Source organism: Gasterosteus aculeatus, chromosome 14 (assembly GCF_964276395.1).
Source record: "Gasterosteus aculeatus chromosome 14, fGasAcu3.hap1.1, whole genome shotgun sequence".
Taxonomy (NCBI): Eukaryota; Metazoa; Chordata; class Actinopteri; order Perciformes; family Gasterosteidae; genus Gasterosteus; species Gasterosteus aculeatus.
In genome coordinates this window covers 15,060,652-15,168,768 of record NC_135702.1, presented here as the reverse complement: position 1 = coordinate 15,168,768, position 108,117 = coordinate 15,060,652, and the positions used below count along the sequence as shown (strand labels likewise).

Sequence of the window (108,117 nt, the reverse complement as noted above, 5' to 3'; positions counted from 1 at the left end):
ACAGCTGGAATAAACTTCCTGAAGATGTAAGACTTGCCCCAACTCTGACCACGTTTAAAACAAGACTGAAAACTTTTATGTTCAGCTTCGCCTTCTGCTAAATTTTACCTACATTGCACTTTTAACCTCTGCTTTTAATTAAACAATTTAAATAACATTTTAATTTATAATTTTATTTGCTGTTTTTAATTGTCTTCTAATTCCTGCATTTTATTTCACTTTATTGTATGAAATGTTATAATGTGAAGCACTTTGAGTCTGCCTTGTGTATGAAAAGTGCTATACAAATAAAATTGCCTTGCCTTGCCTTAATGTAGGGTGACCAGACGTCCCCTTTTCCCCGGACATGTCCTCTTTTTGAGACCTAAAAAATGCGTCCGGCAGGGATTCCAAAAACGTCCGGGATTTTGCTTTGTCGGATATTTGTGTTTCTCTGGGTCTTTCACAAACTAGTTATTACGCCCTTACAAGTTTTGGAAATAGGGTGAGAAGCTCAGCCATTCGCGAGGAGCTCAGAGTAGAGCCGCTGCTCCTTTGCGCCGAAAGGAGCCAGTTTAGGTGGTTTGGGCAACTGGTGAGGATGCCCCCTTGGCGCTTCCCTAGGGAGGTGTTCCAGGCACGGCCAGCTGGGAAGAGGCCCCGGGGAAGACCCAGGACTAGGTGGAGAGATTATATCTCTGCACTGGCCTGGGAACGTCTTGGGATCCCCCAGTCAGAGCTGGTAGATGTGGGACGGGAAAGGGAAGTTTGGGGTCCCCTGTTGGAGCTGTTGCCCTCGCTACCCGACCCCGGATAAGCAGTTGAAAATGGATGGATGGATGGAAGTTTTGGAAATGGTATCTCCCTTACGTTCCACCTTCATGCGCGAGCTCTGACTGTAGAGAGAACAGTCATTGGTCGACCGATCTCAATGTTGCCAGATACACGATTATTATCCTCCAAATACGACCATTTTGAGCCTTTGATTAGATTAGATTCAACTTTATTGTCATTGCACAGAGTACAAGTACTGAGGCAACAAAATGCAGTTTAGCATCCAACCAGAAGTGCAAAAAAGCAAAAAGTGCAGAGTATGTGCATATGTAAAGTGTAATAAGTTTTGGTACGATACTTCACCATTTCAGCAGCACTGAGCACCTTGCCGCCTCCACTAGTTGCATTGTTTACAGCACATGACATCTGCAGCCATGCCGAAACGTATTACTTTTAACGTTTACTAAACTAACTAACTAAAAAAAAAAACATTTTTTCGCCTCGGCCGTGATGCTTCGGAAGCTGAGTGAGTGCATGATAGGCAGAGCAGGCACTTACGTGTCAGTGGCAAATAAACGTGGCAGCGATTTGGAAGCTCACGTGCACTCTGCAAAACACAAAATTGCAGCAAGAGGAGAGAGCTCTTCGAGTAAAGTGACAGACTTTTTTGTGAGTAAAACAGACACTTCTGTTACGGCTGCAAGACATATTAAAGAAGCGCTGGACTAAATGCCACAAAAATATTTGTTTTACATTTGTACTTTGCAGTTTTGTTAAAGTTCAATAAATAGATGTTCATATAGTCATTTTTGTCATTTCATTTGTCACATTTGTAGAGTGACGCTGAGTGCGAAAAGTGGTCGGTGGAAGGTTCCTTTGTCCGGATGGCAGGTTCCGGTGGTCAGTGGCAGGTTCCCTTTTCGGAGTGGCAGGTTGCATTGGTCGGTGGTCAGTTCTTCCGGTGGTCTTGTGGAAGGATCCTTTTTCAGTGGAGACATGGACCCGCCCCCTCCTCCTCATGCAAATGACATGTTAATGAGTATCTTCACGGCCACGCGTTCGCCGTAAATCATTGTTTCTAACTTTATTGAGAATCAGGCACAACACAGCGACCTGCAAGTAGCGCAGCGTCTTAAATAATACATTTTTGTCTTAATGCGATGCTTTAGAAATGAACACAAAGGGATTCTGTATTTGTTCATGAAGTCTGAAAAAGGTCATTTGGGCAACGTTTTGATAACCGACCGCAGCGAGCGGATCAGTGTAATCCCCCTTTTGACCTCATGAAAATGCAGGTTCTAAATTAGACTTATAACATCACATTTTACCTCATTGATGGGGTCTTCAGTCGCAGTGTCCCTTTCCTGCATGGAGGGAGCATTGTTGGAACAACTTTGTGTCACTCAGAAATAAGAACAGAATCTGTTTTATTTCCCGTATATGTACAAATTTAATTTTGCCTACATGTCAGGTCTCAAAACACACAGTTCATTCAATAAACAGGAATATATAAAGTAATTAAAATAAAATTTAATTTGAAATAATGATTTAACAACTATGCAATATAAAATATATATTCAAAATTATACATTTATTTGACCTTATATTTAACAAGTTGTCTCCCTAGTCAGTAAGATCTGCAGTAATCTTTCCTGCCTGTTTCCTCGCCCTTCAGATGTCCAGGATGGAGGGCAGTCTTGTGGCAATCATTCTCTCTGCTCTTTGTCTGTGGTCAATTTTAATATATTGTCCGTACATGAATGACACTAGAGGTTAGTTTAATGCAGTTGTTCGAATATGGCAAATAGTACCGTGTTAAAGTAGCGTCAGCTAACTTAGCGTTAGTTTTCAACCATTGAGCCCCTTATATCCCGATAACCGGACCGATAGAGCGGTTGTTGAACAATAGTACATAAATCATTATTAATGTTTCAGAGGACATTTAGAAAAATATAATTTAATCAAGCCAACATTCATGTAACCTTTAATTAATGATGGACGTTGTGGCTAAAATGTCTGTAGTTGTTTCGAGCGGACGCGCGCTCTCTGTTCTGCCTCATCTGTACAATCTCTCTCTTAGGGGATCTCCTCCCGCTCCATGCGGCCTATCAGAGGGATGCCTTTTAAGGCTACCTGCCCTGCACCATCCCCGCCACTGGCCGTTGTATCAGTAGGTGTACGCTCCAAACATTCCCCATGCAACTGGCGCTTTTTGAAAACCCGTCTGCCCTTTTCCGCTCTCTGTGTGCAGGTGGCTGAGAGATGGCTGCGGCAAAAGTGTAACCCTCAAACAGATCACTTGATGGTTGGCGATGGAGGCCAGTTGCACACCTACTACAGTGCACGCAGGGCCCCTGGCTGGAGACGGGTCTGCCTGGCCGGCCGAACTTCACTGACCTCCGTACCTCTGTCAAGCGACATGTAAGATTAGCGGTCTTATCCGTGTTTCTCCAACATCAAATGCGTGGTCCCTGCTAAAAACACGTTCTCTTCTCTAGGCAAGCGGACAGCAACATTCATGTTAGCACAGCGGACCGTTTCTGGTCTGTGATCTGAAGCAGTTACGAGGCCAGCTGGAAGCAGTTGTTGATGACCTGGTCCCAAGGGTGCCAGAGGTCTACAAAGCTGCAGACACTAAAGACATTTTGAACTGCCACAAGAAAGATGTTTGAGGTTGCTCATTATTGAAGGCCATTTTACATTTACTTGTAAGATTTTTCTGTCTGAACATTTTGTGAATATTCTGTTTAACTCCACTGAATATTTTGTTTAATGACAGTATAGAAGTTCGATATCTGCATGTTATAATGTAAAAACGATTTATTTTAATGTGAGAAATAAATAAGATTTTTGCAACAACTCAAGGTGTTTCTCATAACTATAAATTGTCATTTGAAACAATGCATACTTTTAAGTAAACTTAACTAGGAAAGTAATTTTAACTACAATAAGCAAGTTGAAATAATTAGTTGGACCTAGTTAACACAAAGCATGATAATAAGTTCTACGTTGTTAAACTTGTGTTGCTGTGAGGCGTCGGGACATCGACTCAGGTGCAGAGCAATAAGGCAACGTAAAACTTCTTTCCAGGTTTGGAACCTTTTACTTGCAGAAAAAAAGTAATGTGAAACAAAAGGTAGCACAGGCAGACTTCACACACTCTGGTAGAAATACAAAAAAAAGAAAAGGGCCTGGCAAAGAAGTAAAACAACAAGATAACAACAAACTAACACTTGGAATACCAGAATACAAAACATGCAACTCGGGGAGGGACAAAAGATAACCTGACACAGACAAGAGGGGGAACTGAGGCTTAAATACAGGTGGAGGTAATTGCAAACTAAACTCAGCTGTGGGGAGAAACGAAGGGCGAGGAACTAAATACAGGAAGTGCACTGATTACAGAAATAAAAACAGGAAGTTAATCTTCACAGTCTCTGCGAGTCATCACAGTTGCTAAGCTGAAAGTACTACTTTGGACAAGTGAACACAATGCATGATAATAAGTTAAGTTTCTTTTAAACATACTTTGCTAAGTTGAATAACCATGTAATATACAGTCATGTGAACTTACAGAGATCAAGCTAGAGCTGAGTTAAACACATGAGTTGTACCAAATTGTAAATCAAATTTGATTCTACTCAAAAGTGTAAGGCAGCTTTTGAACTTATGTTTGTAAGTTGAAACCCCTTGAGGTTTTTTACAGTGATGCAGATTTTTTTTCATTCATCCATGTACAAGGAAATACGCATTCAAATCAGTTCACTGTTTGACGCAATATAGTTTATAATGTAGGTAATGATATAGCTAAAAATATAGTTCAAAGTGGTTTATTGTCACACACATTGCTCTTGGCTCTGATATTTATTTATTTTCCAGGTATTGTGTTGCTTGAGTTAACACAGACAGTTCAATGAAAGGCAGAGTAAACATGTTTGTATCTCCACCATTTGATGGCAGAATACAGTGTGTATTTAAACCATATATTTAATTATATTAAACTGTTTATTTTATTTATCTAGGTTATTACAGATGTATTTAATGCGGTTTATTGTATGTGATTTTTATGGTTCATTTGCAACCATTGTTGTATACATCTTGTTATATTTATTTCATAGAAGAGGGAATATGTGTTTATTAAGCAATAAGGAATGACATTTTATGAATAGAGACGTTTGTTTTCATTAATTCTGGTTTATTTGTCACACTTCCATCCAAAATCGAACGGTTAGGCCCAAGAGGTCAAAGGGCCCTGATGATAAGAAATAATGTTGGTCAAATGCTGCGGTATAAGGAAAATGACTTGTATGGCTTTATGGTATTCAGACATTTTGACTCTAGAATATTTTCCATTTTTCTCACTAGACAATAACAATAAAGAAATGAATTCATTCTCTTTTCTTCATTGCCTCCATGTTACCTTTCATGTGACCCTTAGAGTGATCTCTGGAGCTGTGGATGGATCCCACCGTCAGGCTGGAATTGGTTTGGGAACCATTGCAACAGACTAGCTGCTCTTTAGCATGTTGGACACACCAGCATGACACTGTTACATAAAATGTATTTCCCGCCAAATAACACTGGTCTACTGAAGCCTGTTTTGGGAGGAGGGTTTTAAAACTGTGACCGTGAACTGAGATAAACATGTCCCACAATATGTAGATGACATTTTAGTTCAGTAACACTGGAATGTAGAAGAAATGAATGTTTGGACAGGTGACAGAGAGACACCTCTTACTTGAAATACAATATTGGTATCTTCTTTAGTTGTATATTATATTAATTTCCTCTATCATCACCAAAGTCAAAGGTCACATTTATCCTGAGTACATTTTGATGTCCTTGATAAAGCAGCAACCAGGAATCACATGGTAACTCTGGAGGTGGACAGAATCTGTCCCAAGGACTACTAGTAACCGTGTCTTCTATTAAGGCCAGAAATCGGGCTTACAGGAGGCCAGAAATCTGGCCTTAATAGCAAGAATAAAGCTGCTATTGAAAGAACCATTAGAAATCCTGTTTGGAGTTTTCCACACGCCATGTGAGAGGCCCAGAAAACACGTGGAAGAAGATGCTCTGGTCAGATGAGACCAAAACTGAACTTTTTGCCTCAATGCCAAACACTGTGTGTGGTGGACACCCAACACTGAGCATAACATGCCAATAGGGAAATATGCTGGTCATGGCATCAATTCACATTCAATAATTGACCTATTTACAAGTAGAATAAAGAGATACATATAGTATAACAAGTCCTGACAATGTCTTCTTGTAACACCAATCAGGAATTTGAATCACTCTTGAAAAATTGTGGCAATTTATTGACGGCACTGTACAATAACATCTGTAAAGCACATTCCATCTCTGCAGCTTCCTGATCCTGAGCACTTTGTTGCTGCCAAAGTGTGAAACTTGTGTTAGTGAGTCCACCTCTTCACTCTGCTGCTACTGATGCATCCGGCTTCGCTGGCCCAGTACCACTCTTCCTTAAAATAAGAATTGAATGTTCAACAATTATTTTCTCTTGGGAAAAAAATGTCTCTATGCAATCGAGAAGCTGCCCTAAAATCTGGCTTTGAGGGGGAACTAACACGGACACAATCAGTGATAACTTAAGGTTTATTTTTTTCAAAATAGCAACAAATCTGTCTGCAATAAAACTGTAATTTTCTTTGGAACACAGACCAACATTAGATCTTCTCATCCTTTGACCTCTTCGCTTTACACTCAGGATTAAAGTGTGGCAAATAATTATTATATATAAAGAAACCAAATGTCCAGCATTAAATACATCTGTAATAACCTTCATAAATAACTTAAACACAGTTAAACATAATTAAATCTATGGTTTAAATACATGTATTCGTACGTTTACTCTGCGTCTCCTTGAACTGTCTCGGCCTTCACTGACACAATGCGTGGATGATAAATATCTGATCCAAGAGAAACGCGTGTGCGTGATGTCAACTATTGGTGCTAACACATCCCGTGGACCAGGATTATTTCTTTATATCCATTAATTAACTTTTAACCGCTGGGATCGCATACGGTTTTCTAGCATACAAACGTCCCATTGCGTTGACTCTTACTTTGAAAATCTACGTACTTCCGGTTTAGCGGCTACGCTTCGTATTTTCGTTTTATGGGCAAAACCCCAAAAGGGATTAACGGAGTAAAAAGTTGTGAGTTTGTCTCGTTTTTTGGTTCTAAACGAAAAACGAGAAAACGACTGTCCACTTACGTTTTACCGTTTTGGATTTAAAACGAAAAACGAGAAACGAGTGTTTTCGTTTTATGTAAAATAGACTATCAAAAGGCACACGGATCCTTTTACCGTAGCGCCCAGAATAGAGGTGCATTTTATTTTGAAATGCGGTCCACACGACCGCAGTCCCATACGCCTACTTTAATGTCGGTGAAAGATGCAGAACTGTTGCAGCCCGTCATTGGTGGAGTGGCTGCCGACGTCACGGTGTTTGGAGAAGACTCCCGCAATGTCCGCGTGTGGAGGAGACGCTGGGAGTGAGTCCTCTCCTCGGAACACAGCAGAAAACTGCCTTCAGTGACTTTCGCTCACGGGCTTACAGGAGGACAGCGCTGTTATTTCGTCATTCGGAACTACTGGAGCAAATGAGGAATCCATGAGCCAAGACAGATCTTGGTTCTCATAGAAATAAGGTAAAGTTCACACAATTAAAGCCAGTGGATCTGTATGGTCGGACCGGTATGCTTTCGAGGGAATGTACATCCATCGTTATAATTAATTCCTTATCAAAGACCGGTAAGACTGACGTACCTTTCTACCATCGACAGAAACTCTGCAACAAACAGACGATGTTGTGTTCATTGTGTACACATGATATGTATATCTCCATTCTGCTCGGTCTTCTGTGTAAGTTTTTCCTATACACCGATATGAGGGTCAGAGAACAGAGGATGTTGTATGTTTATAGATTGTAAACATATTATTTGGGGGCTACACAAAATGAAATTGAACTGAAGTGAAATGGACAAGTGTAAAGTATACATATAATATAAATCTAAAATAAAGTAAAGATATTTGATGCAGTGAAATAACTAATATGAACTATATATAAGTTACATAATTAAAACTGTATTTGGGTCAAAATGTAAGGAGCTAACGCTTACTTTAACACTGTTAAATCCCCTGAAAACATTACACAATATATATATATATACATATATAAATATATATATATATGTATGTATATATGAATATATATACACCTATATATATTTATATTTACAATACCCTCTATTAAAGGTGTTTCATCGTAATACTACAGGAAAAGTCTATAAAATAAATGTGTTTCTCTGTAAAATTCTTTTTTATGGTTATGGTTCATTTGAATTAAGTTATTTTACCTTAATTTGACGTTTTTTGTTTGGCAGCCGCCGCTGCCAGTCATTTGACCGTTATTTTATCTGATTTGAATGTAATTTAAGAGAACAGTAAAATTCTCTAGAATAATTACAGTATATCTTCCGTAAAAAAAATTGAAACCCTAACCCTAACCCTAATAATTTGTCATTATTAGCATAATACTTAAATTTACAGTTGGACTGTTAATTTACACATCTTTATTTTTACAGAGTTAATAAAAAAAACAGGAAAACTACTGTAAAAGTTATTTTCTGTAAAATCTTTTTTTACAGTGGACTCTTCATTCTTATTGCATTGCTTTGTCGACAGTTTGTCCCGTACGCCGCATCCAAAGTAGCCTGCCAAAGAGGCTGATGGATTTGTTGCTAAAAGTTGCTAATAGACGTTGTCAATTGTGTGATGACGACAATAACGTAAAACTGCGTCATTACATACAATACAAAATTACTTTACTCATGATTGACATTTGTACACTTAGATTTGTTTGCTCATTATCACATATTTGTATTTGTAGAAGTAATATAAACAATACATTTTACATGATCAGATATTTTTAACACAACATATTTTGAACTACACGTTACACATTATTGAAGAATTACATTTTTTTTATAAACTAGTAAACCTACACATTCTGAACAGTTATAGTCTATTTATAGTCTATTGGTAGTTAGTTAACATGTTACCAAACATCAACAATTATAGTTAAAAGCTAATAATAAGGTATGTATGCTATTTTATTGAACAAGCAACGCAATTTAAATAATGATGTGTGCACTAAGCATCGTCTTTCCACCTGTCTCCAGGCTGTTGTGCAGTTGACTGCTGCCTGTGCACGAGCTGAGCGCCTGCTGTTGGAGTCAGTCACAATGCCCCTTTGCAGCCAGTCACATGTTGTTTTTGTGTGATTTTGAGAGAAATTGCGTGCATTTCAGTATTTGGGTCACTTTACAAAAGTTGCTAAGAGTGCCAAATATATTTTTTTAAATAGTTAAAGTTGCTAGGTGCTGTTTGAAAATAAAGTTTCCAGGGTAGTCTGAAAAGTTGCTGAATCTAGCGACAAAGCTGCTAAGTTGGCAACACTGCTCGTTCCACTGGTTGTTGTAGTACTCCGGTGATAAGATACTACTCGTTTCTCCATTTTCTCAGTTAATGTACGCAGCTGTGCCCCTCTCGATGCTGAAAAAAAAAATGGCATTAACGCCACATGAAATTGTTGTCGCCGTTAATGGATTGCTACGTCAACGCATTTATAACACGCTTATAAGCCCTGAAAAGAACATAGCACTATCAGAGTGATACAGATATTTTTAATTCATGAGCAATTCACTATAATAAGCTGGGCGAGCCGTGTAGAAACAGCTGCTTGTGGCTCCCTCTCTCCTTGATGGTCCAGACATAAATGTCTGAGAAAATAATCTTCATTTAATGCACTTGAATGAAAAGCTCAAATGTTAGAGACTATAATTGGAGAAAGAGAGGCAACTCCTTTTTCAGCCCGAATGGTTGAATATATATCTTGTGGCACCCTGGGGCTGTTTTTGGCCTCTTCTCTGAAAATGGCATACCCATGATAAAAAGTGTAATAACTCTGTAACTACTTTGTCTATCCGGACAATTTCTACTCTGTTGGGATAAAGGGGAACCTCTGTGACTGATGAAAAAAAACTTGAGATTCGCCTGAAACAAAATTACTTACAACCCCATGAGTCCTATAAAACATGGAGATACCAGCCCAAAAGTACATCTACGAGATAGCCCAGTGTGTGGACAGTAGGAATGGAAAGTTTCATGTTGATAGAATATTTAACTACTCTAGAGGAGGCTTTTGTGCAGGCCTCACGGCTGATAAACGATAAGTCACAATCTGGATTTTTGTTCAAGCCCGGCTCTGATTGTTTACGCTTTTTCAACCACCTTTTCAACCACTTTTTAAACCACTTTTTCATTCGTCTTATCCTTTTGGATCCAACTAAGCCCTCGTGAAAATGAGCAAAGGCTTCCTTAGCCACTCAGAAGCCATAATGGGTAGAGCGTAAAATGACGCTCGAGAGTGCGGATTGGCTGAAAAAAAAGAACCCCAACCTCTAAAACCTGCGCGGAAAGCGCTAAAATTGCTTGAGGTGCACATACAATTGTATGGCGTTTTTTCCCCCCAAATGCAGATGGCTAGTGCAAAGTTTGTTTGGTGATAGTCAGAATTGCCACAATTATGATAACATGTTTTCTTAAAAATATTTATTTGTTATGACCAGAACTTGAAATTGTATCTGGCATTCAAATTAGTGTGCTTTTCTTTTCCTAATTTGGAATTTCTGGTCTACATGTCATTGGGGTTTATTTGTAATCTTAACCATGGGATTTTGCATTCCAACATAAAACAGTGTTTCAGATTATGCCAATGGTTCCCTTGTGGTTTCATTGCAGTTCTAAATAAAAAATGCACTTTGACACCTGAGAGGGGGTCTTTGGATAAAAATGAAACCAATAGAGACCTTAATGGGTCCAGAACTGGCACTTAATGGGTCCAGAACTGGCTCCTTCAAAGACTTTGATTCTAGTTATTAAATGTTTACACATTTAAACATGCGCCTAATGCATGTCCTAGCACTTTCATCAGAAAAATGTCAATCACGAAAATAAGAAGGATGTGGATTCACAACAATGGACACTTTCATCAGATGTAATATAGCAAGGTAAAACACTTGTGCAACAAAATCAAACCAACAATATTAATTAATAATATTGATAATAATGCTGTATTTTCCCTGTTATGACAGGTCTGAGCGTCATTCAATGTTCTAAGGACACTAGTGCTGAGCTTGAACATGTTTGTTGCTCCTAGTTTGAGAGTTATTGAAGTCGATTCCGTATATTATCCGTTTGGGTTTACGTTGTGGACTGACCTTTGCTGCTCCTTTACTCAGCACAGAAATTAGCCGTTGCACGCAACTCACACAGGGGGCGGCACGGTGGTGGTTAGCACTGTCGCCTCACAGCAAGAAGGTCCTGTGTTCAATTCCGCCCAGTGGCCTTTCTGTGTGGAGTCTGCATGTTCTCCCTGTGTCTGCGTGGGTTCTCTCCGGGTACTCCGGCTTCCTCCCACAGTCCAAAGACATGCACTGGGGATCAGGTTAATTGGGGACTTTAAATTGCCCGTAGATGTGTGAACCTGCGATTGGCTGGCGACCAATCCAGGATGTCGCCTGAAGTTGGCTGGGATAAGACTCCAGCCCCCCCCCCCCCCCCCACCCCGCGAACCTGTGTGCAGGATAAGCGGTTTGACGATGGATGGATGCAACTCACAGAACGTTGCAGAGTAAAAACGCTAATACACGCTTTACACACCTGGATTTGTGAATTTTCTGCCATTCTTCTGTGCATATCCTCTCGAGCTCTGTCAGGTTAGATGGGAACCGTTGGTGAATCTTCAGATCACAAAAAATAGATTAAAAACCTATAAGTAACCATGGACGGTCACCAGCATCACCAAGGTTGCCTGTTTTTTCCAAACATTTCCAAAAATCAGGGTCTTGATTTCTCACTGGCTCATGCATTCATTCTGAACAACACACGCCGCTACACCCTCGATTTACAACTTGGAACTGCCGCCCCCAACAGCAGACAGACAGCGCATGTTGGAAAAGCTGCTTGGCGTAGTAGCTTCGCTAGCAGTCATCCTTTGGTGGGGTTTCTGTAGTAGCTTCGCTAGCAGCGGTGCACTGACTGCCTGCTTCCTTTAGCATGGCCCGTTTATGCCGCTCTCCGATGTTTGAAATATCATTCAATGTTATGTTCTGCCTCCACCTTACTTACATTCTGCTCCTCCTGGGTCTTTGTTTGTCGTAACTCATGACATGCACTTTTCCATATGTAGCCAACAACGATTAAATCTACACTTCCCTGGCACAGTAGATGATTCCTGAGCTACTGTTTTTATGGCCACCGAACTTTTCAGTTAAGGTCCTGTAACAGATCCATGGGGATCTGGAATGATGCAAAATCTGGCAAGTTTGTTTGAATACTTTTTACGTGTGTCACACTCAGTGAGCTCCCGGCGTCCAGCTCGCTCGTCTGGCGGCTCCCTCCTCCCGCCGGATTGCTAGTGTTGACGAACTGACCGAAGAGCCGGTTAAATAACCCGATTCGTGTACCTGAACGGGGAGAATCGGGTGCCATACGTCAATGAACCGACTCACTCATTCGTGCCGGTGTTACGTGCCTACTGGTTTTTGAACCTACTGGTTTGTCTACGCGTGCGTGTTTGTTTTCCCCCTACAGCGGCAGATGTTGTCTGCCTCAGTCACCTGATTCGTCACACATTCGCAAACATATTGCTGAAAATGTTCAAAAGTCATCACATATCCATTGCAGCGATTACGATCGTATAAGTGAACTTAAGTGGCTGTGATGCACGATGACCGTCCAAACAGAATCACCCCTTTTGTCCAAATGTGTCGGTGGTGGAAAGCTGCAGCCTCGCGAAAAAGTATCGATACACATGTTTGGGAGTGTTCAACGATACGCCACCAAAACCAGTTGTCTTGGTTCCCTCTGAACCAAATGGTTTTCTAGCCACTGCCGATGTACAATTTGATGAGAAGTACAGGAAACAGCAGCGATATTCGTAAGGTCGATTGGCCGACGGCGTAGCGCGTCCGTCTTGTAACCTTTTGGCATTTTGCTCGCGGGGGATCGAATCCAGGTTGCGGCGATCTTTTAATAAATCTATTTTCTTCAATGTATTTCTTCATACGTGGCAGTGACGTAGTGCTCACTTATACGATCGTAATTGCTGCAATGGATATGTGATGACTTTTGAACATTTTCAGCAATATGCTTGCAAATGTGTGACGAATCAGGTGACTGAGGCAGACAACATCTGCCGCTGTAGGGGGAAAACAAACACGCACGCGTAGACAAACCAGTAGGTTCAAAAACCAGTAGGTACGTAACACCGGCGCTTCAGTGTGCTTGAGCGCGCGAGCGCTGTATGCTCCGTTGTCTGTAATCTGGTTTTTTTCTGTGTGTAGTAGGCTAATCTAGCTCATTAGCGTCTCCACTGGAGTGGTGGTAGAATCAATCAGGAATCGGGCTACCTTGATCGCGCACGACTGAACCTTAAGAGACTCCTGTACAGTTGGTGGCGGTATACTACAGAGATAGTCATCTACCAAGAAACAAAAGAAGAAGAAAAGAACCGTAACAACCGAGTTGTTGAAGTGTTGTGGAAGCACGGTTGCGGTGTGACCGAGAGAGCGACTCGGATTGTTCCCGGTGACTGTTGACTCAATTACTGAATGCTGTACTACTAACGTGGAGAGACAATCCCATGAGCCATTGTATGTATAAGTGCATCGAATAAAACGCTGTGATATAATTTTTCTATTTAATGTTTGTGTTTACAACTGAATTTAAGTACCGGGAGACAAACACTTGTGGTGGTGGATGTGCGGACACTACGGTCGGTCGACGGGGGGGTGGCGCGGACACTACGGCTCTGCCTAGCGGGCCGGGATCACGTTCTTGCCGGGGTTCGGACCTTCCTCACAGTTTTCTTTAATTAGGTCCAGCACCCCCCTCAGTGTCCCGCCAAACACCAGTTCAAAGGGAGAAAATCCCGTGGAGGCCTGGGGGACCTGCCGTACTGCAAACAACAGAAGATCAAGCCAGTTATCCAAATTACGTTCATCTTCGCTAATAAATTTACGGATAATGGACTTTAGAGTCTTATTCATATGTTCCACCAGCCCATCGGCCTGCGATTCAGTCCATTGACATCCCACAACTGAAATTTGCAGGCATATGGAATGTTAAAATACTGCAGGTAACAGTACAGGTGATACTCCAGGTCATATTGCAAGTAACAGCAGAGACAAGCAGAACAACCGAGCAACGCCGCAGGTGCCTAGCATCAGCTTCCCTCTCAAACAGACGTAATTTTAAATGTGAGCGTTTACAAGCATTACAAGAAAGAAGAAGTTTGCTAAATTGTTAATATGGACATAAACCTTTATATAGTTATTTTACATGATTTGAATGTAATTTAAGACAACAGTAAAATACTCTAGACTAATTAGTGTATTTCTACCGTAGAAAAATGTAAGAAAAAATGTAATTTGTTATCATTAGCATAATACGTAAATTTACAGTTGGACTGTTAATTTACAGATAACATCTTTATTTATAAAGTGTTGTACATAATTTTAATAAACACAAAAACTCTGTATAATCTGGATCTTTTTTTACAGTGTAGCTTTTGTACAAAACAAAAATATAAGTACATTTGAAAACGAAATAAATGTGACTTGGGGCCCATGCATGTTATTGGTTGATAAAGGAGGAAATATATATAATCAGAAATATAAACGATTGCGGCAAAGTATTAAGTAGTAAGAAGTACTGTTTTGCCAACAAAATTGCACAACTAACACATACACACACTTTTAGCAGTTGTGTTTTCCCAGAGTCTCTAGTGAGCCAACCAGAAGTGATGATAATTTTCTTCAGTTGAAAAATTCTTAGATATTTCAATATTTCATGCTACATCATGGACACATTCACTATTCCAATGTGTATTTTACAATCTCAGTATGTGAACCATTTTGGCATGTCATGGGATCCACTCAGTCAGTCAACTCTGAGTTATACACTATAATCAGCTTAAGCTCTACTTTATCAGGCTTCTTTAACATCCATTAGGTCAGCTGTAGGCCTTCCCTCATCAGCTTCAGCTGTTGTTTTGTCAGGCACAACCAAAAATCTCCAGTGGGAGAGAGCTACATTTGCCTACTTCTTCCTTTAAGAGTGCTTTAAACAGACAGACAAACAGATCAAATGTATGCTAAAACGCACATAAAAAAAAATTAGGCTCTGAATGTAAAAATCAATAACCAATTAATTAACCTGTTAATTGTTCAATTATTGCATCATTGGCATAAAAATATCATAAATGTAAATTGTATGAAGATTCAATTCAATTCCATCCATCCATTGTCAAACCGCTTATCCTGCACACAGGGTCGCGGGGGGGCTGGAGTCCATCCCAGCCAACTTCGGGCGATTGACAGGGTACATCCTGGATTGGTCGCCAGCCAATCGCAGGGCTACACAGAGACATACAACCATTCACACTCACACATCTACGGGCAATTTAAAGTCCTAATCCCCAGAGCATGTCTTTGGACTGTGGGAGGAAGCCGGAGAACCCGGAGAGAACGCACGCAGAACATGCAGACTCCACACAGAAAGGCCACTGGGCGGAATCAAACCCAGGACCTTCTTGCTGTGAGGCAACAGTGCTAACCACCACGCCACCGTGCCGCCCTCAATTCAATTCAATTCATTTTATTTTGTATGCACTGCAAATCGCAAATTACAAATTTGCCTCAGAGGGCTTTACAGTCTGTACACATACAACATCCTCTGTCCCGAAACCCACCATCGCACAGGACTCCCCAAAAAATCCAGATCCAGAATCTAAGATGACTTGAGGCCAATCGAACCTTTGGTTTGATACAATCTTTGCTTCAGATATCAGTAGGTGAGTAGATAGGTAGGTAGTATGTGATATGCTGGTTTAGAGATCATCCCACTGAGTTTAATCAGCCCTACGTTTTTGTAGTCATTCCCACATCACAGTATACCAGAGCATATGGCTATAAAAACGAGAGAAGCCTATGTTGCCGTCCATATTTTTCTCTAGACCCAAGTAGTTGATACAACTTGTTGTTGTTGTTGTTCTGATTTAAAAGTCACCTCCTTCCATCGTCCCACACATCCCTAAACCCTGCCTTACCTGACAGTATCATGTCACAGAACGCTAATTGTTCAAATGAATATGTCTACGACACAAGTGCATTACGAGTCCTAACAAGAAGGATAATTTTGTCAGCACTTAAATCTCAGGAGATCTTGTGATATTGCAAGAATCTAGCTACCGTGAAAGGTGCCCGGCAACACACCTTACTGACCAACGCCTTCATAGTGAACCCGTTGAGGGGACAATCATTGGTTGCTATGAGACAATGAGTATAGAGCCAGCAATATACAAATGGGTTTGTTTCATTTTAGATACATTTGTATGCTTCTTGCATTCAATAATATCTGTAAATAATAATAATATCACTAAAACCACCTGAATCTGCAATTAAATATTGTTCCATGACATTTGTGCAGCCTTTGTCAGGTACTTGAAGGACTTCAGACAGCAGGTCTTAAGTCCTCGCAGTCCTTTGTGTGTGGACAGAGAGGCGTCGATACTGTGCCGCCGGAACAGTGTATCAAAGTTTTGCGGCAAGGCCGCATTAGTGGTTGTGAGTCTGGAGCCCTTTCACACAGACAAACACAGCATTGCCCTTGTTTGTGCAGTTGTCTTCTGGCGGGGAGGGTTTCAACATTGGCTGCTGCAGCTGTGGCCTCTCTTTGCTCAGTGAAACCAGAGAAGACTGCTGCCCCATAAACTGCCCGCACAGACACAATGTCAGCAGCCACCGGAGACATCTTGTAGTCTCTTTCCAACGTTTTGGAAAGGGAAGCAGACTTGTCAGAAGACAGAGCGCTAACCTTGCTTGCCAAGTACAGCTCGCTCATCAAGCAGCTGGAGTAATAAATAAAGTCAAGGAAGAAGACCAGACTTATATTCAACATGGACAGGCCGACAAATCCAGAGATAAAGTGATACTTTTATACATTGAAGACCAAACCAGCTTCTTTGTTTTAATAAAAATGTACTCATATTAAACTTAAACTAAGTAGGTGTTTAATTATCTGAATGCAATACTTACATGCATATATTTGAGGCATCAATCATTCCTCTGCTCACATCTGTAGTCTTTAAGCCATTAGAGAGAGCAGGCATGCACATAGCAGGTTACTTTTACAAAAAAACTGCATCAGTGCAAATTACAAATACACCTCATATTGAAGTTCCCTGTAAACACACTGATGTATCTGAGGTAATCATCATAGCATATCATCATAGTTTTCGGTAATTTTACTTATTTCTTTCTAGTCTGTTTCTCAGATTAGGTCCACACAGATGGTGTGGCAGGACTACCGATGCTCAGAATGTTTTGTCAGGCCGTTCACTGGGCAGACAGAAATACGCTCTGCTGAATGGCTCTGATAAACACACGGGGGCTGGGCTGTAAGACCCACACAAACGGTTTTCTGTGTCCTCCTGCTCCTTGAATACACATTAGCTCCGAAATGTCGATCAGTCACAGTTAGTTCCACTTACAGCAACACCGTCAGTGATCACGGTGTCAGGGTAAGAGCAATTTTACACAGAACAAAAAGAGATGACATATATGACCCAGAATCGTTTTAATCAAACATTTATGGTGCTAGACTAAAGGCCCCACTTTTGAAAATTTCCATGGCTCCCATGGAAATTGTGTGTGACTGATTAATGGTGCAGATTGCAAGTATTTCTGAAATCTCATTCACACCAGACTGGACAAACAAAAGCAGAAGAATACACTCCAATGATAAATCATCATCAAAAATCAAAAAGCCCATCCATTTTCAGCCTCTGTCAAATTCAAGGAGCAGATAACCAAAATCCAACATGCATTGTAAGCACATAGTCCTACAAATATCCTCACAGAGGTATCATTATGCATGAGTTTATAGATAGTTTTTGGGGGGTGAGATTCCTACATATTATACCTCTGCATTTAGATTTTGACATGCAGAGACCACTAAAGTGTTGTTTTCTTGTCCTTCTTTTTCTGAAGGTGCAGTTCTGACTGATATGGCCATGTCACTGTTCCATCACAGAACAGTTATATTGGCTATGGCTTACTGTTTCCTGCCTTGCATCACTTCCTCCCTCAACCTGGAGGATCCCAATGTCTGCAGCCACTGGGAGAGGTCAGTCATAATGATGCAATGTTTTCTTTAAAGGTTTTTGACTTGGCTGTGTTACAGATTGCTACTTTGAATCCTATACCCTCTTCAGGGAGCAGCGGATGAGTTGATAGACATATCTGCCTATTCATAAAATGAGGGTTACAACATTGTTCTAATCAGGAGGCAACCTCAGGTTGTGGAAAGTGAAGCCAATGCAAAAGGGTCTGCAACAGCGGTATTCAACTAAAATGTAAAGATGTCCAGTTAGAAAAAAAAATTCTAGAAGCAAAGGTCCAGAAGATCATAATATAACTATTTAGTGGGATTAAATTGAGGGATAGTTGTATTAATATCTACATGTAATCAATACAGGACTGACGAATCAAATTAATTCATTAAAATTCAAAAACTCTTACCATACCAAAGAACTGGACATATATGTATGACTGTAAATATAAATAATGATGTTCTCTCAATAACTAAATACTAGTAGGACTGCCTTTCAAAATTATAGAAAATAAATAAAATCTGAAAATTGTACATGTTTAAAGGGGCCATATTATGAAAATTCCACTTTTTTATTGCTTCTATACGTGATTTGGGTATCTCCTATGTCTCCGAACAACTGGAAAAAAACAGCTCACGCGGCTTGTTGTGGTGTGGTGTTGTGTTGTGGTGTCAGAAACGATATGCTTGAGTGGGATCACCACCAACGTCTACGTAGATTTTGAAGCAGCCCATGTAGGGAGTCTGCCTACATGGCCCTGGACCGCCCCACACCACCACTCGACCCGCGGGGGAGGGGGAAGGTGAGAGGGGGGAGCTGGCTCATTAGCATTTAAAGGAACAGGCACTCAAAACAGGTCAATCTGTGGGGAGGTGTTTTTGACAGGGTAAAAAGAGTGCTGTTTGAAATGATTCTTGTGGTATTTTGACCAAAATATGTTACAAACATTTCATTGAGACCCCAAGGAACCATATCAACTTGTGGAAAAATGGGCATACGATGGGTCCTTTAAATAAAGTGCTTCAATTCAATAGGAACTAAAGCGGCTCGGACCGGAGTGGGATTTTTTTTTTTGAGTGAGAAATTGGATGTGTGGCGGGAGTGCCTGACCGAAATCAGTGACTTGAGAGGACAATGCGTCCGTTAGTAAGCGAGGATCGCTATAGTTTTGGTCGTCTCCCGCGGTAGACGGTGACAGCCTTGAAACGGGGGGAATTTATGAATGACACTTAGAACGTTCTGTCACAGCGATGGTTGCACTGGTGCACCTTACTTTTTTATTTACATGCACCAGCACAAAATGTAGGTGCACCCAAATTACATTTATATATATTATATAAATGATTAATGGAAAAAAAAACATTTATTGCGATATGCAATATTATTGCAATTTTCAGACCATTTTATGCCACTGATAACATAATGACAATATAATAGCATAGTAATAAAAGTACGCTATTTCAAAGAACAAAGAACGTTTTATTTGTCAGAATAGTTAGACATTAGAAACCTGGGGCTTCGACCGCCAACAGGACGACACGCTCCATGGCTGTAGGGAGAGATGGCCCAGTCCCGCTAACAATCGTGCGGCCCGGGAGGAACGCAGGATGGCGGTCCGGGGACGGCGAACGAGCAGTCCAGAGGAACCGACAGTAGTTCAGGTTGAAAGACTGAGTGGATGGTTGTTGTTTTAGGTGAGATTTTAGCTTAGTTAGCTTAGTTGGTTTCACTGCTTCTCTTCACCTGTCGGTGTCGCTGCCTAAGCCCCGCCCCCGCTTTCCACAAGGAAAAGAGACAGAGGCAGCGCGATCAACTTTGTTCCTCGTCTCAGCTCTAACGTAACTGGTTCGCTGGTGTTCAAGTCGCAATTTCAATCACACAGCACGGAGCAGCGTAGGCCTACAGGAATATCTGGACCACAGCCAATCAGAGGCAAAGAGTGTGTCTTTGCCGCATCTCTGTCCCTGATTGGTTTAGACCAGATCTTTTTTCAATCCCTTTGTCCTTTCAGAACACAAATTCAGAGTCTGACTTTTGGGCATCGTCATGAAAAACAGATTAATTTCTGTGTTCTTTAACGCTAACAGTGTCACGGGGGACTCTTGGTGAGGACTCGGACGCAGAGTTGAGGTTCATTAGATGTTTTTAATGTCCAACAAAAATCGCAGGGACGACCCTGGAAACATAAAACTTCTCCGTAAAGAGATGAACGGAAAATGCTCAAGCAGAACTGAGCGAGCTGAATAGGTAATGAAAGAAAAAGCCAAACACTTGCTTACCGAGGAATAAACAAAAACAATCAATCAATAAAAAGGCTCTAAACTAAAGTGAGGAGCTGTGGAACTGTAAACGACACGAGGCCAACTAAGGAGACCACAAGGTGGCTAGGCAAGAGCAAAAACGGTGACCTGGGCAAGGCAAAAGGACATGACACACTGGCACAGGACAAGGGGAGACGCAGACTATAAGTACACATGAGGGAAGTGTGGGAACAGGTGGACACAATCAGGAATCAGGGAAGACCATCAGACTGGTGACACATGAGGAAGGGCAAGGAACCTGAAACGAGAGGAGAATTAATTTCCAAACTAAAACAGGAAGTCACAAAACAACCATGGAGACACAACAGAAACCCAACTTGACATACAGGTGTGACAAACAGTTGCTTATCTGTGATTCGTCTTGATGAGCAGGTCAGGCATCCGTAGGTCATACATATCATACAAACACATTGCACACAAATATGCTCAACAAAACCTTAACGCAGTGGTTCTCAAACTTTTTCTGTCATGACCCACTTTGGAGGAAAAAAATGTTAATGCCTCACCGCCATCACATGTTGTATATTTATTGAAATAATATTTTGTGACTCCATCTATGCTCTTTAAATAATAGAATAAAATGATAATACAAAATGTTTCTTAACGTTTTACACTACATATCTTCTGCAGTCTACATATCAGACTGTTTTATTAGTATTAGTGGCTGCAATTACTGTTTCAAAACCGGGCTGCAGACTTGTTACTGTCACTCTCAATTAATTCTCAATGTTGAGCTTCCTCCCTGGCTGCACTCGACTAACAGGGGAATGAGACCACTTCTTACTATTACTCTTTGTAAACAAGCACTTTGTCTTTACTCCGGTTTTAAGCAGAGTAAATAAAACTTCACGTTTCTTGAGCATTTTACAACAAAAACTTCCCCACACCACATAGGATGCACACATAGTTCCCACCGAGTGCTAATCAAACAAAAATATGCATTTCTTAGAACAATACAAGTAGTAGTAGTAGTAGTAGTAGTAGTAGTAGTAGTAGTAATAATAGTGTTGGGAACGTTGTAGGGGCATATCTGGTTTAAAGCTAGCGTGAAACTAAATCATTGCCATCAATAGAATTATTAATAATCTCTAAAATAAATCACAAATGAAAGAAATTATTAGAAGGACTAATAACCAAACTATGAATCAGGTCTCATAATTAATATTCACTCATTAATCAGGGAGCAATTAGGGGTTAGGTGTCTTGCTCAGGGACACTTTCACATAGGACATGGAGCAGCCGGGGATCGAATCACCAACCTTGCAATTCCCGGCACACCTTCTCTACCCATGCACCACCGTCGACCCTGGTTGTAGTACTAGTAGCAGTAGAATTAATGCCAAGATTAGCACCAATATTAATAGTTGCTGCAGTTTTATTAAGAGCAACATGTATTTAAATAATAAAAAGCCTCGTGTGGATCCTTTTGTTTAGAATAATTTAATCCATGGGACTTTTATTTTAAAAGGCTAGGTGGGCAAGCTTTTTAAATAGCTTAGTTAAATAAAGCTTTGGGCTGATTTCTGAATGAAAAAGCTTGGGCATTTGTTCAGCAAGAGGAAAACAGCTGTATAGTCAGTCATATCCAGCTTCTGTGTTGGACTGGCAGAGAAACATTCAGGAGAGACACATATGGTTCACTACCACCGAGGTATTTTTGGTAAAAGTAAAAAACTTAATATCATTTTTTTTCAAACCAGCAATTAAAAAATGTGTGTTCTTGAAGGAACTTAACCCCGACATATTGTGTTATATTCTTGTATTAAAATAAACAAAGAATTCAAATGTACCCTTAAAGATTATTTGCTGGTGTTTTTAGAGAACCAAATTACAAAAGTGAAAAATATTTACCTCTGAAGAGCTTGTGGCCCGACCAGGTCACAAGGCAGTCATAAGGTAGCCTCTGTCAACGCCCCGACAAAGTTCCCTTGCTTTAACTGTGACGTTATAATTCTTAAACTCTATATACAAAAAACACCAGTGAAGGGTCAAATAGAGTATAGTGGGTTCTGCTACACAGAGCATGGAGATGTTTAATCCTGCACACACACACGCACACATGCAGCCTAAATATGCCATGATTAAAACCTGAAACGCCAAAAAAATGTGCAGATGGGTATCCTGTTGGACAAACATCGGTGGCATGGTGTCATGCATGAAATCCCTGCACACACATACACACGCTGTGATTCTGCTACTCATGTCTGATATTACTTTTCTGTGCTTTCAGTTACTCGGTGACAGTGCAGGAGTCATACGCCCATCCCTTTGATCAGATTTATTACGCCAGCTGCACGGACATCCTCAACTGGTTTAAGTGCACCAGACAGAGGTGAGAACTAGATCCCTGAGGTTGGATATGGACAAAGATGTGTGTGAGTGTGGGGAGAGTGGTTGTTTATTAAAATACCATACCATGGTGAGCCCTACATTTTGAATGGAATTGCATTCATATTAGTGCTGGGCGACAATTACATTTTAAAATTTTAGTTAATCACATGATTTTCTGCCATGGATGAAAATCAATTGCATTGTTATATGCATATATATATAAAATAAACACTAGTTTATTTTAGAAGTGCTGCTATGAACATAAGTGCAATACCATTTGGTTTACAAACATATGCTTTTTAAAATCAGTATACCCTACACAGTAGCTGTTAAAGCATTTCTTGTAAATGTCAATATAAACATTAAGGGAATCTAATCAAATATAAAACCAAAGCGCTTTGCCACTGCCAGGGATTTTATCTATTTTATCTATCTGTTACAGCAAAACAACTTCCACGACCATTTTAACAGGCAAGATTTATGAATCTGTATTTCTTTTCTGAACAGATACCAACATAAACATGTTTCTTTCATCAAGGAACAGCTTAAACTGTTTATGTATCAATAATCTATGTTCAGCAGCAGTTGTCCCTGCTGAAGTGAAGTAGTCCATATTTGAGAGAGAGAGAGAAAGAGAGAGAGAGAGAATTTGCATAAAGCGCAAATCAGATGGCATGTCAGATTTGATCGTTTCTGTATCGTCAGAGGGGGACTCAACGGAAAAGGTGGGGAACCACTGATTTAGATCATCCACACTCAGTTTTGCGCCCCACATTTTATATCTCATGAGCACAGAGTAACTACAATTATGCATGTATTTAGTAGCATTTCTTTGGTGAGTGTCTGATCCCGTCTGTGTTCAGGGTGAGCTATCGGACAGCCTACCGAAGGGGAGAGAAGACCATGTACCGGAGAAGGTCCCAGTGCTGTCCAGGCTTCTACGAGAATGGAGAGATCTGTGCTCGTGAGTTTCTTTGCCATCATCATCTGGGATTACATTACATTACATTTAGCTGACGCGTTTATCCAAAGCAACCTATATTGCTTTATACATTTTTGCCCGGGGAGCAATTAGGGGCAATTAGATGTGTCTTGCTCAGGGACACTTCGATATGGGACATGGAGCAGCCGGGGCTTGAATCACCAACCTTGCAGTTCCCGGCACACCCTCTCTACCCCTGCGCCACGTCGACCTAATCACAAGTTGTGTGTGATTGTCCTCTTTTTGGTGGGTTTGGTCCTTTGTTAGTCTTTACATGGCTTTAGAGGAAGTGGTTGATGTTTGAGCAGTACTTTCTCACAGGTTTGGATGTTGTCTTTCCACGTGAAGGGTTAGACTACAGAATAGTTGCCTGAGGCAACCAAAATACATGGGTCAGCTGAATGACTGCATGCCGTTAGTCAGAAAAATAAAACCTTTGTCATCCACTGTCAGGGTTGCGGGGTGGAAGGCAGGACTCAAACGCAGACTTGTAGAAAACAAAAGACTTTAATAGTCAAAGCTCAAAAAACAGGAACCGGGGGCAAAAGCACACAGACGAGAAACTACGGCGATCCAAGACGAAAGACATGCGTGGCGAAAGACAATGACGCGACAAGTGACACAGGAGACACACTGCTTAAATACACAAGGGAGGTGCAGGTGATTGGACACAGGTGGAAACTATTAGACGAACACAGGGGATGACGAGACAAGGCAGGAAGTGAAGTTACCCGGGGACACGAGTGGCAGAAAACTACAAAATAAGACAGGAAGTGAACCACACCGTGACAGTACCCCCCCCTTAAGGGCCGAATTCCAGACGGCCAACACTAGAGCGAACAAGGGGTGGGTGGGGAGGGAAACCATAGACGTTGGTCGGACCACCCTGGAAACTCTGGCGGGCGGCCTGGCGGGCGGCCAGACGAGCGGGGAGCCTCTGGGGGTCGGCCCGGCGGGCGGTCACCAATCCGGCTCCGGAGCGGCGACTGCAGGGCACGGAACGTCTCTAGAATGGCAGACTCTGAGACACGGGAAACGTCTGGGGTAGTCGTCGTCGGCAGCTCGGGGACACGGGAAACGTCCGGGGTAGTAGTCTGCGTCGTCGGCAGCTCGGGGACACGGGAAACGTCCGGGGTAGTAGTAGTCTGTGTCGTCGGCAGCTCGGGGACACGGGAAACGTCCGGGGTAGTAGTAGTCTGTGTCGTCGGCAGCTCGGGGACACGGGAAACGTCCGGGGTAGTAGTAGTCTGTGTCGTCGGCAGCTCGGGGACACGGGAAACGTCCGGGGTAGTAGTAGTCGTCGTCGGCAGCTCGGGGACACGGGAAACGTCCGGGGTAGTAGTCGTCGTCGGCAGCTCGGGGACACGGGAAACGTCCGGGGTAGTAGTCGTCGTCGGCAGCTCGGGGACACGGAACACCTCCGTAGTCTGCTCAGGCTCGGGGACACGGAACACCTCCGTAGTCTGCTCAGGCTCGGGGACACGGAACACCTCCGTAGTCTGCTCAGGCTCGGGGACACGGAACACCTCCGTAGTCTGCTCAGGCTCGGGGACACGGAACACCTCCGTAGTCTGCTCAGGCTCGGGGACACGGAACACCTCCGTAGTCTGCTCAGGCTCGGGGACACGGAACACCTCCGTAGTCTGCTCAGGCTCGGGGACACGGAACACCTCCGTAGTCTGCTCCGGCTCGGGGACACGGAACAACTCCGCAGTCTGCTCCGGCTCGGGGACACGGAACAACTCCGCAGTCTGCTCCGGCTCGGGGACACGGAACAACTCCGCAGTCTGCTCCAGCTCGGGGACACGGAACAACTCCGCAGTCTGCTCCAGCTCGGGGACACGGAACAACTCCGCAGTCTGCTCCAGCTCGGGGACACGGAACAACTCCGCAGTCTGCTCCAGCTCGGGGACATGGAACAACTCCGCAGTCTGCGGCGGCTCAGCCCCCCCCATAACCCACCCCGTAGCCCCCCCCTCAAGGGCCGGATCCCAGACGGCCCTCAAATCACCAACGGGAGGGTGGGAGAGGACCATGGGATGGGAGGGAGGGAGCCTGAGTCTCGGAGCGGGGACTGGGGGCGTCGGGGGCATGGGTGAGAGTCGGGGCGGCCCAGCGGGAACGGGAGATCGCTGCGGCGGCCCAGTGGGAACGGGAGATCGCTGCGGCGGCCCAGCGGGAACGGGAGATCGCTGCGGCGGCCCAGCGGGAACGGGAGATCGCTGCGGCGGCCCAGCGGGAACGGGAGATCGCTGCGGCGGCCCAGCGGGAACGGGAGATCGCTGCGGCGGCCCAGCGGGAACGGGAGATCGCTGCGGCGGCCCAGCGGGAACGGGAGATCGCTTCTTCCGCTTGCTCCTCCTAGGGTTAAGGAGGTCCCGGAGCTCGAGGCAGGCGAGCTGATAGCTCCTGGGACCAAAAACACAGTCTGTTTTCCGCTGCCAGAAGGGACTCCTTACGTCCAGGTAGTCCGGACCATAGTCTGGCAGCGGGTCTGCTGAGCCCTTTTTTGGTCGCGTCATTCTGTCAGGGTTGCGGGGTGGAAGGCAGGACTCAAACGCAGACTTGTAGAAAACAAAAGACTTTAATAGTCAAAGCTCAAAAAACAGGAACCGGGGGCAAAAGCACACAGACGAGAAACTACGGCGATCCAAGACGAAAGACATGCGTGGCGAAAGACAATGACGCGACAAGTGACACAGGAGACACACTGCTTAAATACACAAGGGAGGTGCAGGTGATTGGACACAGGTGGAAACTATTAGACGAACACAGGGGATGACGAGACAAGGCAGGAAGTGAAGTTACCCGGGGACACGAGTGGCAGAAAACTACAAAATAAGACAGGAAGTGAACCACACCGTGACAGTACCCCCCCCTTAAGGGCCGAATTCCAGACGGCCAACACTAGAGCGAACAAGGGGTGGGTGGGGAGGGAAACCATAGACGTTGGTCGGACCACCCTGGAAACTCTGGCGGGCGGCCTGGCGGGCGGCCAGACGAGCGGGGAGCCTCTGGGGGTCGGCCCGGCGGGCGGTCACCAATCCGGCTCCGGAGCGGCGACTGCAGGGCACGGAACGTCTCTAGAATGGCAGACTCTGAGACACGGGAAACGTCTGGGGTAGTCGTCGTCGGCAGCTCGGGGACACGGGAAACGTCCGGGGTAGTAGTCTGCGTCGTCGGCAGCTCGGGGACACGGGAAACGTCCGGGGTAGTAGTAGTCTGTGTCGTCGGCAGCTCGGGGACACGGGAAACGTCCGGGGTAGTAGTAGTCGTCGTCGGCAGCTCGGGGACACGGGAAACGTCCGGGGTAGTAGTAGTCGTCGTCGGCAGCTCGGGGACACGGGAAACGTCCGGGGTAGTAGTCGTCGTCGTCGGCACCTCGGGGACACGGAACACCTCCGTAGTCTGCTCAGGCTCGGGGACACGGAACACCTCCGTAGTCTGCTCAGGCTCGGGGACACGGAACACCTCCGTAGTCTGCTCAGGCTCGGGGACACGGAACACCTCCGTAGTCTGCTCAGGCTCGGGGACACGGAACACCTCCGTAGTCTGCTCAGGCTCGGGGACACGGAACACCTCCGTAGTCTGCTCAGGCTCGGGGACACGGAACACCTCCGTAGTCTGCTCAGGCTCGGGGACACGGAACACCTCCGTAGTCTGCTCAGGCTCGGGGACACGGAACACCTCCGTAGTCTGCTCAGGCTCGGGGACACGGAACACCTCCGTAGTCTGCTCAGGCTCGGGGACACGGAACACCTCCGTAGTCTGCTCAGGCTCGGGGACACGGAACACCTCCGTAGTCTGCTCAGGCTCGGGGACACGGAACACCTCCGTAGTCTGCTCAGGCTCGGGGACACGGAACACCTCCGCAGTCTGCTCCAGCTCGGGGACACGGAACACCTCCGCAGTCTGCTCCAGCTCGGGGACACGGAACACCTCCGCAGTCTGCTCCAGCTCGGGGACACGGAACAACTCCGCAGTCTGCTCCAGCTCGGGGACACGGAACAACTCCGCAGTCTGCTCCAGCTCGGGGACACGGAACAACTCCGCAGTCTGCTCCAGCTCGGGGACATGGAACAACTCCGCAGTCTGCGGCGGCTCAGCCCCCCCCATAACCCACCCCGTAGCCCCCCCCTCAAGGGCCGGATCCCAGACGGCCCTCAAATCACCAACGGGAGGGTGGGAGAGGACCATGGGATGGGAGGGAGGGAGCCTGAGTCTCGGAGCGGGGACTGGGGGCGTCGGGGGCATGGAGCGTGGGGCCGGTACTGGTCGGGTCGGGGGCATGGAGCGTGGGGCCGGAACTGGTCGGGTCGGGGGCATGGGTGAGAGTCGGGGCGGCCCAGCGGGAACGGGAGATCGCTGCGGCGGCCCAGCGGGAACGGGAGATCGCTGCGGCGGCCCAGCGGGAACGGGAGATCGCTGCGGCGGCCCAGCGGGAACGGGAGATCGCTGCGGCGGCCCAGCGGGAACGGGAGATCGCTGCGGCGGCCCAGCGGGAACGGGAGATCGCTGCGGCGGCCCAGCGGGAACGGGAGATCGCTGCGGCGGCCCAGCGGGAACGGGAGATCGCTGCGGCGGCCCAGCGGGAACGGGAGATCGCTTCTTCCGCTTGCTCCTCCTAGGGTTAAGGAGGTCCCGGAGCTCGAGGCAGGCGAGCTGATAGCTCCTGGGACCAAAAACACAGTCTGTTTTCCGCTGCCAGAAGGGACTCCTTACGTCCAGGTAGTCCGGACCATAGTCTGGCAGCGGGTCTGCTGAGCCCTTTTTTGGTCGCGTCATTCTGTCAGGGTTGCGGGGTGGAAGGCAGGACTCAAACGCAGACTTGTAGAAAACAAAAGACTTTAATAGTCAAAGCTCAAAAAACAGGAACCGGGGGCAAAAGCACACAGACGAGAAACTACGGCGATCCAAGACGAAAGACATGCGTGGCGAAAGACAATGACGCGACAAGTGACACAGGAGACACACTGCTTAAATACACAAGGGAGGTGCAGGTGATTGGACACAGGTGGAAACTATTAGACGAACACAGGGGATGACGAGACAAGGCAGGAAGTGAAGTTACCCGGGGACACGAGTGGCAGAAAACTACAAAATAAGACAGGAAGTGAACCACACCGTGACATCCACATGTGTTGTCATTACTGTAACTTCACTTACCATTGAGATTCTGTGCACCTTCTCTCTCCTTCCTGTCAGCAGCCAGCAGCCAGTAACAGGTGTGAAGCCACAGTGGCCATTGGCAAAAAACAACTGCTGTTCAGTAGCGACAGTAACATAAATCATTATGCCAACATACAGCCTTCTGTTGTGATGGTTGAAGTGGTTGGTGATAAAAGCCGTGTGCTTCAATGGATGTGGAGACTACAGTTGGATTCATGCGGGGGCTGTGAAAATGTGTGCCTTGGGAGTTCCGAGAGAATTTACTAAAGGCTCTCTTGTATATGCAGCTATCACATGTTTCTCTGAGAGTCTCATTAAGGATTTGCCAGATACTCCAGGCTGTATTGTACTTCCACACGAGTCAGATTACATATAGCATTAAATGAGTTAGCACATTTTCATTGGATGGATTTTCTTTGCCTGCTACACGTTAGAATTCGAAAAAATGTATGCAAAGCAAGGTCAATGAAAGTGATATGGTTTAGTGATGACATGTTCACGGCTTTCGCGAAACAAAACCATGAAAGTCTGCTGATTGAGATTTTGCTTCTTCTTTATCTTCGTCTTCTTTTCTTCTTGTTTCTTCTTCCTCCCACATTGGTAACTAGCTGGTGAACAGTGTGAACAGACTGAAAAACAGCTTCTTCCTCAGAGCTTCAGCTGCTGCTCAGTCCACAGCTAGCCCTCCATCCTCCCATAAAGCTGAGGAAAATTCCACAGAATTTCCGAAGACACGCTATAGTCTGTTTGCACTTTCAAAAACAAATGTACTCACAGGTCACTGTTTGTATAAATTGCATTACTTTAGTGACGTTTTTAATCTGTGTATTTTAACTTGCAGACATGATACATCTTTAATCAGATATCTTCTTAAAGCCTTTGTGATCGAACTGATCCCTCTCTTCCTGTCTCCTCCGTGTCCAGCTCATTGTGCGACAAGCTGTGTCCATGGCCGTTGTATGGCCCCCAACACCTGCCAGTGTGATCCCGGGTGGGGGGGCTCCAACTGCTCCAGTGGTAAGTCCTCCAGCTGTTGCTGTCCGTTACCAGTCATTTCTTTGTGTGTGACTCTGTTTTCTGTGAAAGTACTCCGAACTCGCAAGAGTAAAAACAGACGTCTTACTGACTACTGCATTGTATCCCACCAAAGGTCACAGAGGTCAGAGTTGTTTGTTCTCATGGCTATATTTTAATATTTTATATATTTATACATACATTTCAATCAATCAAATTTGTCTAAAATACAATATATAATCATAACACCCCTATACTTTAAGTTTAAGGAATGGTTAAAGAAAGATAAAGTCCCCAGGGCGGACAGGAGCAGAGCTGTCATTGAGGTGTCTCCTGTTAGGATCCTGTGTTAAAACAAGTCAAAGAGATTTCAACCTGCTACGTAACTTTCATACTTTATTAACGCCAGTTCTGTAACAAACATACTTCTTTTACTAAACCATCCTATTATTTTAACACAAGAAATACATGTTCATGGACCAAAATGTGAGCTTGGTTAAGCATTTGAATTATTCCTCAATAACTTTGTAAATGTAAGGAATTATATTCTATATGTTGATCTTAATGGTATTGGGTATATTTGTTTATAGTTGCCTCATTACTGTAGCACTGGGGTCCAAGAATGCTGTTAGACTAGCCATCTGCTTGTCCAATGTTTTATTCTCTCTGCTCGCACTCAAAGGTGTTTTCTACGTGCTCGCTGTTGTTCTTTTTGACAGTAAGGGGGCGGAGCCAGTCACCATGGTATCTCTACATCTAATTGGTTACAAACCCCTGTCTTTGGATTGGCTGGAGTTATGCATTCACAGAACTATAGAAGCCCATTTACCATTTTAAAACGTTGTCAAAACACAAACGACACTTCTCTGTAACCGTAGATGTCAACCAGCTATAACCCTAATTTACCGGCACATTAAGACCAATGCATCCAGCTCGCAGACCGGTCCGTCAGTCTGAATCTGTGAATATCTTGCCAACTTTACTGGACTATGGAGGAGCCTGTGCATATCCTATCTCATTATTTTGATTTTCGAAAAATCGATCCGTATTGAAAGTTGGCAAGATATTCACAGATTCGGACTTCATTTTACCAATACGGACTGGTCTGCGGGCTGGACGCATTGGTCTTAATATGCCGGTAATAATGGTAAATTAAGGTTGTCGAAACTTTTGCCCACGCAAGACGGACATTTGCTCCCGGATGTTTGATGTATGATGCGTGCATCAACCCGATTTGTGCTCTTGAATTTTGACAGTGATTTGCCGCCATACAGGTTGCTATCATGTTTCAGTGTAATTAAGCTGCACAGTAGCTAAATAACAGTTTCATGGCCTTTCATTGAGACACCCACATGATCCGTGACATCTACGCAGTCTCTATGGCTGCTTTACTAGCTACAAAAAATGCTTTTTTATTTCTGTAGCAGAAATACGGGTATACATGTATTTTCCAAGTGGAAGCAGTTTGTCACAGCTAACAGCTGATACAGGGCCTCTCCCTCTGACAGGATTTCACCAGTGCTTGTACATGATCTTGCTCAGTTGGTCCTTCAATTTAGGTAAACAGATATTGAAAAATGGTCAGCCCTTGTGTTTGTTTATGGAAACACTGTTGTATTTACTGGATCTACTCAACCTCATTAAGCCATCTTTAGCACTCAGTGAAAGTTTGATATAACCAGGGGGACATTGCAATTTCATTAACCAGAACTTTTCATGTGGCTTTCCTCCAGGAATTTAGCTGTGAAAAATTGGTCATGGCATTAAACTTGTTTGTGGAGTTTTCAAAGGCTGTGGTTACAAGCGGCTCTTGTCATTGGCCTGAGGTTGAGTTCCAGAAATAAAAGATACACTTTATAGTGCATATACATGTTTAACACCAAAGGCATTTAAAAATAACTCAATCAAAATAGCCTGGAAACAGGTATGTGTTCTTTTTCACTTTGTGATGGATCAGTGTTTTGTTCCCATTTTCTACAACAAAGCCTTCTACGTTTCCTCCAGGCTTGATTCAAACATCTGATTTGCATAGTAGCATTTAGGGCCAATATGAGAAGCCCTGTGCTTTAAACTGACTCAATGTAAACCCATACGCTTGATTATTAGATTCTCAAAACAATTGCTTTAGAATAAAGAGCGAGAAACCCTGTCACCTCCACACTTTCCCATGCTGATCAAGTTAGAATCTTGCAGACAATTTGCGTGTTAGTGGTTATTTTTGCTTTTGCTTATAAGCCTGTAAATGTGTCTCCATGCAAGCCTATATACCAATATGCACAAGGAGCCAACATGTGTCTGTGCCCTGGTATTCTCCTGGGCCCCATTAGGCAGGGACCGTCTGTCTGTCCCCACACACTGTAAAACAGTTTGTCTGGTTCACTGTACTCAATGAAAGTATGACTTGAGAAATTTGATTTTGGCGGTCAAAGGTTAAGGTCACTATGACCTTCCATGGTAGCCCCTGTATGAATCCTGACTTGTGTAGAAGAGAAGAGAGATAAAAAAGTAATAGAAGTAAAAGTAAGAGTTATTTTACAATGACCCTTAAGGTCAAGGAAAATGTTTAGCCTATTTAAACCCAGAGGGATTTATGATCTGTACACAAGCCACATCCTCTGTCCCAGAACCCTGTCATCGGCAAAAGAAAAAGTATTACTCCAACTCAAATAGCTTAATATTGAACCTTTTCGTTACTGGAGTAACCAAGCTTAAACACTAGTTTTGGTGAATCTACATCAACACAGAGAAGGCAACCTCCTATGTGTTGATAAATGTTTTTTTTTTTTTAAGAGAAAACATATATACAGCAGCATCACATATGGATCCATATGTTTCTATTTCAAATGTTGGATTAAGGGGTAAAATGTGACTGGTCAATCTCTTCACTCAGCCTCTGTTCATTCACTATCCCCTTCAGTGACACGTTTTAATTTCCTCAAGTACCACAATAGAATTTGATGCTTTGACGTTTTATAGGTCAGTGCGCCCCAACAATATGTCTGAGGATCAATTTGGGAGCAAGAACAGCGAATGAGGGAAGGCAGTGTTCAAGGAGAAGCAGGAATAATAGGAGGAAAATATTGTGTGGTAGGACATGCCCTGGAGCGTTGGAGCTTGTGATTTAGTAAACATGAAAACAACACAACCGGCTCAGGAGGCCTCGAGTTCAGCTGTGAGAATATAGCACGTAGTGTCTATTTTAGTGTCTGTTTAAGATGAGGTTTTACTGAATAAGCCAACAATTGTAAAATGTCCAATAATTATTAGTAAACTGTAAACTTTTAAGTTCTCCTATTTTTGTTTTCTATCCTGTTCTACTACTGACTTTGGCCCTCTAAATTAAATACTTTTTACATTGACTGCAAAGCACAGATAAAAAAATAATAAGAAATTTGTGTTTTCATATACAGGTATACAAGTAGTCTCTCTGTCATTTACATATATAATTGAAAAAAATGTCTTATTTGGCCTCCGCCTTCTCTTCCTTATGAAGTAAATTATTCATAACCAAATATGCGATAGTCTTCGAATACTCCTTAAATACATCCAAATATATTTTAGAATTTCTTTAGCCAGATGGTTTTAAATATTTTAATGACATGAATATAGTATAAAAGAGTTTGGTTGTTACTCACTTCACTTTAAAGGACACAAAAACCTAGGACTTAGGTTTTTGTGTCCTTACTTACCTAGGCCATCTTGTCTTGCTGCGTGAATTACCATAAATATTGAATGTTCAGTCGTAAAGTCTGACATGTAGACTGAACATTTAACATTTATGTTTAACATGTATATTTACATTTAACATTTATATTTAAATTTAACATTTACATTTAGATGAAACATTTAGATTATTTAACAACTTTCTCTCTAAATGTTTAAAAAAGTGACATATGAATATTGTTGTGCTTTTTTTTCAAACGATAATGCTAAATGTACCAGAACTGAGCAGGATTTTAGAATGTGCAAGATTTTACAAACGGCGACCCCCATAGCTATGTGCCACCACATCCTTCACTTGCACTGAGCAGTTGTATCAAAAGCCTCTACCTGTCACGTGTGTTTGAGCGTCTATGTTGCTTAGTAACAAAAGTACGTTGGCCAAGACGGTTTAACACAGTCTTCTCAAGATCTCGCGGTCAATGCGTGCAGCTTGAGAACCCTGCAAGGAGTTTATTATTTTAGATATGTTTGGAGAAGACTACTATGGGACTGTCTCATCCAGCCGAGGTTACATTCGTCAGAAAACGGAGCAGGCAGGTCCGCATGGATCTCTGCTGGAGTCGGCCGAGCAGCCCCTAACTGTAAAACGGGTCTTTATCTCCAAGCACATCTGTCGCAAAGTGCCGTGGATTCAGCCTGCTAACAGTTGAGCTGAGCTAAACTAAGGAAGTGCGCACTCAAAACTCGCCGAAACGTAAAATAGTCGTCGCGGGCCGTAGTTGTGCACAAGAACCACCGCTGACACCAATGTAACCGAGCGTTTGTGGATGAACATCTCATGACACATTAATAACCGCCGTTACACTAAAAAAAAAATAGAGATATATAGAACTCCACCCGTCAAAGTGGCTAGTGAAAGACACTTCTTTACCTGCCACAGCCAAATTCTACCTGCATTTGGCGGGTGGGCGGGTGCTAATGTCAAGCCCTGCTCAGCATCCACTTTATCAGTGTTACAGGCGTTTTCTATTCCCATGAGGGTACCATGCCATATACAGTGGGTAAGAAGTCACATCACATCATGACTTATTGTGTCTGCATGGATTCAACAAAAAAATCACTGTAATTGTAATTTTTATTCACTGCAGTGCACAATGACACAGCCTTGTGATCAAAGCCTGGCAGTATAGTCTTTTTTTATTCTGTCATCTTGAATAGACCAATAAAAGAGAGCTGTCTGTTCTTCGGCAAGCAGATGAGGAGCCCTGTGCTTCCGGAGTTTTGCCCTTCTTCAATCTAGGTCAGGTTTAACAAAGGTACCAGTATGGGAGATATGAATGAAGGAGAGGTTTTATGTAGGCATCTTATTATCTCTAATCCCCTCCTCATATTTGTCTCCTCTGCCTCCCCTCTTGGTCCGCGGCGCTGTCTTTCACACAGGGCCAGACCGCCTGCGGATAGGACTGTATGCTTCTTTTAAATAGGTCACACTGAAGCAGGCTAATGCAGGAGAAATAAAAGGAGCCGGCTAATCACTTGAACCACTTTAGAACTGTGGAATAGCTGGTTGTTACTCAGCAGGTTGGGCACATAAAATAAAATGGCTGTGTAATGAGGAGAGGATGGTTAACTCCAAATATATGTATTGTTATTAAAAAAAAAATGGATTAATCGCCCTGTTTGTGTGCAAATCCTGGCCTCTAACAGCAATGTACACTATCTGCACAATTATTAGGCAAGTCAGTATTTTGACCATATCATCATTTGTATGCATATTTCCCAACTCAAAGCTGTTTAAACTTGAGTGCTAATTTGATTTGAGCATATTAGGTGATGTGTGTTTGTGTAATGAGGGAAGGTGTGGCCTGATGCTGCGTTCAAACCAAAAGCTAAGCGAATTATTTGCGCAAGTGGATTCCATGCGAAGTCAATGCAGCGCGAAGGACGTGGTGCGTGGGACAGCAAAACAAGCAAAGCAAATAAATTGCTTTTTCGCCCGACGCTGTCTTGCAAAAGCCAATCAGTGTTGAGATGTTGCCACAGCGTGAGTACACTTTATTAAACTGCCAGAGACACACACACAGCTGAGACTGAAGGCCTGTAAGTTAGTAAGTTAGTTGTGTCTAACTGAGAGACGCTGGCACCGAGCCGACACGACAAGTCATCAAACCGGCTGCTGGTCAGCCTGAAGTAGCGTTGGAAGCGGCAGTCATCCAGATGCACTTCCTGGAGGAGTCGGTGAAATTCAAGCTGTGTGCGGTGACTGATGTCATGAACCCAAACACAACCGGTTGCGGTTTCCGACATTTGTGTAATTCACACAACAAATAAAGAGCAGAATTTGTGGTTATTTATTGCCATGGTGGATAGCGGAAACGATAACTGTCTTAAGCCACACCACGCCCCCGTTCAGGCGCAAATGAAGCTAAATAATTACAAGTAGTCGGGCGATTAAAAAAATTTGCTCCGCTTTTGGTGGGCACTCAGCATAAGGGGATCAACACCCTATATCAAGAGGTGCGTAATTAATAGGCAAGGAAACAGGTTTTTACTGCAGAATGGTTGGTTGGATTTTCTCCAACATTTCTAAACATGGAACATGTACCAAAAACAACTGAGTTCTAGGGCTCCAATTAAAGACGTAGGCAAAACATAACTGATCTAACATAAGATCTAGCAATGCAAAGTACCCCCTTCAATTTCCCAACCCAACACTTGAGTGAAACCTATATAGTGGCTGACTAAACCAACAAAAAACATATAGGGGAGGACAACCAAAGATATGACCTACAACAGAATACAAACCCACCCTAATTCCTCCATGCTGTCAAAGCTCTTGGTATGGTCCATGGCTCAGGCCTCTTGCATAAAAACCAACTCCACCGTCAGCCTCATCTTTTACCTAAGTGATACTCCCCAGGGGAGTGTAATTAGTCCAATTTTGAGAAGTTCAAACACCTAGGAGATTGGTTTGATGATAAACTTTCATGGAAATTTCATATTGAATATATAGAATCAAACTGTAAAAAATTACAATTATTATAATAATTAACTTGATGAGGATGGTGACTGGTCATAATTGGGGAGCAGATTACAGTTTTTGATGAATTTATATAAAGCTTTGATCAGATTAACGTTTGATTATGGGTGTATTATATATAACTCAGCTTGTGAAACTTCCCTGAAGAAACTAGATAGAGTACAGTTTAAAGCCCTAAGATTTAGCCTTAGGTGCCATGAAAAACCACACCTACAAGTGCTCTACTGGTGGAGGCGGAAGAAACCCCTAAGAATCTAAGATCCATTAAACTCTCAATTACATATTGGGTTTGATTCCAACAAGTACTAACAATCCAGCAACATCAGTACTTGATCGGATTGTTGGGAATACTACAACAAACCTAGTGGGTTTGGATGGAACATAGATAATACAGCAGATCAGTATAGAATGAAAAATCTAGAATATAGCCCAGCACTAGTTCTAAATGGTGTTCCTCCATGGATACTTCCATCCCCCACATAGATACAGAACTGTTAAATCAAAAGAAAGCACTTCCAGATGAACGTTGTTTTGCAGCATATTACCAAAATTACCTGAATTCTTCATACTATGAATTCCTTAAAATTTTCACAGATGGATTCAAAGACTCAAGCAGTGGTCACTGTAGTATAGGAATCTATATCCCAGAATTTAAAAGTATGAATTTAGAATAACTAATTATTTATCTGTTTATTCAACTGAAATGGTTGGAATTATAACTGCATTGAGATGGATCGAAAAAATAAAACCCCTTAAATCAATTATATGTACCGAGGGGACATCCTCACGAGATGACCTTGTATTAGAAATAAAACACCTGTTAGCAAAACCTACGGATCATAGTTCAGTTTTGCTGGGTCCCAGCACATATTGGATTAGGTTTATTAAATGGCTGCTAAAATGCAAAAAAAGGCTTTGGAAAAAGAATATATAGGTATTAAGGTTCCAATAGGAAAAGGGGAAGCTAAAAGTTTAATAAAGATCGAGACCATGCAAAGGTGGCAAGATGAATGGGAATCTGACCCTAAAGCTAGACACTACCATAAAATACAAAGCCAGGTTGGAGGGAAAAGAGTCTCCGCTCTGGGTCTTGACAGAAGAGAGGAAGTGGTATATACCAGACTAAGACTAGGTCATACGGGTCTTAATTCCACACTAAAAATGATAGGATGTAATGTTAAGGAAGATGTTTAACATCTTTTTTAATTGTAAGAAAAATAATACGTTCAGAATGAAATGGCAAGAGGTTGAAGCTGGAAATGATGGAAGGCTTATAAATTATATTCTAGAGGAACAATGGATGCAAAGAGACAGAACCAAAGCTGTAGTTATGTTTCTGAATGAATCAGCCCTAATGAAAAGAATCTAAGTTATTTATTTATATATATATATATATATATATATTTTTTTTTTCTTGAACAAAAGTCAAAAATGGTATAAAAGTCTTTTAGAGAGAAGCAAGACTCTTGAAATTGCAAAGATGTTGGGGTATGATCACAGAAATGTTTTGCTGCAAATAGTGTTAAACGTGTAGTAAGAAACATGTGGTGAAAAAAAGACGCAAATTAACTGGCAAGGATTGGAGAAGAATCAAACATAAAGCTACAAGGAACCCTTTATCCTTCAGTGCTGCCATATTCCAGAACTGCAACCTACCTGAGTGCCCAGAAGTACAAGGTGTTCAGTGCTCAGAGACATAAGGAAGGCTGAAACCCGACCACCGCTGAATAAGACACATAAGTTGAAACGTAGAGGACAGGGCCAAGAACAATCTGAAGACAGATTTTTCAAAGGTTTTATGGACTGATGAGATGAGGGTGACTCTTGACGGACCAGATAGATGGGCCCATGGCTGGATCAGTAACGGGCACAGAGCTCCACTTGAAGGTGGGGTTCTGGTATGGGGTGGTATTATTAAAGATGAGCTAATTGGACCTTTTCGGGTTGAACATGGACTAAAAATAAACTCTCAATCCTACTGCTAGTGTTTAGAAGACACTTTCTTTAAGCAGTGGTACAAGAAAAGGTCTGTATCTTTCAACAAGACCATGATTTTAATGCAAGTCAATGCTCCATCCCAGGGGTCTTCAATGGTTTTCAGGCCAAGGACCTCCAAACTAATGGCGAGATGGAGCAGGGACCCCCTATTTTACAAAGTTTGGTCCGCCATCTTTTATTTTTGAGCGTCGTGCTCTTTAGACGTGAGCATAAACGTGATCTGATTAGCTAGTGCCTGAGCTGTCGTACTGTCGCCTCACAGCAAGAAGGTCCTGGGTTCGACTCCGCCTAGTGGCCTTTCTGTGTGGAGTCTGCATGTTCTATGCATGTATGGACCATGGTAACTGAGCTTGTGAATCTAACGTGGTCGGGAGCAGGCTTCAATAGCTCCCTCTGACAGCAGCCCAGCCAATCACACAGCGTGCTTTAATTTCCTCATTCATTCAAGTACTCTGTATCAGGCGGATTTTATGAACAAAATAAGATGTTATGTTAAAGACTAAAGTGTTTTCTTGAGCATGGCATGTCCTTTTCTGGACGATCCTGTTGATGAAGAAGCGGTTTTACTTTGCAGGGTGTTAAACACGTCGGGAGAGAATATTGAGTCCCTGATTACATATATTCAGTATAACTACTTGTTTGAACGGTATCGTTTTTCTTCACAGTCCATCAAATTTGTACATGACCTCACCTGTCCTCATATAAGTAATGTCCCCCATCGTGGACATGCTCGGACATCCGAGCACATTCTTCGTGTAGTGTATTGTGATTAAATATGAGCACGGGTGTGTATTTCAAGCCTGTGTGTACTGTATTCTAACAGAGTGTAAAAAATGTAATGTTCTCACTGGGAATTAGTCAAACGTATGGATTATGATTAGTGTGTACATTAAATATTAACTGACAACACTATATTGGAACTTATAGCAATTTTCTCCCATGCAGTCTTTTTTTTTCTAATTACGGGTTCATACTCATACTCGTCGAGTTTCCCATCTCAGGGTAAATCAACTCAGAGTTTAGGGTTTGACTCAGAGTTTGTTAAACCTGCAACTTGAAACGGACCCCAGTTGTAGTTGTTGAATAATAAAAATAATCCTCAAAACTACAACTTGCCTAGTAATTGTGCACACAGTGTACGAGAAAAAACAGAGTAATACGTTTAGTTTTAGAAGCATTTTTGTTATGTTTTGTCAGGGTGTTTGGGCAGTCCGACATAAATTAATAAGTCTAATTTTCTTTTGTGATTGTGTCTTTGGAGGGAGGCCTGAAAGGAGGGGATAGGATTTTTCCTGTAAAGTACATTCCAAATCTAGCCTGTGGGCCCAAGTTACATCTCTACCGGGCCGCTGGTCAATGACAAAGTAAATGAAGGAAAAACTTGAACAATAAACACTCAATCATAGGTTGTTTCGTGCGTTGATTGCATTGTACAGGGCATGTTCTGACTGCCCTCTTCTCCCACGTCATAACCTTATCAGTGTCATCACGAGCCACCACATCAGCAACTAGATACGACTGAACCACCAGTGGTGTAGCCATCTTTCAACTATTCTATAAAGGTTTTGGAATGAAGCTCAGGATGTCAGTTACACATAGGCGTGTCTCCATTTGTGTGCACCGTGGGGAGCGGGAAAGCAATTCTTTGGCCAAAGGGAAAATACTGTTTTTGAAAAGTTTAACGTTAACAATTATGGATTGAAGCAGACTATTTTGTTAGATTAAAACATGCTGTGAATGAATTAAAATGATTTAATTGTTTTCTATATAATGGGAATTTTTCCTTTGAAGATTTCCATTTCAACTAAAAGCTCTCAGGGCAATCTCACAAAAAATCTAGAATGCACAATAACTGCAATTAAATATATGTACAGACAGTCACTCTTTGGCGTGTGAACTGGTGGAAATGCGTGTGTCTCACGGTCACTCTCATGAAGCAGTAACTGTAAACCTTTCTGACTCCCTCTAATTTAGCCCACAGTCAGGCGATAACAAGATGAAAAACGTTTAGAAATATACAACATACATCAGATGGTTTTCATGTCAGTGATGAAGGAGCAGCTTTGGTTTATATTTGGTTCAAGCTGCGCTGTTGCTCATTATGGATTAACATATACAGTAAATTGTGTGACTCTTTGACCAAGGGAAGCCTTAAACTATCAGGAGAATTGTGTCCCAAAGGTAGCCAACATGGTCTGTGTAGCTTTTGATAGTTTGTTTTACCATAAAAAAACAAAATACGGAAATACTATGGCGGCAAATCACTATCAAAATTCGAGAGCGCAAATCGAGTTGATGCGCGCACGTAAATCAAACATCCGCGAGCAAATCTCTGTCTCGCGGGAGCAAAAAGTCTGTCTTGCGCGAACGTGAACTTCCTTGCTCGCAAAGTTAATCTCTGCTCGCGCTCGAAGGGGTTTTCTACACGCTCGCTGTTGTTCTTTTTGACAGTAAGGGGGCGGAGCCAGTCCCCATGGTATCTCTATATGTAATTGGTTTCAATCCCCGTCTTTGGATTGGCTGGAGGTATGTATTCACAGAACCATAGAAGCTTATTTCCGCACAAAGAAAAAGGGGTAGAAAGTCTAAATTATGAGATAAAACGTTGTCAAAACACAAACGACACCTCTCTGTAACTTTAGTGGACCGTAGATGACAACCAGCTACAACATAGAAGGCTTCCATCTCTTGAGTCTCTCAGTCTGACCGTTAGACTGGGGGTGGAAGCCGGTGGACAAACTACGGTGGCCCTGAAGTGCAAAACACAACGGCAAATAGGAAAACACAACGAAATGAACTTCTTACTGAAAGGTTAGGGCCTTATAGCAGATAGCAGAGGACGGACCTTTCAGATTGGACAGATGGACTGTCTGTCTTTTAACCCTCTTAATCCGAAGCCTTTCGCCGGCAACGGAAAGTGACATGGAGGATTCAAATTACTGTGACTCCTTAACTATTTGCACTATTTGAATTGGATGAGTGGCGGGAGTGTGTGACTGTCTCGCGCAATGCGTGACACTTGAGAGCCTTGTATCCTTTCCTGTTAAAAGACAGACAGTACGTCTGTCCAATCAGAAGGGTCCGTCTCTGCTATAAGGCCCTACCCTTTCTGTAAGGAGTTAATGTCATTGTGTTTTCCTATTTTCTGTTGTGCTTTCCTATTTGCGTTGTGCGTTCCTATTTGCCGTTGTGTTTTGCAATTCAGGGCCACCGTAACAAACTGATGGTAGCGCCGAGAGCCCAACCAAAAGCCCAAAGGAATCCCATTGTAGTGGCGGGGCGTGTTTAGGCTCAGCTGCAGGAACAGTGCTGGAATGAGGTGTAATTGGCCTTAGCTTCAGCTTGGTGACTAATTTGTGTGTCTCTCTCATAAAAAAAAGACATTAAAATTATTAAAAAAAAAATGGATGCCTTGTAGCAGGCCTGCATCTACACTAGAAAAGCGTCTCTGACACGTACCTAACATGAACAGCCAGCTGCTCTGACCGTGCATCCCTTGCCTCATCTGCCATGATGGCATACATTTTGGACTTTGTCATCTCAGATACAATGACACTGTTTACTTCTTGAGCACAACGCTCAATCATCTCATTCTGAGATGTTGGTGAGATATAGGTAGCATTTGAGGGAGGGTTATATTTTTGAAGGAAAGCATCAAACTCAAAATTAAATGGCAAAAGTTCCATGCAAGCAAGAAAGTTGCCTCTGAATATTCCAACCAACTGTGCTTCTCAAACCAGCTGTGGTGAAATTACCTGTTCTGAGCACCAAAGCTGTCCTGTGGGTAACTCTTCAGCTTAACCTGTCTGGGCCCTGTGTCTTTTTCACCTAAATCATTAGTTGCTGCAGCTGCTTGGTCTGTCTCTTCCTCTCTCTGACTTGAGCAGCTTCCCTTTTCTGCCTCAGCCTCTCCTTCTGCATGAGCCTTTAAGATAGGTTCAAACATTGAAACATTAACTGATCGAAATCCAGAAGCCAATTTTATGACTTGGCATAAAAAAATTAAAAATAATCTAGTTTAGGCTATGACTTGGAGTAGCCTAGGCCTGACAACAAATGCCTATACATTTCTACCACAGTAGAAGAAAATAAAAACAACAACTCAATTCCTTCTAGACCTGTAGACCACTAACCTCCATCACACCGGCTCCTTCAGCCCTGTCAATCTCCTGATTCTCTCTCTCATCTGACGGGGCGGAGCTGCCACCTCTCCTAAAGAATGTTCTTATATCCATCTGGTCAATGAATTGGATGATATACCGGCACAATAGCGTTATGAGGGACACTATGACATTTAGTTTTCACTAGCATTAACTGATTATAGATAATAACATTCTTTAAGGACTGATAATATTGAAAGTTTTCAATATATTTCCATATTTCAATTGAGAAGTTTTGAAATACTAGAGAGATATATCAATGCAAAGAATAGAGAGATGTCGGTAGTTATTTCTTGCTAACTGGGGACAGTTTCTAACAAAGTAGCAAGCTAGCTTAGTTTTAACATAGCCCACTACAATATTCACTTTCATATCAAGTAAACCTAAAGCAGGTAACACTCGTTAACAACTACAGATAGCCATATTCTGTAACTTCTTGTACTTACAATTTCACTCTGTGCATCATTTACTTTGAACTCCTTGGCTATAATACTGGCTGTCGTTGACAGGAAACGGTACTAGTGTCCGGGGTTTGTATCGTAAAATATGATGGAAGACTATTGGATTATAATTTGAAGGGGGAGTAAACATACAAACCAGAACGCACGCACATATGTAGCATGTGAGAGTTATAAATAACTTGTCCGTATGGGAAACAATAGTTTAATTATTATTATTATTATTTTTTTAAGCCAATAATGCCAAATGATTTGGGGGGGCTGAAGAACATTTTAGGGGGGCTTAAGCCCCCCTAAAATGGGCCTTACGACGCCCCTGGTATCCGTCAATACACCCACAAATTATGCGAAAAACTTGACTGACCATGATATCCGCAGTTTCTTCGGACGAGGGGTGGGCAGCGCCACGAAGTGCACAGCCCTGGAGAAGCGGTCAACCATGTGCAGGATAAGCGGTTTGAAGATGGATGGATTTTGCCACCGAGTGGTAGAGTTGTGAACAAGTTTACTCTCCTTAAACTGTCTACTCGTTTACTGAAGAAACAGCACAATACTCAAACAGTAATGCCTGAATAAAATATGATACAAAAGACTTGAGACTGGGGCGGAGGTTCTTCTTCCAGCAGGACAATGACCCTAAACATACTGCCAGAGCTACAGTGGAATGGTTTACATCAGGGATCTTCAACTAAAATGTGAAGAGGGGGAGTGGGAGAATTCAGCTCTAGTTTTATTGCCAGGTTTTTAAACCTGGGCCTGAATGCATCAGGGCCTTTTCTCACGTGGAGGAGATCATAGCGCCTCGTGATAGCGTTTCAACGGGTTCTAATATATAAGACACCGGTTTAGAGCTGCAGTGGAAAGTATGAACAGAAACGAGTTTGTCCATTATGGATTAAATGCTCTACTTTCACTATCCATTTGTTCCTCATTTTCTCACCCGTCCCTTTCTCTTGCTTTCTTTGTCTCACTTGTCTTTTTCTCAAATTTCGCTATCTTTCTTTTCTTCCTATCGTCTTTTTATCGTCTGTCGCTGTCACGTTTAAATCACAACAGTTTTCTTTTAGCTTTGGGTCCGGATGGGATGGCTTCTGGGTCCGGATCCGGACCGCAGTCCGCCAGTCAGTGACCTCTGGTTTAGATCAAAGCATCTTATGTTTTAAAATGGCCCGGTCAAAGTCCAGACCTCAACCCAATTGAGAATCTGTGGCAGGATTTGAAAATTGCTGTTCAGATGGTCTCTACCAAAACCACAATAAAAAAAATAATAAAAATGTTTTTTTTATATAGGAAAAGACAAAGACAACAAAACAACATATTGTAAACGATCATGAGAATAACTAAATACAAATAAGCATCTTCCCTTAGATTGGCTGAAATAATCCCTTCGACTCACAACATGTTCCATATTCCAGGATACTTGTGAACTAAATCTAGATTATTTTCTTTCATTTTTCCCTCAGTTTGTGACAGTAACCACTGGGGTCCTCACTGCAGTAGCAGATGTCAGTGCCAGAATGGTGCACTGTGTAATCCCATCACTGGAGCCTGTATCTGCACTCCTGGGTACCGAGGTTGGCGCTGCGAGGCACAGTGTGAAGTGGGCACCTACGGAAATGGGTGCCAGCAGAAGTGCCAGTGCCAGAACGGAGCTAGCTGTCACCATCTTACTGGAGAATGCAATTGCTCATCAGGATACAATGGAGCTTTGTAAGTCTGAGGAAATAATGTGTGAGAATCGGATCCCAATAATGTAAAAGTAAAAGCTCATTGAGGAAAAACCTTTTGTGGTTGGGGGATCAGTCAGTTTTTCATTCTATGTTGCTGGATATGATATCCCACCTTATCTTCAACCACTTATCCGGGGTCGGGTCGCAGGGGCAACAGTGGCAGCAGGGGACCCCACACTTCCTTTTCCCAGAAAGTGTAGGGTCATTCACCAGTTCTGACTGGGGGGGGGGTCCCAAGGGCTACATACAAAGTGCCTTGAAAAGGCAATATGTAAGTATCAGTACTTACTACACACATATTTCCCACCTCCAGTTCATAGATGCTTTTTCTTGAGCTACCCTCTACCAGTTCATAACTGGGGGGTTATGGAACTAGAGGGAGAAACTGGAGTAGTGTGTACGGTAGGGCCAGACAGTCAGCGAGTGAAAATGGTTTGCAATCTACGCCGAGATTGCATTGACCGTAAATATCAATTGTGATTTTGGTTTATAAAAAAAGAGGTTTGGTACAAAAATAATTATATGCCAAGCTGTAAACATGTTTACTGCTGCTGTTAAGAGGTGGGGCTAGGGAATTGGACTTTTTTTTGTTCCTTGTGTATGTGCTGATTTTGTACCACATACGACTCACAAATCATCAAATTCATCTTTTGCATATAATGAAAAATGCTTTGTCACCGACATTGTGAGCAGCTTATTGTAATTGTGCAGGAACAAAAAACAGTGAAAGGTGCTTGGTGCTGTGTGAATGCTTAACAGTGATCAACAAATGGAGTGAGCTTATTTAGGAAATCATACTGTATGTTGCAGACTGAAAACAGTACCATAAATCTGCATCCAGAGGCAGATAGTGTGGGCTTTTAAAGATGAAAGAAGTCAAAAACAGAAACAATCATAATTATACTGTATCTCACAACATTTAAATGCGCATCAAGAATAATCTATGAATGCCATTTCACCTTTTGGAATGCAATTAACTAATCACACACATGAATGATGTATCTTTTCAAAAGTCAAAAGGACAGAAATTTGTCCATTTAATCAACTGCAGATTTTTAAACAGAATCAGAAAAAATGCTGTCCTCAACATCATTATCGTCAAACAATATTAAATATGCAGCTATCCTACAGCTGAGGTTGGTGACATTACAGCCCACAGTAGTGAAGAATTCCACGTTACTAGTGAACTTGGAGCTACTTCTAATTTACTTTAGTATTCATATTTTATGTTACTCAACAGTCTTACTAATACATCTCTCTATTTCAGAGGCATTTATTGTATCTTTTACTCCATTGCATTTATCTGACAGCTTTAGTTACTTTGGAGTTCAAGATGTTAAGTGCAGAACCTCTTATTCTTTTATGATTATTACAGAATACAACTTGTGTCGACCCTTATTATGACATTCTGAAATGTCATCAGTGTCTGCTTTACTATTCCACATTCTCAGAGAGCACAGAGAAAACCCAGAAAATCAGTCAGCCCATTTAGTATTTTCACAGACAGATTTCATTACAGCGCCACGCAGGGCTTTAGGCCCATGATTAACAATATCAGAGAGCACACACCATATACTTAAGCAGACCAGTGACGAGACAGGAATAGAAAGCCCAACGTCACAGTATAGAACTGCTTAGAACTGGGTTGACCATGCCACACCCAAACCCAATGGACACATCAGACTTATGTCAGACCTTTGCATCAATGGGGATGAGAAAATTTAGGTTTAGTTTAGTACATAAAATCATAATCTTTTCCTTCTCTTTACCAGCTTTAAGTGGGTCCGGCAGAGAATTATTTCCAAACCCAGTTTGAGTTTGTTGTTTGCACTGTGGAACCATGGATGAGATAATGAGGACCTACTGCATTAGTTTCCAAACTGTTTGTTTTGCTTAGCTGCAGCCACATTAGCTGAAGCTCTGTGTTCAAGCAATGACTGTGATTAACAGAAAGCTGTGGAACCACAACCAAGCGTTTTTACTGCAGTCAGCCAACTGTGGTCTACTCCTCCAGCCTACGGACATAGGATGGTGATGTGTTTTAGTTAATTGGGACATGAAGTTCTGGAATGGAAATTGATGTAGTTTATGACCACTGATGCAGTCTATTATTCAATATCAATCTAGCGCGGTCATTAGCTGGAGAGTCATGGATTGCAGAGGTTGACTGATTATTTTTGGTGAGCCAAGCATGCCGTTCCTAGTGTGGAGTTCATGGGGATAAGTATTGTTGACTCAGACTCTTTGACCCACTCATGTCAGGAATCAGAAACATTTATTGCTATATTTGACATACAAGGAAATTGACATGGCGGTTGGTGCCCAACATTGGACTATTACAATGAGAAAATGGACAACAAGACCAATAACCTGTGGTGAGGGAATTCAAGAAGTGGACCAGTGAGGCGCTGGAGGATCTTTGGGTGTGCTTGGACTGCACAGACTGGGATGTTTTCATGCTACCAACAGTCTGGATGAGTTCAGAGGCCGTAACTTCTTACATTGGCTTCAGGGTGCGTTATAACAACAACAAACCCTGGTTTACAGCGGAACTCCAAAAACTACGACTGCAGAAGGATCAGGCATTTAGGAGTGGGGACAAAGACTTGTACACATAGTCAAAATACAGGTTTAGCAAGGCGGTGAGAGATGCTAAACAACTGTACTCTGAGAAACTTCAGTGCTATGATGCACTAAATCCTAAATGAAAACCCTCAAACTAAAGTCATACAACTGATTTGTGACTGCTTTCTCAAAGATTCTAGAGAGAAATGAAACATTAGATACATCTATTGTTAAAAAATGTGTGCAATTTGCCCTCCTTCCCACAGGAGGCACCAAGTGGTGAGTCACCTCCCACACTATAAATGGAGGCCTATTTGAGGTCAACTCCCTGTTTGTATCTTGACATGAGTGTTTTGTCTGCTTCCACGTGTCTGTTGGACTGATTCCAATAACTGGAAATATGATACAATTCCCTAAGCAAAATGGCGTGGCAAAAAAACAGCAAAGTGAATGTAACCTTAACATTAAATCTACAACAATTGGTCCTTCAAGCCAAACACTGAGCCACGCTCCACATGCCGACCCAAAATGGCTGTGAGCAAAGACCTGTTTCCCGTTGGGTTCTTTTGGAACGTAAAGAGAAGTCACTCGTCATGGATTGGTACAAAGGTTTTTATTCCTCCTTTATATCCTCCGTGTATATGTGGCCAGAACACAGACCAAGGTGTACCTATCAATGGAAGAGGCTACATCTTGGTGTAAATATTTAGGAACCAAATCACTTTGCCTTCAGCATCAAGTGATGAATTAGCTTAGCCCCTCACAAAGCCAATCAGCCATGACCCTCGAGCTAGACCTCAATGTGCTAGCTGACTCGCTGACTACTATGGTAGTCATATGTCACGTTATAAGACAACTACACAAACCCATGGTTCACGTAGCTCCTGCAGTTGGAGGACTTTTGTCAAAAAGCCAAGCTCTACTCTCTCTACATGCCCTCATGCTAGTAGGGGTCAGTGTTGCCCCCAAGAAGTATAATTTTGCCCCTGATATCACGAGGAGAGGGGCAACAAATGCCCCCATAATTTCTGGCTTTCTGGCTGATTGCACAGTTTAGTATGCACAGTTTAGTCAGCCATACGCAGGGCTTCTTCATTTGTTGTAATTCACCTGTGTGAATAGATTGCTAAACCGAGAGACCTCCTTTACGTCCCTTTTCCGTATCTTAAAAAATGATCATAAAGACTTTTCAGATACTGTCTGTCAACACTCCAAAAACACAATGGTCCCACATGAACATAAAATGTAACCTAATTTAACTAATGAAATAATTGCAATTAGAGTTTTTCTTTATATCTATCTATATATACACACATACACACTTACAAGAAAAGAAAAACATACTCTTATTGCAATTAATTCTTTATTTAAATTGGGTTATGTTACATCAGGGGTCTCAAACCCGCCCCTTCCCACCCCCCCCTTGACCGTAATGGTTCAGCCCGCGTTCGGTCGAAGTGGGCTGCATCTGATCCGCACCTGAAATGAGTTTGAGACCCCTGTGTTACATGTTATCTATGTCATTGTATTTTTATGTGTGTGTGTGTGTGTGTGTGTATATCCTATCTAAGTTTAAAATGCAAAAAGAAATCTTTAATAGATAAGTAAAAAGCGGAATTTTAAACTCTGGAAAAATACATTTACTTTACCTTTTACTTTTTGAAATCACTGACTGATGCCGTTGTATCTCTACTGTGAACAGGTGTCAGGACCATTGTCCAGTTGGCACCTACGGTGCCGGCTGTGCAAAGAAGTGTCGCTGTGAGAACTATAGCAAATGCTACTACACCAACGGGCAGTGTCTGTGTGAACCAGGATACACAGGGGAGACATGCAACGCCCGACTGTGTCCTGAAGGACACTATGGCCTCCGGTGTGATAGGAAGTGTCTGTGTTACGCCCAGAACACACGCAGGTACGCAAATAAATACTGTACAAACTTTACCCTGCATATAAGAGATGGGATCAATTTGTTGTACTATACATCTTGTAATATGCCAAAAATGACTCTGTCTTCTAAGTTGTATCTTGTTAATAAGAATCCATATGTTGTTGCAACGCACTCCGGTTATCCGTTGTGTCTTTTGGAGCGAAATTACAAGAAGTCACTCGTTACGGATGACGTGTCTCTCATCTGTCGTTGTCTCAAGCCCTCCAGGGATAGCTGCTATTAATAATATGCAATATATTGGCAGGCCAGCAGTAATAGTAATTAAATATTATTCTGGGGATCAAAGATAATGCCTCTATATATTCCATATGTGATATATGGAAAGACGAAAACAAGATTCGGTGTGTTTTCCAGCTGAGGCCTCTAATGCCTCTTGCTGGCATCATTGCCTGAACCACGCCCCCTCCTACTCTTTCCTTTCTGCCGCTGCGCCCAATCCCTCCCCCGCTACCACAGTTGTTTTCTATCTGTTTGTCACTATGATGGTTGACCAGGCAGACTGTTATGGTCGTGAAGGAGAGAGGACCCAAATGCAAGGGAAGGTAAAGTCTGTTTTAATGAAGTCAGGATGGCCAAAAATGGAACTCTAGTAGCCACAAGGTGGTCTCACAAACGAAAAGGCTCTTAAGGCTTAACAGAAAAGATGCGAGCGCTTGGCCGGCAACGAAGTTCAGGCTGAGGGAGAGCGCACCAGACGGCAGGCCACCCACGTCAAACAGGAAGCTGGGTGAAACAGAGGTTAGGTAACAGGACAATACAGTTCAACACGAACTGTCAGGACACAACAAGGCAGGAGCTACGGGGCCGCAAGCTCAGGTACATAGATAACACTCTGGCGGAGAACAAGGGGAAGAGGCAGGCTAGAAATAGATTAGAGAAAGTAGGAACAGGTGAGGGGAAGAGAGAATGAGAAGCAGCTGGAATTAAGTGTGTGTGTGTGCGAGTGTGTGTGTAAGTTACAAGAAAGGGTTGGAAAGGAAAAAGGAGGAGGATACCCGATTCATGACACAGACAGCACGTTTTCGGCCAGCAGGCAGTGACCGGTTGGGCTGGCACATCTGGTGGTGCATCTGTCTGCAGAGAACAGCTGCCCTGCTGCTTACAATGGGAGAGCTCTGTAAGGTGGGCCAGCTGTCAAACACAATCCCTGATAAGTACAGGCTGGACCGTGCTGGACAGCAGAACTACCCCCGGCTGGCATAGAGAGTTTCAGGCCCTTGTTTAATACCTATGACGGCGAGAATGGACTTGACATTAATTTAAACATTAAGTTGATAATTCTAAACTCTGCAGTAAAACCAACGTAACGTTACCGGTGACGCGTTTCTGACAACAGATTGAACACTGAAGCCTAGTTATAATATAGCTCATGTTTAATAAGACTTGCCGAGAACAGGCTACTCTCTGCGGGGTAACCGCCCGGTGTGGAGAGGTTTGACGGTCCCGTTAACCACTGTACACCTCACAGCTCCCACATCCGGGAGCTAATTGTTAGGAAGGCACAATGTTGACAATCGATCACAGAAATGTTGCTTAAACAACAAACTTGTCGCTTGAAATAGTCCTAAATATAACGTTAGTAGTATTTATAAACTTCGACTTGTGTTAATTTTCCTCTGTCATTGTTGTTCCTCCGAGTCCTTTGTAATCAGTGTCAGGTACACTAAAGGAGCTACTGCTCTTTTAAACCATCTCTTCAAGTTCTGTTCTGATTCAGGCCATTTTGACGTATAAAGCCTTCAGCTTAGATTTATCTTTTTAACCTTGTGGGTCAACCAGACGGGAACCTCCGGTTCTGGAAAGTGAAGCCCATGGAGTGCATTCATTCTCTCTACTGATCAGCAGGGGGGAGGATTCCTCTGGTTGAAAAAGGAAGTTTAACTAAAATGATGGTCAGATTCAACGTCTCTAAGTCCTTCCTCCACATTCCAAATATGGTAACTAGATGACTCAAGGCTTCAAATGCATCAGTTCACAAACCACTGGGTGATGTCACGATGACTAGAGAGAGTGAACACGCTGGAGATTCAGATCTTTGAATTCAGTTATCGGAGGCACACATACTCCAATAAATCAAGCTCTTTCAGGACAATTCTACATTTTATACATTCATTGAACATTATATTGGGGCTTGCGCCTCCTTTAAACCCCTCCATTTGGCAGGTGCAGCGAGAAGACCCAATCGCAACTTCAAGAACAAAAACTACTTTACTCATGCAGAATCAAAAAATGAAGCACAACATAGACGAGACAACTCTGACTCAGCTGTGGCCCAGCGGGAGTGGGAGTGTTCTCTTCCTGGGGTTGAGGAGGTCCCTGAACTTGAGGCAAGCCTTTTGGTAGCTCCTAAAAATCGGTCGCGCTCCTCTCGTCTAGGAAATGGTCCAATATAAAACACAATTTTATAATATATATAGTACGGGGTTTTTGACCTGAAAAATGTTGTAGTTTACTAATACTTCCCCAGAGTATTGGGAAGGACAGAAACGTGTATATCCCAACTTTTATAAATTTGCATTTATCTGTAACTCAGCTTCATATGTGCCCCGTCAAAGGGTAAATAATCTCCAAAAAAGAAACATCAGTCAGGTATACACTCGGCGTGATGGCCCTTTGGCCTGTGTGGGCAGGGCAGACTTAAGTCCTCTGGGCTGACTATATTCTCTGCTTCACAGATCTGTATTAACTCTCATGGTTTCCATTTTCTTTACTCCTTTAATCTCTTCCGTCAGTCTAACTTTGTGTCCGGCTCATGGTACAGTTATATACGGCCCACGAGTAAGTATCATATATCATAACTAGCCCGTCGGTCAATAGGACACACACGGCTGATATTAAAAGCCCCAGAAGGCAGTGCAACAGCTACTCGCGACAAATCTGGCAACTTCTCTGCTGGAGAAGAAGGCGGGGCTACCCAGCGAATGCTCACATCGAGGGATTGCAGGAGAGACATGAAAGGGGCATTGTGTTGAATTCTGTCCTGTTGAAAGATACAGACCTTTTCCTGTACCACTGCTTAAATAAAGTGTCTCCTGCTCTTCTTACTAGCAGAAAGTTTGGGAGTTCATTTTTAGTGCATGTTCAACCCGAAAAGGTCTAATTAGCTCATCTTTAATAACACCAGCCCATACGGGGTACTTGCCCTGAAAAACGTTGAAGACCCCTGGTCTAGAAATCTATACCAGAAATGTTACAATAGCCAGTACAATAGCCAAGTTGTGGTGGTGCATCTCTGGTCTCTCATTGCTCCTCCTGCATCGCTCTTTTTAGGGTTTTCATGTATCGACGGAGTTTCTTCTTTTTGTAATAGCTGTAGCCAGCATGCAGTTCTGCAGTGTAATTTTAATTTTATAATGTGCAATTATTAACGTAACAAATAGTTTGTGTCACAAACTGTTGTGTCATGTTGTTTTACCCAGTTAAAGAGCGATGCATTTTCTAGTATGTAAAGAAACTGTATCAATGTGGAGAACACGAGAAAAAACTGCAAATTGCATGCATGCGTTACCATACATGACCAATTAAACTGATTATAATTCTGATAACTGAACAAGAGTTAGGTGCTTATAATAATTACATGTTTACCTGTTTTCACCAGCTGTCACCCAATGTCAGGAGAGTGCTCATGTCAGCCTGGTTGGTCAGGTCTGTACTGCAACGAAATGTGCACCGCAGGATTTTATGGAGAGTCCTGTCAGCAGGTGTGCCAGTGCCAGAACGGTGCCGACTGCAACAGTGTGACCGGAGCGTGCATTTGTACTCCAGGCTTCACGGTAAAAACACATTTCTGTCATGTCACAATGTGCTTCAGGTCACCTAGTGTGTTGATTCATGAGGCCTATACTTTATGTGACATGAAGCATGTGGTTGTGGCACATTGTAAGGCCAGACCAAACATTTAGCCTGCGTCGGTCCAAAGTTGAATAATATATTGCTAAAGCAAAAACCAGAATATCTAAGAATACAACTTTGTTGTTATAGGGGGTGTCACATGCTGAACGTATCAACACTTTATCTCACGAGTACTTCTGTCCAGTGTTCGCAGCCTGAGCTGACCTTCTTGTTTTCCAGGAAGTCATGCACAAACCTCCCCCTACAACTCAAAATATTTATTTTTTCTTTGAAATGATGGATTAGATGATGAAAATAGTGTATCAGTCAATGAGCTCCAGAGGTGTTGGTGTGTATTTTTGTTTTTACTTTGGAAAAAGCTTCCAGTCTTTATGCTAACCTAACAAAACCACATCTGGATTCCTGCTCTTTACTTGACACACAGACACAGTAGATGGTAAAAGAGTAAATAACTCTATACCCCAACATATTGGAATTATTGTATTAACTATCATGACATTTAATTTGATTTTAGTTATTCAGTTTGATTTTTGATGTCATCAAACTTCTTGAGCAAATGTTTGTACGGACACACAAAGCACAAGCAAATCCATTCCCAAGTGTGTTGTTCTGAACTCAGGCTTAATTGACAAGTTCAGATTCATCTCCACATGCACTGCAATGGCTTACAGCATGACCCAATCATGTTTCTTCAGTGCTACAGAGTTTAAAGTATGTGCAATATCATTGACAGTTCTAAATGTTCTACTGTATACACCTTCTTAGGGTCCCAACTGTTCAGTCCCCTGCCCAACAGGAACACATGGAGTGGACTGCTTCTCCCACTGCAACTGTAAGAACAAAGCTCAGTGTTCCCCTGTCGACGGATCCTGCTCCTGTAAACAAGGTGAGCTGAGGAGGAAGAGCGGGAACATACAAAAACATATTGAAATGACATTGAGCAATATTTGATGGGTAATTATGTGAATAATATCAAGATATTTTTATCTGAATAATTTTATGCATTCTTTAAAACTACAATTGTTTTTCTTAAATGTCTGTTTATTCACTTTAAATGAGAATGTTTTACCAATGTTTCCCCTACCATTATATAGCGGGACCACGCCCCATAATCTTCTTGATACACTGTTGAATCTCATTGAACTTGTTTAATCAGGGTGGCATGGAGTGGACTGCTCCATCAACTGCCCCAGTGGTACCTGGGGTGTGGGCTGTAACCTAACCTGTATGTGTGGGAAAGGAGGATCATGCAATGCCCTGAATGGTCAGTGTACCTGTGCTCCAGGCTGGAGGGGAGAGAGGTGTGAGCTTCGCTGCCAGGTGAGAGGAAATCCCAGCCAACAAAATTCCCCTTTGTGCTGATACCCTTCAAAGACACTACAAATCAAAGCTATTGATAGTATTGTCTTCTTCAGAACCCTTATCAACATTAGGATTAACATTCAGTTAAAAAAATCAATCAAACTAGAGTGAATAAATGTAAATGTGCAACTGCCATTAGCTGTGAAACAGCATTGGCATGTGGATGAGAGGCCACTGACTTAGATTAGATTAGATTAGATTAGATTCAACTTTATTGTCATTGCACAGGGTACTGACGCAACGAAATGCAGTTTAACATCCAACCAGAAGTGCAAAATAGCAAAAAGTGCAGAGTATGTGCATATGTAAAGTGTAATAAGTGAATAAAGTAAGAAATAGTTGTGCAATATGAACAGTAAGAAATGGATATACAATAACAGTGCAAATGTTCAGTGGCTGGAGGAAGGTGTGTGGCAGTCAAGCCAGGGTGGAGGGGGAAGTACAGTCACTGAGGGAGATGTGTGTGTGTGGGGGTGGGGGGCAGAGTTCAGAGTTCAGGGGGGCCAGAGTTCAATAGAGTGACAGCCGCAGGGATGAAGCTGTTCCTGAACCTGCTGGTCCGGGAACGGAGCACCCTGTAGCGCCTCCCAGAGGGGAGGAGGGCAAACAGTCTGTGGCTGGGGTGAGAGCTGTCCTTTTCGATGCTGCGTGCCCTCTGCAGACATCTCTTGCTCTGGAAAGCCTCAATGGTGGGGAGTGAGGAACCGGTGATGCGTTGGGCAGTTTTCACCACCCTCTGCAGTGACTTACGGTCCGCGACAGAGCAGCTGCCATACCATACTGAGATGCAGTTTGTAAGGATGCTCTCTATGGTACAGCGGTAGAAATTCTCTAGAATCTGAGGAGACAGATGGGCCTTCTTCAGTCTCCTCAGGAAGAAGAGACGCTGGTGTGCTTTCTTTACCAGGGATGAGATGTTGAGGGTCCAAGAGAGGTCCTCAGAGATGTGGACACCCAGGAACTTGAAGCTGGCGACACGCTCAACCTCCGTCCCGTTGATATGGATGGGGATGTGTGTGCCAGTTTTCTTCCGGAAGTCCACAATTAGCTCTTTGGTCTTTACTTGATTTCATGCCATTGGTCAAGCGCCTATCTTGTTGTATTACTCTCTACATCCACTCTTGGAGCCTGTAGTAACTTTACAGGCTCTTTAATATCTAAATGTGAACGGACATGTTGATGATGGTCATCTCTGTAATGGTTAATGTTCATCTGCCTCAGGATGGCACATACGGTTTGGACTGCAAGGCGCGATGTCACTGCAGTAATGCCGATGGATGTCACCACTCTACTGGTCACTGCCGCTGTCTGGCCGGCTGGACTGGTAAGACCTAATACAGTATCAGTGTTCTCATAGTCTGATTCAAAATTTGAACTTTACCGTATATCACAAATACTTCCTGCTCTCCATGGTGCTGATCTTTGGTAATAATGTCTGTGTGTATGTTCTTGTAGTTCCTCCATAAGGAGGACCGTACTATTCTTCAACCAATAAAGCAATTTAATGACCAATACTCCAAAAGCCTTTTCAAGGGTTCAGATGTGGTTAAGAACGGAACCTGAAACATATTTGTATTTGTCTCTGAATAGGTATCCACTGTGACAGTGTGTGCACTCAGGGTCGCTGGGGCCCAAACTGCTCCCTACCCTGTAACTGCAAGAATGGAGCATTCTGTTCTCCAGACGAAGGGACCTGTGCGTGTGCTCCAGGATACAGAGGCACCACCTGTCAAAGGAGTAAGCCCCACACACAGCTGACCCTTTACTTGAGTTTATTTCTTATGTCTTTTTTTCACATGCCACACGTTTCACACATTGTTAATACTGTTGAACCGATCATAAAACAATCACAATGGTTTGGATGAGTATTTTTTGTTCCACCTTACAGTTAAAAAGATATACACCAGCACACACACACTCTTCAGCTGAGCCATTTCTCTGACAGCTGAGACACAACTGGTCATGTCTAGCTGTCATATGAATAGCAGGTGTTGTGTCATCAGTAACCTGGTACTCTGTCTTCTTTAAGGAAGGTTTTTAGCTAAAAAGGTGGAATATGCCATGTCCTGCTAATGTTCTACCCCAGTGAATGCAGTTTTTATTTAGCAAAAGCACCACACGCTGTTAAAACACTAACCTTTATATACACTTATGTAGACATTTTGATATGAATGGTTGGGATTCATTATTCTATGTCATGCAGAAACCTTCAGTGTTCAGGAAGAACCTCTTCTCATTGCTGTCAATTTATTAAACACTGAACTCCTGCAACCTGTCCCCTCCCACACACGCACTCTCACACTCACACACACACACACACACACACACACACACACACACACATACACCGTATACTACACTCCTAAGTGTTGTGGAGTTCTGAAACTTCGGATCAAGGAAGGCTCCTTTTATCCTCGCCTTGGCTGTGTCGACAAGTCAAAAAGATTCAACTAACTTTGAAGTTTGAAAATTATAAAGAACTTAATAACATAAGCAATACAATTACAAAGTGAAATATGGTATGAATGGTATAATATTTCGCGAAACAGAAATCCCTTCGTCCAGTCCTATATGACCATCAATATTGGTTCACAGGAGGCTTCTGCCTGCCTCTTCTCCAGCTCAGATTTTCCAATCTTGCCGGGGGGGGGGGGGGGGGGGGGGGGGGGGGCCCTTGAGCTACAGTTTTATGTGATTGGCTAAACATTCAAACCCAGCTCCTCCCTCGTACATGTCGTTCTGCCAAAAGGCATTCCATGACCCTCTCTCCCCTGGTCTTATCGGATGGACAAATCTAAGATCCCTCACTGACCTGACCAATCCCTATTCACTTAATGTTACAATATATTCAATCATAACACCTTTGACCTAAAGCATCTTCATGTAAACATAACATAGCATGCATAATATTGATCATATTCATTGTTTGCTCATTAACAACCTAACAGTATACAAAAAAACAAAAAACCCTCTTCAAATCCATCAAGGAATTAAGCGTTCTCTAATGTTTAACGTTAAATTGTGGCTGGATGGTATGTGTACAATACTTAAATGACTGTAATGTTTAATTTATATTGCAGTTATTTAATCTAACAAACTACAATTCTAACACTAATCATTATCACACATATTATAATTTCCACCGCTAGGTGTGCTCTTCTGCTAAAATCCCTAACAATGTTAATACTGGAGATGTACATCTGTGTACATCTTGCACTGTTCATACGGTCCATTTTGTCACACTGTAGTACTCGTAGTAAACTGGTAGGAAGTAAAACTTTGTTTCTATTTGTATTTATTCATCTATTTATCAAGCACACTGCACTGTACCTTTACTGCTTCATTTGCACTTCTAATTATGTTTTTTGCATGGCTGATTTATGCATCATAGTACTTGTACTCTGTGCAATGACAATACATTTGAATTTGAATGTGAATCTGAATGCATACAACCCACAATGGGCTCACCCTCCATCTCTACCAATAGCAGTCATAATACACACTTCATTCAAACTCAAAAACAAGCAGAAATGTATGAAAGCAATCGGTCCAAAGTCATATAATACACTTCTAGAACCGCAGATGGGGGGTTGGTTGCTGCAGCCAGATAGCCAGGGACAAACAAAGTTGCACACTTACTTAGCGCTGAAGGCACACACCTGACCGATTGCATGATTAGGTTGAAATGATATGCAGATTGGATTAAATCATCTTTGTGGTTTGCTTGCAGTCTGCTCTCCAGGTTACTTTGGTCACCGCTGCAGTCAGACCTGTCCACAGTGTGCCCACAGCAACGGACCATGTCATCATGTCTCAGGACAGTGTGACTGCTTGCCAGGGTTCAAAGGAGCGCTGTGCAACGAGGGTGAGTGTACCCTGCAGCCCGCTGTTTCTACTAGGTTACAAAAGCTTCTGGGCTCAAACTATGCGGAATTCCAAAGACTGATAACTACAGCTTCCTGACTTAGTGAAATATATATATATATATATATATATATATATATATATATATATATAATATTATATATATATATATATAAATGACTAAATTAATACACAGTACCTTCGCCATTATGACCATATTCATTATGACCTATATGTACATTTGATTCCACAGCTGGGTATTATGCACAGACGATACAGTGTTTTCTTTCTACATCTCTGTATAAAAGTTTATGAAAAAATTACATTTATTACCGTAAGTAAACAACAGGAGTTAGTGGTATAAATCATACATATGGTCGGAAATGTTTTTCAGCACAGCACAATATATATTTATTAAATTATTATAAGTTCTGCATCAAGGTCGAAGGGGGGCATCTTAGTCTCCAGAATTATGACCTACGTCTCCGTCTTTAACACACAATAGTTAGACATCAAGGCTTCTCTGCTGGGAGGTCACAGACTCTATGGCGGAGTTATATTGCTTGAATTACTGTGACTAAGACAAATTATTATTTAAGTTTTCATTCGTTAACATGTTCCATTTGGAGTAAAACAGACATTGACGTAGGGTGGTTTAGGACGTATTCAGTTGATGAAAGTGAATATGTCAAAAAGGTCTACGTTTTGGTCGCCTGTAAAATCTGTTCTCCAGCCGTTAGTTGTAATACGTTCTGCACCCCATCGTGTCACCCCTGGATGCAAAAAAAAGACGGCCAACTCATTGCTTCAAAATGGTGGTCACAAACCAATTGGTGGCATCTCATTAACCACTTCTTATACACAGCCAATGATCATTTACTGTACAGTTTTATTGTTTTATTGTTTATATTTGATATCTGTCAATGATGAGAATAGATGCCAAATACAATCCATTCATTCCCTAGATAATATTTGAGAATGTAGGGAGGTGATCCTGAAAAAGTAAGAATGTCCATAATTAACACTTGTCCTGTGTTTAGTGTGTCCAAGTGGTCAATTTGGGAAGAACTGTGCTTGGAGCTGCAGCTGCACCAACAACGGCACCTGTAGCCCCATCGATGGCTCCTGTCAGTGTTATCCAGGGTGGATCGGCAGCGACTGCTCCCAGCGTGCGTTCACTTAATGAAATGATCAATAAGATGATGGTTGTGATGTTTCATAATGTTGTGACCCTCTAAAGTATTAGTAAGAACGTTTATTCTTATAATTCTGAGGTGAGAATAAGCAATGTAATTGATATGACTGAAGTTTGTATGTCATATGTGCCTATAGCCTGTCCTCCTGTTCAGTGGGGACCCAACTGCATCCACACATGCAACTGCCACAACGGAGCCTACTGCAGCGCTTATGATGGAGAATGCAAGTGCACCCCAGGATGGACCGGTCTCTACTGCACACAACGTCAGTGACAGATACTCAATCACATATAGTAGATTAATTCTCTGTGATCAAACTAAGCATTGCTGTTTAGCAAAAGGCCCTTTTGAGAGAAGGTGTTTATTTTGTAATTAAAAAAAGGATATCTTATGATGTGTGATTGCGCCCTTACAGGTTGTCCATTAGGTTTCTACGGGAAAGACTGTTCTCTGACCTGCCAGTGTAGAAATGGGGCCAACTGTGATCACATCTCTGGACAGTGCACCTGTCGCACCGGCTTCATGGGAAGAGACTGCGAACAAAGTATGTCACACTGTCTTAATCTTGTCTGTTTCTTATTTCTTTAAGGGCCTCTTGGTGATTATGCTTTACATATACTGTAAAATAGTCTACTTTTAGTCTAATTATTACTTTTTTTTTTCCAGGGTGTCCTCCCGGTTCGTATGGTTATGGCTGCCGTCAAGTGTGTGACTGTCTAAATAACTCCACATGTGATCACATGACTGGTACATGTTATTGCAACCCAGGCTGGAAGGGAGCTCGCTGTGACCAAGGTGAGGATTTTCAATCCTGTTGTCCGAAGTCGGTTCTCAAACCTGTTTTGAGAAATCACTACACTAATCAGATCACCTGAGGTGTCTAATCATGGCCAGTCATATCTACTATATGTTTACTACTGGTTTATTTTGAAGAAACTATTTTGGGTTTTACATTTCCTAGGGGTGTAACGATTCACGATTTGATTCAAATCACGATTCATGGTTGCCGATTCGATTCATGGACGATCTGGGTTAATTTAGAACGATTCGATTAGATTCAGTGACTTGAAATCGATTCAGTAACTTTACTGGACAGTGCAGGCAAAGTTTCTGAGATCCCTGTTGTTTCTTCTAAGGAAATCAGGTTTAAATTAATTATGGATATTATAAACAAGCAAACAACAATTGATGGCAAATATATTAACCTTTTATTTGAATCAAGTGCCATTTTCAATGTAAACATTACACAATGTTTGGATCAATTCACAGAACCCCGGATTTTCAACCACATTGTAGGGTTGCGTGTCTTTACAGCTAAACTTGGCAATTGTTACTGTGATGTTGAGTTTTGTGCTGGCGAGGCCTGAGGTGTCTGCAGAGCTGGAGTTGCCTTCTGCTGCTGCTGCAGCAGCGGTAACGCTGCTAGAGGTGCCTGACTGTCGGCGTTGTTTAATCCCATGGCGCCTTAGTAGATGGCCGGAAAGATTCGTTGTGTTTCCGTGTTTTTTTATTTGGCTTCTACATATTCTACAAACAGCGACCGACTTATTTAGAACACCTCCGTGTTTGCAAAATCCAAAATGTTTCCACACGCTGGATCGATAAGTTGGTTTGTAAAGGTCTCGCTCGCAGTGGTCTCCTCCACGCTGTGTTTTGTTGTTGTTCCGAGTTTCGCGCGGCTGCCGCTGCGTACTGATGACGTCACAGACAGGCAGACTGAATCGAGTAACGTTTAACGTGTCTAAAGTGCTAAAAAACAAACAAACACGCATCCATGCCATTTTTGTACTTAAATCTAATGTGCAGTTTCCAAGTATCGATACAATCGATTATGTACCATTTCAAATCGATTTGTAATCGATATATGTCGTCCGGAATGCCGATTTGGGGAGCACAGATCGATTCAGTTGGATCGCAGGAATATAAATCGATTAATCGATTCAGTGAATGAATCGTTACACCCCTAACATTTCCTCATCCTTCTGTCTACAGCTGGTGTAGTGGTGGACAGCCTCAACAGTTTGACCAGCGCAGCTTTGCATGTGGAAACCTACCGGATCGGAGCCATCGCAGGAGTCATTGTTCTGGTGCTACTGCTGTTTTTCCTCTTCCTTCTTTTCATTATCTACAGGAAGAAACAAAAGGGCAAAGAGCCTTCAATGGCAGCTGTGACCTACACTTCTGCATTGACGGTCACAGCCGATTACACCATTGCAGGTACATTACAGGTTGACTGGCTTCAGACTGCTACACTCTCAAGAACATATACCGTCCCATGTTAGGCTGCTCTTCCATCTGTTATTTCTCATAACATTATATTTTTTTCCTTGAATGTTGTATTGCTTTTAAACAGTTCTACACTGGCATGGGATTACAGTACAAAAACAATACTCACTTATTTAATAATCACTCACTTATCACTTATTTCATACGGTATGAGACCATAGATAGAGATGCTTTTAATATTGGGTTTAATGCTCAGAAAGCACTGATGAACTTCATATTATTGGTTCTTGTCAACATCTCATGTTTCAGATGCTCACCCACCAGAAAGTGAGTCCCACCCAAGCAACTACTTTTCCAACCCCAGCTACCATACTCTGACCCAGTGCATCAGCTCTCCACATGTTAACAATGGTCTTAATGGAAAGGTATGGAAGTGTATTATGAGACTCCATGGAGGGTCAAAGAGATGGCAAAGAAAGAATGAGAAATGTGTCTATTAATTGTATTTTATAATTATGTTGTAGCAAGGATTGACCTCCTGGGTGGGGTTGTGTATACAGACTAGGAAACTTTGGTAGGGGTTCAGTTTGAACACTTAACACAAAGTGTGTGTGTACCACCCTGTGCGCCTCGGTGGTAATGGCCCGATGATTTCCATGCAAATTAAATGGCACCTACTGTATTATTGCCAGAGGGAAACGATACCCTCGGAATGGTTTACCAGATTACACTCCGGGCAGATCCTTTAATCCTTGGGCGTACGAGAATGGGCGGTCTGCAGGCCCCAGCCGTGCCTCCCGAAAGGCCCTCATGTGGTCCTTGGGGCACAGTCCAAGCCAGTCCACGGTGGCCCTCTTCACGTTCACGTAGACGTGCCTGGCCCTTGGCGACAGCCTGCGTCTGTTCCAAGGACTGCGTCTGCCGCTCCGGTTGTGCATGCAGCACCGCTAAGAACTGCCAATTAACCGCCTGATCGCACTACATCACCGCCTAAACTAAACGCCACGTTTAGTTTAAACCAGTGATTCTCAACTGGTGGGTCGCGACCCACTAGTGGGTTAACAGCTGGCTGTTTTGTTTTTTCATTAAACTTGTTTTTATGGTGGCATACGTATTCTGTCTCCATACTATCTCAGGTTCAATCTCCGGTTTATTTCATTAAATAAATTTGAGAAGTTGAGAATGTTCCTCGATTTGGGTCGCGGCTTGTCATTAAGGGGTGATGGTGGGTGAGCCAGACCAGTTGAGAACCACTGATTTAAACCCTTCGTTATTTAAATTGTATTTTGAGTCCCACTCTCTTTCATGCACTCCCGCCACCATGCACGTATTTCCTTACTGACGCGTTTCACTTTTTCTTTTTTAGGCCAAGAGCAACCAGCTTTTTGTGAACTTGAAGCACATAGATCAGAGAAACAGGGCTCCTCTCGCCGAGTACAACAGCACACATCCTAGAGAATGGAAACAAGAAAACTGCGTCCATGAACTGGGTGAGACATTCACTACAATAAAATGTAATTAATTTTAATCTTAAATTTCAAGTAAGCTTAAATTAATCTTACGTCCATGCGATTTAGCAGGTTGCAGCCTGCCTCCCCCTGTGGTTATGCTGTGAGTTGATTGGGGGCAAGTTCTTTTAGAACTAGCCAACCAGACATTAGCACCGTTTCCATAAACCAATTGCATCTGTACTGTCTTTAAACTTTAAAACTGGTGTCCTCTCTGTTGGTGTCAGTTGTCCTTTCAGCACACACCAGATGCAAAATGTTTTTTGCTTTTCTGACAGCATTATGGGGCGCCGTTTGTAAAATGTTGCACGTTCCAAAATCCTGCGCAGTTTTTCCACATTTAGCATTATCGTATGAACAAAAAAGCACGACAATATTCACATGTCACGTTTTCAAACAATTAGAGAGAAATTCATGTACACTCATGCAATAACTTTTCCAAGAATAACGTTTGGCAGTAACAAAGTTGTTAAATAATATAAATGTTAAATCTAAATCTAAATCTAAATGTTAAATCTTAATGTAAATGTAAATGTTATATCTAAATGTTAAATCTACATGTAAATGTTAAATGTTATATCTAAATGTTAAATCTAAATCTAAATGTTAAATGTTATATCTAAATGTTAAATCTAAATCTAAATGTTAAATGTAGAATCTACATTTAGCTCTACATTTAACATTTAAGACGACTTGACGACTGAACATTACAATAATTACGGTAATTCACGCCGCGGCAGGACAAGCTGGCAAGTCCGGATGAATTAGCTCTTGTTATAGAGCAGGGGTGTCAGATGTATTTTAGGAAGGGGGCCACACACTGTCCACGTTGAAATCATGCGGGTGGGGGGTTCACGGGCGCGAAACGTTGTGCAACCCCCACTTGACCGAACCCCATCGCCGAGGATTTCACCGCGCCCCCCCCTCCCCCCAACCGTTAACCGCGAGCATCCGCCCCCCCCCCCCCTGCCTTCACCGTCGCGGCCAAATCGTCGGCGATGGTCCGGTCAAGGCGGGGTTGCGCGACGTTCCGCGCCCGTAAACCCCCTCTCCACTGCGGTCATGCGGACCGCATTTCAAAATGAAATGTGCCTCTATTTGAGGTGTTATGGTAAAAGGGCTTACAGCCTTAAATATGGGGCGCCGTTTGTAAAGGCGCCGCTTATATTTAGATTTAACATTTACATTTAGATTTAACATTTAGATATAACATTTAGATTTAGATATAACATTTAGATTTAGATATAACATTTAGATTTAGATTTAACATTTAAATTTAGATTTAACATTTACATTTAGATTTAACATTTATATTATTTAACAACTTTGTTACTGCCAAACATTATCCTTGGAAAAGTTATTGCATGAATGTACATGAATTTCTCTCTAAATGTTTGAAAAAGTGACATGTGAATATTGTCGTACTTTTTTGTTCATACGATAATGCTAAATGTGGAAAAACTGCGCAGGATTTTGGAATGTGCAACATTTTACAAACGGCGCCCCATACAGCATAGCATTCATGGCAGGGGCGTTCCTATGTTTCAAAGAAAGGGAGGGACTTAGCTCCACTGGGAGTGGTATGTGTCCACATAATGTGCAGCAATTTGTTTTGGGACTGTTAGAGGCCGCGGATATCCATTTTTTCAGACAATTCAAAGGATCAAGAAGTGTGATTGTTTTCCTGTAGTCCTGTAGCTTGCATTCAGTATATGGTAACACAAGAGATAGAATTTCAGCTTCACGGTGAAATTTGACAGCACAAATATGTTCTTTGACTTGACATGAAAATATCATGAAATAATCGAGTTTAGACTATGCCTTAAAGTAGCCTGGGTCTGTACAAAGGTCTATACATTTATACCACAGTAGAAGAAATATAAAAACTCAGATACAAATAAGTCCTGAACTGCTGGAATTGACCTCTCACTGGCTCTTCTGCCTATGTCATCCAGATCTGAAGGGCACACTCTATCATGCAAGCTCCTGCTCCCTCAACAGCTCTGAAAACCCATATGCAACAATAACGGACCCTCCCCAGCTTACAGCCAAAAACTTGGAGTGTGGCTACGTGGAAATGAAGTCGGCGGTCAGACAGGATTCCCCATACGCTGAGATCAGCAACAGCAGCCCCACAACTAACCACAATATCTATGAAGCTGGTGAGTAGTTTATATTTACATCGTATTACTTTGCCATTGTAATTAATTTCCAGATTGGGACATATTCAATTCAATTCGATTCATTTTATTTTGTATAGCCGATAATCGCAAATTACAAATTTGCCTCAGAGGGCTTTACAGTCTGTACACATACAACATCCTCTGATGATCCATATGAATTCTACATCTTACAATGGAAGCTTAAAGAGAACTAGATACAGCGGCGGAGGTGTGGTCCTTTTGCCCCCCCCTTTCCATCCTGGCTCATTAACATGTATTAATTCTGGATTTCAGCTATTAGTGTGTTTTTGGACAGTTAGTGAGCTATATTTAAATAGGGGTTATTCAATTGTCCTGGTTAGTTGATTACCTCAATTTAAACTCTGATGAGTTTAGTGCAACAAAGTTTTCCAAAATGTTGGTTTGTTCCTTTTAAATTTTCAGCTTAGTACTTTATTCTTCCTGCAACAGTCAACTTGCGTGTCTTCAATTTCAGAGCCAGTAAGTAACATCCAGCTAACAGAAGACAGCAATGGTGACATGCAGTTCGGTAAAGATCTGTACGATCTTCCAAAAAACAGTCACATTCCCTGCCACTACGACCTCCTGCCGGCCAGAGAAAGTCCTCTCCAAGAGAACAAAGAGCCGGACACTGAATGATACCACAGAGACTCAGTACAGAGACCAGGTCTTACCTCCAGTTTGCAGTTGCTGCACTGACTGTTTTGTACCTACAACACGCTTTTTTCCTTTCAACTCTGCTTTACGCTACTTTTATTGTAACTACGTATCATGGCTTCTTTCAGAGGAAATTGGTTAGTTTTTAGGTAAAGCTGTCATTATTTACAGAAATGTGTATACTGAAGCATGAAACATGACAGGTACAGTCTAAATATACTCCATCAAAAAGTGACCTTCATATACTTCTGCACGGCTTAATTTTCCAGCTTCAAAATGGGCCAGAAGATTGTCAGATGCAGCCATAACAAAAGGTCGCTTCAGACCTTGTTAAATAAGTACTTTTTTTTCCCAAGTATACTGAGGAATTTATCATGTTTGCGTATACCATTCAATACTAATCAAATCTTTATTTTTTTAAATAGCAGTAGATAATGGATAATGTGATTGAATATTGATTGTAATTAAATCAAAGATTAGATAGGTGTTTTTTTTTTCAGGACAATGTTTTTCTAATGAATACTTCAAGAATACAGTGCTATTGTTGAAATATTGATAGTACCAGAATCCACTTAAACATAATTTGCACATAATTTGATTGGTTTGGGATTGACTAGACCTCACCTGGAGGTAGTCCAACTCACACTGTGATCAAATCTCAGCCAGGTGTAATTTACATACTGTATATCCGAGTTCCATGCTGAAAGAAAACTAACAAACAAGCTTTAGGAGATTTTAGGGGGGGACATCATAACGAGCAATGTGTAAATCATGTGACCACAGCATCAGTAATGATAGCCTTGTGTAAAAGCCTGCTGTACCCTTTATCTGAATTGTCAACAGTCCCATGACCCTTTCCCTGCATGCAGCTGACAGGTATAGAGTATTTCTCGTGATTGTTGACAGCCTACCTAATTTGGATTTCAACATCCCATCACAATGTTGGCTGAGTCAAAATAACAACAACATTCATCTCCCAATTTTCAAGCACTATATTTGCAAAGAGTGTACATTTTCTGAAAATACATGCTTTGAATTGGTATTTGTCAATTGTGTATACGTGCTCTGGCACTCAATGGTATGATTACATGTACCACTCATACTGTAAAAATACATTTTCCTAGGTTCTGTTTTTCATCCTATTTAATTTCATAATTATGAAAAGTATGTAGTATGTTTTGCTTGTTTCTGCATTGTGTTGATGTGCTGAAGAATTGTATATCATGCATGAAAAGATATTACCTAGCCACTAGGTGGTATTAGATGGCAGCAAATATAAGACTATAACTAATGAGCTGAACAGGCTAGCATTGTTCAGGAGGCACTTGAAGCCCTGTTCCCAGGCTTTGTACAGACTAAACTGAACTGTTAAGAACCATGTCAGCTTTGGTACACGTACAAGTCTCTTCTTGTATACCCACCATTTCTAGCAAACGTGGACATTTTAGATCTATGCTTCTGAATTTGAATGAATGTGGGACAGACAATGAACAATTGAGAGCTTGAATATTGACTTTGTCACATTGCAGTACTTTTTGGTGTGGTCATGTACACATTTGATCCTGTTTAAATATTTAAATTAGGTTTTTTCCCTGCAGTGTTTGGCTGTATGTCCGGACATAATTGTGGTTTCTAACTGTTTATTCTTGTTCCTTCTAAATGTCCACTTTTTGCCAAATACTATTGAGGGCCTGTGCCTTTTGATTTATTACTTTTTTGGGGATGTCCAACTCTCCAATACAGGAGCAAAATGAGGACGACAACCTACTTGATAACCCCTGGAAGTTCCAGAATCTTTAGGGGCATCATTAAGGGCATTTAGTGACCTGTCATGAGCAGTAGCCACATTTAATTAAAAAAAAAAACTTTTTGCAATGGAAAATAGACATCATAATATACAGCGGCCTGTGTCCCTCAACTCATTCACTAATGGGGTTCTGGATGGTTTCTCCAAAAGTACGTCTGCAGACTTTTTAATGTTAATTATTGATTGTCCTGCTCCATATAGATGCAGAGGTAAAAGGATAGTTAGTTTGGTTGTGTGTGTTGCTTGATTAAATATAATAGACTATCTTGTTTCTTTTAAATGGTTTGCAGTGGATCCTTAAAATGTTATAGATTTTCAGAATTGAAGGTCATACATACAAAATCACATTTTAAAGTATTATAGATCTTATATTTTGCATCGGAAATATGTTTCATGGTAATACTTCAGTAGATGTCTTCATACCACCAAATAAAAACCTGTTAACTGAACAATATAAGGCAAAACACCTGGCTCAACTAGCATTATCAATTTAAAGGGCTTAACTTTTAATGAAATTATCTCATGAAATGCAAGCTTAACTGCACTTTGGCTTTTTTAATGGATTGTTGCCACAGGACCACATTATTAATCTCTAATGTGTATTAGAGATTAATAATGTCAAGAAATGTTTCTTTAATGTTTTTTTCTTTCATTGTCATTATCATTGTTTATATATTGTATTTAGTTTTTTTGTAAATGTTTATGTCACCCATCATTGTATGTCCTATATTAAAACCAGAACAAAGGCTTTTGGTTTAGGACTATTATTTTCCTCTACAGATACTGTACTTCTTTTCTAATAAGATAAAAATGTATACAAATTCCATTGCATTCCATTGCAATTAAAGATTGTAATTAAATGACCACAAACGTAATTGCTCCTTCCTCAGAAAACATATGTTTATTTGCAGAAATCCATTTTATAATACTCTAAACACAACTTTAACAACTTTAGTAAACGCAAACATCTGTAACATTTCTCTCGGGCAAAACTGAGAGTACTAAAACCACCCGGCTATCAAAGCGTATAAATAATACCTCTACCTTTGTCGCCTGTTATCTACCATATTTGTAGGGCTGTTTTTGGGGCAAATCTCCAAAATCTTCCACTTTTTTGGGGGGGGAACTGATTTTTACCCATAGCACTCACAGGGAACGTCGCCGTACCTATCCCTGCATTTATGCCAACTACCAGTGTGCCTGCAAGACATGGAATGCACTTTTAAGCCACTTGTTAAGATGTCGTCAGCCCTAAACACATACAGAACTGAACACACTTGAATGTCTCTTATGCAACTGCAATTCAACTTTAAAGGTACATTCAACATACATTATTGCAAAACAGTGAAAGAGCCGCTGGTGTGTTTCAGGGTGTTCGTACAAAACAAATATCTATGGTTTGTTTCAAACTCACAAAAGGAGAAATCATAAGGGTTGTTTAGTGAGTGACTTAAAGCCTGGGATACTTTAAAACCACAGGTCAAACGTAGGTGTTTCTGTTGATCATTCTGACACTCCCCATATTGATAGTGTTGGTACTGAGCCGTCAGATGACTTAAACTCACAGGATTTAAGTAATCCTGCTTTAGAGATTCAGGATTTAAACGACTTGCCACATAATGTTGAGCTCAAAGTTGCTTCTCTCTTAGCGAAGCTAGAACATGTTTATCTTGTTCCTAGTGTGGGTATTGATGAACATGCAAGATTGTGACTATTTAATAACCACTGCTTCTGTCCCTCTTAGCCATCAAATTATATCTCAGCATTTACAGCATGGAAACTGTCAAGTAACTCTCCACTCTCCACTGCATGGAAGCGAAAGACATACTACAAAAAACGTTTTAGTTTTGTAGAACCTATAGAATTTGTGCTTGACTCTAAAAAAATAAATCTTTTCCTGTACCAAAATCTTTACAGCTGATATTAAATTGTGAAACATTTTTAGATAAAGCAATCAATTTGAAAACTCCCCATCAAATTCAGAAAGATTCAGTTCAGTACAAGGCCTTTTATGACAGTATTCATTTCAAAGAAGATTTGCATTTGTCTCAGGAGAGTGCCATTTCAATTATTTAGTATATTGCCGCTCGGTACCTCCAGAAAAAAAACTATGTCTGTGGGGTATATTGGACATTAGGGAATGTACACTCATCTAAAAGGATTATTAGGAACACCATACTAATACTGTGTTTGACCCCTTTCACCTTCAGAACTGCCTTAATTCTCCATGGCATTGATTCAACAACGTGCTGAAAGCATTCTTTACAAATGTTGGCCCATATTGATAGGATAGCATCTTGATGAAGATTTGTGGGATGCACATGCAGGGCACGAAGCTCCAGTTCCACCACATCCCAAAGATGCTCTATTGGGTTGAGATCTGGTGACTGGTGGCAATTTTAGTACAGTGAACTCATTGTCATGTTCAAGAAACCAATTTGAAATGATTCGAGCTTTGTGACATGGTGCATTATCCTGCTGGAAGTAGCCATCAGAGGATGGGTACATGGTGGCCATAAAGGGATGGACATGATCAGAAACAATGCCCAATTGGCACTGAGGGTCCTAAAGCGTGCCAAGAAAACATCCCCCACACCATTACACCACCACCACCAGCCTGCACAGTGGTAACAAGGCATGATGGATCCATGTTCTCATTCTGTTTACGTCAAATTCCGACTCTACCATCTGAATATCTCAACAGAAATCGAGACTCATCAGACCAGGCAACATTTTTCCAGTCTTCAAATGTCCAATTTTGGTGAGCTCTTGCAAATTGTAGCCTCTTTTTCCTATTTGTAGTGGAGATGAGTGGTACCCGCCGGGGTCTTCTGCTGTTGTAGCCCATCCGCCTCAAGGTTATGCGTGTTGTGGCTTCACAAATGCTTTGCTGCATACCTAGGTTGTAACGAGTGGTTATTTCAGTCAAAGTTGCCAGGACCACACCCCTAAATGCATTGAAGCAACTGCCATGTGATTGGTTGATTAGATAATTGCATTAATGAGAAATTGAACAGGTGTTCCTAATTATCCTTTAGGTGAGTGTAGCTGCTAGTTGTCACTCATCGCTGTCTAATATATACTTAGCTGCACTTATTCATAGTGACGATGTTAAGTGCTATGGTTCTGACAATGTATTGAAGCCTTTAGTCGATGATCTGTTTGTTGCCAAGTTGAGTAAAACTGTGAAAGGCTTTATTCATTGTGTTGTAGCAGACAATCTCGGGGCCCATAGTATTGCAGGTTTTGTGGAACGTTTTTCAGGAAAATATGCTTGCAGATTTTTTACAGCAAAAAAGGTAGACATTCAAACAAAAGAAGTCAAGTCAGGGAGATTTTGTCTAAATAAGGAGATTCATACTTCTCATCTTAAAACTATTGAGGAAAATGTATTAGCTTGTCATTTTGGTGTAAAGATGAAGTGTGTGCTGTCAGAAAATCTGTTGTATTTCAATATGACGCAGAGTTTCCCCTCCAGATATAGTTCATGACCTTTTTGAAGGAATTATACCTGTTGAGATTGCTCTTTGGCTTAGTGTGTTAATTTCTAAAAGATATTTTACGTTAGCCAATCTGACCAAGCAACAACAACATTCCCATTCAAGTAGACTGATAAGACAAACTGCCCTCATTGTGTGCCCCTCACTTTCACTGCAAAAAGAACAATTGGAGGAAATGCACATGAGAATTGGATCCTGCTGAGATTTCTTCTCTCTTAATCGGAACCAGCATTCCTTCAAACGAACCAGTGTGACAAATCCTCTGACTTAAAGGACATTGTAGAACTTGTCGTTGCGCCTGTTCACACTGAGGATTATTTCTTATCTGGACTTCAAGATATTGGAATACAGGACAGTGTTCTAAGAAGTTTTCCCCCACTAAAGAATTCATCCCAAACATAATTTCTTGGAGCATTATCCACAGTCGAGACGACAATTTGGCCCCCTTATTGGACTATGGACTATGAAATTTGAGGCTAAACATAGCTTCTTCAAAAGAGTGGTCCATCATACAAACTGTTACAAAAATGTACTGTATACATTAGCTCAAAGGCACCAATTTCAGACGGATTTGCTCATGTGTAGATTTTCTAAGACATCTTTGGAGGTAACTCAAACACTCCCCCTTAAGGTTCTTAATGAGGATATAGTACTGGCCGTGAAACAAACACCCACATGCGGACACTGAACCTCGCAACAATCCTACAACAAGTTCAACTACAGTGTGGGAATGGTGGTCGCCCATGTGTCGCTGGCTGGTCTTCCTTTGTGAAATTGTTCATATGATTGTGCTACAGGAGACACTTATTTTGATGGTCAAAAAATTGGATGTCTGGTACTGGGAACATTATCAAGCTTATGACTTAGACATACAGTGCATCCGGAAAGTATTCACAGCGCTTCACTTTTTCCACATTTTTTTATGTTACAGCCTTATTCCAAAATGGATTAAACTAATTATTTTCCTCAACATTCTACACACAACAACCCATAATGTGAAAACTGATTTTTGGAAATTTTTGCAAATCTGTTAAAAATAAAGAAAGAAAACATAGCATGTACATAAATATTCACAGCCTTTGCCATGACACTCAAAATTTAGCTCATGTGCATCCTGTTTCCACTGATCATCCTTGAGATGTTTCTACAACCTGATTGGAGTCCACCTGTGCTAAATTCAGTTGATTGGACATGATTGAGAAAGGCACACACCTGTCTATATAAGGTATCCACAGTGCATATCAGAGCATAAACCAAGCCATGAAGTCCAAGGAATTATCTGTAGACCGCCGAGACAGGTATTGAGGCACAGATCTGGCGAAGGGTACAGAAAGATTTCTGCAGCATTGAAAGTCCTAATGAGCACAGTGGCCTCCATCATCCGGAAATTTGGAACCACCAGGGGCCTCATTTATAAACGTTAAAGAACAAAAGAAGGCGTACGCCGCTCTCAACGCAATAATTGGTATTTATAAAAGCAAACTTGACGGAAAAATGGGCAGTCCTTCACTCAAGCTCGGACCCATGCGTACGCACAAAAACGGGTGAAATGAGAACCGTCGGCAAATGCAAGAAACACGCAAACGTGTGTGAAAGTGTGTAAAACTAGACTGTTGTAAAAGAAATGCCAATACTGCCTCTCATAAATAACAGGAACACCCGTTTGATCGATCTGCAGCGTAAAACAAACTAATACAAATTAACACATTTTCAAAAAGAAAAGTGAAATATGTTCTGCAATTCATCCTTAAAACACAGCTGTTGCTTGTCATAGGCAATCAAATGGACGGTAATAAAATCCCATGATCCCATCACAATGCGTAATGACGCGAAATGGCTGATCTTGCGCTCTTAGATGTGGCAAATGGAAGGATTCGCGCTGTAGTGCAGCGCACCATCGGCCTGTTGAAGGGCAGATGGCGCTGCCTCGACTGCACTGGAGGGAGCTTCCTGAAAAGGTGTGCAAAACCGTGCTGGCATGTGCTGTGCTACATAATGTGGCACAGCTTCCAAACGTGCCTCGACTCCCTGACGCCGATGTTGGCCCAGACCCTGTCCCCGATCCCCAATCATTGCCGCCAGTCTCTCATCAAGAGGTGACAGCTCCGGTGTCCCCTTTCCCCACCTGTGGCAGACACACTTTGGAGATGGCACGCTAAACGCTTTTTTGCATCCACTTTAATGTCAGACCATTTTTTCTTTATTTCGGCCACGGCCCAAGGTTGTGAGGCTGCAGCGTTGCTCTGCAACCTTTTTCCACTCAAGTGCCTCTTTGGCATTAGTAATGCCCATACTGTGCCCTCCAAAAAGCATTTTACTCCTCCTTTCCACCTCGCCAATGATCATTTCGACTTCACACTGAATGGTAAATGGCCTGTACTTGTATAGCGCTTTTCTGGTCTTCTGACCACTCGAAGCGCTTTAACACTACATGACATCATTCACCCATTCACACCCATTCATACACTGATGACAGGAGAACCATACACAGTGACACCTGCCATCAGTAACTACCATTCACACACTGTAGTCGCAGCTACAGGAGCAATGTTGGGTTTAGTGTCTTGCCCAAGGACACAACGACATGCGGGTTAGGATCGAACCCACAACCCTCTGATTGGAGGACGACCGTGCTCCCCACTCACCCACAGTCGCCCCTGAGTGAAGTTACGTTTCTTCGTTTTCCTCTCAGTGTTTGCCATGATTTCGCAATCGATGAATATTCATTTGTGGGCGTTCCACAGACTATATTTGGGCAACTATGTTGAAATCCATTTTGGAATAAGGCTGTAACATAACAAAATGTGGAAAAAGTGAAGCGCTGTGAATACTTTCCGGATGCACTGTATCTACTGCTAGAGAAGTAAGGCTTGTTGAGGCGCATGCACTGACTGATCCCTCTGGCTCACTACATCGTTTTGGAAATTGCTTTTTATTGGCAGACAATGCACCCTTTTAGAATATCACCTTAACTCCGAATCACTCTTCATCTAATTCAGATGTTTATAGTACGTGATACAGCTGTCCAATAGATAAATAGATACAACTTTTAATACGGTTTTAACACAGCTGAATAGCTTTGCATTGTGAGCTATAGCAAATTTGGTGCAACAACTAATACTGTTTTTATTTTTTACTAGGGTCTTGCAGATTGGCTGATATGTCATGGAAAAGGCCAGCTAAGTTACGTATTATTCTGAATATTGATGACACCAGGAAGCTGATGGGATTCCAGAGATAGTGAAGCAGCTTATTGAACAAGTGTGCAATTTAAAAGGGGATTTAAGATTGCAATACCAAGTCAGAGACTTTGGAGATGCATTTGTGAACTTGACATCTGCGTCAGAAGTTGAGGACTTGCCAACCATCAAGGTCATCCGAATAACTTGCAGTCAAGAATTAAAAATCACTGTCTGATGGTTTTCCAACCCTTTATAAAACAGAACTCCAAATTCACACTGCAAAAATACTTCAGAAAGTGCAGGTTGCTTGAAAATAATATTTATTAAAAAATAAAGAAAATATATATAGGATTTCTTTTAACATCGGAGCTTGTTCTCTATACTACACTCAAAAACGCACACCCTCCAAAATGCATACCCACGAAGCTTATTCATTAAATGATTACCATCATTGTAGTACTTAAGTGTATACTTAAGTATAAATAAATACAGGAATAAATAAATGTGTAAATAAATAAAAATGGATAAATAAATTGGAAATAAGTAAATTAATGTATCCATAAATAAAAGTTGATAATCATAAACAAATCCATAACATATATTTCTAAATTTCTGTTCCCCTACATTTCATTTATTGGTCTGTATCATATATTTATTTCTACATTTATTTATGTGAGTGTCTGTCTGTGATCGCTCCTGGGTCCTGTTCCTCGTACGTGGTTCAACTAAGTCGATCAAATGTCCGATTATCCAGCTCAAATTACCGAGATGATTTACATCAGGCTTTCTCGGTTCCTCGTAGGCGGCTCGGCGCTCAGTCTCGTTAGTTTGAACCAGATGTCAGTCATCAGGATAATCACGCGTGCGCATCTTACGTTAAAAGGCGGAAGAGTCGATCACCGAAACCAGGATTTTTTAACAGTATACTTGCAATACACTTAAAGGAAGAGCGTCTTTTCTCCGCTGACGAGCAGTAAATGATCAAGAACACATATGAGATAATGTTAATTTGAATCATTTCTGTCGGATTAATTTAACGTATTATACATATTTTACGTTGTTCAGTCTGTCCGCCCCAGGGAGGATAGTCCTGTGTCTCTCTAAAGCAGGGGTCTCAAACTCAAATCAGCTGCGGGCCAGATGCAGCCCACTTCAACCGAACGCGGGCCAGACTAGCGTCCGAACGGCATGGTCGACAATAACACAACTTAACACTCACTTTCAAAAGCAGTCATTGAACCCCACCCTGGGGGATCGGTCCGAATGAGACTACAACACTAGTCCTCCTTTAACTCAGCGGGGGAGACCTAAGGTCATGTGACCGTGGAATTCCTTTATAGCCAAACGTGAAGTTACGTGAATCGAAGCTGCGTAGTAATGGACGGAGACGCTCGTCGGTGACGTCAGATGCTTCACGTGTTGTTAGTGTGAGTCGTAAAGGAAAACTTTATTAAACGAGCGATGCTAACGCTTAGTCACATGATCACCTGCGCGAAAGAGGGCAGGAAACTGAATTTCACCCTCCTGCTCTCTGCACCTCGGCCGACACACACGACCCGCCCCCCATGTCAGTCACATGCATGCCACGTTCACTGGACAAGCACACAGTAGGAAACCAGAACATCATAACATGTCCCACACAGCAGCTGACAGTGGGGTTACAGTATAAAACTTGCGGGCCGCACTAACATTACACTTTCATATTAAGGATGGGGCCACAAAATATCAGCCCGAGGGCCGCAATTGGCCCGCGGGCCGCGAGTTTGAGACCCCTGCTCTAAAGGTTTCTTCCCCTTATTCTCCCCATCGAATACTTTCATTGTTTGGGGATTTTTTTCTGTGTCGATGTGAGAGTTTCTGGACAGAGGATGTCACATGTGTACAGACTGTAAAGCCCTCTGAGGCAAATTTGCGATACAAAATTAAATTAAATGAATCGATTTGCAAATGTGCAATTTGGGTATGGGCAGATCAGTGTTGTGGCAAGATTTGCCAGATGAATGAGACAGGAGACTTGAATTACTTTCACTGTCTTTCCTGTGTTTCGTATCCAGCAAGACCCCAGGAGATAGACACTTCATTAAGCCGTTGAACAGAGAACTTCACCCACAGCCATACTAAGTTGGGTCATGGTGCCCACACTCTTACACATTAAACCAACAGTAACATTTGAGCACAACACAACAAAACCTAGAAAAACACACATAAACTTAAACACAACAGATAGGGATTTAAATGCATCCAAAGATTGTCCCATAATGCAATGCGCCTACTAGCGCAGCCTAACGCAATCTGCCGCTCCGATCGCTACAGTATGTATGTTTTATTCAGAATCTGAAATACAATCAGCGCAATTGAGGCAGTAAAAAGAAATTGTGTGATCCTCTCTATTCTTATCATGAGTCCACCTTACTCACTTTCTACAATAATGATATGCTATGGTGTACTAATGACACCTTCATTAATTGTGAGTGCTTTCACCCCACACAGTTGCAAGGAGTAAAGAGAACATGGGAGCAACACAAAGGCCCATGACTATACACCCGCAGAGGAGCTGGTTTTTGAAATTATTACTCCAATCCAACTCAATCCTTGTGAGTGGTATTTGGATTATATCAATGCATTCATTTAGGCAAATCCTGCTGGACCACAGCCTGATCCGCAGGAGCCTGGCCCCTCTCACTCGGCTGGAACTGGGAATGGGGATGGGGATGTGAGTTCTCATTTGGTACCCTGACATTGTTAAGGGAGGTCTCACATTAGTTCCCATCTTACTACCACACTGAACAAAGTTCTGAATGCTATTGTCTTCAATGCAGCATGACAATGAGGATGTGCGGACGCTGTATAAGCGGTGTATGGAAATTTCCTACCGACAGCTAAAAATGAAGAAGCTCCATAAAGAGATCGCATTACTCGATGTAAGTGTAACTATGTAAAGCATAGCTTTGCCTAAACTATTTCAGCTTTGGCATGAATTGTAACTGAACTGAAATTTGTATTACTTGTGCCTTCATTCACAGGCGGCTCAATGAAACCCAAATAAAAGCTTCACTATCAACATGGGTTAATACAATTTCTGTTCCCTTATTCAGAATCAAATTATTTTTATTGCCATGCATAGATACAGGGACATAAATGCAACATGCAAACATAAAGAGAAACATGTCTGAACAATTACCTAAAATGATGGTGGGCAATTCTGTCCCTTGCAGCTGGTCCGGTCTATTCATCCAAGTGGACTGGGTGTAGGTCATCCTCAGGATGGTCCATAATTAATGGTATTCTCTCCTTCCTAAACGTAGCCAGATTGTGGAGCACTGCACATGCCACAATGATGTCACATGCCCTGTTTGGTGCCACCCGCAGCCCCCGTAGACATGTGAATCTCGCTTTCAGTTGGCCGAAGGTCATTTCTATTCGGGCCCTCGTTCAAGCAAGAGCCCCGTTGAAACGGGCTTGAGGGCCTGGTGCTGGCTCTGCATAGGGCGTCATGAGATAGGGCTACAGGCAGGGCTGTAGTGGAGGGTAAACACACGTAAACGCCGTTTACGCACCTCTAGAATTTTGGAAAAGCGTTTACGCACCTATAAATAGCGTTTACGCACCTCAAAGTTCCCTGCGCCTTATATTCTTCCGTTGGAATAATCCGAAATAAACTTGGTGTAATCTTAAAACAGCTTAGACTACGTTTCCTATTGTTGAACATATACACGCCGTAGTCTGAATCATGTTCATCTGCGCTGTATTACGGTCTGTGAGCATCAGTGCCTTGCGGCTGCAGCAGCGACCAATCAGGATCCAGGTGGTGTGTAAGGTTGTGGATCAGCCCAGTGGTCGCCAAACCTTCTTACCTCACGGACCGCTTTCATGTCAGACAATATTTCGCGGACCGGTCGAGAAGGTCCAACGGGGGGTGGTAGTAGTCGCGCGTTCGGTGTTCGCTGGTCGTGCACGGCAAAAGAAAAACGCCTGGTGACGCGTAGATTAGAAAACAAGTCAGTTCTCAATGTGAAAAAAAACATGCTGTATAGGCTATTTATGATGACATAGGTAGTACATGAGTGTTCCTTTAACTTATGTTGTCAGTGTAATTGACAGGCTGCTTAACTGGTTAACTCTTAAATTCAACATATTTTTTCAGGCAGTGATAGGACAGGCAATGATGCAGAGAGCACAGGGAGAGGAGAAACACCAGGTCCAATAGAGAGAGAAGCACAGAGGAGCCATGAGCTCCTCTGTGCAAGGCAGGACCTGACGTGGAGGACAAGGAGGCCCTCTGGGCACTACTGTAAAAAGGAGACTCCGTATGTAGATAGTTCTTAATCTGCAATTGTCTGCAATACTTTTCTTTACTGTTTTCTTAAATTTAATAAACTACAAACTACTAACCCATTTATTCATTGTCATTGATTGTATATGATTTTTACTGATAAAATTATGCAATATAGCCAGGACAGCCTTACAGAGTCGCAACGCTTTGTGTTGCGTTGCTTCGCATCGCGTCGAGGTCTGTATGATCACAAAATTCAGAGTTTACCCACCTCTAATTTTACCACTACAGCACTGCCCATACATGAATATTCATCGATTGCAAAATCATGGCAAATACTGAGAGGAAAACGAAGAAACGTAACTTCACTCAGTGTGAAGTCGAAATGATCATTGGCGAGGTGGAAAGGAGGAGTAAAATGCTTTTTGGAGGGCACAGTATGGGCATTACTAATGCCAAAGAGGCACTTGAGTGGAAAAAGGTTGCAGAGCAATGCTGCAGCCTCACAACCTCGGGCCGTGGCCGAAATAAAGAAAAAATGGTCTGACATTAAAGTGGATGCAAAAAAGCGTTTAGCGTGCAATCTCCAAAGTGTGTCTGCCACAGGTGGGGAAAGGGGACACCGGAGCTGTCACCTCTTGATGAGAGACTGGCGGCAATGATTGGGGATCGGGGACAGGGTCTGGGCCAACATCGGCGTCAGGGAGTCGAGGCACGTTTGGAAGCTGTGCCACATTATGTAGCACAGCACATGCCAGCACGGTTTTGCACACCTTTTCAGGAGTATACAATAACCTCCCTCCAGTGCAGTCGAGGCGGCGGCATCTGCCCTTAAACAGGCCGATGGTGCGCTGCACTACAGCGCGAATCCTTCCATTTGCCAAATCTTCTAAGAGCGCAAGATCAGCCATTTTGCGTCATTACGCATTGTGATGGGATCATGGCATTTTATTACTGTCCATTTGATTGCATCTGACAAGCAACAGCTGTGTTTTGAGGATGAATTGCATAACATGCCAATATTATTGCAGAACATATTTCACTTTTCTTTTTGAAAATGCGTTAATTTGTAGTAGTTTGTTTTACGCTGCAGATCGATCAAACGGGTGTTTGTGTTATTTATGAGAGTATTGGCATTTCTTTTACACAACAGTCTAGTTTTACACACTTTCACACACGTTTGCGTGTTTCTTGCATTTGCCGACAGTTCTCATTTCACCCGTTTTTGTGCGTATGCATGGGTCCGAGCTTGCGTGAAGGACCGCACATTTTTCCCTTAAGTTTGTTTTTTAGAAATACCAATTATTGGGTAGAGAGCGGTGTACGCCTTCTTTTGTGCGTACGCAACGTTTATAAATGAGGCCCCTGGTCTACTATTTCTGTCTTGAAGAATTCCTTAGCAAAAGTTGTTGTTAGCATTTGGCTACATGGTTTTGTTTTTAAAAAACATTGCAAATCAATTGTTAGCAAACGATTTAGAAACGTACGTTAAGAATAAATAAAGTGGATAAAGTGACGGAGGACTTGGATCAGCTCAATGCGACACGGATGTGGAAGTTGACCAGTGTCGTCCTGGAACCACAGGAGCGACACGTGAACGTTCATCGTATATTTTATTCTCCTTTGGGGCACCCTGCTTGAGACATGGCGCAGCTGTTTTCTGGATGCTGCAGTACGGAAAGGCAATAAGTGTGTTTTTCTGGTTTCATTTATTATCTTCTAAAAGCGTCTGTATATCGTTTTGCAAATTTACTTAACTTTAAACTTTTTACACGGTGCCATGGAATAAACTTCAATATATGAGATAATGCAACCCTATCACTTGACAAAATGAAGTTGAATGGGGTCCGATTTGAGCCCTTTTTAATTAAGCACAATTGCATCAGTTTGACCCTTTGTGATAGTGCTGCGTTCATAAACTCAACAAGGGAAATGTACTGACGAAGTCCTAAACGAAGTCTAGTACTGGTTGCTAATATGGTGGATTAGTTTAGACGTGCGCCCGGTGCGCTCGAACACAGCAAAACGGAGTCTTGTGATGTTACAATTACCTTGCATGTTTATTTTACATCCAAATATTATAAAACGGCAAAACTTTAATAATACTGATAATACATGTACCCAAAATAACAAACCGCATTGCTCACCACAAAGGCACACACGCACACTGGCACAGTCGAAAACTGTTTGCTTCCCAAATTACCAACACCTGTGTCTGAGATTCCTGCAGGTTAAATGGCCTACCTGGGCTGATCCGAGGTCAGCTGAGCCACAAAGCACATACAGCCCCCTAGTGGCACAGAGCAAAATTAAATGAAATAATACCAAATGTATATGGCTCCTACAGGAAATATTTTTAACTTTAAAATATGAATGACATGTAAAAGGGATATGACAGATGTCTTTAGGCAGCAGGATAAGTTAAGCTCTAGTTACATTTAATTTATTTCTACAACACATAGCTGGGTTAAGACCATACCAAGAGCTTTTGACAGCATGGAGGAATTAGGGCGGGTTTGTGTTCTGTTGTAGGTAATATCTTTCGAGGGATTCCCCTGTATGTTTTTGTTGGTTCAGTCAGCCACTATATATGTTTCACTCAAATGCTGGGTGGGCAAATTGAAAAGGGATACTGTGCATTGTTAGACCTTATGCTGGAACAGCTCTATTTTGCCTATGGCTGTAATTTGGGCCCTAGAACTCCATTTATTGTTTTGGTAAATGTTCCATATTGAGAAATGTTTGGGAACATGAAGAAACCCTTCAGCAGAAACAAATTGTCTCCTTGTGCCTTTCTTCTCTGCCAGTCTGCCGGGCTGACCATGAATTCATCAAAATGCGTCTTTGCCAAGGCTGAAACAGAGTACCTGGGTTTTGTTTTAGCAAATTGGTTGTGAGGAAGGGTGAGTGTGGGATGGTGAGAGAAGGAGGTTTATGCCCTTCACGCAGTTAAAATGCAGAGCTTCTTATCTGCTTTGTGCAATGTCAACGCTTCGGGGCGTGTTGTAGCGAGCAGGGGGCCGGTGGGTTCCCCTAGCCCTGGGCTCAGATAGATCTCGGGGAAGGGGTTTGCAGAGTCCGGCTCCACTTCGCTCTGGCTGTAGTCTGTGAGGAGGCTCCTTTCCTCCCCCGTCAGCCTCTGGTTCCACAGCTCAAGGAGCCTCCTCGCCACCCGGACGGAATGCAGCTCCAGCAGAGAGCCCAGGGCTGGGGCGTCGTTCAGTGTCGGCCCCACTGCGTCCACCAGCTGCTGCAGGCACAGGACTTGTGCCTTCAGCAGCGCCCCCATCAGGCCTGGGGTACCACTGCTGCTGATGTCCAGCCTCGCTCTGTGGATAAAAGGCTCTCTCAAAAACCAGTACAGAGAGGAAGACTGTGGACACCTTTTATGATTAAAAAGGGCCCAAGATTTAAAAACACCCTGATAAAACTGAGGTAGGCCATTTAACTTTAAAACATTAGAAGCAATTAAAAACTGCAGTATCCAGCCCCAGGTTGTTTGCACGTCTGAAAATACAGCCTCCACTCCATACAAAAACATCCGGACCTGTGATATATTTCTGTAAAAACTGGAGCTTAAAAGTGGCCGTCCGGCTGGCCAGGTGGACTGCCCCCCCTTCTCCCTGGCTAAAAATACTTTTCTTCCAGTTCACTCTCGCTGCCGATGCCTTGCTAAAACTTTTCACAATGCTATTAAAAGTTCTGCATCCCCCTGGTCTTTAATAAAAACAACAACATTGTCGGCATAAGCCGATAAAATCATTCTTCTTCTAAAACCAGGCCCTCCAGGCTAGAGCGTATTTTGCAGAGGAGGGGTTCTAGGGAGAGTGCATAGAGCATCCCGGACAGAGCACAACCCTGCCAGACGCCTCTACACACTCTAAAAGGAGCACACAGACTACCGTTTATCTTCAGCACATTCTCAATGTCCCTGTACAACACTTTGATCTTAGCTATGAAACCAGCGCTGAACCCAAACTTCCCCATAACTTTCCAGAGGAAGTTGCGGTCAAAAGCCTTTTCCTGGTCTAGAGAAATACTATACCACTATATCAGTTTCCAGGTCCTTCAGATCTAGCGATGTCTCTGGTCACCAGTCACGTCACGTCAACGTCACGTTGAAGGTGTGCTGTTGACAGAGGAGCCTAATCTCAATCTTACCCCACCACTGCCTAAGATTGCTAAACTCACTCCTCAGCCTAAAAACACCCCAAAAACACAAGGACCTCTCTAAAATTCTTATCACAAGTTAGAACTGAGTTAAAATTCCAATATGCACTTCTAGGTAAAACGTTTCCAATAAAAACATTACATAAAAGCAAAGAATGATCGGTAAAACCAGCAGGGACAATACTGCACATCTTAAAAATATTAAAATGTTGCTTAAAAACGATCTAACATGGCTGAGGAGATTCTACGGGGGGGCCATGTGTACTGCCGGCAGTCTAAATACATCCTTCTAAACACATCCACCAGGCCATGAGACTGGACCAGCTGTCTCAGAGCACGCTGGGAAGCTGAATGTGGCTCTGCGGTATTGCGGTCTTTCAAATCATTTTCCATACAGTTAAACCCCCCCCCCCAAAAAATAAAAAATCCTCCGGGGCACAGCCATTTAAAACATCGTAATTTTTCTGTAAAAACAGCTTCCTCTCTGCACCGATTGTTGGAGCATACACGTTGATAAAAACAACAGTAAAAAGGTCAAACTGTGCCTTGACTAAAAACAACCTCCCTTCAATGATGTGTTTGACCTCCAGTGATAATGGATTAAAAGACCTGGAGAAGAGGAAGCCCACTCCTCCACTGAGGTTTGTATGTTTGGCTTAGGAGCACTTCCCCTTCCCATTCCCTCATCCAGTCGGCCTAGTTGGTGCTGTCGCTATGAGTTTCTTGTAAGAAGAGAACATCAATACACTTCAATTTTTTAAATTCATAAATCGATGCTCTCTTCTTTTTATCTCTGGCTCTGTTCACATTTAAACTCCCCACTTTAAAAGTATTCATTGTGGGTAGATTTAAAAAAAGAAATAAAAAAAACCCAATAAATTAATTAAAACACACATTGAGATTTCGACATTGCCCTTATTCATTGCTCTGCAAACTTTCGATAACAGTTTTTTTTAACCTTAAACCCTCCTGCTCAGTGAGCCCGGACTCTTCCCTCCGGCTCAGGTGGTGTCTGGCGAGACACCGGCAGGAGAGAAGAAGCCCAAAGAAAAAAAAAAGAGAGAGAGGGTGAGGAAGGGTGAGAAAGGGAGGGATGGTGAGGATGGGAGAGAGAGAGGGGGAGACAGAAAAAGAGAGACTGAGAAAAGGAGAGGGGGTGAAAGAAAGAGCGGGCATGAGGAAGGGTGCAGGGGGGAGGAAAGGAGAGAGAGGGGGAGAATGAAGGAGAGCGGGTAAGGCAGGGTGCAAGGGTGAGGAAGGGAGAGCGAGAGAGAGGCAGAGAGACAGACAGAGATTTTTTTTTTTAGAAAAAACAATTTATTTTACATATTTCAACAACTTGTCAATGTGTTAAAAAAGGTCACAGACTTCCTTCCTTTGTTAAAAAAACCAAGACAAAGCAACAAAAAAACAAACAAACAAACAAACAAAGCAAAATTATATTTCATGCCATAAAAACAGGAGCAAACACCAAATAGATTCTTTTCCACTGAGCACACAACATTATTAAAACACCAACGTTGTTTAAAAGTGTCTACGTCCCCAATGTGTTTATAAAAGCGGAACTCTAGCCAGAGCCTGGCCCTGATGTTCACCAGCCACACTGCTCTGGCCTCCTGCCCCTCTCTGTCCTTCACTCTGGCCTTCCTGCTTAAATAAATGGCCATTTTGGCTTCCCCTGAAAGATAGTTGAGGAGCTGCCATTTTTCTTTTTCTGCTTTTTTGTAGGCAGCTCCCATGATAAAAATCTTTTCAGTAAAAACCACATTAAAAAGACTAAAAACCGATGTTAAAAGAGAGAAGAAACTCGCAAGTCTCTTGCACTCTGTAAAAACATGATAAATAGTCTCTCGGAGGTCACAGAAGGGGCATTTGCTCAGAACAGTGGGATTAATAACAGAAATAAAAGCGTTGGAGGCGACAGCACCGTGTAAAATTCTCCACTGGAGGTCGGCAGTCCGTTTCTTGAGGGGAGGTTTGTATAAAATCCTCCACTGTGGGCACTGTAGTCTGTTGGACCACACAGTGGGGAGCCTGTCGCACAGTCCGGACCGGTTTATGCCCTTCACACAGTTAAAATACAGAGTCTTCTTGTCTGCTTCGTGCAATGTCAGCGCTTCGGGGCGTGTTGTGGCGAGCAGGGGGCCGGTGAGTTCCCCTAGTCCTGGGCTCAGGTAGATCTCGGGGAAGGGGTCTGCAGGGTCCAGCTCCACATCTTTCTGGCTGTAGTCTGTGAGGAGGCTCCTTTCCTCCTCAGTCAGCCTCTGGTTCCACAGCTCCAGGAGCCTCCTCGCCATCCGGACGGAGTGCAGCCCCAGCAGAGAGCCCAGGGCCGGGGCGTCGCTCAGCGTCGGCCCCGCTGCGTCCACCAGCTGCTGCAAACACGGGACTCGTGCTTTCAGCAGCGCCCCCATCAGGCCTGGGGTACCACTGCTGCTGATGTCCAGCCTTGCTCTGTAGATCAAAGGTTCTCTCAACAACCAGTACAGAGAGAAAGACTGTGGGCACCTTTTATGATTAAAAAGGGCCCAAGACTTAAAAACACCCTGATAAAACGGAGGTAGCCCATTTAACTTTAAAAATTTAGAATCAATTAAAAACAGAGCAGTATCCAGCCCCAGGTTGTTTGCACGTCTAAAAATGCAGCTGGCCACGTCCCTCCATACTAAAAACTCCGGACCTGTGAGATATTTCTGTAAAAACTGGAGTCTAAAAGTGGTCGTCCGGCTGGCCAGGTGGACGAGGCCCTGTCCCCCATCCTCTCTGGCTAAAAACAGCACCCCTTGTGGCACCCAGTGTAGACCCCCCCAAAAGAAATCCACCATTTTCTTCTGTAAGTTGGCAAGGAAGCCTGAGGGAGGGTCCAGGCAGGTAAGACGGTGCCACAGCTGGGATGCAATCAGGTTGTCTAAAACCAAAACTCTACCTTTAAAAGACATTTGAGGGAGCAGCCATTTCCAGTGGGAAAGTTTCCCCTCTATCTTCTCTGTGACGCCCTCCCAGTTCTTCTGGACGATGCTCTCTTGTCCTAGATAAATCCCCAGATATTTAAAACCATCTTTCCTCCACACTAGGCTTTGGGGAAGAACTGGGAGGCCGCCACGCCATTCACCGACAGCGAGGGCTTCACTTTTTTTCCAGTTCACCCTCGCTGCCGATGCCTTACTAAAACTTTTCACGATGTTATTTAAAAGGTCTGCATCCCTCTGGTCTTTAATAAAAACAACAACATCGTCGGCATACGCCGATAAAATCATTCTTCTACTAAAACCAGGTAAAACCAAGCCCTCCAGGCTAGAGCGTATTTTGCAGAGAAGGGGTTCCAGGGAGAGTGTATAGAGCATCCCGGACAGAGCACAACCCTGCCGGACTCCTCTATACACTCTAAAAGGAGCACACAGACTGCCGTTTATCTTCAGCACACTCTCAATGTCCCTGTACAACACTTTGATCTTAGCTATGAAACCAGCGCTGAACCCAAAACTCCGCATGACTTTCCAGAGGAAGTTGTGCTCAACGCGGTCAAAAGCCTTTTCCTGGTCTAGAGAAATCAGGCCAGTGTTATTGCCCAATGAGCTGGAGACCTCCAAAACATCTCGAATGAGGTAGACATTGTCTACCATGGACCTGCCGGGCACACAGTAGGTCTGGTCCCGATGGATGACCTGCTCCATAGCTTCCCTCAGCCTGGAGGCAAAGACCTTGGACAGGAGCTTGTAATCCACACACAGCAGGGACACAGGGCGCCAGTTGCCGATGTCCTGCGGGTTTCCCTTTTTTGGCAGTAGCGTTATTACAGCTCTGCGGCAGGACATCGGCATGGAACCAGAGGCCAGACTGTCATTTAGCACCTCTAGGATGTCATCAGCGAGGATGTCCCAGAATGCTTTGTAAAATTCGGCCGAGAGGCCGTCAATTCCCGGGGCACGCCCTCCCTGCATGCCCATCAAGGCGGCCCTCAGCTCCCCTGGGCTTATTGGCCTGTCAAGCATTGCGTTGGTCTCCTCCTGGACCTGAGGAAGCTCACTGCAGAGCTCCTCCATCAGTGCCTCCTCCTCCCCGTACTCACTGGTATATAGGGAGGAGAAGAAAGCCACAGCTCGCCTCCTAATCTGGCATGGTTCCACAACTGGCTGCCCTGCGTCACCTAACAGTGAGTGGATCACCCTCCCCTGCCCACTCTTCTTCTCCAGGCCGAAGAAGAAGCTAGGGGGAGTGTCCATCTCTGTGATGGTCTGAAATCGGGACCTGACCAGTGCACCCTGGACTTTAACGTTAAACAGGTCGGCCAGAGCCATTTTTTTCCCTTTGAGGACTTCAAAATGTCCTCGATCTCCTGTGGACTCGCTTAAATGTTCTAGTTCCACTATCTCAGTTTCCAGGTCCTTCATAGATCTAGCGATGTCTCTGGTGACGTTGAAGGTGTGCTGTTGACAGAGGAGCCCAATCTCAATCTTCCCGTGGTCCCACCACTGTTTAAGACTGCTAAACTCACTCTTCCTCAGCCTAAAAACACCCCAGAAGTATACAAAAACCTCTCTAAAATTTGTATCACAAGTTAATACAGAGTTAAAATGCCAATATGCACTTCTAGGTAAAACGTTTCCAATAAAAACATTACATAAAAGCAAAGAATGATCAGTAAAAACAGCAGGGACAATACTGCACATCTTAAAAATATTAAAATGTTGCTTAAAAACATAAAAACGATCTAACCTGGCTGAGGAGATTCAGCAGACTAACTTTTTAGCTACGAACATGACATACCTGGCGAACATATAGAAGTTAACGTCTTCATAGAATACCTCGTGGCATCATAACTGTTAAACAAAAAGTAAAACACATGAGCTAGTTGAATTTAGCATTGGCATTGTCAAGGGGACTTTCTACAGCCAACCTACCAGTTGCACATCCTGCAGCAGACTAACTTTTTAGCTACAGGGTGTCGCACCCACGTCCGCAGTCACCCACTAGAGGGCACCCACGTGACACCCTGTCATGACTCTTCGCGATGGTAAGTGGAGTCAAACACCAGTTACATTCCCCCCTGCTGATCTCCACTTGCTTATCCAAACCCCCCAAAGAAACAAAATTCAACCAAAACCTTGAATGCCGTCGACGTTCTACAAAGTGAAGCACCCGACTCAAACTGGGATCCGCGAGCTGTGCATCCAACAGCTTATCTCTGGGTAGAGGGTGGACATCAGACAACTCATGTGGTTGAATGGATCAAACAAGTTGTGGCAATAGAAAGGCTTGTGATGGTAAACAGTCGTGGTCCAAAGAACGCTCAAGCACCACACTGCAAATTATTTGAATCTTATCAAGATAAAAAAACTTAGATTTAGAAGTGTTAGATAATTGATCTTGTTTTAAGAGTGTTTTTAGTGTTTAACTTTACACTAAAATCTTAAATCAAGCACAACCTTATCTTTTTTGTCTCAAATAGGCATGACATCTTAAAATGAGTCAAATAACTGTTAAATTAAGATCTTTTACATCTCTCCCTCAAATTCTCATCAATAAAGCTTGTTTTAAGATTCAGTAAACTCAAGTTGCTTGATTCAAGAGTCACACAAAAAGCATCTGAAAGAAACAGAGTTTATTATTGCTCTGACTTCAAGCATGTTCAGACAATGTGAGGATAAATTATACAGCCTTCACCACAACTCACCATACAGTCCATGGAATTGTTTAATGACCAAAACAGTTTGTTAACAAAAACAGGCCCAGGAAACCGGCAAACTTGATCACCCAATAAATCAATGCTTCCCTTTCATTCCTCCATTTCAATGTCTACTTCTGTGGGCAATAATATCACAAAGACTATATTTTATTGGCACAAACATATGTTCCTTGAAACTAACAGAAAAATAAGAAATACAGTCAATGAGTTCATGTACAAATTCTGTAGCCTGGGCAACATTGGGAACTGCCACCTCATATGCCAGCAATTCTGGACTCAAATTCAGTGTCTCATAACGCTGGTACTCAAAAGCAACATAAGAGGAATCAATCACAAATATATCTTTTATCAGTCCGAACACTGGGAAAGCATCATCTACATCTACAATAATCATAGATTTACCACTAATGTACTTATTGCCATTGAGGATGTACCATTTCACTGAGACAACAGATTGCATGACCTCTACGCCTAGAAAATCTTTGACTTTTCTCTTGACATAATCAAAATTTTTGACAGCTGAGACAGGCCCCGATTCTCTTTCACTAGCAAAAATTGGATGCTCAATGCCTATTTCATTTTGACAACATTCAAGGAACTGGTTATGGTTTGCAAGCGATTTACAGACATTTTTGAAATTTAACTTAGAAGCCCACTGCTTAAAATAACTGTGCTTAGCTTCAAATCGCATACACATACTTCTTATTAATGGACCAAGAGATATGATTTGGCTTGGTAGATGTAACATGCAATGTTGCTTGGGTATTACATTGGCTTCAGAGAAAAGTTCTTTGAAATGATGCAGATGTTGCTCAATCATGCGTCTGAGCCGTAATACGGTTTCTAAAGAAATAACAGGAGCAAGGACAATTTGAACAATCTCAATTAACTTGAGAATAAATTTGACATACTCGTTGTCCATACCGTTCAAAAGAAAAGGTAGGATTTTTAAAAGTGTCAACATTTGTCCACATGACTGCTTTAATTTATTGTCATTAGCAGCAAGTACTGACACTAATAGGACATGGCTTATCTCTTATGTCTAGAGGTGAGTAAGGAAAATTTAGAATAGCTGAGTTAATCTCATCTAATTCTATCTGTCCTGACAGAATCAGGTTTTTTAATACAAGCTTTATTTCCATTGGTGCAACACCTTCAAAAATTACATGCATTATATCCTGTGGTGTTTGTTTGATCAGATCAAATGCTGGAACATCAACTAGTCTGCTTCTTCTGTTAATCCCATAAGTGGTTTTGAGGGATGCTTTCAATGTTTCTGTGCTTGCCTTATCTATTTCATCACACTGCCTAATGTGCTTTTCCAAAGTTCTTTCAGCAAACCTATTCTCCTCAAAAATACTTTGCATATCCTCAAAGGAGCATTCACAATGTCTACATTTGCTATAAGCAAAACCAACACCTTGTTTAAATCCAGCAATATCATGTTGGGCAAGTGTGTCTCCACATATGGCGATCACAGCACCAAACAACTCAATTTCACCATTTGGGGTGTCAATCCTAACACCATTGTACAGAAGTGTCAGATCTTTTTGGATTCTTTTTAGTATAACATCAACACCCCACTGAGAAATATTGTTTGCCTTGGCAATAGCCAGGAGTCTTATTGCAGCCAACTTCGACCTAAATTTTGGATCTATATTCCCTAAACTATAATAAAACCTCAGTAATTTATTTGCAGAGGCATGGGCGCCTAAAGGGTTACATATTTCAATTTCATCGGTGTACAATAGTATTTGCAATGCATTTGGCCTTTGAGAATATAATGGATGGGATGTAAAAAGGGCTCCATCAGTAAAATCATACAAGAATCCCTCACTTCTTGTTATGTCCAGCCCTGAGTATTAAGTTAAGTTGGCGGGCTATTTATAATTCTTCGGTTATGTGTTATTGTTTACTCACCTCTCGTTTCTGATTCCTCACTCCCTCCCTCAGGTGTGTGGGTTCCACCTGGGTGATTGTCAGCCCCTTCCGGATTGTTTGCACCTGGCCCTCATCACCCGGTGTATTTAGTCTGTGGGTTCCTGTCCTCTGTTGCCAGTTCGTCTTTGATACAATGTTCCTAGCGTTCCAGCATTTACTCCTGATAGCCTCCCTGTTACCGACCCCTGCCTGGTTAACGCGTTACGTCTCTGCCTTTTCCCTGCCGGATACCTTGCCTGGTGATCGACTGCCTGCCCGTGTACCGACCTTGGACCGAAACGTTTACGACCTTTGCACCTACCTGCCTCCTGTCGAATTCTTACACCCGTGTTTGTACTGCCATCCAACAGTAAAATTGGGTTACTGCAACTACTTGTGTCTCCGAGTCGTGCAATTGAACCCACACCCTTGTCTGCACCCCTTACAGTACGAACTGGCCACAAAGATGGATTCAGCCGACTCTGGTTCCGGGCTCACTGTCCTGCCGACTTCATTACTGCAGCAGACGGAGGAACAATTTAATGCAGTTCACCTCGGGATGCAGGGGATGTCGGAGCGCCAGGAGAGCCTTCACAGCCAGGTTACCTTTCTGACTAGTCAGGTCCAACGGCTCATGGATCGTCTGGACACCTTCGCCACTCCGATTACTGTTCCAGCTCCAGCTTCACTTCCCGCTGCTTCCCCGCCTGTTGTCCCGCCACGTCTCGCTCGTCCCGAAAGGTTCTCCGGGGACTCTGGCGACTGTCGGCCCTTTCTGGTTCAGTGTGGGCTCCACTTCGAGTTAAACGCGCCATCTTTCCAGACGGAACGCTCCAAGGTGGCGTACGTAATCTCGCACCTCTCTGGCAGGGCAGAGAGATGGGCAACAGCGGAATGGTCAAGAGACTCACGCATCTGCTCCTCGGTTCAGCTGTTCACTGAAACCTTAAGCAAGATCTTCAATACCACTAATCCCGGTCGAGAGGCGGCAAGAGCATTGATGGGATTTCGCCAGGGCAATCGGCGGGTCTCGGATTACGCCATTGAATTCCGCACATTGGCAGCCGACAGTGGGTGGAATGAGGAGTCCTTGTTCGACGCATTCTTGTATGGGTTAGCAGAGCCCATTAAAGATCTATTAATCAACCGTGAGTTACCAGAGGATGTGGATTCGCTCATTGCTTTGGTGGTCAAGATCGATAAACGGCTCCAGGACCGGGGGAGATCCAGACCGGAATATTCTGCTCCTGTCCAGAGGGGGCAGTCGACTTCAGCTCAGCAGTCCTCTGATGGGGCGGAGGAGCCTATGCAGCTGGGGCGCACCAAGCTCAGCCCAGAGGAGCGTCAACGTCGAGTGCGTGAGGGTAGATGCCTTTATTGTGGGCAGAGGGGTCACTACCTATCAAACTGCCCAGTGAGGGACCAGGCAGCGGCAAGATATACACTGGTGAGTCACACTACTGTGTCTTCTGTTCGACCTTCTATGCAAGCCAAGCTCATCACACCTTCTCAGACTGTCACTTATCCTTTCTTGGTTGACTCCGGGGCTGATGAGAATTTTATGGACTGGAGGTTGGCGAAGAGATTAAATTTAAAATTAATTCCCCTTCCAAAGCAATTGGAGGCTCAGACCAGAGACGTCCAGTGCCGTCCCTAGGAGGGGGGGTACTGTTATGTCCAGCCCTGAGTATTAAGTTAAGTTGGCGGGCTATTTATAATTCTTCGGTTATGTGTTATTGTTTACTCACCTCTCGTTTCTGATTCCTCACTCCCTCCCTCAGGTGTGTGGGTTCCACCTGGGTGATTGTCAGCCCCTTCCTGATTGTTTGCACCTGGCCCTCATCACCCGGTGTATTTAGTCTGTGGGTTCCTGTCCTCTGTTGCCAGTTCGTCTTTGATACAATGTTCCTAGCGTTCCAGCATTTACTCCTGATAGCCTCCCTGTTACCGACCCCTGCCTGGTTAACGCGTTACGTCTCTGCCTTTTCCCTGCCGGATACCTTGCCTGGTGATCGACTGCCTGCCCGTGTACCGACCTTGGACCGAAACGTTTACGACCTTTGCACCTACCTGCCTCCTGTCGAATTCTTACACCCGTGTTTGTACTGCCATCCAACAGTAAAATTGGGTTACTGCAACTACTTGTGTCTCCGAGTCGTGCAATTGAACCCACACCCTTGTCTGCACCCCTTACACTTCTTTGTGGTACAGTGGTTAACATGGTGAAGATTCTGGGATTGGTCAGTAACTGCTTAAGACTTTGAATGAGTGGTACATAGTAAAAACTTTTGCCTCTTAAGGCCATGACCCTTGAAAGACCACGCTTTACCCAACAAATCTTCTGGGACACCACAACTTCCTCTGGGTTGACTGGATTGAATAGTTCCCGGATGGTTTTATTCTGTCCATATGCTGTGGTTGAGAAAGGATCCATGAACGCATCAAACGTAGCCAAAGCCTCCCCTTGGAGCTGAGCAGTTGTGTCTGGATTCTCTTCAAACACCCTTCTGATTCTCTCCCTTAGTGTGTCAATGAGAGCAGCTTGGTACTGTTGCACCCCTGAGATGACACTGTTGACAGTTCTCTGGGAAAATATTTAAAATGTAAATAATTTTGTCACCCATATAATTCACAGGCCCATATTTTACATTAGAATAATTTAAATTAATAGTACCATTAAAGCATTTGCCCATGAAGATAAATTTACCTGTGATAACTGGCACTGTTCCCGGACACTGATGGCGAATGCCGCTGCGGATCTAGCTATATCAGGTCTGGTTCTGGAGGTCACAGCAACAGCGTCTTCCTTTATAAAATGAGTTGTAATTTTTTAAGAGCGAGTAGATGGACACAGTCAAAGTTGCAATTGATTTGAAAGGAAATGGACATTTTTGAGGAGATGCCCGAGAGGGGAAAGACTTCATTTTAATCCCGTATTCGCAGCTCTATCGTCTAAGGTAAGAGGAATTAAATGTTTTTTTTAATGTTTAATCTTAGCATTCAATGGAGATAATACCTATGAAAGAGAAAGTGTGCATAGGCTACTCAAATCATGCATGATTAACGCGCACACTCGCAGTGTGGATTCAATGAGGCCCATATTTAAATATATCGTTATATGTAGGACAAAAATATTAAATTACATAACAAGTCAGCATCACACAGAGAGCAACCTAATTGGCACGATAAGATTGAAAATAAATTGAATTGTGGAAACTTACGGACTCAAGGCGGCCGTCAGCTTCAGGCTGTGGTGACGGTTCAGGTAAAGAGGCATCAGGTGGGACAGCCGTAGTGCTGGCCGCTGCAGGAGTGCTACAGCTGGAAAACACCGAAACACCAAATGTTTCCTGTCCCAAAGACCGAGAAGAAGGCGTCGTACTCCATCCGCTTGGTGGGCATCCAGTCCTCAAATACTGAAGGTGCGTCCGTTTAATGTGGCGAAAGAAAGAGTTAAAAACTCTAAAGTCCTGTTCACATCCATCAATACCACAGTAAACCCCAAAATCCGGGCTGCGACTGTGACTTTTATTAATGTGGCTAAGGAGTACTTTAAGACTTAAAGCAACAAAGACGAAACATATCATACACCTCCACGCCGCCATGATGCACCGTTGTTGTCGCGGGCTAATGATCCAGAGGTGGATGGGGAGGGGGGCACTCATGAAATAATTTGTTATTATTTTAACAATACATTCCTCTAATTATAAATGCGACTTAATTAATTTTACGATGGTAAGTTTTTAAAAAATAATATTTTGCTAACATGTTCATGTTTACGTCCGATCATTTCTGCGCATCCTCAGTTCATGTCCTCCAACGGTCCCACCTCAATGACGTCAGTGTTCGCGGTTCACCGCTTGAGTAACTGAAAGATTTGGGTGCGTTACATTTGACGAAGAAGTGCAAGAAGAGCGGCTCAATGTCAGTAAACTTTATTGAATTAGTAAATATTACTATGTCGGTATATGCTTAGCAAGCTAGCTAATTGTTAGCTAATGTGCACTTTTACACGCTAGCCGTTAGCTAACGAACTCTGTTTGCCTATGGGTTTTCCCGGGTAGTTCTACGGTACCGCCTGTTAATGCTTCAGGGAGCTGATGAATCTAAGATGGATACTTTTGACGATGCCACTCTATCGGTGTTGGAGGGTAAGTCATGAATACAATTTATATCTGATGCATTGATGCTATTTATAGAGTGTACTTTATTAATAACTGAATACTTTTATTTGAAATCCAACATTTTTCTGCTTTCTGGGTTTTTCCTCAACCGTCATTTGCTTAACGAATTTATAATATTCTTAGGATGAAACATTTTAAGTAAGAGTCAGAATTCTAAAGCAAAATATATGGTTGTAAAATAGAAATCCCACATTTTAAAAACACGCGGTCTGCAGTGTCCCGCAGGCGGGAACGTTACCCTTCCCCCCCAACATTGTAAATCATCCGCCATTCATCAGATTGTTATGTAGCATAGTCATTATACCTCATTTGAAAGCTTGGACTCTTATGAATCAATACATGACAATGTAAAATATGTGTTTATACAATGTCAAGTCAATCGATATCTTTTATTAACCAAATTAACCAAAAATGCCCTCCGCCCTTGGTGCTTCACTACCTTCTAGCTGCAGTGTACAGCCTTACTAAATAAATTGATTGGTTCTGTAGCTTGCTACTGCTTTATCTAAAGATAGATATTTGTCATATATCTCACAGCTGCCAGTGTTGATGAGGAGGCTTTGAAAGGCCTTAGCCGGGATGACCTGAGGGATCTTTTTCCTGGCCCAGAGAATTTCCTCAAAAGAAAGAAACTTTGGAATTTCATCAGTGAAAATGTAAACACAAATTGGAATGAGTAAAAACTAGTAAAGTATACATTTTAATGGTTCTAATGCATTTTGTTTTCATTCCACACAATTCTAATAGTGTGAAAATACCACGGACCAAGATGCCAACAATTGTGCCATGCCACCATGCCAGCCTCAAACCTCAACCCCCATATCTGCTGAGAAAAAAATGAAAATGCCAGACCCTCCAGAGTATGTGGTGTACACAGATTCAGAGTTAGACATGGTGCGTAGTCAATACTTTGCACTGCTCTGCAATGGAAAGGAAAAAAATTACAAACTGTCCAAGGAGCTATGTTGCAGACTTGTAAGGAACACAATAACCAGTATGGTTGCTATCCTGCGTGCTAGTCCCATGGGGAAAGAAGTCAGTTACCCGTCAAAATTGGAAATAAGAGCCATGTCACAGAAGATTATAGACTATTACCCAATGTTACGGGATGATGATCCAAACATGCCTTATGTAAGTATTATTTTTTTATCTAAACCAAAACTTTGGGCAGGTCAGCAACAAGACAAACAACGTATCTAACATTCTTTTACCACAGCTGACTATCTACACCAAAATGTACAAGCGACTCCAAAATATGAGATCCCCACGGAAGAGGCAAGGCTCTGTACCACAAAGAGGAGTGGCAAAGACAGCTCTCTTCAGTGCAGACAACCAAGACATGGAGACGGATTGGACAGACACAAGCAACTCAAGTGATAATACCTTACTTCTTGAGAGCAATGATGACCTTACCGAGGACAACTCCAGTGAAGGTGTGCAAATTGTTTGCAAAAAATGAAGGGGTGCTGTTAGACTACTGTTTTTTTGTCTAAAAATTGTCTAATCATGTAATGAAACTATAGTTGTCTGTATTTGTCAAGCCAGAGTTTATGGCTAGGCATGCACTGTGTTTATCTGCCGGTTTTGCTTGTTGTCATGCTTTTATTTGTGTTTTATTTCTTTCATTATTTCCCCAAAAAGCATTCCCAGCACATCGACCCCCCTCTGTGCCAAGGAAGCCAAAGACCAAAACCTTCCTGCTGCCATCCGCATCAGCCTCAGGCTCCTCAGTCAGGACTGTGATCGCTTCACCAACCACGCCTGCAAAGGATGATGTTCATGATGATGATCAGCACACCTCTCAGCCTGTTATCCATGATAATGACTTTCAGAGTGGCAAATCAGAGTCTAAACGGTTGGAGATTAAATTCAAATTTCCTTAGTTTGTGGATGTTAATGGAAACTCTTTTTCCAGACAACTCCCATTGTTCATATAAACAACATAAAATTTTTGTATTTTTGTATTACTAATTATTGTATTATTGTATCAATTAAGTTAATTGATTTGACTGTTACAAGGGAAGTAGACCGACCTGCATAATGCAATAAAGTTGTGTTTACGTTGAAATGTCTGCTCTGTTTTTTGCCATTTCAGTCGGCCAGGACAGTCTGAAAATGCAGGCTAGGCACTACAAAACCTTGAGCAACATGTACAATAAGCCAAATGCAAAACCCAATCAAAGTGATGTTGCTCAAGTTTTAGACCTTGAGTTTAAGGCCAGACGGGCTTTCATTGATGCAGATGTTACAAGGGAAGAAGACCGACCTGCAAAAATCTTTGAGGCATATCCATGCTTTAGAGATGTTCGAAATGTATGTTTTTTTTCCACTACTTGCACTTGAATTACTGTCTATCCATCTGTGTTCTAAATGTCCAATGGTTGAATAACTGTGCACAATGCTGTCTTAGGCAATGGATGAGCTGCGGCGCATAGTAGGTGGCACCAACAGCAGATACATCGAGGAAGTGAAAGGAAGATGGGCAGACTTTTGTGCCAAGGTGCAGTTCTATGGTGTGTGGAAGAAAGCCCTGAAACCCCCCTTTCCATTGGATGTCCGTGGAGGTAAGTTGCGGTTCCATATGCAAATGTATTTTGATTTATACCATATTCAGACCATTCAGACCAATCTTTCTATTCTTTAGTGGAGTTCACGCTTGCCCTCTTCAATGCACTCCCATCCCTTTTCCCCTCACCAACTTCACCACCAAAGAAGCTTGGAAATAGCTGTGAGGCACTTCTTCATGTCCTGAAGGTAAAAACATTTTTGTGTGTTGATTCCTTACTGTCCTCTTATTTTCTCACATTTGTTGTGCATGTTCACATAACAATACACCCTAAGTTCACAATCACAGATACTTTTTGCAAAAAAGTGTTTCTAGTGTCCCTCAAATGGTGTTCACAGAAAGGAATACCAAGAAATGTTTGATTAAACAAAAAACCTTTGATTATTTCATCCATTAATTCATCCCAGAAACATAAAAATGCACCTTGCATCAGCTTGTATCCATTGTTAATCCATCCTAAATTCTTACACCTTGATCTGTCAAACAAATGTTGCCCATTTTGAAGTAATTCATGATTATTTCTTCCAGTGTAATAATAAATCAATATTTTTCATCAGTGTTTGTATATAATAATGACTATTTCAAGAGTGTCATTAGTTGCAACTTGGTCATTTATCTAAAAATTAAATTTTTATGTTGAACATGCACTTGACTTTCAATACATTTTTATGTCTTCTCACTTTACGCATTGTTCTTTTTATTCTGTTCCAGTCAGGCGAAGACCCTGCCCTGTACCTGGAAAAGCATCCTCTCTCCTCCCCAGTTCTGCTTTCTGATGGCTCAACCACCATTGTGGCTGTGGGTAATGTACCTGTGACCACCCTCCCTCAGGAAGATTTCTCAGACGGGATGTTGGTGTTAATGGCATATTACTACACTTTGCACTTAAGATATCCAAAATGTGTTGCAACGCTCCTGTCAGTTATTCAAACAGAGGTAATTGGTGACACAATCCACGATCAAGATGCCACTAGTGCTTACAGGAAAGCAATGGCTGATTGGAAGTCTTTCATTGAGAAGTAGCTGAGTATTTTGTCATGCCAGTTCTTATTGTTAGCTGTGAGTTCTTATTGTTAGCTGTGCCTAATAATAGTTTTGTGTTGCACAAGCTTATACAGTCACTGAGTTATTACCTCATTTAGGCCTGTATTTAAAATGATAGTTAAGGAAAAATCCATAACTGAGGGCTGAGAAGTGTTTTTGTTTTTTGCCCTTTTGCTTTTAATTTCTTTTATTTTTATGGAAAAGTATTCAAATGTCTATAGCAAACTTGACTTGCTGATGTTAAATAAATGTTGTCTTAAGCCATGTTATTTCTGCACCATTATTCTAAAAAAGGACAGGCTTTAGATTTTAAGATGCTCAAAGTAAGAAAACAAAATGGGTAATTGCTTATATTTAGTATATTTCACTTATTTTGAGGCTGTAAAAGTTTAAATTTAAGTAATCTAGTCTTAAAAACAGCATTTTATGCTTATATTTAGTATATTTCACTTATTCTGAGGCTGTAAAAAGTTTATTTTAAGTTATCTAGACTTAAAACCAGCATTCTATGCTTTTATTTAGTATAATTCACTTATTTTAAGGCTGTAAAAAGTTTAAATTTAAGTAATCTCATTTTACAACCAGCATTTTATGCTTATATTTAGTATAATTCACTTATTTTGAGGCTTTAAAAAGTTTAAATTTAAGTAATCTGATCTTAAACCCAGCATTTTCATCTTATGTTAAGCCTTCCAAATACCTCTTTAGACAAGCTTATTTCTAGATTTAATTATCTTAATTCAAGAAATCTTGTCAAGTGAAATTATCTAGCTGCATGGACAGATAATTTCACTTGTTTTGAGTACATTTTACCTCAAATTTAGTTTTTTTATCTTGTTTTGAGACACCCTTTTTTTGCAGTCTATCTCACAAAAAGCAGTGTGTGCACACACTTGTGAGGTCTCTGGGGCCAGTCCCCCCGGGTCCCCCTGCAACATAGCTGCTGGGTCACATGTCTGATGAAACACATCCTGCACATGGTCAGAATCCACAACACTTGCTTCTTCCAGTAGTGTGCCATATGGGACTCTAGTCAGTCGATGTAACATACTCGGCTGAACAAAAGGCCACATATTTTGGGCCAGGAATGTACTTGATTCAAAAGTCATATGGAGCAAGTTTCCACAGGCATCAAGCTTTGGTTTAGTGAGAATGTAGGTCAGCGGGTTATTGTCAGTCCACGCAGTGAACGGCTGGCCTTTCAACCAATGACTGAATTTGTCACAGACAGCCCATGTCAGAGCTAGAAACTCTAGCCTGTGTGCAGGATAACGTGATTGGGCATAATTGAGAGATTTGCTCGCAAAAGCCACCGGTCGTGCCACGTCATCGCCCTCCGCTAGTTGTGACAACACCGCACCGAGGCCATTGGATGAGGCATCAACGGACAGCAGGAATGGCTTACTGAAGTTGGGATGAGCCAATGTGGCATTTTCCAATAACGCCTGCTTCAACTTGGAGAAGGCTTCGCTGCATTCCGGGCTCCAATCAGCCAACGTTAACTTCTTAGCCACAGGTCTCTTCTTACCCTTGGTATATTTCGGCTTTGTCACGCCAGATGTTAAGGCAAATAGAGGCTTGCTGATACTTGAGTATCCTTCAAAGAATTGTTGGTAAAAACCTAACCATCCCAAGGAAGGATCTTATCTTGGATGGTGAGGGAATGTTGGTCCCCTTATCCATCAAATCCTTCTCACACTGATCCACAATAGCCTTAATTTTTTCTGAATCCGTGGAGATGCCATCCTTACTCAAAATGTGTCCCAGAAACTACCTACAGACGGCTGCATGAAAATTAAACTTCTTTTGGCGCTAGTTTTAGGTTATGCGCCTTTAACTTCTCAAACACCATTTCTAGTCTCTGCAAAGCTAACTGTTCATTGGGAACAAAGACAAGGATGTCATCCAGATAGCACAAGAGGCTTAAGATGTTTTAGTCACCAAAAATGGCCATAATCATCCTCATGAAGGTGTCAGGGCTGTTGCACAATCCAAAAGGAGATGTGAATGCAGTGAACTTCTTACCGTCCTCATGGACCTCCACATTGTAGTATCCAGAAGTCAAGTCCATGGTCGAGGAAGAAAGCATTGGTTAACAGTGTTCTCCTCAAACTAGCACCTCAGGAAAGTGCATTTATCTGTTTATGATGGTATCATGATTTGTGAATAGTTTTCCAACCTTTTTTGTTCAAACTAGATTTTGATGCTTTCTTCACTATTAAGGCGTTTGCAGGCCGAGAGAAGGCTGAAAAACGCACAGAACACAAGAATGCATTGGTTAACAGTGTTCTCCTCAAACTAGCACCTCAGGAAAGTAAATTTATCTGTTTTATGATGGTATCATGATTTGTGAATAGTTTTCCAACCTGTTTTGTTCAAACTAAGTTTTGGTGCTTTCTTCACTATTAAGGCGTTTGCAGGCCGAGAGAAGGCTGAAAACGCACAGAACACAAGAATGCATTGGTTAACAGTGTTCTCCTCAAACTAGCACCTCAGGAAAGTACATTTATCTGTTTATGATGGTATCATGATTTGTGAATAGTTTTCCAACCTTTTTTGTTCAAACTAGGTTTTGATGTTTTCTTCACTATTAAGGCATTTGCAGGCCGAGAGAAGGCTGAAAAACGCACAGAACACAAGAATGCATTGGTTGACAATGTTCTCCTCAAACTAGCACCTCAGGAAAGTACATTATCTGTTTTATGATGGTATCATTATTTGTGAATAGTTTTCTAACTTGGTTTGTTAAAACTAAGTTTTGTTGCTTTCTTCACTATTAAGGCGTTTGCAGGCCGAGAGAAGGCTGAAAACGCACAGAACACAAGAATGCATTGGTTAACAGTGTTCTCCTCAAACTAGCACCTCAGGAAAGTACATTTATCTGTTGTATGATGGTATCATGATTTGTAAATAGTTTTCCAACCTTTTTTGTTCAAACTAAGTTTTGGTGCTTTTTTCACTATAAAGGCGTTTGCAGGCCGAGAGAAGGCTGAAAACGCACAGAACACAAGAATGCATTGGTTAACAATGTTCTCCTCAAACTAGCACCTCAGGAAAGTACATTTATCTGTTTTTTGATGGTATCATGGTTTCTGAATAGTTTTCCAACCTTTTTTGTTCAAACTAAGTTTTGGTGCTTTCTTGACTATTAAGGCGTTTGCAGGCCGAGAGAAAGCTGAAAACGCACAGAACACAAGAATGCATTGGTTACTAGTGTTTTCCTAAAAAGAGCACCTCAGGAAAGTACATTCATCCTTTTCATGATGGTATCATGGTTTCTGAATAGTTTTCCAACCTTTTTTGTTCAAACTAAGTTTTGGTGCTTTCTTGACTGTTAAGGCGTTTGCAGGCCGAGAGAAAGCTGAAAACGCACAGAACACAAGAATGCATTGGTTACTAGTGTTTTCCTAAAACTAGCACCTCAGGAAAGTACATTTATCCTTTTCATGATGGTATCATGTTTGTGAATAGTTTTCCAACCTTTTTTGTTCAAACTAAGTTTTGGTGCTTTCTTGACTATTAAGGCGTTTTCAGGCCGAGAGAAGGCTTAAAAACGTACAGAACACAAGAATGCATCGGTTAACAGGGTTTTCCTAAAACTAGCACCTCAGGAAAGTACATTTATCTTTTTTATGATGGTATCATGGTTTGTGAATTATTTTACAAATTTTTTGTTCAAACTAAGTTTTGGTGCTTTCTTGACTATTAAGGCGTTTTCAGGCCGAGAGAAGGCTTAAAAACGCACAGAACACAAGAATGCATTGGTTAACAGTGTTTTCCTAAAACTAGCACCTCAGGAAAGTACATTTATCTGTTTTATGATGGTATCATTATTTGTGAATAGTTTTCTAACCTGTTTTGTTCAAACTAAGTTTTGATGCTTTCTTCACTATTAAGGCGTTTGCAGGCAGGGAGAAGGCTGAAAAACGCACAGAACACAAGAATGCATTGGTTAACAGTGTTTTCCTAAAACTAGCACCTCAGGAAAGTACATTTATCTGTTTTATGATGGTATCATGATTTGTGAATAGTTTTCCAACCTTTTTTGTTCAAAGTAAGTTTTGGTGCTTTCTTGACTATTAAGGCGTTTTCAGGCCGAGAGAAGGCTTAGAAACGCACAGAACACAAAAATGCATTGGTTAACAATGTTTTCCTAAATCTAGCACCTCAGGAAAGTACATTTTTCCTTCTCATGACGGTATCATGGTTTGTGAATAGTTTTCCAACCTTTTTTGTTCAAACTAAGTTTTGGTGCATTCATGACTATTAAGGCGTTTGCAGGCCGAGAGAAAGCTGAAAACGCACAGAACACAAGAATGCATTGGTTAACAGTGTTTTCCTAAATCCAGCACCTCAGGAAAGTACATTTATCTTTTCATGATGGTATCATGGTTTGTGAATAGTTGTTCAACCTTTTTTGTTCAAACTAAGTTTTGGTGCATTCATGACTATTAAGGCGTTTGCAGGCCGAGAGAAAGCTGAAAACGCACAGAACACAAGAATGCATTGGTTAACAGTGTTTTCCTAAAACTAGCACCTCGGGAAAGTACATTTATCTGTTTTATGATGGTATCATGGTTTGTGAATAGTTTTCCAACCTTTTTTGTTCAAACTAAGTTTTGGTGCATTCATGACTATTAAGGCGTTTGCAGGCCGAGAGAAAGCTAAATACGCACAGAACACAAGAATGCATTGGTTAACAGTGTTTTCCTAAATCTAGCACCTCAGGAAAGCAATTTTTTCCTTTTCATGATGGTATCATGGTTTGTGAATAGTTTTCCAACCTTTTTTGTTCAAACTAAGTTTTGGTGCATTCATGACTATTAAGGCGTTTTGCAGGCCGAGAGAAAGCTAAAAACGCACAGAGCACAAGAATGCATTGGTTAACAGTGTTTTCCTAAATCTAGCACCTCAGGAAAGCACATTTATCCTTTTCATGATGGTATCATGGTTTGTGAATAGTTTTCCAACCTTTTTTGTTCAAACTAAGTTTTGGTGCATTCATGACTATTAAGGCGTTTGCAGGCCGAGAGAAAGCTGAAAACGCACAGAACACAAGAATGCATTGGTTAACAGTGTTTTCCTAAAACTAGCACCTCGGGAAAGTACATTTATCTGTTTTATGATGGTATCATGGTTTGTGAATAGTTTTCCAACCTTTTTTGTTCAAACTAAGATTTGGTGCTTTTTTGACTCTTAAGGCGTTTGCAGGCCGAGAGAAAGCTAAAAACGCACAGAACACAAGAATGCATTGGTTAACAGTGTTTTCCTAAATCTAGCACCTCAGGAAAGCGCATTTATCCTTTTCATGATGGTATCATGGTTTGTGAATAGTTTTCCAACCTTTTTTGTTCAAACTAAGTTTTGGTGCATTCATGACTATTAAGGCGTTTGCAGGCCGAGAGAAAGCTGAAAACGCACAGAACACAAGAATGCATTGGTTAACAGTGTTTTCCTAAAACTAGCACCTCGGGAAAGTACATTTATCCTTTCCATGATGGTATCATGGTTTGTGAATAGTTTTCCAACCTTTTTTGTTCAAACTAAGTTTTGGTGCATTCATGACTATTAAGGCGTTTGCAGGCCGAGAGAAAGCTGAAAACGCACAGAACACAAGAATGCATTGGTTAACAGTGTTTTCCTAAAACTAGCACCTCGGGAAAGTACATTTATCTGTTTTATGATGGTATCATGGTTTGTGAATAGTTTTCCAACCTTTTTTGTTCAAACTAAGATTTGGTGCTTTCTTGACTATTAAGGCGTTTTCAGGCCGAGAGAAGGCTTAGAAACGCACAGAACACAAAAATGCATTGGTTAACAATGTTTTCCTAAATCTAGCACCTCAGGAAAGTACATTTTTCCTTCTCATGACGGTATCATGGTTTGTGAATAGTTTTCCAACCTTTTTTGTTCAAACTAAGTTTTGGTGCATTCATGACTATTAAGGCGTTTGCAGGCCGAGAGAAAGCTGAAAACGCACAGAACACAAGAATGCATTGGTTAACAGTGTTTTCCTAAAACTAGCACCTCGGGAAAGTACATTTATCTGTTTTATGATGGTATCATGGTTTGTGAATAGTTTTCCAACCTTTTTTGTTCAAACTAAGTTTTGGTGCATTCATGACTATTAAGGCGTTTTGCAGGCCGAGAGAAAGCTAAAAACGCACAGAGCACAAGAATGCATTGGTTAACAGTGTTTTCCTAAATCTAGCACCTCAGGAAAGCACATTTATCCTTTTCATGATGGTATCATGGTTTGTGAATAGTTTTCCAACCTTTTTTGTTCAAACTAAGTTTTGGTGCATTCATGACTATTAAGGCGTTTGCAGGCCGAGAGAAAGCTGAAAACGCACAGAACACAAGAATGCATTGGTTAACAGTGTTTTCCTAAAACTAGCACCTCGGGAAAGTACATTTATCTGTTTTATGATGGTATCATGGTTTGTGAATAGTTTTCCAACCTTTTTTGTTCAAACTAAGATTTGGTGCTTTTTTGACTCTAAGGCGTTTGCAGGCCGAGAGAAAGCTAAAAACGCACAGAACACAAGAATGCATTGGTTAACAGTGTTTTCCTAAATCTAGCACCTCAGGAAAGCACATTTATCCTTTTCATGATGGTACCATGGTTTGTGAATAGTTTTCCAACCTTTTTTGTTCAAACTAAGTTTTGGTGCATTCATGACTATTAAGGCGTTTGCAGGCCGAGAGAAAGCTGAAAACGCACAGAACACAAGAATGCATTGGTTAACAGTGTTTTCCTAAAACTAGCACCTCAGGAAAGCACATTTATCCTTTTCATTATGGTATCATGGTTTGTGAATAGTTTTCCAACCTTTTTTGTTCAAACTAAGTTTTGGTGCATTCATGACTATTAAGGCGTTTGCAGGCCGAGAGAAAGCTAAAAACGCACAGAACACAAGAATGCATTGGTTAACAGTGTTTTCCTAAATCTAGCACCTCAGGAAAGCACATTTATCCTTTTCATGATGGTATCATGGTTTGTGAATAGTTTTCCAACCTTTTTTGTTCAAACTAAGTTTTGGTGCATTCATGACTATTAAGGCGTTTGCAGGCCGAGAGAAAGCTGAAAACGCACAGAACACAAGAATGCATTGGTTAACAGTGTTTTCCTAAAACTAGCACCTCGGGAAAGTACATTTATCTGTTTTATGATGGTATCATGGTTAGTGAATAGTTTTCCAACCTTTTTTGTTCAAACTAAGATTTGGTGCTTTTTTGACTCAAGGCGTTTGCAGGCCGAGAGAAAGCTAAAAACGCACAGAACACAAGAATGCATTGGTTAACAGTGTTTTCCTAAATCTAGCACCTCAGGAAAGCACATTTATCCTTTTCATGATGGTATCATGGTTTGTGAATAGTTTTCCAACCTTTTTTGTTCAAACTAAGTTTTGGTGCATTCATGACTATTAAGGCGTTTGCAGGCCGAGAGAAAGCTGAAAACGCACAGAACACAAGAATGCATTGGTTAACAGTGTTTTCCTAAAACTAGCACCTCGGGAAAGTACATTTATCTGTTTTATGATGGTATCATGGTTTGTGAATAGTTTTCCAACCTTTTTTGTTCAAACTAAGATTTGGTGCTTTTTTGACTCTAAGGCGTTTGCAGGCCGAGAGAAAGCTAAAAACGCACAGAACACAAGAATGCATTGGTTAACAGTGTTTTCCTAAATCTAGCACCTCAGGAAAGCACATTTATCCTTTTCATGATGGTACCATGGTTTGTGAATAGTTTTCCAACCTTTTTTGTTCAAACTAAGTTTTGGTGCATTCATGACTATTAAGGCGTTTGCAGGCCGAGAGAAAGCTGAAAACGCACAGAACACAAGAATGCATTGGTTAACAGTGTTTTCCTAAAACTAGCACCTCAGGAAAGCACATTTATCCTTTTCATTATGGTATCATGGTTTGTGAATAGTTTTCCAACCTTTTTTGTTCAAACTAAGTTTTGGTGCATTCATGACTATTAAGGCGTTTGCAGGCCGAGAGAAAGCTAAAAACGCACAGAACACAAGAATGCATTGGTTAACAGTGTTTTCCTAAATCTAGCACCTCAGGAAAGCACATTTATCCTTTTCATGATGGTATCATGGTTTGTGAATAGTTTTCCAACCTTTTTTGTTGAAACTAAGTTTTGGTGCATTCATGACTATTAAGGCGTTTGCAGGCCGAGAGAAAGCTGAAAACGCACAGAACACAAGAATGCATTGGTTAACAGTGTTTTCCTAAAACTAGCACCTCGGGAAAGTACATTTATCTGTTTTATGATGGTATCATGGTTAGTGAATAGTTTTCCAACCTTTTTTGTTCAAACTAAGATTTGGTGCTTTTTTGACTCAAGGCGTTTGCAGGCCGAGAGAAAGCTAAAAACGCACAGAACACAAGAATGCATTGGTTAACAGTGTTTTCCTAAATCTAGCACCTCAGGAAAGCACATTTATCCTTTTCATGATGGTATCATGGTTTGTGAATAGTTTTCCAACCTTTTTTGTTCAAACTAAGTTTTGGTGCATTCATGACTAAGGCGTTTGCAGGCCGCGAGAAAGCTAAAAACGCACAGAACACAAGAATGCATTGGTTAACAGTGTTTTCCTAAATCTAGCACCTCAGGAAAGCACATTTATCCTTTTCATGATGGTATCATGGTTTGTGAATAGTTTTCCAACCTTTTTTGTTCAAACTAAGTTTTGGTGCATTCATGACTATTAAGGCGTTTGCAGGCCGAGAGAAAGCTGAAAACGCACAGAACACAAGAATGCATTGGTTAACAGTGTTTTCCTAAAACTAGCACCTCAGGAAAGCACATTTATCCTTTTCATTATGGTATCATGGTTTGTGAATAGTTTTCCAACCTTTTTTGTTCAAACTAAGTTTTGGTGCATTCATGACTATTAAGGCGTTTGCAGGCCGAGAGAAAGCTAAAAACGCACAGAACACAAGAATGCATTGGTTAACAGTGTTTTCCTAAATCTAGCACCTCAGGAAAGCACATTTATCCTTTTCATGATGGTATCATGGTTTGTGAATAGTTTTCCAACCTTTTTTGTTCAAACTAAGTTTTGGTGCATTCATGACTATTAAGGCGTTTGCAGGCCGAGAGAAAGCTGAAAACGCACAGAACACAAGAATGCATTGGTTAACAGTGTTTTCCTAAAACTAGCACCTCGGGAAAGTACATTTATCTGTTTTATGATGGTATCATGGTTAGTGAATAGTTTTCCAACCTTTTTTGTTCAAACTAAGATTTGGTGCTTTTTTGACTCAAGGCGTTTGCAGGCCGAGAGAAAGCTAAAAACGCACAGAACACAAGAATGCATTGGTTAACAGTGTTTTCCTAAATCTAGCACCTCAGGAAAGCACATTTATCCTTTTCATGATGGTATCATGGTTTGTGAATAGTTTTCCAACCTTTTTTGTTCAAACTAAGTTTTGGTGCATTCATGACTAAGGCGTTTGCAGGCCGCGAGAAAGCTAAAAACGCACAGAACACAAGAATGCATTGGTTAACAGTGTTTTC

The 108,117-nt window shown here is 42.2% G+C and overlaps 2 protein-coding genes and 1 long non-coding RNA gene across 5 annotated transcripts; 2 read left to right on the top strand and 1 right to left on the bottom strand.

Annotated features, from left to right (window-relative positions):
• Window positions 1-6,853: 6,853 nt before the first annotated feature.
• megf10 (multiple EGF-like-domains 10) lies at window positions 6,854-68,921 on the top strand. 2 transcript variants are annotated; one of them, XM_040198088.2, is made up of 22 exons: window positions 6,854-7,431; window positions 17,899-18,034; window positions 22,572-22,673; window positions 23,536-23,636; window positions 29,748-29,840; window positions 44,620-44,866; window positions 49,154-49,366; window positions 53,001-53,175; window positions 54,020-54,140; window positions 54,411-54,574; window positions 55,838-55,940; window positions 56,207-56,353; window positions 58,347-58,481; window positions 59,521-59,649; window positions 59,813-59,941; window positions 60,092-60,220; window positions 60,343-60,471; window positions 61,669-61,893; window positions 62,212-62,327; window positions 63,269-63,392; window positions 65,366-65,572; window positions 66,069-68,921. In XM_040198088.2, exons 2-22 carry the CDS (start codon window positions 17,916-17,918, stop codon window positions 66,230-66,232), a joined length of 3,072 nt encoding a protein of 1,023 aa, XP_040054022.2. In that variant the 5' UTR covers window positions 6,854-7,431; window positions 17,899-17,915; the 3' UTR covers window positions 66,233-68,921. The 2 variants fall into 2 exon arrangements, with proteins under 2 accessions (XP_040054022.2, XP_040054021.2); XM_040198087.2 differs by having other exon boundaries at window positions 63,269-63,416; window positions 66,069-68,062.
• Window positions 68,922-92,986: 24,065 nt separating this feature from the next.
• On the bottom strand, window positions 92,987-94,129 carry LOC144388267 (uncharacterized). The gene is made up of 3 exons (XR_013452584.1): window positions 94,010-94,129; window positions 93,496-93,594; window positions 92,987-93,372 (listed from the first exon to the last, which is right to left on the bottom strand). It is a non-coding gene; the product is annotated as an uncharacterized LOC144388267 (long non-coding RNA).
• A 453-nt stretch (window positions 94,130-94,582) lies between these two features.
• On the top strand, window positions 94,583-98,846 carry LOC144388266 (uncharacterized). Of its 2 annotated transcripts, XM_078088502.1 has the most exons (9): window positions 94,583-94,712; window positions 94,853-94,939; window positions 95,510-95,628; window positions 95,720-96,103; window positions 96,189-96,405; window positions 96,614-97,285; window positions 97,383-97,536; window positions 97,617-97,726; window positions 98,250-98,846. In XM_078088502.1, the coding sequence occupies exons 2-6, from the start codon at window positions 94,873-94,875 to the stop codon at window positions 96,853-96,855; spliced, it is 1,029 nt and encodes a 342-aa protein (XP_077944628.1). In that variant the 5' UTR covers window positions 94,583-94,712; window positions 94,853-94,872; the 3' UTR covers window positions 96,856-97,285; window positions 97,383-97,536; window positions 97,617-97,726; window positions 98,250-98,846. The 2 variants fall into 2 exon arrangements, with proteins under 2 accessions (XP_077944628.1, XP_077944629.1); XM_078088503.1 differs by having other exon boundaries at window positions 94,589-94,939.
• Window positions 98,847-108,117: the final 9,271 nt, after the last annotated feature.

Bases quoted from the DNA above. Each gene is read 5' to 3' on its own strand.
- megf10 (XM_040198087.2), top strand. From the start codon at position 17,916: ATGGCCATGTCACTGTTCCATCACAGAACAGTTATATTGGCTATGGCT. The intron at 44,867-49,153 runs GTAAGTCTGAGG...TACTGTGAACAG, and splicing joins TCAGGATACAATGGAGCTTT to GTGTCAGGACCATTGTCCAG. The intron at 63,417-65,365 runs GTAATTAATTTT...TATGTCATCCAG, and splicing joins GACATTCACTACAATAAAAT to ATCTGAAGGGCACACTCTAT.
- LOC144388266 (XM_078088502.1), top strand. From the start codon at position 94,873: ATGCTTCAGGGAGCTGATGAATCTAAGATGGATACTTTTGACGATGCC. The intron at 95,629-95,719 runs GTAAACACAAAT...CAATTCTAATAG, and splicing joins GGAATTTCATCAGTGAAAAT to TGTGAAAATACCACGGACCA. The intron at 96,104-96,188 runs GTAAGTATTATT...CTTTTACCACAG, and splicing joins ATGATCCAAACATGCCTTAT to CTGACTATCTACACCAAAAT.